The 140,221-nt window shown below is 40.2% G+C and overlaps 11 protein-coding genes across 20 annotated transcripts; 6 read left to right on the top strand and 5 right to left on the bottom strand.

Moving 5' to 3' along the window:
* The first annotated feature begins 7,986 nt into the window (after positions 1 to 7,986).
* Positions 7,987 to 13,730, top strand: tas1r1 (taste receptor, type 1, member 1). The gene is made up of 6 exons (XM_079673631.1): positions 7,987 to 8,968; positions 9,520 to 9,867; positions 10,357 to 11,115; positions 11,213 to 11,431; positions 11,713 to 11,833; positions 12,434 to 13,730. Exons 1-6 carry the CDS (start codon positions 8,789 to 8,791, stop codon positions 13,354 to 13,356), a joined length of 2,550 nt encoding a protein of 849 aa, XP_079529757.1. The 5' UTR covers positions 7,987 to 8,788; the 3' UTR covers positions 13,357 to 13,730.
* A 2,345-nt stretch (positions 13,731 to 16,075) lies between these two features.
* LOC307038310 (transcription factor HES-5-like) lies at positions 16,076 to 17,131 on the top strand. Its single transcript, XM_079679698.1, has 2 exons — positions 16,076 to 16,176; positions 16,294 to 17,131. The coding sequence occupies exons 1-2, from the start codon at positions 16,108 to 16,110 to the stop codon at positions 16,660 to 16,662; spliced, it is 438 nt and encodes a 145-aa protein (XP_079535824.1). The 5' UTR covers positions 16,076 to 16,107; the 3' UTR covers positions 16,663 to 17,131.
* A 1,766-nt stretch (positions 17,132 to 18,897) lies between these two features.
* LOC307034749 (uncharacterized protein) lies at positions 18,898 to 25,500 on the bottom strand. Its single transcript, XM_079673630.1, has 5 exons — positions 24,860 to 25,500; positions 24,331 to 24,740; positions 24,215 to 24,224; positions 19,771 to 19,905; positions 18,898 to 19,659 (listed from the first exon to the last, which is right to left on the bottom strand). Exons 1-5 carry the CDS (start codon positions 24,920 to 24,922, stop codon positions 19,285 to 19,287), a joined length of 993 nt encoding a protein of 330 aa, XP_079529756.1. The 5' UTR covers positions 24,923 to 25,500; the 3' UTR covers positions 18,898 to 19,284.
* Positions 25,501 to 29,820: 4,320 nt separating this feature from the next.
* ubr4 (ubiquitin protein ligase E3 component n-recognin 4) lies at positions 29,821 to 82,592 on the bottom strand. Of its 8 annotated transcripts, none has more exons than XM_079676932.1 (106): positions 82,432 to 82,592; positions 80,671 to 80,768; positions 80,448 to 80,551; positions 80,206 to 80,335; positions 79,928 to 80,073; positions 79,640 to 79,739; positions 77,750 to 77,891; positions 77,476 to 77,600; positions 77,094 to 77,218; positions 76,723 to 76,782; positions 75,535 to 75,725; positions 75,185 to 75,284; positions 74,693 to 74,833; positions 73,509 to 73,626; positions 72,605 to 72,646; positions 70,130 to 70,317; positions 69,875 to 70,031; positions 69,674 to 69,759; positions 69,387 to 69,556; positions 68,779 to 69,058; positions 68,212 to 68,344; positions 67,846 to 67,925; positions 67,635 to 67,763; positions 67,026 to 67,235; positions 66,625 to 66,747; positions 66,292 to 66,521; positions 65,613 to 65,731; positions 65,420 to 65,517; positions 64,376 to 64,533; positions 64,062 to 64,268; positions 63,777 to 63,878; positions 63,591 to 63,691; positions 62,804 to 63,191; positions 62,522 to 62,585; positions 62,152 to 62,343; positions 61,682 to 61,752; positions 61,159 to 61,351; positions 60,338 to 60,571; positions 60,001 to 60,171; positions 59,694 to 59,876; positions 55,657 to 55,815; positions 55,255 to 55,407; positions 54,839 to 55,066; positions 54,473 to 54,630; positions 54,169 to 54,343; positions 53,705 to 53,906; positions 53,356 to 53,519; positions 53,012 to 53,228; positions 52,490 to 52,706; positions 51,871 to 51,903; positions 51,553 to 51,616; positions 51,336 to 51,470; positions 50,879 to 51,053; positions 50,571 to 50,702; positions 50,247 to 50,368; positions 49,880 to 49,991; positions 49,642 to 49,772; positions 49,350 to 49,527; positions 48,848 to 48,952; positions 48,312 to 48,449; positions 47,805 to 47,973; positions 47,359 to 47,563; positions 47,172 to 47,285; positions 46,627 to 46,836; positions 46,393 to 46,542; positions 46,060 to 46,287; positions 45,816 to 45,894; positions 45,485 to 45,730; positions 45,208 to 45,376; positions 44,821 to 44,965; positions 44,460 to 44,545; positions 44,269 to 44,356; positions 43,924 to 44,117; positions 43,501 to 43,740; positions 43,254 to 43,392; positions 42,959 to 43,084; positions 42,504 to 42,632; positions 42,059 to 42,408; positions 41,722 to 41,812; positions 41,548 to 41,632; positions 41,303 to 41,430; positions 40,606 to 40,735; positions 40,324 to 40,484; positions 39,991 to 40,100; positions 39,565 to 39,706; positions 39,250 to 39,331; positions 38,937 to 39,110; positions 38,583 to 38,704; positions 38,250 to 38,447; positions 38,043 to 38,123; positions 37,849 to 37,936; positions 36,519 to 36,646; positions 36,283 to 36,390; positions 35,737 to 35,853; positions 35,432 to 35,622; positions 33,934 to 34,107; positions 33,726 to 33,825; positions 33,408 to 33,626; positions 33,164 to 33,277; positions 32,904 to 33,046; positions 32,655 to 32,780; positions 32,371 to 32,565; positions 32,026 to 32,250; positions 31,741 to 31,831; positions 31,251 to 31,413; positions 29,821 to 30,800 (listed from the first exon to the last, which is right to left on the bottom strand). In XM_079676932.1, the coding sequence occupies exons 1-106, from the start codon at positions 82,554 to 82,556 to the stop codon at positions 30,736 to 30,738; spliced, it is 15,630 nt and encodes a 5,209-aa protein (XP_079533058.1). In that variant the 5' UTR covers positions 82,557 to 82,592; the 3' UTR covers positions 29,821 to 30,735. The 8 variants fall into 8 exon arrangements, with proteins under 8 accessions (XP_079533058.1, XP_079533059.1, XP_079533062.1 ...); XM_079676933.1 differs by having other exon boundaries at positions 49,645 to 49,772; XM_079676936.1 differs by having other exon boundaries at positions 61,204 to 61,351.
* Positions 82,593 to 83,501: 909 nt separating this feature from the next.
* Positions 83,502 to 94,536, top strand: emc1 (ER membrane protein complex subunit 1). Its single transcript, XM_079676796.1, has 22 exons — positions 83,502 to 83,659; positions 84,134 to 84,261; positions 84,365 to 84,430; positions 84,519 to 84,612; positions 84,699 to 84,827; positions 85,014 to 85,140; positions 85,326 to 85,475; positions 85,657 to 85,824; positions 86,297 to 86,368; positions 86,645 to 86,743; positions 86,904 to 87,000; positions 87,614 to 87,730; positions 88,499 to 88,698; positions 88,889 to 89,038; positions 89,301 to 89,462; positions 89,556 to 89,675; positions 90,034 to 90,171; positions 91,457 to 91,630; positions 92,038 to 92,248; positions 92,351 to 92,435; positions 92,524 to 92,653; positions 93,611 to 94,536. Exons 1-22 carry the CDS (start codon positions 83,568 to 83,570, stop codon positions 93,788 to 93,790), a joined length of 2,889 nt encoding a protein of 962 aa, XP_079532922.1. The 5' UTR covers positions 83,502 to 83,567; the 3' UTR covers positions 93,791 to 94,536.
* A 420-nt stretch (positions 94,537 to 94,956) lies between these two features.
* On the bottom strand, positions 94,957 to 103,443 carry errfi1b (ERBB receptor feedback inhibitor 1b). The gene is made up of 4 exons (XM_079673445.1): positions 103,247 to 103,443; positions 99,025 to 99,160; positions 98,287 to 98,366; positions 94,957 to 97,155 (listed from the first exon to the last, which is right to left on the bottom strand). Exons 2-4 carry the CDS (start codon positions 99,069 to 99,071, stop codon positions 96,185 to 96,187), a joined length of 1,098 nt encoding a protein of 365 aa, XP_079529571.1. The 5' UTR covers positions 99,072 to 99,160; positions 103,247 to 103,443; the 3' UTR covers positions 94,957 to 96,184.
* Positions 103,444 to 110,355: 6,912 nt separating this feature from the next.
* LOC307035504 (outer dynein arm-docking complex subunit 1-like) lies at positions 110,356 to 116,313 on the top strand. Of its 2 annotated transcripts, XM_079674899.1 has the most exons (15): positions 110,359 to 110,549; positions 110,878 to 110,946; positions 111,241 to 111,340; positions 111,721 to 111,910; positions 111,996 to 112,118; positions 112,231 to 112,344; positions 112,515 to 112,582; positions 112,957 to 113,117; positions 113,800 to 113,922; positions 114,011 to 114,093; positions 114,178 to 114,346; positions 114,927 to 115,108; positions 115,197 to 115,291; positions 115,742 to 115,829; positions 116,055 to 116,313. In XM_079674899.1, exons 2-15 carry the CDS (start codon positions 110,898 to 110,900, stop codon positions 116,079 to 116,081), a joined length of 1,572 nt encoding a protein of 523 aa, XP_079531025.1. In that variant the 5' UTR covers positions 110,359 to 110,549; positions 110,878 to 110,897; the 3' UTR covers positions 116,082 to 116,313. The 2 variants fall into 2 exon arrangements, with proteins under 2 accessions (XP_079531024.1, XP_079531025.1); XM_079674898.1 differs by having other exon boundaries at positions 110,356 to 110,549; positions 115,742 to 116,313.
* Positions 116,314 to 116,478: 165 nt separating this feature from the next.
* On the bottom strand, positions 116,479 to 123,254 carry LOC307035506 (putative oxidoreductase YteT). Of its 2 annotated transcripts, none has more exons than XM_079674903.1 (14): positions 122,929 to 123,254; positions 122,532 to 122,633; positions 122,082 to 122,166; positions 121,926 to 121,999; positions 121,764 to 121,823; positions 121,362 to 121,469; positions 121,086 to 121,142; positions 120,849 to 120,979; positions 120,321 to 120,375; positions 119,954 to 120,046; positions 119,720 to 119,854; positions 118,523 to 118,624; positions 118,075 to 118,239; positions 116,479 to 117,395 (listed from the first exon to the last, which is right to left on the bottom strand). In XM_079674903.1, the coding sequence occupies exons 2-14, from the start codon at positions 122,622 to 122,624 to the stop codon at positions 117,252 to 117,254; spliced, it is 1,302 nt and encodes a 433-aa protein (XP_079531029.1). In that variant the 5' UTR covers positions 122,625 to 122,633; positions 122,929 to 123,254; the 3' UTR covers positions 116,479 to 117,251. The 2 variants fall into 2 exon arrangements, with proteins under 2 accessions (XP_079531029.1, XP_079531028.1); XM_079674902.1 differs by having other exon boundaries at positions 122,532 to 122,640; positions 122,929 to 123,252.
* Positions 123,255 to 123,981: 727 nt separating this feature from the next.
* Positions 123,982 to 126,903, top strand: taf10 (TAF10 RNA polymerase II, TATA box binding protein (TBP)-associated factor). The gene is made up of 5 exons (XM_079674904.1): positions 123,982 to 124,406; positions 124,747 to 124,901; positions 125,768 to 125,832; positions 126,334 to 126,448; positions 126,585 to 126,903. Exons 1-5 carry the CDS (start codon positions 124,274 to 124,276, stop codon positions 126,672 to 126,674), a joined length of 558 nt encoding a protein of 185 aa, XP_079531030.1. The 5' UTR covers positions 123,982 to 124,273; the 3' UTR covers positions 126,675 to 126,903.
* A 499-nt stretch (positions 126,904 to 127,402) lies between these two features.
* ppih (peptidylprolyl isomerase H (cyclophilin H)) lies at positions 127,403 to 139,909 on the top strand. Its single transcript, XM_079677638.1, has 9 exons — positions 127,403 to 127,592; positions 134,370 to 134,434; positions 134,869 to 134,892; positions 135,916 to 135,960; positions 136,687 to 136,729; positions 138,273 to 138,365; positions 138,631 to 138,718; positions 138,807 to 138,847; positions 139,422 to 139,909. Exons 1-9 carry the CDS (start codon positions 127,527 to 127,529, stop codon positions 139,488 to 139,490), a joined length of 534 nt encoding a protein of 177 aa, XP_079533764.1. The 5' UTR covers positions 127,403 to 127,526; the 3' UTR covers positions 139,491 to 139,909.
* On the bottom strand, positions 129,262 to 134,342 carry LOC307036959 (putative G-protein coupled receptor 160). Its single transcript, XM_079677637.1, has 2 exons — positions 133,574 to 134,342; positions 129,262 to 130,780 (listed from the first exon to the last, which is right to left on the bottom strand). The coding sequence occupies exon 2, from the start codon at positions 130,691 to 130,693 to the stop codon at positions 129,656 to 129,658; it is 1,038 nt and encodes a 345-aa protein (XP_079533763.1). The 5' UTR covers positions 130,694 to 130,780; positions 133,574 to 134,342; the 3' UTR covers positions 129,262 to 129,655.
* Positions 139,910 to 140,221: the final 312 nt, after the last annotated feature.

Genomic DNA, 140,221 nt, shown 5'->3' with positions numbered 1-140,221 from the left:
TTTTTCTCCTCTCTTAACTGAATAGTCCTGTCTTTAAGTATAATACAATGTAAAGTCCTTTTCCTGCACCATTTGAAGGCTTCAAAACAGGCATTTTTACTGTATGTGTTTGGAGAAATAACACAATCAATGGCCCAGAATTGTACTTTATAAACTATGAATGTTGGTGCTTGAAGAAATACAGACTGGTTAAGCTGGCCAGGTTATATATATATATATATACCTTTTTTAGAGCCTTTTTTTTCAATATTTATTAAAATGTCACTAGTTTTTTTGAACAAACCATGCTGAGGATAATACAAGCAACCATAAAACGCCCTTTATCTAGAGAGCCATTGAAGCCCATGAAGAATTTATCCTTCCACAAATATTTTCATCTGCTCTATTAATAAAGTTGCCACATGTTTTCAAATTCAAGTTAAGGCACTATCTGTGCAGAACATTACAAATATTCTTCATTTGCAGTATTTTATTTTAAAAGTGTTGAGCAAGACTGCATCAATGATATGCTATATATCTATATAATATCAATATTGTTAACTTCAACCAAAGTCCATTTAAATAGTGGGCAAAAATGGGTTGATTGATATAGTTTATGTTGAATTTCAACTATTTTAGGCAGAAAAACATATATATTGACTAAAACTTTTTTTACAATTTACTATAATTTAGAAAGGTTTTTGTGAGAAATCATTTCAAATTAAACTTTTTTTTAAATTTTATATTTAAATTTGAAATCTTGGCACACAACATTATTAATTTATACATTTTTATCATTTAAAAAAAATTATGAATCCATTTATTTTATTATGTTTCCTGCGTGCAAATGTTCTATTACAAGTAAGTATAACATGGAGAAGGAAATAAAATATGTTTCATAGGAGGATGTGGAATTGTTTTCTCTGACCTTGTAATTACACAATCAAACACTCTATAATTTAGCTCTGGCCGTCACTCACAAAAAACATTTTGTTGAATTGGACACATTTTTTGAATCTCTATTGACTGACATGCAATAACTGGGACTGATGGAAGAATCTGTGAGGAATGAACTGGAGTAGAGAAATAGTCCTATTTAAAAGACAGCATTGTCATAAGAGGCCAACAAGAGTCACAAGGGTTTGTCACTTTGCTGAAGGCCAGTCTCCAAAGACTTTCCAAGGTGTAAAAATGCTGCTGCCTGGAAGTATTTCTGATATCATGTCATATCCTCTTAAAATACTCTGTCCAACAATATAAGTCTCATGAAGAAAGGTGTTTTAACGCTGATTCAAAATAGCAGAGAAACATGCATTCTTGTACTCAGGAGGGGACATTGACAGAGGAAGACTCAAAAAGTACATAGTACTTTTGGGAGTAGTTTCACTTGTACTGAGTCCAACAGTGTCAATCTCACGGAGAACTATGGCAAACATCTTTTTTTCCCTCATCAAACTTAGCAGAAGTGGCTTGATTTTGTTCTCAGGAGGGGACATTGAGAGAGAATTTTTTTAACAACACACTAGAAATACTTCATTGTATTTTGTTAGTAGTAGGTCGTAAGACTACTGAGTCTTGCTGGTTTCAGAGTTATCTAACCGACCTCAATGCGTCAGGTTGGGTAGTACTGTCTCTGAGCCAGTCACCTTGGAGAAGGGAGTTTCACTATTTTGGGGCCTTTGCTCTTTTTATTATATGTAAACAATATTTGTGATCAGATGCAATTTTCTACCTATCATATGTATGCTGATTACACTATTATATAGGCTACTCATGTGCTCCTTCTCTGGATATGGCCGTTTCCAATTTAAAATCTGATTTTATCACGCTGCAGCATGCACTTCTTGATTCTAAACTGCTATTGAACAGTAAGAAAATCAAAGCAATGCTTTTTGCTCCCAAGTCAGCATCCTCTTGCCTCTCCATTGACACCCTTGATGGCGTCTCTGTTGAGTTTGTCGATACCTACAAATATCTTGGCTTTTGGTTGGACAGTAATCTGAACTTTAAACATCACATTGAAGTTCCATCAAAGAAATTGAAATTCACTCTTGGCTTCCTTTACAGACTTAAATGTTGTTTTTCAACTTCATCCCGTAAAAGCTTATTCCTGTCCCAGCTGGACTACGGTGATACCATTTATAGATTTGCCTGTCCCACTGTTTTGGCCAAACTTGACCCACTTGACCCACGCTGCACTGCGTTATATACAAGCCCGCCTTACCTGCCATCAGGCCATGGGGCCTATTTAAACAACAAATCAAAGTCATTTATAGCCTCGGCAGGCTCTGTGATCGCACTTCTGCACTCTGCTCTACGCGCGCCTGGTCCTCTCCTCCAGATGAGTGACGTATCGGGCCTCCCTCATGTATTTGTCCGGTTGCCGTTCGCTCCCCTCCACGTAGCAAGTCCTCGTCGTCCTCTCCATCTCCTCCAACAGATAACGTCGTCCCTCCTGTCTGTTTTTCCTCTCCCGCTACTCCATCGCTATCAGAACCAGACATATGCCTGCTTGGCTCCGAGGCCCCGCGGCCGGCACCGCTGCCGCTCGGTACAGAACTAATCTGTCCTTCCTCCTCATCCTGGCCTACAGGTTTAAAAATAACCTGTAAGCTTCGGAATTTTTTGTAATAGCTGCTTGTCTCGAAACTCGTTTTCCCTCAACAATTTCCTTTTCCAAGCGCCACTCTCAAACTTTTTCTTCTCCGACTCACTCAATCAATCGCAATTTGAATAAGTCACATGTGAAACATATTCTCATTCTGATTGGCTGTTAAGTGGTGCCCACTGACTGTTACATCATTGTTGAGAAAAATCTCTGGAATCCATCGATCTGATTGATTAGCGGAGCAAATGATCAAAATAGTATGGAGGGAAGATATTTTCGTTTGGATTACTGATTACTGGTCTGGGGGAATCTCACGAGTGTGTGTGTGTGTGTGTGTGTGTGTGTGTGTGTGTGTGTGTGTGTGTGTGTGTGTGTGTGTGTGTGTGTGTGTGTGTGTGTGTGTGTGTGTGTGTGTGTGTGTGTGTGTGTGTGTGTGTATTTTTTGCGTTTGTGTATTTTTTGCGTTTGTGTGTATTGTGTTTGTTTCCCGGGGAAAACATTCACGAGAAACGCCAGCTGTTGTTATGCCTGCTGTGACGTCAAGTTACTCCGTTCTCCGCTTGTAATTATGCCGTTACAAGCTTCAAAGTTGTATTTATCATCTGAATTTGCCGAAACAAGTTTAATATTCTGAAAGCCAAGACTTTGTTTATTTGAAATCAGATGAAAACAAACTGTAACTGACCCTGCCGTGTTATCTATGATTATTATGAACAAGGGGAATTTAGCGATCAAAACGAAAAAGGCCAAGACACATATTGAGCCCAGAGAATTGATGTTATTAAGGGCTGCAAATATAATAAGCCTATGTCTAAAATGGACAACATTGTTAGGAGATTTAAACTATACAGCGGTTCTGCACTGCGGTCAACTCAGCCGCCTCTCGAGTTTGTTATTGCTGAGTATTTTTAAGAGGATGGTAGACATGATATCAGCAATACTTCCAGTCAGTAGGCCTACTTCAGAAGCAGCATTTTTACCCCTTGGAAAGTCTTTAGAGTCTGGTCTGGATAGCTGGTCCCAACTCCTTCAGCACACTGACACACTCTGTCACTCTTGTTGGCCTCTTATGATGCTGCTGTCTTTTAAAATATGATTATTTCTCTGCTCCTAGTTCATTCCTCACGGATTATTCCACCAGTCCCAGTCATTGCATGTCAGTCAATAGAGCTTCAAAAAATGTGTCCAATTCAACAAAATGTTTTTTTGTGAGTGAAGGCCAGAGCTAAATTATAGATTGTTTGATTGTGTAATTACAAGGTGAGAGAAAATAAATCCACATCCTCCTATGAAACGTATTTTATTTCCTTTTCCATGTTATACTTATACTTACTTGCCTTAGAACATTTGCATGTTGAACTACATGCTGGATATCTTCCCAGCCTCAAGGAAACACAATAAAATAAATGGATTCATCATTTTAAAAAATTGATAAAAATGCATAAATTAATAATGTTGTGGGCAAACATTTCAAATTTAAATATAAAATGAAAAATAAGTTTACTTTTTAAATGATTTCTCACAAAAACCTTTCTAAATTATAGTAAATTATTAAAAAAGGTTTAGTCAATATAAGTTTTTCTGCCTAAAATAGTTGAAATTGAACGTAAACTGTATCAAACACCACATGCATGGTAATTAACCTATTTTTGCCCATTATTTAAATTGACTTTGGTTAGTTAATAAAAATATTGATATATATATATATATATATATATATATATATATATATATATAGCATATAATTGATGCAGTCTTTCTGAACACTTTTTTAAAAAAATACTGCAAATGAAGAATATTTTAAATATTCTGCACAGTTAGAATTTACAGCAGTTGAAAAGATGTGTGGAAGGATAAATTATTGATGGACTTTAATGGCTCTCTAGATAAAGGGCGTTGTATGGTTGCTTGTATTATCCTCAGATAGTGGTTTGTTTAAATAACTAGTGACATTTTAATAAATATTTAAAAAAAGGCTCCAAAAAAGGCATATACAACCTGTCCGGCCAGTGTGTATTTCTTCAAGCACCACAAGATTCATAGTTTATAAAGTACAATTCTGGGCCATTGATTGTGTCATTTCTCCAAACACATACAGTAAAAATGCCTGTTTTGAAGCCTTCAAATGGTGCAGGAAAAGGACTTTACATTGTATTATACTTAAAGACAGGACTATTCAGTTAAGAGAGGAGAAAAAGGAAAGCAAATTGTTATAATGGGTGATTCAACATTAATGACATAATATGAGGTCCTTGGCACTCAGACTCTAGAGGGGTCATGTTGTGATCATGGGGCATCACCCTTACAGCATCAGGACAATATCATATGGAGTCAGACACTGGAAGTGTGCTGGAGGCTGAGGCGTTGACTGGGACTGATGGAAGGATGAGGCTGATGAGACTGAAGAATCTGTGAGGAATGAACTAGCGGCTGAGAAATAGTCATATATTAAAAGACAGCAGCTTCATAAGAGGCCAACCAGAGTGACAGAGTGTGTCACTTTGCTGAAGATAGTTGTGGCCAGCTACCCAGGCCAGACTCTAAAGACTTTCCAAGGTCTAAAATGCTGCTGCCGGAGTACTGACGAAGTATTGCTGATATCATGTCCACCATATCCTCTTAAAATACTCTGTCCAACAATATCAGTCTCATGAAGAAAGGTTTTTTAACGCTTATTCAAAATAGCAGAGAAACATACATTCTTGTTCTCAGGAGGGGACATTAACAGAGGATTGTTGGAAAAGTACACAGTAAGTACTTCATAGTACTTGTGGGGGTAGTTTCACTACTGAGTCCAACCGGATCAATCTCACGAAGAACTAATGGCAACAAAAAAGAATTCCCTCATCAAATTAGCAGAAGTGGCTTGATTTTGTTCTCAGCAGGGGACTTTGACAGAGGATTTCTCAAAAAATACACAGTAAAAGTACTTCAATGTATTGTAAGTAGTAGGCTAATACAAAGTCAAACAGGATCAATTTCATTAAGAATTAATGTTAAAATTATATTTGTATCATTCATCAAAGATAGCAGAAAAACATGCATTATGGAGGGCACTATGACAGAGGATTACTCACAAAGTACACAGTAGAAGTACTTCATTTTATTTCTGGTAGAAGTCAAACTAGAACCGTGTCCAACAGTGTCAGTTTCCTTAAGAACTTGTGGTAAAAAATATTTGTATCACTCGTCAAATATAGCAGGAATAATGAAGAACAGCTGATTTGAAAAAACAAACTCGAGAGGCGGCTGAGTTGACCGCAGTGCAGAACCGCTGTATAGTTTAAATCTCCTAACAATGTTATATTTGACGAGTGACACAAATATTTGTTACCACAATTTCTTAAGGAAACTGACACTGTTGGACTCGGTTCTAGTTTGACTTCTACCAGAAATAAAGTACTTTTACTGTGTACTTTGTGAGTAATCCTCTGTCAAAGTCCCTCCTTAGTAGCCTACATAATGCATGTTTTTCTGCTGTCTTTGATGAATAGTACAAATATAATGTTACCATTACTTCTTAACGAAATTGATACTGCTTGACTTTGTATTAGTTAGCCTACTACTTACAATATATTGAAGTACTTTTACTGTGTATTTTTGGAGAAATACTCTCTCAAAGTCCCCTGCCGAGAACAAAATCAAGCCACTTCTGCTAAGTTCGATGAGGGAATTCTTTTTTGTTGCCATTAGTTCTTCGTGATATTGATCCTGTTGGACTCAAAAGTGAAACTACCCCCACAAGTACTATGAAGTACTTACTGTGTACTGTTCCAGTACTCCTCTGTCAATGTCCCCTCCTGAGAACAAGAATGCATGTTTCTCTGCTATTTTTATATAATATAATATATATTTTTATCATTCATCAAAGATAGCAGAAAAACATGCATTATGTACTATGGAAGGGGACTTTGACCGAGGATTACTCACAAAGTACAGAGTAAAAGTACTTCATTTTATTTTTGGTAGAAGTCAAACTAGAACCGAGTCCAACAGTGACAGTTTCCATAAGAACTTGTGGCAAATATTTGTATCACTCGTCAAATATAGCAGGAAAAATGAAGAGCAGCTGATTTGAAAAACAAAGGCGAGAGGCGGCTGAGTTGACCGCAGTGCAGAATCGCTGTATAGTTTAAATCTCCTAACAATGTTGTCCATTTTAGACAGAGGCTTATTATATTTACAGCCCTTAATAACATTCATTTTCTGGGCTCAATATGTGTCTTGGCCGTCTTCGTTGTGATCTCTAAATTCACCTTGTTTATAATAATCACCGTTCCTTCAGCAGGATACTGTAGTGATTAAAAGTGTGATTCTAGCAAATGAGTGCTTTTGTTTTGAAATCACTTCCGTGAGTTTCCCCCCGACCCTCGCTCCAATGTCCATTTGACCATTTAGTAAGGTAAAAAGCAAAAAGCAAAAACGCCTCTCAAACGCAGATTCCGTTTACGTGTTTAATAAAGAAAAACAATTGGACGGTAGATACACGGATTGATTATACACGGATTAAGAACATCCTTAGAAATCTACTTCTATTTCATTATATTGGAAAAGGTATATTGTTCAGGGCATTAAACTCTATTTAAAAAAAAATAGTAAATCAAAAAGTCATACAATTGTAAACATTCTTAATCAATAGTTTGCAGACGGCAATGTTTGTATTCTTTAGCTATTTTAAAATGGTTTATTTTTATTAACCTCAATTCAAAGTGTTCTGTTACAATTGTGGGAAAGGATATTTCAACACATATTTATTTAATATTATACATCTTATAACTATTAATAGAATCAAAATGATAACTGACTAAATGAAAACAAATCTGTCACTAATATTTTACTAATGTAGGAATCCGTGTATCTACCGTCCAATTGTTTTTCTTTATTAAACACGTAAATGGAAGAACGTCTGAGTGGCGTTTTTGCTTTTTGCTCTTTACCTTACTAAATGGTCAAATGGTCATTGGAGCGAGGGGCGGGGAGAAACTCACGGAAGTGATTTCAAAAAATTAGACCATTTAGTAAGGTAAAGAGCAAAAAGCAAAAAGGCCTCTCAGACGCTCTTCCGTTTACGTGTTTAATAAAGAAAAACAATTGGACGGTAGATACACGGATTTGTGGGCTACTTCTATTACGCTTGTAGCTTATTCAAAAGAAAGATGTGCACAGTAGTTAATATGAAATCTTCTGAATTATTCTATTAAACCAGTTTGCATTTTTTTAAAAGGAGAAATGTTCATAAAAATTATTGCCAAGTATTTATTTTTTTTGAAAATAGGAAAGCATGCAAAACCACTCATTACATGTCAGACGCTTTTATCCGAAACGTTTTACACACTCAGTACTTTGGACAATCCCCACAGGAGCAATTTGGGGTGAAGTGTCTTTCCCAGGGACACAACGACATGCTGACTGCCGTGGGGTTTGAACCTGTGCTCCCCTGATCCGAACACCAATGCACGATTCCACTGCGCCACACGCCTCCCTTTCCCTCAAACCTTTCTGTGCAGACATGCAAAAATATCCTTGTCCATTTGCCTCCCTAATACCACTGTTGACATAATGCACAATATTCTTGTCAACACATTGGGTTTGGGTCCTGCACGCAGGGGAGTATCAGTCAAATCGTATGTTTAGTGCAACAGGTGTGTTTACCAATATGAGCCTCAAATTTCAACCAACATGTACATTTGCTCTGGACCTTTTTTCCTGAAGTAGGCTACATTTGAACTAAACAACAAACACACATGCATGCACGTTCTAACTTTTATGATCAAAGGCTCTGCTTTTTACTCTTGCCGGTGTGCTTCAAACAATTGTAACCACGTGAGACCAATGGAAATTAAAATATATTTTAAAGAAGATATCTAACTGCATAAAATAGTTCCTCACCAGCTTGTTCAGCCTGTCAGTGTCCCTTTTGTTGGTGTTTCCCCCCAGCACACCACTGCAAAGAAGAGCAAAATGGCTAAAAGAAAATTAGCTAAATAAACAACAGATCAATGATTTGAATTATAATTGTATTGGATAGTTTCATTTTAAATGGAGGGAAACTCTACAGTCACACAAACAGATCTGACATGCAAAAAGTCTTTACTCAACCAAAACTCACCGGAAAGATGCAAACTTGATCCTCCCGTCCCTCCCTCTTATTCAAACCCCCAGAGCTTCCCCATCACAGTGTGTGTGAGGTGGAGCTGAAGCATGGACCTGTCTGCTGCTGTGTTTCTCTCCTTGGGTTGGCTGCTGCTACGCTTTGCTGCAGGGGAACTGGATTACCTTTCTTATGGGCACGGGATGCAGCTGCAGGGCAACTTCACCCTCGCTGGATTCTTTCCTCTCCACAACCTGAAAAGACCAATCAATGGTCTGCCTGCTTTTTTAGCATGCAATGAGTGAGTTTACACTACACTATTGATCAAATGTACCTCGCTGGTGGTTTGGTTAATAAATCAATCCAAATATTGTTGTTTGTCTTTACAATCTGGAGTTTTAGTATTTTTGATTTGTTTATACATTTAGTTTTAAAAGCAGTCAGATCATTTACAGTAGGATATTATAGATGTGTCACATTTTAACATGATCACAACAAAATCATGTTCTTAAACTAAGGAAACCAACAAACAACATTCAGCTTCACATTAATTAGACTTCATCATCAAACAGCCATCTCTATTATCAGAGGGAATCTCTTAATTGACACTTTGAACAATTGTTTTACAAATGAACCCATATTTAAATGATACAAATAATCTTTACTAATAACCATCTGAAGTATGAAAAAGGACATGTTTGCTTTTTACTTTTCATACTTGTTTCATCATCATTTGTCACCTTAAAATGTACTTTGATCATGAAACATGAGAGCCCTGGGCTTTTGCCCCTAACAAGTTATGGCTTTTTTACATGCAACCTTCATAAGGGTTGAGGTTTAGGCTTTTAATGTCTTACATGTAACCCTTTCTAGAGGTACAGCCAACAAACATGGCTATTATCTTTTGCAAGCAATGAGATTTGCTGTGGAAGAAATCAACAACAGCTCCGGACCCCAGCCTCTTTTACCAGGAGTGAAGCTGGGCTACCAGATGTATGACATCTGCTCCAGAGAGGCCAGCATCCTGGCCTCTCTGGACCTGCTGAAGCAGCAGTATCAAAGCCCCTCTGAGACTGAGGAAGACACAAACTACAACAACAGTCGCCATGCAGTGGCTTTGATTGGCCCCGACAGCAGCAGCAATTCTTTCGGCCCTGCTTCTTTACTGGGGGCCCATCTTATACCTCAAGTAAGTTCTCACCTGGAAAAATGTAAACACGGCTCGTGAATTATTGAATATCCCCAATTAAATGTAAAGGTCTTTATATGAGGAATGCACTGACCTGACCAAAACCACTCCTCCTCATCCAATTGTATTTTAAACAAAATATATTTCTAAAGATTTAAATTCAAGTATATTTTTGACAAGGTTCGACATCATCACACAACAGACTGTTAAGTTTGTAGCTACTGCAGTACTTTGCTAATCACTGGTTTCATTACCAAGCAATGCATGCAGTGAGGCTGCAAGTAAAACCATAGTCTTTTTGGGAGATTTGGGTACAAAAAGAATCTAATGCAGGTATTGTTTGAATGGAAAAGTTATTTCTCTCAATATCTTGCCAATTCAAACCACTTCCTAGCCATACTGATCCCAGTTTCTTGAGTTGGTGTAATTTCAGATATTGCTACGGGTACAACAACAAACGTTTCTCACATGCTTTTTGCTTCATTTTAGATATCCTTTGAAGCCTCAAATGAAATGCTAAGCAACAAGTTCCGCTATCCATCCTTTCTCCGCACAATTCCCAGCGACAAGAAACAGGTGGCCGCTATGATCCAGCTTATGGTCCGTTTCAACTGGACCTGGGTTGCTATCTTGGGCAGCGACAACAGCTATGGTCTGGAGGGCATGCAGAGCCTCTCAGAAGAAGCACCAAAATACGGCATCTGCATTGCCTACCAGGGAGTTATCCCTGCGTACAGTAAAGACACGGTCCAGACAATGAGGAATGTGGTGCATAACCTACTGAAGACTAAGGTCACCACCACCGTGGTTTTCTCCAGCAAGTCAAAACTGAAAAACTTCTTCCCGTTTGTCATTGAGCGGAACGTGACAGGTAAGGTGTGGATTGGGACGGAGGACTGGTCAACTTCTTCTCTCATATCAGGGATTCGTGGGATCCACACTATTGGGACTGTGCTTGGCGTGTCCATCAAATATGCAGCCATGCCTGGTTTTGAAGAGTTTCAGACAAAGGTAGTTGAGGCTGCAATGCAACAGAGTGACACAAACGAAGTCTCTAACATTACAAATGACTGTCTACAGGGCACAGACCTGTACAGCCTCGCCAGGAATAAGTTTATTCTCGAGAAAAATGACATCACTTCCTCCTTGAATGTGTACAAGGCGGTGTACTCTGTGGCTCATGCTCTGCACCGTGCACTTGGTTGTGATTCTGGAGAGTGCCAAATGAGGGACGTGTATCCATGGGAGGTGAGCAGATGTTACCTTGTCTTTATGCAAAGAAGAAAATCCCTCTCTTTACTTTGCTTGATAGGAACTCATGTTTTCTTATTCCTCTCGTCCTCAGCTGCTCTGGTTGATAAAGGATGTGCATTTCTATCTGGGCAACACCTCTGTGTACTACGACAGTAACGGGAACCCGCCCACAGGATATGACATTGTGCTCTGGGTTTGGAATGGCACTGAGTTGTCGCTCAGAGAGTTGGGCTCTTTCAGCCCAGATCCAATTACGCTCACAATTGATGCTGATCTGATTGACTGGCATGGCACGGGAGATTCGAAATCGGTACGAACTATTACTGTTTCAAGAGTGAAGTGCCTTTGTGTTTTTGGCTTAAACACATTTCAAATCCAAATAGAGAAAATATGGGGCAACTATAAGTAAAAAGTTAGCTAATGAAAATATAAAATGGACATGACAAGATATGAACACATTTCCCTCAACAGGATTTTTTGCCGCCAACTCAATGTATTTTTAAAATATTAATAATATTGAAAATGTAAATTCTATCAATTTAAATGAAAAGTTAAAGTGTTATCTTTGTCAAACCCTGTTTTTCTGTCCAGGTGCCGCTTTCAATCTGCTCTCCACCGTGCCCGTTTGGCCACAAGAGGCTGCAGACAGGGCAACACATATGCTGCTTCGACTGCCAGGCCTGCCCCTCTGCTACGTTTCTCAATACCAGTGGTAACATATAGACACGCAAAAAAGCCAATTCATAAGACAAATATTCATACAAAGATAAAAGGGGGTAGGGGTGGAAATGTGAATTTGGATGAGATCCTTACCCTGTGTAGGATACATTTAAAAAACACCATTGTTTTCTCACCGTGAATTGAGATGTGCTCTCTGGACTGACCCTAAAGCAGTAGTCATTCAGGCAGTGTGTGTTCAAGTGTTTTTGGGGAGTGGCTTGAAAGGAGGCTTGAAAGGATGCACCTTTTTCTGGGTGGACATTTTCAAAATCTAGCTTAGTTTTTTCTAGAGTTGCCAAACCCAGATTTAAGCCGAAGGAGGTTGTTACAAATAGAAAATATATCTAAACACAAAATAGCTGGATGAAGGCATTGCACACCAGTCAGGACAAAGACCACACTAACAGAGCAGGGGAGAGTTCATCTAATTATTGTCTAAATAAAACATAAAAACAAACATTGTTATAGTTGAACCAAATGACCTCTCCAACAACAGTATTTGTAAACTGTTGTGTGTATAGTTGGCCAGCAGATGGCGCTGAGTGCTCATACTGCTCTTTCACAAACACTCTCTGCTGTCTCTTTTCTTCAGAGCCCACTATATGCCAGCCATGTCTCCCAGAGGAGTGGGCACCCCCAAAGAGCGAGCAGTGTCTGAAAAGGACTGTCCTGCTGCTGCCCTGGGACGCCCCCCTCTCCATCGCCCTGCTGTTTTTCCTGGCCACCTGTCTTCTCATGACCTCCAGTTCTGCAATAATCCTCCTGCTCAACCTGAACACGCCTGTTGCCAAGTCTGCTGGAGGGCGCACCTGCCTCCTGATGCTGGCAGCCCTGACTACCAGTGCCATGAGCACTTTGTGCCATTTTGGCCAGCCGTCTCCTCTGGCCTGCATCCTCAAGCAGCCTCTATTCGTCTTCAGCTTCACTGTGTGCCTGGCCTGCATCACCGTGCGCTCTATTCAGGTTGTGTGCATTTTCAAATTTGCATCCAAGCTGCCGCCGGCCTATGACAAATGGGCCAAAAACAACGGGCCAGAGTACACAATTTTTCTGGTGTCCGTCATCATCTTGCTAATTTCTGTTCTCCGTGTGGCCCTTAACCCCCCCAAACCCTCAAAGGATCTGAACTTCTACGAGCACAGCATTGTGTTGGAGTGCAGTAACACCCTCTCCCCTGGTGCGCTCAATGAGCTCGCTTATGTGTCCCTGCTCAGCGCCCTCTGCTTCTCTTTCAGCTATATGGGCAAAGACCTGCCAGCCAACTACAACGAGGCCAAGAGTGTGACCTTCAGCCTCATGGTGTACATGATGTCCTGGATGAGCTTCTTCACCCTCTACCTCATCAGCAGAGGCCCGTTCACCGCTGCCGCCCATGTGTTCGCCATACTCTTCAGCGTCCTGGCCTTCCTCATGGGCTACTTCTTTCCCAAAATCTATATTATTGCCCTGAAGCCCCAAATGAACACAAACGCACATTTCCAGAACTGTATTCAAATGTATACCATGAACAAATAATGAAGCAAGTACATATTTCAGTTGATGAAAAGTAGTTGAGTTGTATGTTGCAGGGATATTGGGTAGTAAAAGTGGGACATGACAGGTTAAGTGTCAGTTTTAAATGTATTTCACAACTAAATGTAAAACATTAATTGTAAGTGCAGAAATGTTTTACTACATTGTTCTGTATTTTGGGGAAAAGAAAATAACTAAATAAGGGATTTATTTAGCTGTCTGTTCACATTTGTAAAACCCTAATTATTATGGTGCTATTCATAAAGGATGACAACTGTTACCAGAATGTTGGGGGGGTTGTTAGATTACAAAGCAAACCACCTTACATTTCTGAAGACTACATTTGAATGTTTTTTTAAATAAACTTGTTAAGGCTATGTGCTATAAATATGCTAACCGTCAACTCTAAAATACATCGATAACCCCTGCCTACCTCCGATGACATGGTCAAAATGGGATAGACTATTTCATTACATGTCACTTGTTAGACGCTTTTATCCCTATCGAATTGAATACATTCAGTAGCCTACTGTGGGCAATCCCCACAGGAGCAATTTGGGGTGATGTGTCTTGCAGGGAAACAACGACATGCTCAAACTTGCTTTCCCCCCTGATCAGAAGATAAGAGATCCCACTGATTCACACCCTCCCCTTTTTCCATATCATATTAATGCTCAGCTGCTCCAAACCCTTTAACCCTTTACAAAATAAAGTGTATAATGACAATTATTTGATTACGAGTGCAACAATTAATGAAATGCAACACGTAACAACTATTTTTGGTGTTAACATTTGTTTGTTTGTAGCCTACTATTAGTAGAGAAAAATCTAAATATTTCATTTAAATATTTTTGCTTCACTCGTCCTAGCTATCTCAGACCAATCAAAAGGATTGTTTTATGTAAAGGAAATTTGTAGCAACACACCATTTATGATTGGCTGCTGGAGCACAAGATTATTTGTTCAAAACGTCACATATGTGAAGTAAGGCATACAGGGAAAATGGACATCAATCACAAATAAATATAGTATTTAATCAATCATTAAAGTTCCCATAATTCGTTGTTTAGCTGAAATATTGTGACTCAAACTGTGTGGTATACCAGACAAGCCAATTTAAACCCAGGATCAAGTATATTCAGTGTGCTGTTGGAGGGGATCTATAGCGCCCCCCAGCGGCTGTACTGTAGGACTAACATAATAACACTTATGGTTGAAATGTCAATTTTATTTTAAAAGGTTAAACATAGTGTGAGTCCATTTGATAATTCTCAAAAAGTTTCCTATATTTAGAACTGAAAATCAAGTTTATGTGTTGGAGAAAATACAATGATCCGTTTTCTTTAGATATTTACATTAGATATAGTGACCTTTGAATCTCTTAAAGTTGTAAATGTTGGCTCTGGTCGTCAAAACAAGTGCAAGTGATATCATTGCATTTCCTGGGATCTGACAACAAGTGGCAGCTGCTCACATAAAAAAAGTTTCAGTTTGGCAGCATGACGTAACAGTGCACATCAATGAAATGCACAACAGGCCTTTCTTGCTTTTTTGTGTGTATGTGCATCACACACACACACACACACACACACACACACACACACACACACACACACACACACACACACACACACACACACAACACACACACACACACACACACACACACACACACACACACACACACACAGTGCTGCTGTTGGCTGTTGTTTGAGAGAAGAGATGAAAAGGCCTTTTGTGGCTGGGAGGTCCGCCCATTGACCGGTAGATGTGTGAGTAGAGTCCGAGCTCAGTTTTCCCACAGTCTCTCTGTCCACTCATGGCTAATACCCTCGGCCAACAATAGAAGTGTGCCATGGGTGAACAAGCAGGAGTTTTACTGTCAACACACAAGGACCAGAGCAATGTGCTGGCGGGAAGATTTTGGGAGTTTTATTTAACAAGCTCTCGGATAAGTGTTCAACATCACAAAATATTTGAGGAATTTATTATCTGGAGATGAGAAGACTGAATCATCTGTCCGGCAATTATTTGTCAGTTAGTCGGACAGAAACAATGTTTTTTGCTCGGAAAACTATGAATATCCAAGATGTCCCACAATAAAAACTAAAGATAACAATGAATAAACCGTGTTAATCTATGTACCTGCTGCTTTGTACCAGAATACTTCCGTGCTCCAATTTCAGGAAATCTAGTCTCAATAAAATATGCAGGTGAGGCAGTGTGGAATTTGTTGTTTATTTTATTAAAATTGCATTTGTCATTAAAGTCCTTATATTATTTTTGAGTTAACGTAAAATTGTCTTTGTTGAATGGAGCATAATTTCTAATACAGGTTGAAGAAATATCTCAGATGCACACTATAATTTAAATCAATAACATACTTACTTTCAATACCCTATTCCCCTGTTGATCCAATGCATTAAATCCTGTTTAATTATTCCCTGGGAGCACATCAGGAGATACTGCCGTGTTCCCGTGTGTAACTGGAGTGTGAGATAAGCAACAGAAACTGACAGCACATCATTCCCAGTCTGATATATGTCCTGGGAATGGTTTTATCTCTACTGGTCAGCCTGTGATTGCTTCACCTCGGAGTTATTGATGTGTGTCCCATTGTTACAAACCCCAGCCCTGCCGGAGTCACGTGGCCTTGTTATGCTAATAGGTCCCTATAAAACGAAGAGTGGCTCCTGAAGAGAGCTCAGATCACACTGCACCCCAGAAGAAGCAGCTACCTTCACCTGCACAGACATGGCTCCCTGCTCCACCAACTACTCCTCTATTCATCGGATCAGGATCTCTGAGAAAGACAACATTAAAGTAAGAACTGGATTGGAATGAATGTATTTTTTTTTTTTTTTATCAGAAGGTACATAAGAACATATGATTGTTTATTATTGGAAACATGAACTTACCTTGCTGTCTTCTTTTCCTCAGTTAAGAAAACCTGTTGTGGAGAAAATGCGCAGAGATCGCATCAACGTTTGCATCGAGCAGCTCAAGGCCATCCTGGAGAAGGAGTTCCAGCAGCATGAGCCCAACTCCAAGCTAGAGAAAGCAGACATCCTGGAGATGACTGTGAGCCTCCTGAGGCAGCAGCTTCAGCCGGGCCTCTGTCAGAGCGACTACAGCCAAGGCTTCTCCGTCGCTCCTCTGCAGGGCTTCCAGCAGCAGCAGCACCACAGAGCCAGCAGCTCCTCCTCAGTCTGCTCCACCCTCAGGCCCACCATGCTGCAGGACAGCAGCAGCAGCAGCAGCAGCAAGGGCCCAGTGTGGAGGCCTTGGTCTGAAACACAGACATTCTGAGACCTGAGGGGCTCTCCCTCACTATATAGGAAATATATTTCCAGCCTGCTCCTTCATGGTGTTTTTAGTGTTTCATCATATTGATGATAAGATAAGTAAGAAGGACTCTATCCTTTAATCCCAAATTCACATTGGAGATCATTCAATGTATGCAACATCTTTCAGAATCAACCTGCATCGCAGTGAGGTTGTCTCTGGTGTTTTGTTACTTGATGAAACTGAAAATATATATATTTTATGTATAAAGTTGAACTTGTTCTAAAGTTTTAGAGGTATGTCACATTGTCTTTGAAAACACAGTATACTGTTACCTATTTGCCTTTAATAAAGGAAGAAGGTATCTGCCTACATGCAGCTCATGTGTGCTGTGTATTCTTTTGTAATGCACTGCACTGTAAGTAAATGCCAAGTGTTGAAAAATTGATTTTATTGTGAAACCTATTGTTTTGTTTGAAAGCGTGGAACTTAATGCACTTCGGATTTCAATAAACATTTTGAGATCTACTTATTCATTGGAATTCACATTGATTTGTGGACAAGAACAATTATGTATTATGTATTCTGTGTGTGTGTGTGTGTGTGTGTGTGTGTGTGCGTGCGTGCGTGCGTGCGTGCGCATGTGTGCGTGCGTGCGCATGTGTGCGCGCGCGTGTGCATGTGTCTGTTATATGTTTTATGAAAAAGTATCTGGTTTAGATTTTAAACATTTGGACTATATTAGATATTTCATTTGATTTTATTCATTAGCCAACCAGCTTGAGTTTAGAACCAGGATACATGTATTTATTATCCTTGCAAGAATTGAAGTAGTCATCACATACAGATCATATGGTACAACTATAGTGTCCTTCACATGCTTATATACAAAGAGGGTGTTACAGTCACAAGATAGAGAAATACCAGTTGAAGGCAGCATACAATGCTTTGTTCAGATTAGCTAAGGCCTACGTAAGAAAATGATCATGCTTGTCATATATCTCCATAGAGGCTAAATCCTCATGCTAATTGTTGTCACATAGCTTATGCCAAAAACAGCGTGTCATGCTTCTCTTCTAGGTAATAATACATCCTGTCATATACACTGTTATACACTTAGGCCTTCGTTATCATGTGCACATCTGTCCTTGAAAGAGTACATTCAATATTTTCCCAACAGAATGTGCAAATCTTTCAATCCCAACTACTATTTATTTTAGTTTTTAGTTGAAAACATGGGCCCAATTAAGTCTACTTGTGTCTAGATGTGAGTGAAACCATTTTTATAATATTTGGTGGAATAAGCTCTAGATAAATACAATTTAAATCAATGTTGTCATGCTTCCTAATATTTCAAATCACAGGAGGGAAATGTCTGCTTTAGTATTTTAAGTTAAACTAACCCAACTGGTTGTGTAGCAAGCCCTGTAGAACAACCATCAAATCACACAGCTTATCCATAATCGGAGTTAGAACGTGGAATGGACTTCACCCAGACCTTTCAAGTATTACTAGTCATCAACAATTCAAAACTAAAGTAAAAACAATTCTATTTGCAGATTACTCCAGCTAACAAATATTGGATATTCCCAGTATTATTTATATATGCATTTACTTTTTTTCTTGCCCTAACTTTTATTTCATTTATTAGTTTTTTTCCAGTTTTCATTAGTTTTCTTTATTTTTTTGTACTCCTTAATTTCTATACGTTTTCGACAAAATAAATGCCATTGATATATTGATGCCAATGATTTGTTTTTGTATGAATTTAGTTGAATAAATAAAAAAATAAAAAGTTGAAGCATGAGTTTTAATTTATGAATGTGTAAAAATCCTCCTGCATCCTATTGCTCTCTGGAAAAACTTCATGTTACCTTTTACTAATTGAAAACAAGGCCTTGAGCCAATGTTCATGATGCAAACTCATCAAATGACAATACAAATATATAACACTTGGAATTCATGGAATAAAAAATATTGAGTCAGTGTTTTTTAAATGATTGTATCTTTTTATTATCAATTGTCACACAAATGTTGAACATACGTTATAAGAGCCTAAATGTGATAGCAAACCAGCAATATCAACAAAAATGTTAATATTCACATCCATTTGCACACACACACACACACACACACACACACACACACACACACACACACACACACACACACACACACACACACACACACACACACACACACACACACACACACACACACACACACACACACACACACACACACACACACACACACACACACACCATTATTATAATTGTCATACATACAATTTGGCCTGGTTAATTCAACTTAAGAGAAATATTCTCAACAGCAGCCGTCAGTTTAACACAGTATGGCAGATACTGTTACATCAAGCAGTCCAAAGATAAACTCCACTGGAGTAAACAGTCAAGATTTGACAGAACCATCATCGACCTCCAGCTTTAAACATAAGGAAAACCAAACTGTAAATGAAAGCAGGGAAACCCTTCAAATAAGTGAGAGCCTTCGCTTTTTCTACTACTTGTCCATCAATGTGATGCGACAATAAGGAAACCCACCATAGATGAGCCGGCTGGAAATATATTTCCTACATAGTGAGGGACAGCCCCTCAGGTGTCGAAATGTGTCTATCTTTCAAAATCTCTACCAAGGCCTCCACACTGGACCCTTGCTGCTGGTGGGCCCGAGGGTGGAGCAGACTGAGGAGGAGCTGCTGGCTCTGTGGAGCTGCTGGAGGCCCTGCAGAGGAGCGACAGGGGCCTCTGCGTTGGAAGTTGCAGACAAGAAGTGCACAGAGTCCCTCCAGCAGTTAGAGAAGCCTTGGCTGTAGTCGCTCTGACAGACGCCCGGCTGAAGCTGCTGCCTCAGGAAACTCACAGTCATCTCCAGGATGTCTGCTTTCTCCAGCTTGGAGTTGGGCTCATGCTGCTGGAACTCCTTCTCCAGAATGGCCTTGAGCTGCTCGATGCAAGTGTTGATGCGATCTCTGCGCATTTTCTCCACAACGGGTTTTCTTAACTAAGGAAAAGAAGACAGCAAGGTAAGTTCATGTTTCCAATAATAAACAATCAAAATGTTGAATGTATACATGAGTTTTAAAAAAGCATTTCAATCCAATCCAGTTCTTACTTTAATGTTGTCTTTCTCAGAGATCCTAATCTGATGAATAGAGGAGTAGTTGGTGGAGCAGGGAGCCATGTCTGTGCAGGTGAAGGTAGCTGCTTCTTCTGGAGTGCAGTGTGAGCTGTGATGTCCCAGGAGGGGCTGCTCCTCATTTTATACTGAGGGATTAGCATAACAAAGCCATGTGGCTGAGGCAGGGCTGGGGTTCCCACACTCTGACCAGTGGGACTCCCAGCACAACAATGGAGGACATGTCAATAACTCAGAGAGCATTTATCTGTGTGGGGCATGTTTCCCAAGATAAGCAACAGGTAATTAACATGTTATCATAGCGTGCATCTGAGAATGAATCATGAATTCAAGGGACACATTTTTTTTTTAGAGGTAAAATAAGGGGAATTGATACACACCAAAGTGAGCATCTTCAAAGGGGGGGGGGGGGTTACTGCAATTAGGAGCAAATGCTTCACTCAATAAAACAATATAAACTGAAGGCTTTCATTTTACTCCCAAATATATTGCAGACAGGAGTGTTTTGACACATCTCAATCTTGTTTTCGGGAGAGCATTTGATTATTTGGTCATAGGTTCCCTGCATTTACTCTAAATACTGTTTAAATGAGGGACATTAACTGAAAGAGGAAGGAAGGAGTAGGTAAAGAGGTAATTAAAGTTAAACTGGCTTGAGGGGAAACATTTCATTACCCACCTGTTGCTTTTACAATCACGCGCTGCAGTTCACAGTTCACAGTTCACATTTTCTCTTGAACGCGGGAGTTTCCCACGGGAATAACGTGTGAAGAAACTGCAATAATGTGAGGAGACGCTGATCAAAGGCTGCCGCTGGCTCGTGCACCAGGTGTGAAGGCAGGCGAGGGGCGCATGTTATGGCCGGCGCGAGTCGAAGATCGCGTGTTGTCGTGTTGCAGTTAGGGGCTCGTGTCGTGTGCACAGCATGACTTTTTAAGTTTTTAAGTATCACTTCACTTCCTTATTAAGAAAACATGGACGGGGTGTATTTTAGCAATGTTGCATCTGACTTCTTTTGAAATGGAGGTTTCCTCCCAAAAAGTAACTATAAATCACACTAAGAAAGAAAGAAAGAAAGATAAATAGAAAGAATTAAAGACATGATAAACCTTATAAATGAAGCCCTTCATGAGGAGACCTATACATTTGCTGAAAACAATACTTGAATATGATTCTACATTAGGCTACTTTACCAAAATATAGGTTAGCCTATACTCCAGGGTGGCCTAAAGCATATGTGACTGTTATTTCAAGTTATTTCGAGTTTATACACTTATATTTTGACAATTACAACAAACATTTCTAAAAGTAGGATTTCAAACGTTGTGTTTGATGAGAGAGGGTTTTTCAGAACCTGTATACTACATGTTCAATTACAAGTGTTGAAACAAATCATAATTATGATATTGTTGTTTTGAGTCACATATTAGTCACTGCCGAACAACTATAGGCAAACTTTCCTCATAAGCTCTTTTCTAATGTCCCCTGAGGGTCTGCAGACCCTGTTATATATGAACTCTGTCAAATTAGTGTCAAGTTAATGGCATTATGAGCAAGCTGGCAGTGTGCCTCTGAGGGCCTCCATCACTGCTGGCCCCAGATGTGAGGCCGCCTTGTGGGTGCAGTATGAGTAGTCCTGTCGGCACAGTTTCCCACCAGTCCCCAACATCAGGGTAAATGAGCTACAAAAGCAGCGCCGCTCCTCAATGCTCCACTGGGAATGTTAATTGATCTTTTGTTGCAGGACAAACAGAAACTCTGTGTCTCGGTCCATCTGGGAAAAATCAAGTCAACTGTCTTCACTGCCTGGCACAGAACAGTCTGTCTGCCTGTAATCTGTGTTGATTCTTTTAATTCAAGCCCATTTGTAATGCTGAAACAAGTACTCAGAGTTGTATTAAGTCAAAGTAGAAATGCCACAACAGAAAGACTACTCTGTTCTGAAAAAGAAGGGTTTTCAGAGTGATTTGAAACACTGTGTTTGAGGGAAAACAAACTAACACAAATTTGAATAACAAAATAATACAATTGCAAATATTTGAATGAGGAACAAGAATCTTGTAATCATACAACAGCACTTTAGTTAATGAACACTGTACATCTTCACTTCATGTGCCCTTCTGAGCAGGTTGGGGACCTGTTGATTTTGTTGGTGTCACATTGGGGCTTGTTCTTCTTCTTCATTTGCATGATCAGGTCAATCAATCAATCAATGTTTATTTATAAAGCCCATTATCAAAACAGGATCGAGGTTGTGTCAGATGTATTTAATTAACATATATATGATATATATATATATATATATATATATATATATTTCTTCCAGCATGTCTGTAGCTATCTTGTCATATTTGCAGCAGAAATTAAAAGCATAAAAATGGCCAATCTCTCATGACACGTCAATGTTTGGTGTTATTTTCCTCTCCTCTCGATTGATTTCTTTGTATACATGTTTGTCTGAATTTGTGCCTCTTCTCAGAGTTAGTGTGCACTACACGGCTGCTGGGGGTCTTTGTCTACAAGTGTGTGTGAAGACGAGTTCCCCTCCCACCAACAGCCTGAGAGCTCTGAATTCCTGCCATAAAGTCTCGACCAATACTCAGACCTGCGGCGGCGCAGAGAGGCTTCCCGTCAGCCATCTCTCTGTGAGTGTGATATCTCCCGTTTCCCACACTCTGTGCCTATTCACTGGCCCCGAGACAGGAACAAAAGAAGTGTGTCTTGTTACACATCACATTAGCTACGGTGTTTGATCTCCTGTTGAAGGGGGAGGGGAGGCAGCTTCAGCCAGACCATCTGGCCTGGCCAACTAGACCCTGAGAAAGTCCCAGGCATGCCACATTCTCCACAACTTCTGCACACACAAAATAGTTGTGAAAGACTTTTGTGGCACTTCAGACATAATTCAAGCACTAGACAGCATGCCACGACCACCACAACAGAAGTGGGGCATGTGAGGGGGGGCTCCCTCCACGCCCCAGTTTTTTCCATTGGTTTAACACCTGTGCATCAGTAAGGTCAGATAAAATGACACTTTAATAATCCCATGGGAAATATGGGGAGTAAGATTAAAAGTAATTTAAAACTTTCCCTATACAGGTGTTAAATACCATCGATCTGACAGGGAGTGCTGATGTTAGAGCCTGTTTGATGAAACGTGGTCAAGTGCTTATGTTAATTCATGCTTAGTGTGCCTTCTGAAATAAATGAACATAAACTTATAGGATGGAAGCAAATCAGGTCATTCAAATATATTCACTAAAAATGAATAATCACTCAATCATGTCAGACCCTATTATCTTATGTAAGACTTTCAATTTCGTTTAAATGTGCATTTTATCAAGATCTGTAAGATTTAACAGTTGATTTTGCATTGGTTCCACAATAAATACTTAAAATGTTCATTTAAGAAGACATACAAAGCAAATTGTTTCAACGATTAATATATGAACACTGACGTACAGTATAGGGCCTGATGGCAACTTAATGCTAAAGTTAAAATAAACTATGATGATTAGCTGACAAAGTTGCACACTATTATTATTATTATTATCTAAGAATACTGCTACAGGAACCAGACCTTGATGTATATGCTGTTGTTCCCTTGAGCAAGGCACATAAGAGATGCTGCTGTTAAACTCTGACTTAAAAAAAACACTAAATGCTTTCAAAGAATTCATTAATGATTCATTCTGACTTTCAAGGCTCAATGTCAGCAGCACACAACAGTTTTATGTAGGACATGTTTGTAAATGTTGTCCTCTTTACAGTTTGATTTTTTAAGAGAAAGCGAAGGCCACAACAATTGTTTATATTTAGCAAAACTTCATGTGAAGTTTTCAATTTATTTTGCAAGTTCACAATAATACTTCAATGAAGCAATTAAACCGATTCTTTTAGTAAAAAGATTGATGTCAACATAACATGCCTTTTATAAAAGGTATTCACATGAAGATGAAAAAACATCTATCAGGAACAGTTCAAACACTCCTTCACACATTGGCCAAATGATGGTTACACATAGTCATAATCAAGTAATCATAAAAAGATTCACAATAAAAGTGGATCTATGGGATCCATTTATGGGATGTCGTTGATTCACCAAAACAAGCTGATGAAAATGATCAGTCAATGATACTCAGTATCACAGATAGACAGCATGTAAACACATTCATCAAACAGTGTCTCAGACAATAAGACTTTCAACCCAATGTGGGTTTTACAACAAGATCATTCAGTGACGTTTGCAAAACAAACAGACAAAAGTACTGTTTCCCCATGGGGACATTTAACACAATCGCAGATTAATAAGCGCTTTAAATAAATAAAGTGCATAATGTGTATACACATGGTGTATATGTTCAGTCTTTCCAAAGGAGTACCGGCACATTGTGCCCACTTCGCCTCAACACTAAACAACATTGAAACTCCTGCCAGAGCAGAAGGGATCAGACTTCAGTGAGTCTTTAACTTTCTGTCCATGACGTTCACAGACGTAGATCTCTGAGGGTGGAAGTGATGCTGCCTCCATCCTACCAGGGCCTCCACAGGGCACTGCTGGCCTGGCTCACACCCTTGGAGCTGACCTGATGGAGCGGGGAGCCAGGAGGGGAGAGGCTGCGGGGGCTGGACCCTTGCAGGCCCTGGAAGTGGCTGAGCAGCCGCTGGTGGGCCTGGGTCTGCACCTCGCAGTGGGACAGGAAGCTGACGGCCTCCTGCATGCAGCGGGAGTACCCGTCGCCGGCCGGCACCATGCCAGAGGACTTGCTGGCTCTTTGCTTCTGCCAGACTCTCAGATAAGCCACGGCCATCTCCAAGATGTCTGCCTTCTCCTGCTTTGAGTCGGGATGCTGCCGGACGAACTCCGGGCCCAGCAGGGACTTCAGCTGCTCGATGCTGGTGTTGATGCGGTCTCTGCGCAGCTTCTCTACCATTGGCTTTCTCAGCTGAAGAAAGAAGAAGAAAAAACATTTAGAATACAGAATACAACTTTTTGTTGATATCATATCATCATATGAAAACTATTCAACAATAAGGTTATGTGAATTTACAGAAATCAATGTACCTTATGAGCAGGAGCAATGTGTTCCTTAGTGTAGCTTGCTTGTCCAAAAACAGTGGGTGCCATAGTTGTAGAGTAAGAGCGTTTCCTGCTCGCTGTGAACAGTCAGTTGAGTCTGAACTGCCTTCTCCTCTGGCTCAGCCCTGTATTTATACTCCCAAATCTACATATGAATGTGTGGGTCTTGGGCTTGTTGGAGTTTCTCACAGTCCCTCGGCCAATGAGAGCGCTGGGAAGGGCTTTGAGCAACGCAGGGCTGCCACATGCTCAATGAAGTGTTTATAGCCGTGGGGACAATGAGTGTGTCTCCGGGGAGCAGGTGGAGGAATAGACTGAGAGAGAAAAGAGCCCGGGGTGGGGCGGGGGGAAGTGGGGGGGTGGCTGGGAGACTGACCCAGTGCTTGTGTTGATATGGGAAAGTGGTGACCCCAGAGGGAAGCACGCCGCTGGCTCATGTCATCTCAACCGCCACGTAATTGAGCACAAAGTGCCTCCGCCACCAGGCACACGTGGGAGCTACCGAGGGCCAAGCATTAGAAAAGGCCAACTTGCAGCCACTTCCACCGGATTGACACGGCAGACTTTCTCGTGGAGCTGTGCAACAGTTGAGATGTCTTAGAGATGGAAAGAAAAAGTGACTCTCTGTAGGTTTTGTGACTCAAATAAAATATACTTGATGAGGAAAAGAACCACATGTGGACTCTTACATTCATATTTCTGTTTGACCCACATACAGTTTCCATTATTTATTGGTTCTTTAATATGATACAGTTTTTTTAAATGTTCTTTTCTTTTGGGTTTTGTGTGGGCAAGGTAGCGTCAGGTGAATTTTAGAGATCCTAATTATTCAAATATAAATACTTATCACAGTTTAATGACCAACCTTCTGGTTGAACTGTAAATTATACAATTGTAAATAACATCTTTTGATGGTTATCTTTCATCATAATTTGTCATTTCTCTTTTATATCTCTGCATCTTGATCTTAATTTTGTCGTGCTTTGGAGGCCTTACTGTTAAGCTTTCTGTTGTTATATTACCTTTTGCCCTGTTTTTTTTTTCATCTGTCAAAGCACTTTGCAAACTCTGCTTTTAAAGTGTCACTGAAACAAATCAATACTTACACTGGATATTTTTGCTTGACTAAAGGACTCAAAAGAGGCTGGCATGCTTTTGAAGTTCAGTCTGTCCACTTCAATTTGACCGTTGGTGAGATGATTTGACTCGCGGGAGAAGAAGAGTGCTTCAACCATAAACATCCTAACAGCCTCCACACTCCCAGCACATGTTCACACATCAGGCAAACCCTCACATACTCTTATCACAGACAGCCCCTCATTCCCTTTCTCTCTCCACACACACACACACACACACACACACACACACACACACACACACACACACACACACACACACACACACACACACACACACACACACACACACACACACACACACACACACACACACACACACACACACACACACACACACACACACACACACACACAGCTGGCTGACCTGCCTGCCGCTGGCCACGTCTCAGTCACACGCTCCCTTCCTGCCTGTGTGGAACGTGGGAGCCGCTGTGGTCCAAGGCTTCCCACACTTCAGTGTTAATGACACTGAGGCCGGCTGCACAAAGGAAGTGTGCCCCATCGAACAAAGATTGAGTGACCAACCCACTCCCACCCACCCTCCCTTCCACACACACACACACACACACACACACACACACACACACACACACACACACACACACACACACACACACACACACACACACACACACACACACACACACACACACACACACACACACACACACACACACACACACACACACACACACACACACACACACACAACACACACACAAACACACACACACACACACACACACACACACAGTTCTGTCGGCAGGGCTTCCAGGCACACCATCTGGACGGATCGTATGCTATTGTCAGCCAATCAAGCATGGGAGACGCTCACCGTGAGAATTGGAGAGGATGAAATAGAGACAGAAAGTTCAAAAGAAGAATAGGGAGTGTGTGTGAAACTTGTGGATAGTTTGAGGAAGTTTATTTTACAGTATGGGCTTACAAATGTAAACTTGTCTGAGCAAAGAAAAGTTATAAAAAGTAGAATAAAGGTGAAAAAACACATATTAAGGATTAAAATATTAGCCTAAGGAAAAAAGATTAGAATAATTTGAAACTGTGATAATTTTTGTATTATTCGGATTTAGGAAAGACATGCATTTTTGAACATTCCATCAAATTTTTGACCAAAAATGGATGTTGTCAGTCTGTCATACAGAACATCTCTCCACCAGGTTGTTGAATGGGCGAACTTCTCCTCCATGTAGGACGACCTCGGGCTGACATTTTCCTCCATGTTCCCACCACATATCACTCCCAGTCGACACAATGACAAGGATATATCCATCGCTGTGGAGCATCAGCTGAGTGACAACAGGACAACGAAGGGCCCCTCCCACCTGTTTGTTTGGATTTGGGCCATTGTACCCCATGAATTCAACTAATTCATTCACATCCTATTGTCATAACAGTGCTTTGTGATTGGCCAAACAGTGTGAGAACCAGCACCACATTAAATCGATGGGAAAGTTGGTATGAGTATAAAAAGGAACGAGGTCGTGGTGGGAATAATCATAACTCTGAACGCTCCCGACTGACTGGACACTATCTGATATTCACCATGAGGGACCAGCACACAACGTAAGCTCAGATCCACAGAACTCATCTGAAGAAGAAGTTCATTTGATGCATTTGTTTCCTTTATCTCACTCAAGGTCACGCTGAGGTCATGGGGATGATTTTCTTAGTTTGGATGTGTTACCGTGCGATGATGCAGGAATTTAATTGACCAAGAACTTTCAATCAATATTGAATGAAAGACTAAGCTATGAGGCAGATGATCAAAGTTATCTATTGAAGGAACAGTTCATCACCAATTTAGCACTGACCCATATTGTAAATGTGTTTTTATTTAAACAGTTTTTAAGATTTTTGTCTGAGAGTTTTGCGTCCATACAAGAGTATGGAGAACAACAGTTTTTTATATTTTCAAACTTGTTAAAGTATTAATACACTCATTTGGAAAAGACTATTGCAGTTGAAAATGATATTGTTTTTAGTCTGGGAGCCCCGCAAAGGAGAAGACAGCTTGTGTTTGTTTCACTATTGGGAAGGGAGATTTTCTTGAATTTCGTAAACAAACACTATGTATCCAGCATTAACTTGATGTTTCTCCTTTTAATCTTCAGCCTGTGTAAGATGATGGTTTTGGAGAGGAACTGCACGGACCGAGCGGTGAGGCTTCGCTCAGCCCTGGAGAACCAGCTCAACTCTGGGGTCTCCAGCGCTGACGTTTGGGACAAGACACTCTCTTTCTTCACGGTGAAGAAGGCCTTGATCTTCCAAAACGGCTACAGCAAATCCTCCAGAGAGGCCCTGCGGCTTTTCCCCTCACCTGCCGAGGACGTGGCCCCCCTCTGCTGCCAGTGAGAATAACTAGACATGAATACGAGATGCAATGAGATGTGGGAGTGTGTGTATGTACGTCTTCAAAGTGCTGAGAAGAAGGGGGTCCAAATGGAAAGTATTTTTCAGACGGAAAGAGGACTTTGAATCCAAATCTTGTTTGGTATTTTCACTCCACAGTTCTGTCACTGTTCTGTCCACGTGTTGTTAGTGGAAAAGATGTGAGATGTATGCCATAAACACAAGTTATTGGTCCACAAAGAGACCATAAATTGTGCATCCTTTGCCTTAACTGCTCCTCAAGACTCACTAATAGACCATGTTGAAGAGGTTGTGTTAAACTAAAGCCATAATCCTTTGTATAAAGGGGAAATGTGTATGCCAATGCATACTTTGTTTTGTAAATGTTTTTACATTGTGTTGAGTGATGTTATATTAAATTGTGTTGCTGCAAGCCATTATTGACATGTGCAATATCTGCTTTCATATGCAAGTTTAAAAATAAATTGATATTGTTTTCTTAACTTTTACTGTTAGAGTTGAAAATACATAAACTCTGATTGTGTTCAGTTTACGTGCATACTATATCAGAGCTTATTTGGTTTACAGGTTGGAAATAGGGAGTTACCGATTCATGTCTTAATGCGTATCGCCCTCTAGTGGCCGTTTTAAAATCAATTCATGACCGATATATTTTTGAAGAAATGTTTTAATCTTTATATATACAGTCTATGGTTTTAATGCTATTATTAAACCCTAAAATAATTAACCGCAGTAGATGTTTAATTAAATATAATTCAAAAAAACTGAATAAACTAGTAATTACCCACTTGCCCAAATCTGCGTGCATCTTGACGGGACATTTGTTATCCTGACTTTGCCAACATCTGTGAAGCGACCAATCCTAACTTCAACCAGCTGCCAAAGTTTCTTAAATCGAGGCTTATAATCTCAACACGAGCGTCTTACATTGGCTTTTTCCAAATCAGAATCTTTTTACAAGGTAAGAAAAGCTCAGTTGTTGCCAAACATTATCGATTCTCTTTTCTATTCAAATGTCCCATCAAGGCAGCATAATTAAACTGACATGTTATCCGTGTTAAAAGTCCTTTGTGTGCAGTTTTACTGTAGAACGTTTGTGTGAACAGAAGAGGCTACCCTGGGTCTTATTTGTAATTATTATGGCTTTATTAAGCATAATCTAAATTCAAAAAGCAGACATTCAGCATCAGTTGAACATTGTAGCAGCGGGAAAATGAACAGTAAAGTGGGGGAAGTCCACACCATGCATTCAGCTCTCAGGTACAGGAGGCCGTCTGCAAGATGAACATCGATCGCAGAGGATCAACCTTTGTTTTCCAGAAATCTGTTTTTGGGATTGACACAGGAGTTTTGGCCCGAGCAATGAAGAAACTGCTGAGGAAGAAGTCCAACAGAACAATTAGTCAAAGAAAAGTGTTTAAGGATATAATGTAGGTCTGTTTTATTATTCATTTAGACAGGTGTCATCGATCGTTGCAACAGATGGAATCTTTCACAAGTCCAAAATTCACTTTGTCACAAAGGCATAGCTTTATGGAAAAAAACAAAAAAAACACTTTCGTCGTTCTTTTCATTTGACTTCTGAGGTTGATAAAGAAACCTTACACACACACACACACACACACACACTAAATCAAACAACTTTTTCTGTCCATCACTCATATTCCAGTTTGAACCTACATGAAGAACAAACAGCAAGAGCCCCGAAGAAAAGGACAGGTTAGCTTAGCAACCATGAGACACTGAAACCGTCTGTCAAATTTAAAAAGCCTGACCAAAAACAAACTTAAACCGAACAAAGAAAAAGTAAAACATGATAAAATCAAATGCAACTCTTAACACGTGGTGGGTCGAATCCCAAACTCTTTTTAGTTACCTTAACCATTCACCCAAACATTAGGGGAGGAGGGGGAGGGGTTTGAAAGACAAAATAATGTCCACCCTAAAACAGAATTCACAAGTGATTTGCAATAACGTTAATGGAAAAGCGTCCCCGATCTCTTGTTTCAACCTTTTCATAATTGTTAGCTTAGCATTCTGAATCAGAGGGGGAACGGGTCAATTCTGTTTAAGTGTTACCCTTTAATAGCATTGTGTTTTTGTGTTGAACGTTAGAGATGTTTCAAAGTGGATGATTCTTAGACTACGCATAGTTTCTGCTTAAAGTGAATTTGAAGATGTCTTATGGGGGAGGGAAAGGTGAGTAGGAGGGAAAAGTGTGTACTCTGTGTGTGTCCTCAGCAAAAGAGAAACTCTTTTTTTTTTCAGTTGGTAGGTGTTCCAACTTTATTTGCAGGGTTGTTTTGGAGGGGTGTGGGTTGAGGTTGGCCTTCAGGGCAAAGAGTTCAACAAATCCTGCAGGAAGAGGTCCGGGTCTGGGATTTCAGAGAGAAGACCTGGAGGAGAGAAGGACCTTTCGTAATCACATTCACAAAATAATAATAAATAAATAATGAAATGTAACTTAAAATACTTTACCATACATTATGTGAAGGAACACATTTGTTTGATCAAATATAGGATATGCAACTTTTTTTTAAACATTCCTCCAAGAGAATAAAAAACGATGGTGAATAAAGTAATCCAGAATAAAAGGTCAAATAAATATGTATCAACATAGTGATAGTCTTTCCTTTCCAACAGGATCATTCATATATAAAAAATACAATCGGCTCCATTATTCACTTTTGAAGATAATTGTTAGGGATTTTGATCCAGAACCACAAAACATTCTTATGCTGTCCAATCAGAGACCATCCCAGGAGAGTAATGTACAGAATCATCTCTGAAGCTTTAAATGTTGATGAATGCAGTTGTTTAGTTATCAGGTGTGTTTGTATACTGACCTACAACATCACAGAACTCTGACAAGGACTCAGCGGGCATGAGTTCGTCCTGGAAGGCCCTCAGCACGCGCTCCGAGGCCTCGTAGATGGGCATGTCGTTGTGACGGACATACTCTGCCAGCGAGAAGGACCAGCCCCCCTCTGTGTTACTGGTGGGAACTTTCTGTAAGCCAAAGAGGACAAAGAGAAATGAAGTGAAGGCCAGGGAGAGGAATCACTGCAGGTCAAGTCTACAGTGGAAATAAAGCAGTTATCATATATAATCCCAGTAGGACTGATTGAAGAAAAAAGGTCTTGACTAACTTCAAAGGTTTCGTGTCAACATTAAAGTTAGCTGTTACTATTTGCAACTTTACGGAGATATCAAAGACGTGACCAACATCAGAGCACCAATCGATCAAAGCATCGCGACCAAAACCATAACATATACATGGCAGATTGTTATTTGGATAATGCTTGTAGTTTTGAAAGTGTAACGCATTTATATTACCCTGAACATGTCGTAGACAAGATCCACCAGGGCCCAGAAGAGAAGAGGCGAGCGATATACTGCATATTCCTTTGGTGATTTATCTGTGAGTCTGACATTCAGAAAGAAAAGGATTCAAACAAATGTAAACATTTTAATTGAAATTAAAATCATAACTACAGTACACAGCAATACAGTTGTATTGACAAAAAGACAGTTCTCATTATTGCAGTTGGTAATCCTGCGCACTATGAAACGATTATGGACAGGCAAATAAAGAAACGTGAATAAAACGAAGAGTCGTACTTGTTGGTGCAGACTGCCGAGACCTTGCGGACATGTGCGTTGACCAGGAGCCTCCGTAGGAAGTATAAACGTGAATTCCTCCAGCGTTCAGGCGGCATGATGTGCATGGCCAGGATGGTGAAATAGTGCGGACCCTCAACATCGTAGGAGCTCTCCACCCACTTCTCGCACGGCTGCTCCTGGAAACTCTGCAGGTTCTTGTCCTCCCGGGATGTAGCCCTTGTACTGCAGGGACAGAGTGAGATGACAAAGGAGATAAGTGAAACATATAAACTACAAATATAGGCTGACTTTAGTTTGTGTGTCCAGCAGTTGGGCGTTGGGACAGAGGAGTCAGAAACATACGTGTTGAGGACGTAGAGCACCGTGTGGATGATGTAGGGGATGAGGTGGATGTTGCTCTCTCGTCCTCCTCCTCCCGTGTCCACGCTGAACGACTGTTCGGTAGCAAAGCGGTGGAACAGCAATTTGGTGTCGTGGATGTTCAGTTGGTAGGTTGGCTCCCGCTGGCCCGTGCACTCCTGCAGATATGTGTTGTGTCTGTGCAACAGAGAGAAACAAGTCAGAATGGGTTTCTCTGTGCAACACATGCAACGTTTTACTGTGTGTGCGCTGATGCATGACCTTACCTGGCTAAGCATGTAGCGAAGGCTGACTCTGGCACATGTGGCCCCCACACAGGAAGCAGCCCATTGCACTTGGTGTTGGCGTTCTGGAGGGCAGCACTCTCCCACTCCTCTCGCCCACGAGCCAGCCTGCCCCAGAGGAAAAGAACAATAAAAACATCAAATTAGAATGAAAGAAAAGGGAGGTTGCCCCAGAACATTTAAAAAGGGCATTTAACCCTTTGGCAGGTTCATAACGGTGTCTGTTGTTACCTAACAGCTGCCAGATGGCAGTCATAGTGGACTATGTTAAAGTGCGACACAGTGCTGTAGCCCTGCTGCTTCCGAGGCTTGTTTTCAAAGTCCTCCAAGGCCACACGCTTTGTGAAAGTGTAAATGCCCAGGACTTTGGTTGGCTGGGAAAAAAGAGACAAAGAGAGAAACATTAATATAAAACACTACAAGGTGAGTCAGTGTACAGGAAGTCCTACGTAGTGCAGACACAAATCAGTCTCCTGATGCTAGACGTATACCTGGAACTTGTAACCCTCTCTGCAGATGCAGCAGGTCAGGCCCGGCTCCTCGATCAGCTCCTCCATCTGCTTCAGCAGCGAGGTCTTAGTCACCACCTGACCCTTCTCATTGGTCTGAAAGGCAAATCAACCACACCATTTAGTGACAAAGGTAGAGATAACAAAAAACTGCTTTTAAATAAAGTGGAGAATAAATGTATTAGAAAAAAATAGGGGGAAATGAGTGAAAAAAGGAAACAAGTACCGTCATTCCCAGGGTTCCCAGGGCCTTCTGTCTCATGGCCATAGCCATGCGCTTCTTTTCAGATCGGGTCTCCCTGCGGGCTGCATCAATCTTCAGGTTGACATCGCTGTGCTCCCTCAGGGCCTCCAGAAGGTTCTCTGCCAGCGTGCCAATGCCTTCGTCACTGGAAACCTGCTCCAGCTTGTGCAAGTTGGTTATTGAATCTGTGCCTATCAGCGCCTGAACAGAAGATAAGAAATGTGTTGTATAGAGCCGGGTCAAATGGGTTTATTTTGTAGTAACTCCACCATACACAGGAACATCAACAGTAGTTAGTACCTGTGTGGGGGGGTGCTGGGTAGCCAAACCCCGGAGCAATCTGAGAATGAAGGGTAGAGCTGGTCTGGAGAGGAACTTCTTCCAGACATCTGCATCCAGACTGAAGAGAGTGCAGGGCAAGACAAACAAGAACAGATCTATCATTTCATCAAAGGCATTGATGGACTCTAAGTTAAGCTAAAGGTGAGGTGAAGGTGAGGAGACCTACTTTTTGGCATTGGGGATATGTTTCTTCATGTAGTCCAGTGCACTCTGTGTGATTCCCTTCTGGAGGATAAGATCTTTCAGCTGATGGCCGTTGCTGTTATTCTTGATCCCAGCAGCGATTTTGCAGAAGCAGTCCAAAAACACCTTGTCATCTGCACTATGCTCCTCGTCGTACCTTAGGATATAAAAGCCAGGGGTCAGTACTACTTCATCACAAGAGGCGCTTTCACACTTTTCCAGTACTTTTCCCTTTTAGTTCTGATAGTTACTGGGATTAAGCGTTCACACCAAAAAGAGAACTTAGTTCAAGCACTCTTTTTGAAAAAGTTCCCATTTCTGATTGGCTGGGCGGATTGCAAAACCACGCCCCGTAAAACTCTGAAAAGTTTTTTGAAGCCGCCATTGTATTTGCTAGCATTAGCATTATTAGCATTAGCCCAGCGCACAAACGCAGAGAGACTAACTTATGGCAACACAAAATAAAACATGGGAGCGGTGGAGATGAAGAGGTGTCGGCGTTCTGGCGATTTACTCGGAAGGCTTCAGTAGAAGCCAGTCCGCAACTCCGGGGACTTCCGGTGGCAGTATACACCGTGAAGTTGTTTGCGGCCTGCCAGTAAACCCAAAGCAGAAGAAGAAGAAGTGCCGTCAGCGGCTCATTTGCGTAATCCTCTCTCAGGGACTTATTCCGGTGTGAACGCGATCGGCTCTTAAGGCGCATTTCCACTGCAGCTGTTAGCCCCGTTTACGCATCCTTAATCGTCTTCAAGTGGCCACGCCAGTTTTTGGTGGCCTTTCCATAAAGCGTAGCACCGGCTAGCAGGTACTTTTTCCCTCTTTTTCCGGCCCCATAAAATCGTGGTTCTATCAGGCCAAGGCCAGGGCTGAACTATTGACGTCAACACTCTCGACTGCCGATTGGTCAGAGAGAATCGTCACAAGATCGCGCGCGAGATCATCCCTAGCGTCGCATATATATCTAGAAGCAAGCTTGCAGCATTTTTATACACAGCATTTTTGTAAACGGAGGAGCTACAAAAATGGCAACGTCAAAGAAAAGCACACCGTGGTCGACCGAGGTGGTGACGACGTTCCTACATCTCATTGGGGATAATAAAATCCAGCGGGAGCTGATCGCCCCGCCTACACTGCGTTGCTGCCCCAGGTCCTAAACTGTAATTGAAATGTGCCACGGCCTCGGACGGCCAGCGAGGCAGCCCGAGGCCTGAGCGAGGACGCTTGGGGACGCTTAAATGGGGCTACCCCGCTGCGGTGGAAATGTGCCATTAGTTCCATGGGGGAACTAAGTGCTGGGAACTAAGTACTAAGTGTGTAATACCCAAACACTCAGTAGAAAAGGTTCTCAGAGTAGCACAACATCTGTCTGAAATCAGCCGGGTTTGATATGTAACACATTTTTGTAACAAGTGTTTTTTCTATCCATTAAGACCTAAACATTATCCATTATTAAAATTGAGATAAAGTGAAGTGGTGCCCACTTGTCAAAGCTGCAACACGGTTTGAAGCGCTCCACCAGGATCCTCATCTTCTCCAGCTCCCCGAAGGACAGGTATGGGATGATGCGCAGCAGACCCTGCAGCACGCTGGGGTTTGAGCGCACGAACAGGGTGTTGATCTGATCCAACAACATGACCAGCTGATCCTTGTCTCCTGTCAGTAGGAGGTTACCCTGCAGAAGAGCAAATACTTCCCGTTAGAAGGACAAGCATACATTTGTACAGGCTTTGATATATTGATGGCCTCAAATGTTGACTCCAAAGATGAATCTGCTGTAGAGTCTTACCTTGTCCTCTGAAATCTCAGCATTGGCTTCGTCCAGAATGATTTCCATGATGCTCAGAACTTGCTCTGCTATGGAGGCTCCACCACTGTCCTTACTCTCCTGTTCTGCCACTAAAGCCTGATAGGATAAAGGACATTCAAGGTTCAAGGTTCTTTATTGTCAAACTAACATAGCTACAGAGTAATTATGTCGTTGAAAATCTTAGGTCACAGGCTTCTCCAACAATGCAACACAATATTACAGATAAGCAGACAATATTAAAGCATATTATATTAAAAGTAATACAAAAGAAAAATAGTTCTAAAAAAAGAGAGAGAAAAAGTGGAATAGTGCAATACGAGTCTATATACAAGTTATTGGAATGATATATTAGATAATAGATAAATAATTACTAAGTAGCAGATGAATGTTGTGAAATGTCAAACTTAAAGTTTCTTAAACCCTTAAACTGATAAACTGCATTATAAAAGCCTGGTTAACATTGCACAATGTGTATGTGATGGATGAAACAAGCCACACAATGTTACACAGTCAGTGAACACTCACCAGGTTCAGAGTTCCCAGCATGACGTTGAGTGTGTTCATCTCTGGTTTGACCAGCTGCTGCCTGTTGATCTTCACCTTCCCACAGTAACTGAACAACTTCAGCAAAACCTGTGGAGGAAACACATGTTGTCACAAAGCTGCTGCACTGTTGGTATTTATGAAAAGTGCACGAGGGATGAGGCATCTCATCAAACTCTAATTATTTTTCATGTACATTTCCCAAAGAGTATGCTTACGGTGAGCAGATGTCGTCCTTGTTTGAAATCTTTGATTCCAGACAGCCGGTTGAGCATACACTCCAGTCCTCCACACTGTGCCATCACTCCTGCCATCTTGTACACCTCTTCATCATCCTCCTCTTCATCTGTAATAAGGCCAGGTAAACCATTTTTGTACTCAACTAGGTTAAGAGATTTCACATACATCTGTTACATCACTAGGAAGTAGGTATGGAGTAGTGTTGTCACGATACCAACATTTTGGTTTCGATACCAAGTCAAGAATTGCGATTCCGATTCTTTTTCGATACTTTTCTTTAAAAAAGGGAAACAGTCTTAAATGTAATTATTGTGCTTTATTTCACACCAGAACCATAACACAAACTTTTAAACAATGAGAACAATAAACAAAATAAGTGACAAGAATTTTTCTTAAATAAAATTAAGCATCATCTCAAACAACTTTTTTGTTTTATAAAATATCATTTTTAAAATATTTTATTAACATGTACATGTCATGTAACAGTAATATAAATAATTATTGACAAAATGTATATTGCAGATGTTATTGCCATTAATTGCCTCGTCAAAACTACGAAAACGTTCGTTTGTCACAAAATAAATTACACTTGTTTGACTTAGATCTGAGGGCATGGGCTTGAGAATGATGTAATGATGTTATCTATCACATTCGCTAACCTGCCTTTAAATTCTTTAAACAGCTCTGGATGCCGGTCGGCGGGTGCTTAGCCAAGTTTGATGTGTTGGCTCCCTTGGTTTGCAGGGATCTAAAACATGTCTCACAGACAGGCCTCGTGGTGTCCGTAGGCTTGCCCTCACTGTCAGAGATATAGCTCAAATACTTCAAAATTTCGCTTCTGGCGTCTTTTTTGTCAACAAGCCGAGGCGCAGCGGCAGTTGCACTCCCACTTGCAGCCATGCTTCTCGTTTAGTTTTCTCACATGCTCTGGCAGCTAGCGCGTGGCCGCGTGCACGAGAGAGGGGAGGGACTTAGAACGTGCTTGAGAGGGGCGGGACTGCAGGCACGGCTGCAGTGCAGGGAGTGGGAGCAGAGCGCTGAACACACACGGCTCTTATTAAAGCGGCGCTTTCTCACCGGAGTACTTTTCTCCGTCATTCTTAAAGTACCGATACTAATGAAACGGAGGAATCGTAACGTTTTTAACGGCAGGGTATCGCGGTACCTTTCAAGTATCGGTACACCGTGCAACACTAGTATTGAGTACTTGTGATGGCAAAGAGCATGTTCCTGTGGCTAATGGCTTACTCATAGGCTAACAGCATTAATACATGTGATATTTAGACTATTATACAGTGTAAATCTAACCTGTGGTCGAGTCCAGTGACTCTATGAACTCCTCAGTGGCATCTCCCAGCAGACCTCTCATTCGATAGATGATCCTCATTGGCTCACCCTGGGGGGGGGGGGGGGAGAGTAGGAATTGCATTATTACATTACAGAGTACTGCAAGCCTTTAATGACAATGTGCAAAATAATCCTAAAAAGGACCAATTATTTACCTCATTTGTAGGGCACCAGACCTTCTTGTAGACTTCTGCAACTGACAGATCCAAGCTAATGATTTTGTTGTTTACCAGAAGCTGTGGGGAGAGGAAACAACAGGTCAGCTTTTAGAATTCAGTAACAAATAGTTAAGAGTTTGATAAAACGCTCATATTAAAACAAGGAAGACTGTTTTTTAGAGCAGCCTAAAATAAACATTTGACCTCCATGCCACTGTCGTCTTCAAGAAGCGCCACCAGGTCGCAGTCCTGGCAGATTTTGTTCTTGATGTCCCTCATCAGGGGGCCGATGCCAGGCTCGTTGCTGCTGTAGGGGTTTCCTGGCATGCGGCCCTGCAGGAAGTCCTCCTGCTGAGGATCTTTTTCCAGGGTCACAAAGAACTCGGTCACCTCATTCTCCTCCTAAACACAAAGGAACAAACAAAAGCTTGAGACAAAGATACAGCAACACTGAACAATAAAACATTTTCTTACATTCTTTCTTTCTGTATGAAATGTGCATTAAAAATGCAACATAGTAGACTAGAGTTAACTTACAGGATAGATGATGCTGCACAGTCGCTCAAAAATGAAGACAGGCGTCCTGTAGTCATCCAGGTTGTACCGCTTTGCAGTCTCTATGCACACTGCCATGAATGCCTTTGTTTCAGACTCAGTACCTAGGAACACACAACAAGATGCATTATGTTTTTAAAAACGTACATGATACGAAACTAATCAATCGTTAAAAAACTGATTTATAATTCATGCTTTACCTTAGCAGCAATTAAATACTTGGATTGGATTTATTTAATCTTTTATGTTAGAATCAAAACAAATAATCACTAAAAGCAGCAAGAACCCAAACGATGGTTAAAGAAATAGGTGTGTTGAACTGGAGTCAGTGCAGACCTGTTGTCATGTCCTCCAGCATCTCCAGAAGCATGTCCTGAGTCTCGTCGATGAGCTTCGTGCGCTGTACCACCAGTTTCCTCAGACACAGGTAGCCGTTCAACACCGTGCCGACCAGCCGGCTTTTGAAATGCCGCTTGATGGACTCCACTTCCACGAAAGAAGAGAGCAACCCTGCAGCGGCACCAAACACATCATTTAACTATTCAAAAAAGGTCATCAAAACATTCAAGAAACTCCGGCTCAAATAAAAAATAATATCTAAATGGTCATCTAAACCACAAAATGCATAGTCATGCCAAATTGAACATACCAGTCAAGCTCTTGAGGGCGTAGCCTTGCTGCAGGTCTGTGCTCAGTGTGGCCTCCTCCAGAGCCAGCAGGTTGGCGATTTCCTGCAAACAGAATAAATACAGTTATAAGGTCCAGTGTTCTTTGCTAGATTTTCTGAATATAGGGGTAACTCTAGCAACAGAATGAATGTTATGTTCTTAAAATGAAAGATCTTATTTTTAATACATTTCCTTGCAACAAAACAATGAAACTGATGGAAGCCAGTGGAACTTATGCAAAACGCTGAGTTTATCATCGCTTAAAATGATTTTGTCTTGAACTTTCAGGCCATTACCTTGGTGATCAGGTTACCGATGTAGGGCAGGACCCCGCGGGCTGCCAGGTAAACCTTCCAGTGTGTCGGCTTGATCAGCTTCTGGTACAGACCCAGGTACTCCACTGCACACTCTCCAGCTACACTCAGCTCATCCAGGTAACTGACACAAACACACAAAGAGTCACTTTACAGTCAGGGCAAAAGTTGAGTCAAAACGTTGACGCTCTAAACCATTTTCATGCTGAAAGCTTTTCATAAGGCTCAGAAGCAAGTTCAATAGCAAAGCAATTTCTGTCAAATGTTTCCATCACAATCATAATGAATAGAAAGACTTTCAATGATAAGGAAATCTTAAGAGTAATCGAATAACAGTTAATGCATTTTCTGGATTTTGCATATTGAGATGTTTGTTTTACTAGCTGTTGTTTTGTTGGAGGCTCCTACCTGGTGAGAAGGTCCAGCACCTGCTGCTTGCGGCTGGGGATCGTGGTTAAGGCCTCCACAATGGTGCAGGCTGCCTGTCTGGCTGCCTGAGTGGCAGGTGTGAAAAGGACCTGCAACAAAAAAAACTTGAGTAAAACTATTGTATTTGAACAAGATGTTTTAACATGTTTGTAAAATATGAAGATATATATATTTGTTCAATTTTAAAAAACAGATTTCTGGCTCATTTGATTCCTGAAGAAAATATATACACGTGCACTTTTGACACTAATAAGAACAAGCAGAACTCTAGTATTTCTTGAAACAGGACTGTAAAACTTTGGTTTGTATTACCTGTCGCAGCCAGTTGTTATGGCTCAGTTTGAGCAGGCGAGGGAAGAGGCCTTCACCTTTTTTGGACCTCATGAACTGCTTCCACTTCCAAACATACTTCTCCAACAGGTACTGCCTGCGCAGCTCAGTCTTCCCCTGAGGCTTCGACACATTTTCCTGGCCTGTGTTATCAAGTCAAATCAACAGTAATCAGTTTATCATCGTGACGTTTGATTTATTACGGAAAAACTATAAGAGAACCATCCTTTTACACTGCTATATTTGTTCAGACATGGCACTTACATCTTGCTGGGAGACACTTCTTCCAGGCTTCATAAGATGCTTTGGGGTCCTTCTTGAGCCAGAGCTGGGCCTGGGCGTGGATTTCATTACTGTAGGGCCTGACCGTGGTTAGAGACTCAATAGCAGCATCCTATAACCAAAAGCAAACATAGTGTTGTGTAAGGCAGTGGTTCCCAACCTTTTTTCCCAAGAACCCCCCCAAATGACTGCTGTTGGAAGTTGCGCCCCCCCCACACACACAAGGGGGGGGTGGGGGGAGTTTAAGATTCTCAAAATGCTACAACTGTCACAAACTGGATGAATGTGAAGTATTTTGTTAAAGGAGGATGAAAGCGTAACTAAGGAGCACTATTGGAGTGACTGATGGTTATTGGACTCAGGATTCATTCATTTGGATTCCCGCTGTATGAAGAAATTAAAGGACAGTGCAAGTGGAAACAATTCCCCCAGGTTGGGAACCACTGGTGTAAGGAAACACTCACTTACACCACATACAAACGTTTAAAATTTTTTAGACTGCTGTAGTTAAAAAATAAAGAAATATATATATATATATATATATATATATATATATATATATATATATATTTATAATAATAGACTGGTATTTCCATGTTTTAAATCACTAACTGGTCCAAAGTCCTTCAAGCTAGCACTGCAGAGGTATGAGTGAGCAGTAGCTGAATGGCACATGTACCTTGTTCTTCTTGCTAGTGGCAGCCGGGGGCTTGATCAGCTTCTGCAGGATTCTCAGGCACATGAGAGTGATGTTCTCCACCACTACAGGCGTCTTTATATTCACCGACATCAAGAACAGACTGAGGGCTACAAGGAGAACAAAACCACAATGTTGTTAGACAAAGACCGCAAAGGCAACCAGACAAAATAACCCTGATAACAGAATTCAGATTTATGATAGCTAAGTGAAAAGAAAAGGCTTACCACAACGTAACCGTAGCTCCCAGCATCCTCCCTCTTTAGAAATAGAGTCTGTGAGCAGCAGCATTTCATACTGCAGATTACTAACCTGTTGGAAACAAAAAATGATATCATTAGTAAAACGTTACCAAAAGAAAGTATTTTAATTAATGAAATGTAACTCCAAGGGAGACATACCAGGTCAGGATTGGCCCAGTGGCCTTTGAGAGCAGCGGACACCTTGGCGATAATGAGGTCATTCATCTGTTGGGTGGCCTCTGGATGATCTCTAAAGCAGGACAATATAGAAGAGTGATGTTGAATCATCACTGCAATACACTGTTCACATACAAACGCAGTGCAGACAAAGCTACTTTCAAACCAAGAGTGAATCTGCGGTGTTCTTCCACACGCTGATGGGTACCATAACCATCACCCAATCTTGACTACCACGTTCAGCAACTAGGTAAAAGTTATGCAAATGTATCAACTTGTATTCAACCTTAATAAACCAATAGGTGAGGAAGGGACATACCTGGTGAGGAGACAGACCAACTGCCGCACCTCCTCCCTCATGGCAGCTGTACCTCGCCGCAGGTTATACTCAAACAGTTCACGGATGAGACCCTGGAGGACCAGGATCTGCCGGAGGGCCGGGTTGGTGGCCAGAGCACGAAGCAGTGTGATACAGTGACCCGTGACAGCTGAGGCACAGCCATAGCACTTGTTTGAAGAGGTGTGGCCGCAGCCCAGCACGGAGTTGGCCCGGTACTGACTGGCGGTGATGGTGGGCTGGTGGCTGCTGCTGCTGCGGGACGACTTGGTGGCAGCTTCTCTCTGCTGCAGATCATACTCCAGGAGCTCTTTACGAGAGGCAAGCACTTTCTGTAAACAGAGACAGAGGCAAGAGCTATAGGTGAGCAGGGAAAAAACGGTTCCTTGGTAAATAAATAGGAAACCGTTTTTCCTCTCTATCTTACCTGTATAATCTTGGAGAGTTCATCAAATGATGTCTTGCAGTCTCCGCTGTACTCTTGAGCCAGCTGCTGAATGTATCTGTTCACATTAGCAGAGGACGTACCAAGTCCTGCACCGGCTCCACTGTCGTCCTGGGGGCAATACAGGGGAAGAAATACATCATCAGATAAAGCTTTGGAAAGTCTACAAAAACACTTTCTACTATAGTGACCTAAAGTGATATCTTTGGCAGTTCTCTGAAACAGATTTAGAGAAAGGCAATGAAATACTGATGTTCTAATGGAACCGAAGGCTTTCAAAGATTCATATCTCCTGAATTGTATTTGGGAAAGTCTAATCTCAACAATAACCAAAGACAAAGGGGTTTTCTTTTTATTATTCAAAGATCTAATTATCATCAAACATCGGACTGGTATTGGACTAAATTAGTTCTGTTCAGGCCCCTCTTGTGACTTACCTGTGGTTTTTCCGGTGCCGCCTCGTTGACTTTAGAAAGGAGGCTCTCCAACTGGGGCCGGTGGCCCATCAGCTGGTGGTAGACCCGGTCAGCTTTGTCCAGCAGGGTGTTGATGTTGGTCACAGCCTGTAGGAAAAGGACACATTAAAGATGACATGAGGCAGAGTGAAGAAGTGATGCAGATCTGCTTTCCTCAGCAAACTAAGAGGAGAGTGTACATTTGACCATACAAGATGATTTGATAGAATGGCAACCCTTTTGTTGAGTCCTTTCCATTTCACACGAGTATGCTTACCTTTTTCCTGTCTTCCTCATTCTCAATGGGATCCACAGCACAGCATGGTCTAGCATATAGCATGAAGTCAAATCTGGCATATTTGCAAAAGCCACAGGCATTGCACAGGAAGGGGTCTTTTTCATCGTAGTTGATAGACCTTAAAGACAAAAAACACCAATTTAAAATACAAATCATCTTCAATATTTCCAATAATTCCACACTTTCCCAAATCCTTTCAGACACGCGGAGGACCCCTGCTGCTCACCTGCACTTGTGGCACTGATACACGTTCTCACCGCAGTTGCCACAGACCCCAGGGTTGGCCGGCACAGAGGCGCTGCAGCGTGGACACTGCAGGGTCTCGGTGGAGGCCTGGTAGTTCTCGTAAAAATCAGAGAACTCGATCATCAGGTTGGATGCGACGATGGGTAAAGGAAGGTCGATCTTCACCTCGGTTTGTCCTGGGGTCAGCTGGACTTTCTTGGCTTTGTGCCAACGAGCAGGTCTACAAACAGACAGTGAAGTTAAGAGACCTTACTTCATACAGGCAAATGAATCAAAGTGAAACTGTGACCAATATGTATTCTTTGTATTTTAGAACTTCACTTTTAAATAAATGTTATGAACACATGAGTGAAAAATAAATGAGGGGAAGAAGAAAGGCCGGCAGATCTTTTTTGAAACGTACTTGTTTTTCAGCTCCACGATAGCCTGGACCGTTCTGTTGTTGTAGTAGAGGTTGATGGTGCGGACCATCTTGGTGCGTTTCAGGTCACCAATCTTCACGGTGACTTTGCTGATGGTGTGGCTGCCAATGAGCTTGACAACCTGCTGTGTGGTGGTGTAGCGGGTGTCCACTTTGATCGATGACAGCTTTATATTCTGGAGGAAACACAGAATAAATAAGGGAATGTTTAAAACAATAATAGACTGTTTAGGTTTAAATTAACTTTAGAGCGCGCTAATAATAATATTTGCTCAACTAGTTTATGCTAGAGATTGTGTCCATTGAGTGAAGTTGTGTTGCACATACTGAGAATGGAACTTCTGGATTGTTGCACACCAAGCAGGGGTCGCTCTCCAGAAAGAATCCATCAAACTCCACTAAACCGGACAGAGTGCTGCAGGAGGAAAGCATCAAGTCAATACGTTTGTTTGTGTGCGATGTCCACTACTTGAACTTTATTTTCCTTGCAACAAGATAGCATGTTCATGAAGACATACGTGTAGATGTTGGAGTTAGGGTGATTCGTCAGGATATGGTTCTGTGCCCTCAGGATTTCCACAGCTTTTTGGGAATACTCTTTCAGCTGGGGAAGAACATATATATATATATATATTTTATAAACTTTGAAACTTTATTATTGCCAAAGACTTTTTATTGCCAAATGTCAAAAAGGTTTACACAGATAGGATAAGAAGTGTTAAGCAATATATCATGGATACAGTCTGCAAACTATTTATTGCGCAAGTAGAAAACAATTATTGTGAACAATGGGTAAAGACCAGACCGCGATACAAGGCTCACGAATAACTCATTTTATACTATCTGTACAAAAAACGAGTGGGAGGCCTTCTGACAAACCTTCTTCTCCGTCTGTGGGGTTTTCAGAGAGAAGTATCCAAGCAGGTCAACAAACTGAGCAGCTTTGCGGCCATATGCAGGCAGCTCAGGCCAGATGGCCCAGGTCAGTTCGAGCAGCAGGTCCTGCTGAGATTTACTGGAGTTCCTATAGAGAGGTTCACATATCAAGGATGTTATGTCACCATTTACAAATGATTTAAGCTTACATCTTTCGATAGTATGTTCATGGGAACTAATGCTTAATTACAATAGTCTAGAAACAGGTCGAGACAGTCTAAATGTAAAAGAAAGCAAATAAAGAGGCTGTCTTGTGTAAACTAGGTTTGCTTAAGCTTGGGACTAAACCTAGCTGTTAGTCTACGCCTCAATCATTTAGATGTAAAGTACCTGTAGATATGAAGAGCCAGGCAGTGAGCTTGCCAGCGCACAGCAGAGGAGTTTGACTCCAGCAGGAAGCAGCGCAAGAACTGGATCAGTGTCTCCTTGTCTGCAAACTTGTTGAGCTGACTGACCAGAGCCATGCACAGCTGATCCTCCTGGCTGCCAACCCCCTCACCTGTGGACAGTCCAAAAGAGAACAGTCAAGAAAAAGACAGAACCGTTGGGGGGGTTGAGCATAATGCACCTGGAAGGAAATATGAAGAAGTCTCTGAACGTCTCTTACCCTCTTTGTCTTTCTCCTTGTCCTCTTTTTTGCTCTTTTTACTGGAGGACTTGCTTTGAGAGGACTGAGACGTTCCTGCCTGTCCAGCACTACTGGAGCCTCCTCCTGAGAATGATGAAGATGAGGAGGAGGAGGAGCTGGCCAGCACCTTACTGCCACACAGGGCACAGGAGAGCAGTTGCAAAAGAACAGGGGACACGCCCTCATCCACTAGGAAGCTGACTTGAAGCAGGAAGTACAACACAGCTGGACAGAAAAGAAAAACAACCCATTAAAACCACTGCCCTTAAAAGTTGTTAATAGTCACAAAAGCTGATCTGAAAACACCTACAGTCGTCCTTCATGCAGAACTTCTGCCAGTTGATCGTCCTCTGAGTGGCAATTTCAGCACAAGCTTTCAGATGTTCCATCTGCACCAAGAAGAGAGAGTTCAACTTAAACACAGAAAGCTACACACATTTCTAACCCTAAAGGAGCTGACCGCAGCATCACAGACTCAAGCAGAACAAATGTAATGTGAATTATACAAAGAGGCTCTTTTTGAGGTATCTTAATAAAATGTGTGATTCACTCACCAGATTGATGAGTGTGTCGTACTGCAGAGCTGAGCCAGAAGTGGCTGTGACCACACCAGCACGGAGGAAGATGCCCTGCTCCTCCAGGAGCTTCTTGATGCTGCGCACATGGGAGTCAAGAGTGTGCAGATCCCTCAGCTGGCGGTATTTTTCCTTTGAGCCGCAGATAAACAACAGCAGCTTTCTGACTTGCCTCCTGACGAATGGTGTCTGTTGAATCATCAGATACTGAAAGGGAAAAGGGAGACGGGGTTAGAGGCTGTATCTGTGTCTTAAGTGAAGACAGAGGTTGAAAAGGAAAAGCACACAAGTCATTTTCACTCAATGTCTTACTTCCGACAGATAGTAAAACCAGGAATTGTCGAAGACAGGAGGTGGGATGCGTGGGTTGGTGTCAGCAATCTTCTTGATCTGATATGGCAGCCGGAGCACCATTTCAGTCAATAGCTGGGAGTAAGCTTCAAACACATCAGCCGCATGTCCCTAATGGGAGGAGCAACATAACAAGTTGAAATGAACATTCCTTGTACAAAACTCACCACTTGTTCAAATGTAACAATCTGTTACCTTGACGTATTGGCGCAGGAAGAAAGGGCTCATGTCGGGGGGAGAGGAGGCTGTGTGTGGGCGGAGGAGCTGGCTGGTTGTCGCAGGCTCTTCTTCGCCCTGTTGGCTCTTCCAGTAGTCCAGGAGCGATTTGAGCACATGGAGACAGTAGTCAATGGACCCAAGGCTGAGCAAGGCCGTCGCTGTGGCGTTCGAAATAAGCGAGGATGACTGGAAGAGAGAAAGAGGAGGCATCCATTATGAAGTACAATGTACAAACAACATGGTTTGAGTTTTGCAGAGACAGGGGTAAAAAAGGCTCCAAAGAAAAGAAGACATTTAGTAACATAGAAAAGGATGCTCGAGTCATGCAAATACCTTCTATGGATACTTCCATTTACTTTGAACAAACCATGATGTCTTACTTGCATTTTTTAACAAAATAAAATGGTGCCTCCAACATTCTTTAAATGTACATGTTGTTAATATTATTATATTCTAAGAGAAATGTAACGGGTGGCTTTGAGGGAAATCCAAACTGTATTAAGAAAGTAAAGAGGATGTACCTCAGAAGAGGATTTGGAGACAGACTTGGTGCGAGACATGAAGACGCTGAGCAGCCTCATGATGACCAGGTGAACTTCATTGATGGAACTGCGCTCATTCTTCTTGGAAACGTCCTGCAGAGGAATAATATGGATTAAGTAAAACAACGACGACATGGAAAACAGGATTCATCACAAGGAGACTTACCTTCTTGTGCATGGAGAGCTCAGCAATGAGCTGTGCTAGCAGCTCATCCAAGGCGCCCTTATCCTTTTCATCCTCACCATCCAGGTCAGAGGTCAACATGAGGATGACCTGCATGTAAGGGATGGCTTGGACTCCGCCTACGTTGTGGAGCTGAGAAAGATGCTGAAGCAAGCGCTCCAGTAGCATAAGACGAACCATGTGGAGCCTGACAAGAAACACAAAATAAAACAGTAAAACATTTGTTTCCTTTACAACTGAGGAGACTATTTTAAACTTAATGTGTTATTTTTTTAATGACAATCTATTCCACCCTAAAAGCCAATATATTCCTAAAATCTATTTTCTTCTGCGGTCATGTTATTGGCTTTGGATAGTAGAGAGATACGGTGTCAATTTGAGACGTCCTTTTTAATGATGAATTGTGCTAAGCTATCAGGATGTCTGACCTGTTGCTTGTGTGGATGTCTCCTTCCGTCTCTCCTTCTCCCTCTGAGCCTTCGCCCTCCTGCTGGGCTGTGGTGGTGCTGATGGCTCCGGTGCTGGAGCTCACACTGCCTGGACCGGCAGGGTGGCCCTCTACTGTTGTGTCCCCATATGCACTACTGCGTCCTGACACTGTGTACACAGACACACACTTTAGTTTCAAGTTATCAAAACATCAAATTGAGGTGTGAGGGAAGGAAATGTTGGACACTGTACCATGTATGATCATCTAAAATAGTGTATTCAGAATGTTGATAGAGGTTGGAGTTTAACCAGATGAATGTCATTATAATTTACCTCTTTAAACTAAAGTAAAACATGTCAAATCTTGTCAAATGTAAAAATCGTATACAGACTGATATCCTTTTGGTTTATAGTTACTTTATGTTCTGATTTCAGACATGCATGTATACCATTTTGAATATCAGGCTGGCATTGAAAATATGCGTGTCTTTTGTGCCATCACCCACCGCTGTGCTCCCCCGCCACCGAGTCAATTGCAGAGCCTCCGCTCTCTGAGCCCACGCTGCCGCCATGCTCTGCCGGAGACGTCCTCAGTGTGGAGCCATCAGTGGCCGCAGTGCTCCCCTCATCATCAGATGCCGGGGCTGAAATCAAAGCAATGGCTGCAACAGTAAACACACCGCAGTAATCTGGCCAGGATACATGATATCAGTTTATAGATGTGCAACAATGTAATAAAGCACGCAGTACATTGAAAGTGCCATTCATGCTTCTTTTTCCAGTTGAACATCATTTGGGCATTATTATATTAATAGTGACTATTTAAATACTCAATCAAGACATCACAATGTGCCAAATATTTGGTAATGTGCTTGATTTTGGAATATCATATGTGGTCATTTTGGCAACTTGAATTCAAATGCTAGCTAAGAGAAATTGGTTTAATGTCTGATGTTAAGGATTTATTAGCCACTGTTACCTGGCAGATATAAATAGAAAGCTTGGTGTTGATCACATATGATCATATAGCTGTTTTTTTTACCTGATGCGGTGGTGTCTGAAAGGGTGCCAGCATCCAGTGAAGAGGAGCTTGGGGCCTGGCCAGACAAGCCAAGGCTCTGAAGGCCAAGGGCACTACTGCTACTGCCTAAAAACGTGAAGAAATATGTTAGAAGCACTCACCAAAAAGTGATGCTTCCGCTAATAAATAGTTGGTCTACCATTTGAGCTCGACAATGGCTCAAACTAGGTTAATTAGGCTATAACTGGTTGAAGTCTAAGGGTGAGATATTACACTTTGCCAAGCAGAAATCAGCTATAGGAAAATCAAAATGATAACTTTTTACCTAAAAATGTGTTCATTGTGTTGGTAGTTTTATCTCCAACAACTGCTATCCACAGCTCAGTGTTTCCCTGTTTTCATAAGGCCTTAATGATTTCTAGCTTCTGGACAGTTGAGTTCTGTCTGTCTCTTATATGGGATTTAAATGGGACTCCCAGGCGGGTTCAGTAAATAATTGATGTTTGATTGTGTGGCAGCTTACCTTGTTGTTCCTGCTGAAGGCTGAGAGCGATGGCCAGCTCTACCATAGTTTCATCGTCTGCATCAGGAGGAATGTCCAGCATGGGCGGGAAACCCTCGGCTCCAGCCAGCAGAGCTTCCAGAGGAGATGGATTTCCATTGTTGAGATTATCTGCTGTTTCCAGGACCATGGACTCCGACTGAAGATGTAGAAAAATAATAAGTATGTTAGGGGGCTTGCTTGACATGTGGCTCCAATTAACAATCATGAGTCAAATATAACCCACAGACTCATGTTGCCCCTATTTACTCACTACCATCTCAAAGTCGCCATGATCCACTTCATTCTGCTCCTGACTCTCCCGTCTGCCCTCATCTCCTCCAGTCAGCACGGATGACTGCATTTTGTCGTCCGCATCGTCGTCGTCATCATCATCCTTGTCTCCTGAAATAAGGATATCAACTTTCCTGGATCCACTTGCAAGCATTGGACAACAACAGATAGGGTATATGCATAAAAGCATTACATAAAAAAAGGCTGTGAAAACGTACCCATAGGTGTGTTGGAGCGTGGGGGCGATGGAAGGGTTACATGTCGCCGCTTGTTTCTCGGTCGAAGCACTCTGATCAGAGCCTGCTTACATGCAAAGCTCACAGATGTGTCCTGAAATTTGATCAAATCCCAAAAAGTAAATAAAATTGCGATAAAAAACTGGTGATAAGTAATTTCCTATTTCCTCAAGATCCTGTGTATGATATCATTGTATAGCCTTGCATTAACAAATGCAATAATAACAGTAAATGATCCTAAAATGTTTTTTGTTTGTGCTGGTAGAGGATATATCATGATTCATACTCAATGGCCCTTGAATGAAACATTTCTTATAATTCCTGCTATGAAATTAAGAGCTATACTTACTGGGCACAGAAGCATTTGCATGTAGATTTTTGATGCAACGTTTATGTAATCCAGTTCACATGTGCAGTATGCATGGATGATGTCCACCAAGGCATTTACTGTTGCTTCCACGTGAGTCAGGCCTTAGAAAGAGAGAGAAGAAAAGGTTAACATACTGAGAAACTTATTTTCTAATATCTAATTGATACTTATATAAAAATCAAACATTATGTGCCATGTGTCGAGGTAACATTTAAACGTGAGCTGACTATTCATCTTCACAATCACATCCCTTATTAAGATGATCTTGATATCTTTGTCGGGGTCCCAAAGCTCTGAACTCACCAGGCAGGCAGGCAGGAGCAAGAAAGGCGTTTTTTGGCTTTTGGGAATGGAGCTTCCAGAAGTTATTTATCAGCTGTGTGATGAAATTACTGTTCTCCCCATCCATTGGTTTTTGCCCATCTTCTGTCATTTCTAGGTTTAGAAGAACAGAAAATGAAACTTTTAGGTAATTTAGCTCCAAAGCCACTTAAAGTGTCTAACCAGCAGAGCATTCTCTATCATCTTGAGTGTAATGGTGCAACAAATAGAAACATTTAACACATACATTGCGCTTCAGTGGCCTTGTCACAAACAGATGAACCTCTTACCAGCTTCATGGTGTAAGAGCTTTGTTTCTGTGAAATGCACCAGGTTGTTGGGTCTCATGATTGCAATGGAGCGGGCGGTGATCACCAGCCTCTGGAAGACGTCAGGGTCGAGCTCCCTGCCCTCACGGCTGCAGCCATTCAGACACTGCACTGCGTTACTCAGCAAGGATTGATCCTGATGAGAGGGAGCAGATACGTGTTGCATTTGTGACGATGAGCAAATAGATTCGTAAATAACATAACCATTGGATTAACTATTGACAAATGATGACCTAGCACTGTCTATTATGTATTTTACTGATAGTAGTTTGAACAAAATAATGATTTGCTCTTTCTTTGGGTCGATCAGATTACTGACACAGATATCAATTAGTTTGCAGGACAGATATTTCATCACACAAATGGGAAATGATAATGCTATGATTTTTGAATTGGTGTACGGGAGTGTGTTTATTACCTTGTGGTTGTGGTAGGCAGTTCTGCTGGTGTGCAGGCTGGCAAGAAGTCCCTTAGTTTGCTGCTGCACACCAGCAGGGGTCGGCATGGACAGGAGTAGAGTGGCCAACTCGAGAGCTGCTACCTTATTCTTCTCCTACACAGAGTTACATTCATATGGTCAACAACACTCCCAGGATGTAAAGCTTTTTATTTGAAAGGAAACAAAGACCATTTACCTTTTCACTGGAGGAGCCTACAGCAAAGCAGCTTTCCAAAGCCTCGAGGGAGTTGACCACCAACCTGAAATGAAAAAAAAAGGATCAACACATCTCCTACTGCGATATGGCCTTAAATAAACAATATATCAGCCTGTTGCATTCTGCGCTAAATGCTAAAACACTGAATGCAAGAATTTTGACACGAAAAATAAATATTTGTGTAGTTGTACAAGTGAGAAGATGGTGCATGGCATTTTCACAGTCTCAGGCATGCACACACACATTGGCACACATGCACAAACCATACAAACAAGCAGAGAAAGGGCAGTTACTAACCGGTCCAAGGTCGATAAGGACTCAGTTTCACAACTTTTTATTGTATTTTTGGGAGCAAAAGAAAAAGAACAAAAAACAAAGTGTGAGGATCACGGAAAGAACAAGTGGAATTAAATGATTCATTGAACAAACGAGAAGCATGCAAGAAAATATGACATCACTATAGCCATGCACTAAATGCTCCTAAGAGAACCCAACCCTGTGTTAAGACTACGGAGCTGGACTCATGAAGGATAACCATATGCTAGTGGAAGAAACAGGTACAATCTACTATATCCTTTTTTTATCATAACATTTATTCATCTTAGGATACATTTGGAGTTTTCTAGAAAACAGATTGAGAAGCAGTTTGGAATTTTTTTGCTAATCCAACAAAAATAAATGAATAATGAACTTAATCACATACAAGCTTATATCAGATAACCATCTAATATGATCATAAAGCAGTAATACCCGGAGGGAGTGAAACAGATAGACGTATTCAAAGTAATATCTAATCTTAAAGATAAAAGGTAGTTTTGATAAAAGTGACTAAAACTAGGGCATTTCAAAGTGGATTGAGAAATGTAAACAGCAACATTTTGTGTCGACTGTGAAAACCTTGAAGTGAAGCTCATACCTCTCCAGCACAGTGCCGCTGGTGGTGGTCGGCGTGGCGATGTCCCCATCAGTGGTGCCGTTGCCCTGGTTCAGGTTGGGACTGCAGACGTTGTTAGCCGAGGCGGAGGAGAAGTCCTCTGGTGCATCCTCCGGCCAGCCGAACTGCTCTTTGGTTTTTCCGTAGATCTTGATTGAATCGAGCATTGTGACTCCGGCTGGGTCAACCGATGCTCCAACTTTCAAAAGAACAGGAAGATTAAGGTTCATTAGCAGATGGGTTATAAGAGTCTGCAGCAGTTCACGTGTCAAACAAGATAGAGGTACAGCTCCGAGATGAATATATATATTTATTTGTATACTCATTATATTGCTTAGAGGTAAGCGATTGCATAAAATGCTTTAGGATCATTATTTTTAATGTTCTGCAAGTTCAGAGAGAAAGGATGGTCTTTTAGGGTAAAAACCCTTTATCAATGAATATGTATTTCATATAAAATGGATATAAACTGATGTGCTGTACCAAGAACAAGTGTGCACTTACTGAATATGGACAGCTTCTTGTCAGCCTGCAGGGCCTCCTCTCTGGTGAAGGGGACATCAAACCAGCGGGCTCTGGTCAGGTTTATCTGCATGGTGCGGCCAAAGACCTCCACATAGGATGGAGCCCTCTCAATGGCCTGAGTGCCCACCTGCACCCGCATGCCCGTCATCACCATCGAACTGTTGTTGTTGACCGCTTCCACAGTGAATCCCCCAGGCTAGACGGAAACATGGCAACATTGTTGGTTAAAGTAATTTGTCTAACAGTTAAAACTACCAAAAGTAATCTAAACTAGCATAAAATAGATGCATGCATGGCAGCATTATTTTATTAAATGTGCATACCTTTGTGTTGGCCACATACATGCCAGTGGAGTTGAGCCTGTGTTTGATCTGCTGTCCGTTGTAGACCTGCAGCAAGTCATTGCCACCAAACTCCACCTCTGTCAGCTGCTGGTTGTGTTCAAAGAAGTCCACAGGGAAGGTCATCTGACTGGAGGTCCGGGTAGCTGAAAGCAAATCTGTACATTACAATTGTGTAGGAAAAATCCTTGATCTGAGCTTAAAGTTAACGATTTAAATGACAACTGTGGTTAAGCAGGTATTTTAGCATAAAACCAGCCATTGTTCAAGGGTAGTGATCACACTTGTATGCTCAGAGTGTGTGTATCATATATTTGCCCTTTCTACTCACTAGTAGCAGCAGCTTTGCGCTTGCGGACCGGCTTCATGATACTGATGCCACAGCTGGGCTGCAGCGAGGGCTGGAGCCAGTAGGAGGTGTTGTCCACATTGGCCATGTAGATTCGCAGGCTTCCGTCCTCACAGAGAAGAATCATGGTCGTACGCTGCTGCTCATTACTGGCAGTGTGTCGGATAGCGACCATATCTTGAATCTGGGGAAGAGAGAACATTTATTTATGTAAACCTGAGAAATGCAACCACTTACAAATGGTACTGTTAACTTTAATGAATGTATTGTTATGACATAGTATGTATTGCATTTAAAAAGTATTTTTCATAAGAAAAAAAGCTTTTTAAAAATAGGTATTTCAAACTTCAACAGGGACATGAAGCTTTTCTAGCATTTTTCTATAAAAATGGGTGTTCCTTTTCCCACTATACAGGTGGCTGAATAGTACAGTAAGTGGCCCTTACCTTAGCTTTGGCTGGCAGAGTTTTAATCTCTTGGATGAGGAAGGTGTCTGGCTTGATCATGATGACAAGCGGTATGCCTGTAGTCTGCTGCACGCAGCACACCAGTCCTGGGTGGTTCATGACTTCAGACCACTGGCACAGAGCAGGAGAGATCTTACTGCTGCCGCCATTAGAGCTGAAGAAGGCAGGAGGGCAAGATAGAGAGGAGATAAAGTTAGCTTACCAAGGTACTGATAACATATCCCAGACCTAGTGCAGTAACAGGGAGGTTGAGAATGCGTGTTAAGTGTGGAAGAAGGGTTACCCTTTGACGTTGATGGGGAAGAGCCTCTGCACTTCGGAGGTGCTGCGGCTCACTGTGGCAGCAAAGGACTTTCCCTGGCTGTAGCTGAAGAAAAGCATCTGAAGCACGTGCGAGTAATAAGTCGACACGCCACCGCCGGCTACCTGCCCGTTGCTATCCTGGAGTCAGACAGAAAAAAAGTATCTCGTTATTACCTTCATGTTATTTCGAAGAACTTCAAAAACTGATTTGAAAGATTTATGTAAACACGTAGTCAATGGAACATTCCCAAAAGTAATGCAGTGCACTGATGCATGAACCCTTTCAACAAACAATCAAACATTGTGTACAATATATTTCAATTGCTCAAGTCAACATCCTGCTAACCTTCAGGTCTTCGTGGTTTATCTCCAACACATTGGTGACGTAGAAAGGGCCATGTTGGGCGCTGCTGGATTCGTCCATGAGCTGGGTGTACATGTAACCCGCTGAAGACATGATGACGATGATGTTCTTCCCCTCTTCATTGAACAGGAAGGTAGCATCGCGGATCTTGGAGCTCGGGAGCAGGAAGTAGTACATGGGACTCAGGGCATCCGCTGATAAGTCGTAAATCTGTTTGGCAAGGCAGAGAAATTGAAAGAGACAAATAATATTAAGTGTTTTTAAGAGCAGAATAATCATAGTCACCTGTAAATGTCATTGTGATTCAATTGAGTATTATCAGACTACCAATTATAGTTGAATAATTTAACTAAAAAAAAAAAAGGTACAAAAAACACTCTATTTCCTTTAAACCGTACCTTGACAAAGTCTGCGGTGATGATGGCAAGTTCTGTCTGAGAGCCTGGTAACCAAATAGCTTTGATGATGAAGTTGCCAGTCGCCAGTTGTGGGTGCAACACCAGATGGTCGGACACAGAGCCTGTGCTGCTGAATGTGAGTACATGGCAGTCCTTTGGAAAAATGTGAGACAAAGGCAGAACAGTCAAATATAGCAGTATTTCATATTAAAAAGACTTGCTTGTTGGCTAAGATTTGCATTGATAATAACAGCTCCTCAGAAATGTACTATATTGATACAGATAGATTACTATTATGATCTAGGATAACTTGGTAATGGTCTTCTCTCATACACTTTTTGGTTTTTGCAGGAAAGGAACACAATAGAACAGTGTTAAATTATAAAGAAGCTTGTTTCTGACCTTGAGGCCGCACACAGCGAGGTAATCCTCATTACAAGGGTTTCCTGTGAGACTGAGGACGGTGAATGGGACTGGAGCAGAGGCCAGACGGGTCAGAGTCAGCTTCCTCTTGCTGGAGTCGGCCTGTTTCAGGAGGGTGGACAGCTGCAGGACCGTTATCTGTAAAGAGAGAACATACTTTTAATGGGTAACAAATACAACAGACTGGTGATAAAAACCGAATTGCACTTGGAAGTGGATAGTGATAAACGTTCTATTATAAATGTATGTTGCTTTATTTATTAAGATACATTGGGGCAAAACAGTTTTTAGTCAGCCACCAATTGCGCAAGTTCTCCCACTTAAAAAGATGAGAGGCCTGTAATTTTCATCCTAGGTATACCTCAACTATGAGAGACAAAATGAGAAAAAAAAATCCAGAAAATCCTTGTCTGATTTTTAAAGAATTTATTTGCAAATGATGGTGGAAAATAAGTATTTGGTCACCTACAAACAAGATTTCTGGCTCTCACAGACCTGTAACTTCTTCTTTAAGAGCCTCCTCTGTCCTCCACTTGTTAACTGTATTAATGGCACCTGTTTGAACTCGTTATCAGTATAAAAGACACCTGTCCACAACCTCAAACAGTCACACTCCAAACTCCACTATGGCCAAGACCAAAGAGCTGTCAAAGGACACCAGAAACTAAATTGTAGACCTGCACCAGGCTGGGAAGACTGAATCTGCTATAGGTAAGCAGCTTGGTGTGAAGAAATCAACTGTGGGAGCAATTATTAGAAAATGGAAGACATACAAGACCACTGATAATCTCCCTCGATCTGGGGCTCCATGCAAGATCTCACCCCGTGGGGTCAAAATGATCACAAGAACGGTGAGCAAAAATCCCAGAACCACACGGGGGGACCTAGTCAATGACCTGCAGAGAGCTGGGACCAAAGTAACAAAGGCTACCATCAGTAACACACTACGCCGCCAGGGACTCAAATCCTGCAGTGCCAGACGTGTCCCCCTGCTTAAGCCAGTACATGTCCAGGCCCGTCTGAAGTTTGCTAGAGAGCATTTAGATGATCCAGAAGAGGATTGGGAGAATGTCATATGGTCAGATGAAACCAAAATAGAACTTTTTGGTAAAAACTCAACTAGACGTGTTTGGAGGAGAAAGAATGCTGAGTTGCATCCAAAGAACACCATACCTACTGTGAAACATGGGGGTGGGAACATCATGCTTTGGGGCTGTTTTTCTGCAAAGGGACCAGGACGACTGATCCGTGTAAAGGAAAGAATGAATGGGGCCATGTATCGTGACATTTTGGGTGACAACCTCCTTCCATCAGCAAGGGCATTGAAGATGAAACGTGGCTGGGTCTTTCAGCATGACAATGATCCCAAACACACCGCCCGGGCAACGAAGGAGTGGCCTAGCCAGTCTCCAGATCTCAACCCCATAAGAAATCTTCGGAGGGAGTTGAAAGTCCGTGTTGCCCAGCGACAGCCCCAAAACATCAATTCTCTGGAGCAGGGGTTCCCAAAGTGGGGGTCGCGAGATGATTACAAAATAAAAATGGAAAATTTAAAAAAAAAAAATTATAAAAAAAGATTGATTACGGTAATTTTTTTAATAATTTTTCTTTTTTTAAATTTTTATTAATTATAACTTTTGCATTGACATTTTCAGGGGCGGACTAGCCATCTGTATAATTTCCCCGCAACGAGGCTCCCCCTTTGACAATCCACTCGCGCAGTGTTTCTCAAACTTTTTCATACCAAGGACCACTTAACCAATAAAAAACACTCATGGACCACCTAACTCCACAAATATCCAAAAACAATAGGCCTGCTTACCCATTCCAACAGTATATAACAAATTACAGCCTAATAATGACAGCTTAACCTTCTCTATATCGCCTCGTTCACACATTAAATCAACAATACAAATACAGATTGTATAAGCATTTAGTTCAAATGCGATTTAAAATCCTCTCAGGTTTTACACCTCTTATTATGAAATGTAGACTACATTTATTATGTAGTATTATTTTAAACACGAGTTTATGTCCGAGCCAACAGACTCACAGATTGTTTGCTACTGAGAGATATGCAAAATACACCGCATGTAGTACGACACAAACCTCCGCTGTGGATTTTCAAAACAATAAAACTATGGTCGCAGGCCCAAGTTTAACTCTCTGAGGCCTGCATGGTCTGTCTACAAAACAAAAATAAAAAAAACGTTTATGCAGCCCCAACAACAGCCTCTGATCATCAACAGACTTCATGCAATGCTTCATCAGATGCATATATTAGATAATAATCTCTATCTCACTCCTAACACATCTAAATCTACTTTCAGCATGGATAAATGTTCATAAAATACATCTTTTGTTTGTTCTATACGCTTCTTGAAATCCTAAAAAACACATCGTTTTTCTAGACCAGATTACAAATCGCCTGAAAATGGTACAAACAACCCGGCGGCAGACATACGTCTCTGGGCAGGCATTTGATGTACCAGGGCGGGCCCACCCCGAAACTTACATTTCCCGGGAAATCTGAATTGTCAACGGGGGGGAGGGGCTGTTAGACGCTCGAGATTTGTCAACGGGGGGGGTGGGGGGGTGAGGGAGGCGCTCGTGAATTGTTTTTACGGAAACAGAGGGGTTTTAGGTTGCCATAAGGCTGTTGACGGTCTTATTATAGGCTGCATCCATTGGTTGGTTTTGTGGCACATTTGTAACGCTGTGCCAACTTGGGCAAGCATGCAGGCAAACTTGAGGAGCGCAAACAGGGTGGAGTGAGGTTGAGCGATGGAGAGAAAGGGAGAGAGAGAGATTGAGCGAGGCAGATAGCGTGTGCAGCGGTCTGCTTGCGCACAGAGCCGGAGTTTGTGAGAGAGCCGGCTTGAGTCAATTTCTCTTCAAAATATAATTGATTGCCAGCCTCCCTTGTCCCTGGCAAATCAGTTACGTTGGTAACGTAACTGATTTCTTCTAATGTGCCTGCCTGCATCTGGCGCTGAGTCGCCATATTCCTTTCATGAACCACTTCCTGATATCCATTGTTGCAGATAAATATAAATGATAATAGCCAAACTAACCTAGCAAGAGTAAACTGACAGGCTGCTGTGCCGCATCTCACTCAAAAACCCACACGACTCAACCCAGCGAAAAACCAGTCTCGCGCGCAGCCTTTCATTCAGAATTTCATAGCAAAATTAAAAAATTATATTAAACTAATCTTTCAACATAGTTTAAAATAAATATTAGGACAGAGCCCTACAAATAACAACCATAAACATAATAATAAAACAATTAAAATGTTGTATTCAGCCCTGATTAAAACTCTCTCCTCCCCCCCTCCCCCACCCGTCGACAGGGGGTCGCCAGTCTCTGGCACTGTTATTTTGGGGGTCGCGGGCTGAAAAGTTTGGGAACCCCTGCTCGAGAGGAGATCTGCATGGAGGAATGGGCCAAAATACCAGCAACAGTGTGTGAAAAACCTGTGAAGACTTACAGAACACGTTTGACCTCTGTCATTGCCAACAAAGGGTATATAACAAAGTATTGAGATTAACTTTTGTTATTGACCAAATACTTATTTTCCACCATAATTTGCAAATAAAGTCTTTAAAAATCAGACAATGTGATTTTCTGGATTTTCTTTTCTCATTTTGTCTCTCATAGTTGAGGTATACCTAGGATGAAAATGACAGGCCTCTCTCATCTTTTTAAGTGGGAGAACTTGCACAATTGGTGGCTGACTAAATACTTTTTTGCCCCACTGTATATATATATATATATTGACACTAATATGTTGACAGAAACAGACGTTTTTTATTTATTATATGCTAAATAATAGATCAATGTCTACAGTACATTCACTTGATTAAAAGTATTTTTGAATAATCTTGATCTGCTGTACAAAAACATAAAAACAAAGAATCTGTGGTTTTCAAATCAAGATCTCAATTAAATTGTCCAGTTTTTCTTCATTATTAGTATTATTGTAAAATAAAATATGTTTGGTTTGTGAAGCTTACCTTTCCCTTCTCATGGCTGACTGCCAGGTGCTGGCGGCGTCCGTGGGGTGAAGACAGGACACACATAGCAACACGACGCAGGACGTGTGCACTGATGAGTTGGCGTATTGTTTGTCCCTGGTCACCACTGTAGTTCATCCTCACATTCTCAAAAGCCCCTTCCTGAGAGCCGAGGGTGGGCACCTGAAGAAAGGTGCAGCAATTAAAACAAAAATTCAATAAATGATGTTTCCGATTTACAGGAATAATCGAAAATTAAGGAATTAAGTATTTTTCTTAAACCCCTCCAAACTGTACAGCTTCTTACCATTAACTGGTCAGTCATCTCCACAGCTTTGTCCTGAGTGTGCAGTTCGTTGAGTGCCTGCTGAGCCCGGCTGCTGCTTCCCACTGCTGACGCCTGCTGGAAGTTGGTCTGGATGGCTTCCATGAGAAACATGAGCATCTCTAGTATGACTGCTGCAGTGGATGATCCCATCTGTTGTGGAGAAAGAGCCAACTTCTTGAGCCACAAAATATGCAGTAAATAAAAAAATGTGTTTAAATATCACTGCTTTTAGGAATGCAATAATGTGCAGTCCTCTTATTTGTATAACAGATAGAGACACTGATACATTTAGAGAGATAAACACATTCTCTCTCACCACTTGTGTCACTAGCTCTTCCTGGCAGCCCTCGATGCTTTTGCACACGCTGCTCTTCTTAGGTCTGTCTTCATCACCAGGTTTGCCGTCACAGATTGTGACCTTGCCTTTGTCGGAGGGTGAGGCGTTCTGTTGGCGGATCGCACTGTCAGGCATCCGCAGGTCACTCTGGAACGCAGAAGACTCTTTGAGGGTGGAGCTCATGCCGCTGCTGGGGCTGCGCTTGACCAGCGCCTGTGGATGATATAACACAAAGTAGAGCAGTGAGAACAGCAACATTGGTAACATGTGCATGCTTATACAACTTAATATGACAGCTAACATCATCTTTGTTTAGCTTCCTTACAATTACAATAACCTGCTTTTGTTTTTTACTTTGCTAGCTCCTCCACATTGTGGAGTATATAGTTAGTCAAAAGGATGGCAGAGATATTCTTTTGGTTCAAGACACACTATATCTAAACTGGTAACCAGAAATCATAGATTGACAAGAAAACTGATAATTTATTCAATCGTATTGAACAAAACTATGAGCCATTGTACTGTAAACACCAGACTGACTCAGAATAAATGAACTAAGACAAAGAAAGAATACTTCAAACTAACAGTAAACTGAAGGTAAAATGATGTTGATGGTTTGTTTTATCATCACATGCATTACATAAGAATAACTAGCTGGCCTTTTCAGTTAACAAAAGGTAGACAAACATTTGCAACATGATTCTTCCTGTTCTGGCCACATGTGTGGGCTAGCTATAACCCTGACAAAATGAAATGACGGGATGGAAGTCAATGGGGGAATGACTTGCAAGCCAAGTTACCGCTGTTGTTCTCTTCCCATGATGACCTGAGGTATTCGGTCTCACCTGGCAGCTGCCATCCTCTTTGGCACCGCAGTCACAGAAGAAAGAGCCATATTTGGCATAGGAGATCTCATGGTCTTTGTGACAGACCTTGGCGCACACTGTGCACACACCTACCCCATCCACCATCTTACAGGTGTGACAGTGGTACCTGCAGGATAAAAAAGGCACCACAAGGCTGTTTATAGTGCATACAAAATTTAGATGCTTTAGTGCTGCCGGCATATTTCTACATAAAGGAGTTTCACCAATACAAACGACTACTCGGATTGATGTAAATCTATGTTAAGTATGCTTTAAAGCCCTATTCAATCCAAGTTATTGAGGGTTCAAGGCACATCTATTTTAAGGTGCAACAGCCTTACAGTTTGTACCAATACATCTATAACCTGCTAAAAAAAAACCTTACCATGATTAAAGAAAGTCTGGTCTCATCAAGGAATAAGACAAACATCACAGGTAGCAATAAACATTTCTTTACCAGTGCTGGTTCATGAACTCCTTCTGAGTTATGGTGAAGGTGCAGAGTTTGTTGCAAAGGGAGTCTTCATCCTGTCAAACAAAGACACACATATTAACATGTGTTGTTTCAATTTAGGTCAAGCTGGATTCCTTGCATCTGGTTAAAGAAAATGTGAAAACCAATTCTAGTTCATTTGTTGTTTAGTTTACATTCTGCTGGACAGTGCCATTAGATCAACTGGGACACATACTATGCACCTCAACCAGATGGACTTTCAAGTTCAACCGCAGCAGGAACATGACAGCATTCTGGGGCAAATGGTTTGCACCAGGTTTAACATTTTGCAGTGTGTGTATATTCCCTAGATCAGTTAGCAGACTTTATGTATAATAATAATAATATGGCTTTTCTATTTTGTTGCCCGTTACAACATGGCCCTATTTCAACAGGATAGACATGAAGGGAGACATAAAGGGATAAGATCATACAGAGTCCTCTGCCTGGGAATCATCCTCTTCTACTGCAAGTTCCTCCACCCAGTCCGAGTCCACCTCCATGGCCTTCTCTTCTCCCTCCATCAGCATTGCTGAGGTGCCTTGGCCACTGCTTTGCCGCAAGGCGTTCATCACATCAGCCAGGTAAGAGATGATGTGGCACGAGCATTCCAGCATGCTGGCGTGCTGGAATCAAGGAACAAGTACACATCAGTTTCTGGACAGTAAATGGTTAAAGGCTAATAACCCTCTTTGGAAACATGTTAGGCCTGATTTTAAATTAAGTCTTTTTTTTTTTAAATGAGTAAAAAAAAAAGTGACTTGTATAGACTTGTGAATTATACTGAGAAACATTCAAACTTACCTTTCCTTGGGATAAGTTCGTGCTCACTTTTTCCACAACGTTCTTCTGTGTTAAATACTTTTTGCTGAAAAAGAAGAAAATGTTGATTCATTTTAAAATCACTAAAGTTAAGATTTGATCACTGCTTGATAATGGCTAAGTTATTAGGGCAGTCAATGCTAAGTACTTTTTCATATCATGGTTATAAATATGAGAAACCTCGCACTGATGTTGAAACAATTGGGCAGTTCCCTGATGTTAAAGAAATGAGGAAACAGCATGTTCGTGAGACTTGATCCTTACCATCTGGTCAGCCAGTCGATAGCGGCCCTGTGCAGCTGCAGATGACCGGCCCCCTGTCCCGCGCTGGCGAGGGTTGCCATGATGACCATGAGCTCAGGGAAGCCTGTTCCATCACCATTAGCGAGCATGTCTGTTGCCATGGGAATGAGTGTGCTGAGGAGGACAGTGCACACTCCTTCGCCCACCTGGCTGTTGTCACGCACAATATGAGTGGTGAGCACCTGCAGGAGCTGTCTGTTTTCTTGCACTATTTCCATCTGCTCCGAGTCCTTTGGGGGGGTCGCAGTCATGCGCGTCAGCCAGGAATGCAGCCGAGGGGGCTCCACGCAGGCCAGCTGGGCCAGAGAGCCACACAGAGTCAACAGGCTGGGGTTTGGGCTCTTCTCCGCTGGGAACGAACAGAAACATGATATTTAGGATGATTGAAAAATCGGCTGTATCTGCAACTTGTAAGAATTATGATTTGATTTTTGGCGAGGCGTCAGTATGCTTCAAAACCACATTGTTTGTTGGATAATCAAAAGGTATCTGAAACCCTCTCCCTGACAACTTAACCGTTTGTTACTTTTTACAACGAACAATTATGGCCAAGCTAAAAACTTTACACAACTATTTGCATGGTGAAAAGAGGGGACGACACATTTTCGATATAATCCTCTCAATGAAGGCAGGCTTTTCACTCTGCCTTCAAATGGCATGTTTCAGTGAAACCACGCCATTTGAAGCACACATTGACCTTATGATAGTTTTTCTTGATTTAAATAAATGTTGCTAAAAGTAGACTTACTGAGCTGGAAAAGCTTGGTGAAGAATTTGAGCACCCTGTTGCAGAACTTTGCTGACAGACTCTCGTTGGCGGTCGCCATCATAATCTGGACCAGCTCTCCACTGGCAAAGAAAAGGAGCAAAAGGTAAGAGAGGTAACAGGGTAAATGTGTAATAATTCAGCCCGTGTCATCAGTTGAGCAAATACCTGAATGAAAAGAACTCTTCCATGGCCTTGCGGACTTGAATGCTCTCAAGCTGCTTTTCAAGGTACTGAAGGCATTCCTCAAGGACAGACTCGTCCAAACCACTAAAGAAGATTAAAGAGTTTAAAAGAAGCAGTGAGACTCATATCAAACAATAAATGTGCTGGCAAGTAAACTAAGCCATTATGAATAAAAAGTCTTAAAGAGCTATGAGTTTAAGCACCTCAAAAAAAGTAAATATACATGTCATGTAGGTTTACTTAATTACCAGATCACACATGGCATACCTGGTGGGGTCTGAGTGATGCGCGATGATGTTGTAACACCCAGTCACCAAGCGCTCGTAGATTCGGGCGAGGAAGGCGTCGGACTCGGCCGGGCCGAGAATGCGCTCCAGGGAGGTGCTGCTGATCTCAGCCACGCTCTCCGTGCTGCTCTCCAGCAGGAGGGGCAGCAGGGTGCGCACCACCTGGGAGGGATTCAACTCCTCTGTGCTGAGGACACAAACATGCAGCAGTATTAACACAGGATTTAGTGTTCTTTTATGAATATATTTCACTCACCACATACTTTTTGTCATATGTTAAGTGACTCGACTTACACAATGAGGTCGCCAGTGAGGCGGACCAAAGAGAGCAGAATGTGTTTGAGAGAAGAGGCCAGAGGCAAGGACTGACAGCTCAGTGTGCCCAGGTGAGCTGCCTGAATGGCACTAATGTAGCTTTCTGATGGGATGGTATCATTGGCAAATGCATTTCGCTGTGGGAAAAAAAAACACACAAGACTATTATTTTCATAATTGTCAGAACAATATATATTTTTTCAATGAGATACAGAGTAGTGCTGGGTATGTAGATAAAGATACCGTGATATTTTAATACTTTTCTAATTATATAAGATTTATTTTTCTTAATCATTAAATGCTTAAGGCAGGGGTGTCAAACTCAATTTCATCACGGGCCACATCAGCATTATGGTTTCACTCAAACGGCCGGTTGTAACTTTAAGACTATATAAAAATACATATATACATATTTAATATATATAAAATAATGTATTATATTACATTTTTGCCTCTGCATTGGATTATTATGGGATAGGGTAATAACTACATAATTAACTACGTCTGAAAGCAGAAGTCTGGGGCAAATAATTGCATGTCTCTTCAGTGAGCATGTCACAAAATTATTTAAAAAGAAAAACTAATTTCTGGAGAAAAAGAAAAGTCAAATTCTAAGAAAAAAAAGTCTAATTTGAGATGCATTGTGGGACATGTAGTTTATGGGCAACGTGCTTCTGTAAATCGGCATGTAACCGTATAATAAACATATTATATTCTTTGCAAGCTCTTGTGGGGCCACAGAAAATGAAGTCACGGGCTGGATTTGGGCCCCGGGCCTTGAGTTTGACACCCCTGCTTTAAGGTAAATATTTTAGATAATATTTTTAATTGGCTGCCTATAATAATTGAACACATTGTTCTTCAAGGCAGACTTAACAGTCAATCCTTTACTATACCAGCAAACTGGTATAATAAAGGCAAAACCACCCTAAACAGTGATTAGATTGCCTAATACATTTATCAAGTGTTTACAAAGACGGACAAAGTCAAACTGAACCATAGGCAACAACTGAAAGGACGTACCCATGAGCCAATGTTTGGGAATTCATTGGTGTTGATGCCGTTCCAAGTCTCACATATTGTCTGAACAGCCGATGGCAAGTTCTGCATAATACTTTGACCTGTAAAGTTTCATTAAAAAAGTTCCGGTTAAAACAATGAATAACAGAAAAGTTGTGATTGTGAATGCTGTATTCTTTTCTATTCTTTCACATACCTAACAGGTTGGCCTTGCAGCGGGTGGAGCCGATAGACAAAACTGCAGCATAACCTCTGAGCTTGGCCTCAGTAAGCTTGTTCTCCCCTTCCTCTGGGATGTTCATCAGCAGGTAGGACCTGGTCACAACAAGGTTTATTTATTTATCGTATCAGATAAACAGATCAAAGATTTACAGTTTAAGCCTTATTTTTGTGTGAAGCAGGATTAAGGAAAAAAACTCTAACAAGTGAATAAAAAACATCTCAACAAACCCTTATATACTTTTTGAATTCAACGCTTTAAAAATGACTGTTTGGCAGGGTGCCGGTATGAGACCACAGCTATCTTTGCAAGCAAATTATGTGATCATAACAAGTAAACAAACATGTCCTTTGTAGTTTCTTTAAAACATGTGTGTAGTTACTTTAAAGCCCAAAAAGTCATGCATAAAATATAATTTATATAACATACAAAAACAAAAAACTGGAAAATAGTTGTAATTCTAATTGTAATAATCTACATTATCCAAAATCTTCATTATCCAAAAGATAAAGCATACACAAATCTGTCCTGCGGTTATTTCAATCATCTCCTCGTATTATTTCAGATTGCTAGATCGAATTCGTTACGTAGACAAACGTGTGTGTGATGCTTAGTGTTAACAAAAGAGCAGAAGTTAGACTGATTCCTTTCTCACCGTGTGAAGGCCGTGTAGACGTCAGTGAGCTGCAGTGTTGCAGGCAGTAGGTTCTTTGTGATCTCAGATGACTTGTGGGCGTCTGCTTCAATGGCCACCTTGGACATATGCTCGTCTAAGGAAACCTGCACTTTAGAGATGACTGCATCCAGCGTGTAGATGGCTTGTAGAGAGGGAAGCTGATCAAGCGGAAGGATTGCGTTCGGGTCTACACTTGAGAAGGTGGAAATCTGCAACAGAATCAAGTCGTCAAAAGAGTGACACTTGTGATCAGAACTTAGTTTGGATAATAATCGATACAGAGGTCAACAAAGACTATGTTGTAATCAATACCTGTCTGGCAATGTACTCCTCTGCTAGCTCCACATCGTATTTAACGGTGCTGCACTTAGCAGCCGTCGCGTCAACCAGAGTGGCTGCTTGGTCTTCTTTCATCCCCTGCTTCACCAGGTGTTCCTGTCAGTGATCACATACGCAGAGTTAAACACGTGAAACATTAAGGTCGATTTTTCATTACAATAAAAAGGATGCAGTAACGTATTTTCAATCAAAAATGTATACATTCATAAATGCTATCTGAAGCATCCAATTTAGACACATTTGTCGAGTGATGCTGAGTGGAATTATCAAAAATACCATAACATGAATTAAAACTCAAATGTAATATATTTGATCAATTCATTTTTTGGCATCTATCGTGCTAATTAGCATTCTGTAAGACATTGTAGACAGACCTTGATCCAGTTCACGTATGTTGGCACCCGGAGACGTGAGGACCATCGCAGGGTGTGCAGGATGTCGCTCTCACTGGGATCACTGCAGCCCGTCTTCAGCTGCTCCACGTAGGCCTTGGACGGTGGTAAAACTCCCAGGATCCTCCACAGGATGAGGAAGTAGTACTGAAGGGAGCATGCCTCCTGTGCAGGGCGATAGATAAACATGCCCTGTTTTCCAAACCCCACTCAGTTAATGTCAGGGCTGAAACGTGGCTATTGAGTTACTATTGATTGAAATGTAACACATCATAGTGGGCTTAATTAATTCAAATGTTTATTTAATAACGTTTTCTGTTTCAATCTATATGCGTTGGATTTAACATTTCCAAAAACAACATTTGTGCTACGTTCAGAAAACTGTTTACGGTAATCTAGACAGATGTTAAACAGTCGTTTAAAAAACTGGCCAGTTTGTAAGCATTTTAAGATTTAGTCATAAAAAGGTAACCAACTGCACTTTCCTAATTTCAAATATTGAAAGTGACTAATAGATATAATGGCAATTAAAATGCCACCTGCATCTTCAACTTCTTTACACAGTTAATAGTTTATGGGATGAGTTCTCACCATAGGAGTGATTGGCTTGCTCTCCTGTCTTCTTGCTGTGTCAAACTGAGAGCCTGCGACCAGGAGGGAGATGAGCCCCGCATACAGTTCATCATATTTAACTGCTCCATTGAACAGCTTTGGAAAGACCTAGCAGGGGGAAAAAGATGATTTTTAATACAATTAAATATCTATATTTATATTCTTCATCCTTTAGTGATGACAGTCTCACCTTGCTGTCCAGTCTGCTGATGTCATCTTCAGACGCCTCAGGGGACAGGACGCAGTAGAACTTTGGCTGAACATTTGGATCTAAGAAAGGTTAGAAAATACATCATATTATTATTTTGTATCTTTCTACATGAATCTCTTGCAGGATCAGTTAGTTAGATCAACATAATATCCCAGGAACCAGCACATGGGTGCAATGCATTTCTGGTGAAATATAAGAATGACGTTACCCTTAACAACAAGGTGATTACTTAAAACAACCAGTGACATTTGCAATTAGAGAACACATGCACAGGTCATCTTTTGTTTACAGAAAAGAACCCTCTACCCAGTTGTTAAAAAAGTGAATTTTCTTCCTTAGTCTTACCTCCTGAACAGTGCTTGGCCCAGTTCTCCTCCACCTCTTTGAATCCATAGTAAAGGGGCAGGCCGCCACGTTTGCCACCATCCTGAATAGAGCCCGGCCCGGTGGAGGGGGGGGTCAGGAGGTTATACTGCACCTATAAATAATATTCATGACACAGAGACATTTAACATCACATGTATTACGTGTGGCTGTCATGTTACTCCTACAGATGGGGTAATCAAATCCAAATAGCTCTAAACAACACTTGGCAGTATCCGAAACTATTTAAATATGTGTGGATCTGTGGAGCCTACAAGATGTGAAACCAATAGCTTCTCCAGAGGAAATAAGTGGTTAAGCAGCTGAAGACATCTTTATACTAAATCAGCCTTATGCAATACTCAGTATGGGATCTTAAAGGTTGTTCTAGATTTGTGCATTATATATTTATATATTTATTAATTAATGACTGCATTTGCTGGACAGTATTTTACCTCAAAAGTATTACAAAATAAAGGTAACAGAATATGTGTCTAGACATGGCATTTAACCCTCAGGACAATAATAAAAAAGAAATAAGCAATTGACCTGTTCATAAAGGTACACGGGCGCCTTTGAGTAGTGGCGCAGCAGGTAGTCGAAAACCAGACACAGCCGGGCCAGGTTGAGGGGCACCGCCTTCAGCTGGGAGTCTTTGCTCTGGGCCACCTCAGTGATGGCCTGGGTGACGAGTGTCAGGACGGACCGCCGGCCGCGCTCCGACAGATTGTGGAAAAGGAGCAGCAGGAGCTGGAGGTGCTCCACGTTCAGGTCGTCTTCTACTTGCACAGAGCTCTGGATAGTATGCTGCTTCAAAGTTCCCAAAAATCTATAAGAAAAGGAAAGAACGGTAGAAATGGGTAATACATTTAATTAAATATTTGAATATATGACCTAGTATGCATTTCTACAATGACATTTTCTAGAGTTTATTCATAGTTTTGAAAAACACAGCACTTCATAAAGGGGTGTCAACTCTGTTCTCGAATATTGATGAATTATAAAATGGCTTTTACTTGGTAACGTAACAAGCATTGCCAAAGTAAAGCGATGCATTGTCTGTGAGCCCTCCACATATTAAAGTGATAGCACCTAGGGAACATCTTAAACAGTCCTTTAACATACGAGCCGGATGAGAATTGAAATGGTTGTCATACCTTTCCCAGACTTTCATGCACTCCGGAACATCTGGCTCTCCTTGCACACTTGCTTTGTGCTGCCATATGAGGAGAAGTCTAGAGAGCACCGATAGGGATTGAGGGTGAATGTAGAGCGGCCAGGGACCTTCTGAAAAGGGTGCAACACCTAACTGCTGAAGAAGGGTGCTCTGTGAATTACAAGACAAACAACAATCAGTTTGTTACGAGGAACACATCATTCGTGTAACTTACTCCCAGAGAGTTTAAATGCTGGTGGAGAGACACTGGAATAACAAAGAACTTACCTGCAGCGCCGGGGATGGAAGATCGGATGTTACCAGGGTGTGGTTGAAGTGATACAGCGCTAAAGAAAACGCTTCATCTGAAGAGCCTGAGGGGAACAAAATGCATCGTTGCCATCTATCTATTGTGGGCTAAATCCTTCATTAGCTACCAAGACAACATTGACATAACATTCATGATAAGCAGTCATTTTCCCACTGTACCTTTGACATCTTTGTCCACGTCCTTGATGATGCTGGCAAGTGTAGCCATGTGCTGCTCTGTAAGAGACACGCTCAGGTAGTTGCGGATAAAGTTGTTTCTGGACTTGAGCATTGAGGTGGTGATGAAGTTCAGAATGCTGGAAGCTAAACTGAGGAACTATAGGAAGAAGAAGTAGGAAGTTGTCGAGTTAAAAACGTCCATAAGCTGTTTGTTAGTAGAGATGAATCAGCAGGTACACAGAATTTACTCCTCACCAGTTCTGGGTCTTTCCGGCCAGCTAAAATGTTGCCATTCTCGCTTGGATTCTGCTTACTGGGGCTCTTCAGTCTGGGAGAGGTCTCCAGAGGTGGGGGTGGTGGAGGGGGAGGGGGAGCAACTTTGTCTTTAGTTGGGGAAATTGTCTCTTCAAACCAAAGCCCCAAAATCGGTTCACTGTCATCATCTGCAGAGAAAGACAACCATTTACTTACATTTCTAAGAGTGAAGAAGAGAACAGCCCCATGACTTTCAAGATATGTGTGGAGTGGTAGTGGTGTGAGCATAAGACAAATGTAAAAAAGGGTGAAACTTGTGACACCTACAACACTGTGCAGGAGATGGACTGCAATAAATAGTGAACATTTAGTGACAACATGTTGGTGATTATCCACATAAGGAAGAAACCTACATAATATTTATTCGGAGATGTTTTAAATAATGTTCCATGCGGTCAGTGCTCCTATCCTTCCTAGATTAACCTGGAATTTAAACTAAATGCTTTTTACACGTGTGTAGGGCCAACATAATTTTATAATTTTGAACAATGGACATACAAGTGAATTAAAGTTGGGTTCTTTTCATGAATTACATATATAAGCATTAAAATAGCATGCAATGATCACAGATATCTTTGTGTGTTAATATTAATACATGCTACTTGCAGCAGTGACAGACAGGCAATGCTAGTCAGGCTGACACTTGAAGCAAAGCACGTTTAAGAACCCTGCTGCATTATTCCATAGTAGAAATCATTTACAATGTTACAATCAACAGGAATTAAGAATTAAGTTTAAAGCACTAGCAACATGCATTAGCCACAAATAAATATGCATTTAATATCAAGTTAAAATATGATCCTTCAAACTGCCAGTCCCTCGATGTAACCTCCTTAAGGCTTATTTGACGTTTCCCACAAGTGCATTCAAGTGGCCCTCCTATAAATCATACGTTTAACTATAAATCACCAGTGCTCTGTCCAGTACCCTACCCAGGAAATCCTAGACCGGCCAAATACAAGACGCTTCTTGTGGCGTGGGCTCAGAAGCGATGAGCCTTCCTCCACAGGCAGCTGCATAGAACTGACCCATTCAAAAACCAGCACTCAGCTGCTTGGCTTTGAGTCGCCCCTCACCCACTCAACACTTCTCATCCTACATAGCTCAAGGACAGGAACAAGTATCTCCCTTTATGTTTCCAGTGCAGGTTATGTGTGTAATAGTGGAACCCATTCAATCTATTTTTTCACTGGATTTAAAATATATTGTAGATCTTAACTCCAGGGGTTGGTCCACTAAAGTCTCTGCTTTAACTTGTCAACCGACTGGCAACACATTGCACTCGCACACCTATCCTTACGAGTCATGGCCCCACAAGGACTTGTTTCTGGTAGCTACTAATCAATCAAATATATTTAAGCTACATTAGACATGAAAACCACCTCATGGCAACAAGAGTATTTCAAAATTATTTTCAATAAACATGTATAAAAGTGTTTCACTTTAAGTTGATATTCAAATCTGCATGCAACATAGAAAGATCATAATGTTAATGTTTCAGGTGACAGCAAGTGGTGGCAAAATGTGTTTGAGTCAAACATTTACAAGCACAACTTGAATTTATCGTGTTTGGGAATAATACCACTGTTTTGACATGGGATGTACGATATTATTGGATTCAAAAACGTGTGACTGACGAGAAATGCAATGACAAGCAAGCTGACTATGATGATCAAAGAAAAAAATTAAGATTGGATGTCATTTTTAAAAACAACATTTAAATAATTTCAATTATTTACCTCAGTGATGATACATCACAATATATAGCTATCACAAACATCAGATCTGTCTGACAACTACAAGTGTGCATCGAACTTTGGCCGGATAACGCAGGGCACAGACTGGGTGACAGACAAACAGATCTATCAATCATCCAATGGACCATGACTCTCTGTGACTTGGGAGCACATCGCTTCTTTGCTCAGTGTTTGTCGTTTGTGTAAACGGATAAAGTAAGTTCTATTTTTTAATTTTCTCTGTCAAATAAAACCATTGTACAAGTTGTATTTCTAGGACACAGCTCTTGAAAGCACCTGGGAAAAGGTTGACTCAACAGAATTGCAAAACGTAGTTAGTTACTGTACATGTTCCACTTTGCCAGACAAGGTTGTGATGGGTGTGAAAACAATCATTTGCAGCCACATGTCAACACTGCTGGCATTATCCTTCAAACCACACTGAGCCACAGATGAATCTCTTTGAAAAAACATCAATTTATACTTTTCATTCCATAGAAGGGCACGTTTCAAATTGAGAGCTGTTTTGCCAAAGGCTCTTCATCTGTGGCTCTGCCATTTTCTAAGCTAGTAGGGCCACAGCTCAGAGCCTACAATTGTGAGACACACAAAAACACAATGAATCTAGGACAGTGAAGTGGACACCAAGTCTTGGACCTGAGGACAGAAAACTGCTGACCTGAGACACAAGCTGCACTTGTCTTCTCCTGTCTTCTCTCTGCTGAAATAGTAGAAACTGTCAACTACACTGTTCACATTGTGTGATGAAGGGACAAAAAAAGTAATGACATTACTGTGTGTGTGAATGCATTTCCCCTCACTGCTGCCATAACCTGACTGATCCACTGGCAGCACGCCTGTTTCACTGCCTTACTGATACAGCTCAGCACTGACACTAGCTCCGAGATCAGAACACAAACATGACTCGGCTAACGGCACCTGCTTCCTGACTGACATGGAGAGAAATCTGAAGCATACCTTGAAAGCAAAACTTAAAGCTTCTAGGATATTAGCTTGTTTGTTTACTCATTTAGTGATGAGAGCATAAGTGTGCCTCCATCACACCTACAGCTACATGATGCCCTGATCATACCTTCATTTAAAAACATTAAAATAAAAAAAAGGTAAGAATGTATTATATCTCTTTACAGTTAATTTTAATTCAAAAGTATTAGAGATGATTCAATAAGGAATTTCCGGTAAGCAATCATTATCTGTTTTTGCAGAGAGGATAAAGTCCCCATTCAGGAGGGACCTTTTGAGGCTGTTCCTACTGCGCAGCCATGCTTCACATCATTGGCTGTTATTATCAGGAGAAATTACATCCAAACATAACAACTGAATTTTCTCACTCCATTATGTGGCGCATCCTTTAAATGTTGATTATTAGAACATATTTGAATCAATACAGTTTGTAATCCTTGCATTATCAAATACTTCTAAATTTCAAATGTATAGTGAAGTGCAGAACAATATGTGCCAGGATAGAAACAACAAAGAAGTCCTGACAATAGGTATTATATGGGGAGAATGTTCAGTTTTAAGAAAGTGAAGATGCAATACTTAAATCCAAAATGAAGTACCTTGACTGCTATCTTCCTCTGTACTGCTGAAATCATCCTCGTAGTAGGTGTTTGAATCTGTAGAAGCGCTGGCATCGCTGCTGACTGAGCCTTTCCTCTGACGTTGGAGAACACAAGCCTGATGGATCCAAAACAAGAAACACTCTTAATAATGACAACCGTTTCTGATCCTTCAATTAAAGGTTTCAAATCAGATTGTATTCACACAACTGTAAGACGAGGACAGAAACAGCTGGCAAACATATATCATGTGTAGTGCTGTGTACCTGGACTCACATTCAGGTTCAGGTCCGGACTCAAGTCCAGAGGTTCAGGTTCAGGTCCGGACTTATAAGTCCGGACTTGTGTCAAGTTGTGTGAGTAACTAAAGTGAACTTATTGTGAGCTAATTATCAATTGAAAATAAACTCATAATCAACTCAAATTCAAACTCGTCAGGTTTATTGTGCCCCCCTTCCAACTTGTGTCTACACCATGTCTTTTCTAGAACTCTACATGTGTTACTAACTACACAACACAACTACATACATAGTGATGTACATACAAGACTCAATATGCAAGAGTACAAGTCTATGTGTTCTTGTTCAAGAACAACAGCATATTGACATTGTCTGGGTGAAGTGTTGCTCTTTCGGCAGACACTATATCACCATACATACAAAGGAGTTAGCTTAGCTACACTACCATATATGGCAACCAGTATCCCACGCTGTCAGTGTCCACTATGTCTAAGTCAGCTTCCCTTGACGTCACACAGATCTCGCGAGCAGTTGCGATATTTTGCGAGACTTCGTGAGTTCAGTAATGGCCGCCATATCAGAAGCCAAAACAATGTTTTTCGTCTTTTCTCAGCGCAAATTTCTCGATCTATGGAAGGTTTTAGATGGTTTAGAACACAAAGGAGAATATACGTAAGTACCGGTTCCTGACGTTCCGGTTTTAACCGGACTTGAACCGAAACTTTTTACAAGTCCAGTACCGGTTCGGCGTACTGGTACGCAGCACTAATCATGTGATGGTTCAATTCCAATATTTTGCATAACGATATCTGTTCGGTGTCTGTGTATTTTCTGTTGCACACGTCTGTCTAAATTACACAATGTTCCAAAGGGTTTATCCTGTATTACATTGCACTGAAAGATGAAGTCAATAAACACTTGTGCAAATTACAAGTACGTAAATACCTTTTTGTAGGAAGTTGAGAGAAGTGTGAAGAGTAGATTGGTGAGGGGCACAGAGTCGATGAGCCTCTGGACCCTCTGGATGGAAGTGCTCTGTGCCATGATGTTGAGTTCGGCGGGGGGTCCGTCACTCGCCCAGCCCTGCTGCAAACAAGGGTTTCAAGACATAGGACGTTACTTTTGTATCCTGTTTTTTATATTGTTTATTTCATGCTTAGATCCTTCTTTTTAATTATTATTTTAAACATAAGTTTTAAAAAATCTAACTAGACAACCTTACTAACTTATTTTTAGCATAATAATATTTGTTCTTTCCTTTCTTTTGAAGAGTTCCTTTTTAATACATTTAAGGAGTAATAAATAATGAAGTTTGACAGAATTGCAAACCTGTTTTATTTTTTACTTTTGTTAACATCAAAACATGGGGCATTATGTGGCTCAAAAAACTCATAAATCATAACAGACAAACATTTTTATTTTGTTTATCCAACTTACCCGGTGCAGAGCCTCAACTTGGAGATCCTGGAAAAGTGAAGTCAAAAGTTTGATGGCATGGTTTGCAAGGACAACAGACAAAACACCAAAGCCTTGGTGTCTATTGGAAACAAATCAAAAAGAAAAAGGAACAAATCATTGATCCACACATCTCACTTTAAGAGCAGCATTTATTTATTTTTTTGATATAGTAATTAAACAAAAAATACATTTTCCAGAAATGTCTGCAGTAACCACTACACCTTCAGTTATTTAAAAGATGTGATGCTTAACTGATGACGATCAAAAGATGAAGCCACCGCGACACCACAAACATTATAATGACTTTTTTAATTTTCTTTGTAAATTACCCTTTGCCAGGCCCAAGTTTAGGCGATCCCGCGCCCTCCTTGGTGCGAGCGGCAATATCACGGACGCGCAGGGCGGCCAGGGGGTCCTTCTCTTTCCCTTTATCTGCCAGGGCCGTGGGGCTCAGGTTAAGAATCAGGTAGAGGCTGTTTAGAAGGCACCAGGCTCCAAGCAGCTGGAAGTTCTGATAATGCTGCAGTAAGGAAATAGGTCCATCAAATGAATGTCTTTTTTGACCACTTTAATTTAGGGCTGCTCGATTATGGCAAAAATCATAATCTCGATTATTTGGGTCAATAATTGTAATTGCGATTATTAAATGCGATTATTCATTGACAACATCCATTTATTGTACTTTAAAACAAATACAAATAATAATTTGAACTTTTCTAACTGCTGAATTATACGTTCAGGGTAATTAACTGAAAAACCAATACAAAATTCAATTAAATAAATTATACATTCATATCCACATTTAAATAAATAATATCAAAAATAATAAATACAAATAAACAAGATCAACAAACATGTTGCAGTGCACTGTCACAACCTGAAAACTCTTTGACATATAGCCAACATTTTGGTAAAACATATTCAACACATTCCACTCAGTTAAACATTAAAGGCTGGCCCACCGTCATGGTCCAGAAGTAACTGGAAATAAATGTTGAACTACAATTTAAGACCAAATAAAAATGTTTTGCCACCATGGCAAATGCTGGTAGGGCTGCTCATGTCATCTCTTAAAGATTTTTTGCTAGAAACTAAGGCTGCTCGATTATGGCAAAAATCATAATCTGGATTATTTGGGTCAATAATTGATATCACGATTATTAAAAACGATTATCCATTTACTTTGAAAACATCAATTTATTGGATAAAAACAATTTGAACAGTATGTTTTTAACAGTTTATTACCCTAAACTTTAAGTATAACTCAACTGAAAAACCAATAAAAACCAATAATAATAAGTAAATAAGTAAAAAAAGAATAATGATTAATAATAAAAAAAGAATCGTTATATTTCGATTAGGTTGTTTTCGTAATCGTTGCAAGCCACAATCCCAATTGCGATTAAAATACGATTAATTGAGCAGCCCTACTTTAACTTCACAAACAGTAAAGTTAATCAAAAGGAACTGAACTTGTTTTTCTTTCACAATACTATCATTCTAGTCCTAGCACTCACCTCTCCTCCAGCTCTGCGGGAGTTACTGATGGCTTGTCCAATCATTTCGTAGATCTCCAGCTGTTGCCAACACAAATGTTGTACTTGTTAGCATTTTAAATATTCTTACGGTGTGTTTAAGGTGCCAAGGCACCAATAACATATTACTAAAAATGAGAAATTTAATGGCAATATATGAGACAATAACTTCAACATAAAACCATTCAGAATGCAACTCCCTGCCCCAACAATTTGTTCATCATTTGAAATAAACCTGTAACTCACTGAGTCTTGCGAGTCGAAAACAGAAGTTACTGAATAAAGTTTCAACGAAGCACCAGATTATTTCCTATTTGAGCATACTTTGAGAATGTTTTATTCATAATACTCACACATTTCTGGACAATTGTGGCTGCGTCATTTTCATAGTCTTCCTCTTTAGTCCCAGTGGAGGCTGAGCGCAGCTGCAAGCCGCTGCCTACCTGCAGAATGGCCATGCAGGTGGCAACACTCGTACCTAAAAGGGTTAAAAAATAAACATTTATTTTGACTTGTACAAATTTAATTCAATAATTTAACAAAATGTATAAATAAGGGAGGTACATTCAAGCAACCCAGCATAGTACTACACTGCTTTATGGTTTCATTTTTTGTAAAGGAAACGGCTATTTCTGTCCCATCTATAATTCTTCCATTTTTGCTGAAGTTTAAAACTTTTTCAATTACTGGACACAACAGTATACTTCATTTTGTCCAACAGAGTTTTTCACCTACCAGCATAGAGACAGCTCAAAGCCAGCACGGTCATATCCAGTAATCTCCCCGGTGTCAAGGGCTCCAGTACAGGCAGGGACAGTGTGTCCAAAGCCATGGTTACGTCTATCACCAGTGAATGGAAACTGGGTTTGGGGTTAAAGCATTAAAAGTTTATTGAACAGTAGAGAACATTAGTTACCAAATACACATGCAGAAACGTACACAGCTGATATTGACCCTTATAAACAAATCATAATATAAGAATGAAAATTGTATATAATAAATCAATTACCCATTGCGGACAGCAGTGGCATCGGCCACTGTGGCCGGCATGATAAAGAAAGAGTTGGCTGATACAGCATCCTGGAAACGGTTGATGTAGCGCAGAAAGTAGGGCAGGTTGAGGCACACACGTAGCAACTTCTCAGACCCACCTGGGAATATATTAAAAAAAACAGTTAACTCTGGTAAGAAAAAAGGGGTGGACAGTCATTTTGCATGTGAAAAGGTTGAGGGGAAAATGCCCCAAGATTCTACTTAATAATACTAAAATACTTAAAGGTGGGGTTGGTAAGTTTGAGAAACCGGCTCGAGATACACTTTGTTATATTCCAGGGAATGCTCTTAGCATCCCAATAGCAATGAATATCAGTGTTTCCCCTACCATTGTCTTGGCGGGGCGCTGCGCCCTGCCAACGGAGCCCCGCGCCCTGCCTGAAATTCAAGGTGTTTTTATTTTGTTTTTTATTAAAAAAAAAATATATATATAGCACCAAATTTCAACTGAAGTAATCTATCTACGGTCACTTTTCACATTGAACATGTGCTCTTTTATTAAATAAACTAAACGCCATGTTATTTATCCAATGTGTTCATGTTTCAGTGTCCACTGCTTTGCGTATTCACATTCTCCCTCCACTCTGTTTCTGAAGGGCGGGGCTCACACACACACAATCAGAGACAAGAGTGGAGGAAAGGAGGAGAACGACAAAGTGTAAAAAAGTCAAACAAATCTGCTTTATTGCCCCGAGCTCTGCTGTCTGCCCGTTTGTGTCCCCCCCAAGTTTCAAATTTGTTTATTATTATTTTTTAACCGCAAGCCGTTACCGTCACGGGAGAAGGACACACACAGCCTGCCCAGGTGGACGCGCGACAACGAACGTAGCGTGCGCATTCGAAAAATAGCTCACAGATGGAGCAGGTACCGCGGTTTTGAACTACAGTATTGAGATGTGAGTTGGTTTATTCAGTAAATTAGCTCAGGATAATTGGATGTTCTGTCTACACCTGTTGATGTGAGGCTCATGCAGGACTTGCTAGCTTGATGCTACCGGCATTTAGCGGCAGTGACTCAACAAATTGCCTCTAAAAATGTATCGTCAGCAATGTATGACAAGCAGACTGCTTGTTTAATGTTAGACTCACACCAATAGCTCAATATGATCATAACACGATTGCTTTCATATCAGAGATCAGATGAGGTGGAGGTGCCTGGTCCAGCAATAGAGGATGAGGCAGAGAGAAGCAGCAGCAGCACAGGGTTGCAGCAGGTATGTTATATGCTGTAGTCAGGTGATTTAAATGTATCAATGAAAGGAAGAAGTGTAGGCTACATGATAAGAAGGGAATACAGTTTGAATAAAAATGAATACAGCCAGTGTAACACTACTGTATTACTTTTTAATGTACAAATACTTTGTTACTGTACAATATCAATAACAATAATCCACAGCTCCTCTCTGCTCCAGAGAATAACAAAAATGTGGGCGCCCAGCCATTTTTTTTCGAGCAACACCCTGCCAGGGCAGTAAACCTAGGGGAAACACTGAATATCTTAAGTGCTTTGACAAAAAATCCATTAAAAATGTCATCTGTGGAAGCCGTAGTACTGTAAAAAGCATGACCAATCATTTTAGCCGGCCCGGCTAAAATAACTGGATGGCCTACCTGCCTGTCAGCCTTCCACCTGTGCACAAACTTATCTCGTGCCCTCATTGGTCATGTGCGCGTTCGTATGTGTTGGAGGAGGGGCTCTGTAAGGAAGTGGCAGATTTATTCCGGCTGTGTATTTTCAAATTCTAGCGCACTCGAGCTGGTTTCACCGAAATTACTTACCCCACCTTTAAGGATATCAAATGTGCTTCAGCACTTAAAGACTAGATACAAATAAAAAAATAGTTACCGAGTTCCTGTAAGCTAGACACATTCTGAGAGACAAAGGCATTTTTCATTTTGGCCTGAATAGCTTGTTCTGTGGTTTGGTCATCGCAATCACTCTCAGCCTATAATTAGAGAGAGAGGAAAACAAAACACTGATGATTAATCAGGAGGCAAATTATATTACATACATACAACATATATCGTAAAAAAAAACGTTTATTTTCAGTAAGAAGGTTGGTTAACTCAATCAAGTTGTCATTAGTAGCTGAGAGTGGAGCAGGCGATAGGACGGCTGCTCTGCAACACTTGCCTGCATGTGTGATGCTGACGGGGAGGCCAAGATGGTGGTAAGGTCCGGGTTAAAAACTGAAGTCAGTTGATTAAAGAAGTTCATTTGCACTTCTTTTTGACGAAGCTCTGGGTTCACAGCACTGGGCAACTCCTTCTGATCTTCCACTATTAAATGAACAAAAAGGACAGTTCTTGTCAATCAAAAGCATGAATAAATCATTTTACTAACAGTAGTAATGTATCATTATTAGCTTAGTATTGCTTCATTTTGATCCTTCCCTAAAAAGGGACACTTACCATCTGAAAGGGTCTTTACGGTTTGAGGCAACTTGGCAGATTTCATCATAGCAGTAAAAGTAATGATTTCTGTGCGATCCAGTCTGCTGCAGCCAGTGCAAAGTCCTTTTATCAGAAGAATCAGGTGTTTCTGAAGAACAAAAAGCAACGTATTCTTAAATTTAACATGTGGGTTTATATAGTTAATAAAAGTGAAAACTGACACACATCGACCATAAGTAGAATGCAGTTTTTTCCCTTACCTGTGATACCGCACATGCCTCATCTGGGTTCTCCAAGCGCAGCAAAGAGAATTCAATCAATACTTTGCATGCTGCAGCAACCGACAGCAGCTGATTTCTCGGTACTAGGGAGATAGAAAATAAATGATTTGCTGGTTGTACAAAATACAACTGGTAGCATTTGAATATAGTGCCTGACATAAGTAGCAATATCTATCACAATAGAGAAATAAAATATACTTACTTTGACCACATACTGTGGTGATATAGTGTGCAGAGAGTGCCACGAATGATGAGTAGAACGGCTCATACTGTTTGTCGTGGTGAAGGATGTCTGATTCACTGCAAATGACAAGTAAAATATCTCATTAAACTCTCATATTTTGTTTCTGCATTCTAAATCACATATTTCCAGAAAAATGGGGAGCAGTCTTTGTTGGTGGACCTGGACAGCTAGGGACCCACCTGTGTTAGCATCAATCGTTCACAGGGACATGTTCTTTCCTTATCTATATATTAATCTTTTTCAAACAGCCTTCTACAGCGTCCAGAACATCAAAGTATTCAAGTGACAGCACAAATGTTCCATTAAATGCATGTTCTTAGTATCCACAATCACATATACAGACATTGATCTACATGCTAACATCTAGTTAGTAAAACCCTCATAGAACTAAATCTAAAACACATTTCTTAAAAACTCTCAGAAAGTGGAATAACATGGAGGGTGTGCTGGAGATGCCACACCACTGATGCTGACAACTAAACTTCCAGTTTAAAACACCAACAATTATGTTACACATTTTAAAAACAACTATTAGGCATAATCTGAATTCCATGCTCACAATGTAGAAAATACTTGCAATGGTGACACATAGCTGTAATTGTGTTTTAAACGTTATATACTATAGTGTACTGTAAGCATTTCAATAGATAATTGACCGTTTTCCAAACCCAAACCAGAGTTTCATTCGAAAACGAAACTTAAATCCTTGTTAGCAGTATTTGCAGGGTTGTTGTTGCTTTGGAAAATGAAACCAATAAAAATACCAGGAAGCTCTTAATTTGAATGCAGTGTCATCAGCTGATGGCACCACTAAAAAAGCCATACTATTCACTGTGTTGGTACTACTGATATGTTATTCACTCCATGGTGAAGAAGAAAGTGGGGTAGTTTGCCAGTCGAAATGTGCACATACAAGAGCGTACGTCTAGTTTTACTTCAAATATACGTTCCCCTGCTTGACAGACCCTGCACCAGCTTCATTGTAGTTTCAGCTACACGGTTTATTACCAAGCAGCAATGTCGCCAAGTTATAGTTTTATTGAAAAATACATTAACGGCGACCCATCACCACCTTATCAAACATAAGTGGAGTACATGGTCCACGCCTACTTCCAGCCCAGCCACACAGCAGATAGCGTTTAACACTGGCAACCTTTATTAGTTAATGTATAAATTGCATGTTGACATGCACAAAGCATACTTGGTATTGCAAGCTGAGCATACAACACAAACCAAATAAAGCCAACGTAACTTAGCTGACGCAGTCAAATATTACTGTGGCTATTTCAACGTTCGTTTGGAAGGCCCCTTAGGTAGCTTGCTGGCTAATGTTTGTGTTGGCTAGCTAATGATGAAGCAGATTTTCAAAACCTTACACTGCGAAGCCAAATGACGACTGCGCTTCTTTAATGTCCCATTAAAGACTGACATACACCAGCCATTGGCCCAGCTTTGTTTCAAACTGTTTATGCATTACCAGCCAGTAGGAGCTTAATAGCAATTTGAGTACGTGAGCTAACGTTAGCATATTCGATGCCAGTACAAGTTAAGCTCAAGTAGCGTGTTAGCTGCTAAAGCTAGCTAAACTGGTAACGTTTCCCATCGAACTGTACCAAACAAGCTAAGTTAGCATGTTAGCCAGCCAGATCTCTCATGGGTGGACATGGGTAGAATTTGAACAAATAGAGACCCGCAGCTAATTGACATGTAACCAGTTACCTGTTGATGATAGACCCGATAAGCTGAGGTAGCTCCTTCGTTTCAAAAGCGGTGTACGAGGCTGATAAAAGCGGCCGTACTGCCGCTGTCCATTCGTGTTCCCCTTCTCCTCCGCTCGACGCCATCTTGAAATCCCATGTAAAAACTAGATGCTGGTAGAAGACACCGTGAAAGTAAATCAGAGGGGGCGCTGTCAACTGTCAGCCCAACATCCCATCCAAACATTTACACAGTGTATACGAAACAGTTTTTAATCCCACTATTAATAAAGGTGTATAATACTATTAATAGAAGCTTCCAAATATACACAGTATAATTAAATATTGCCTTTATCCATATACAAATCACGCACATGTAATTCATTTGTTCCCATTGAACTACTCTACAGTGTTCTTTTTATTATGTTATTGTTTGATTTAAGTAATGGATATTTGAACATCATTACACATGTCTATTAAATGTGTTTTTTTTTATCATATGCAATAATCAATTTGAAGACAGCACCTTTTTAAAAAAATTGCACATTTGTTTCTGCAATTTATTCTGTTATATATAAGTTGCATTGATCACAGAAGTAAAAAATCAATGCCAGTTTGTGTCTGCAAACTACCTTTTATTTTGAACCATAAGGGAGTTGAGTGTTAACAGATTAATACATTGAACTATGCAATTCAACTATATGCTCCACTTCCATGTATGATCAAAGTGACAAGGCAGTTCCTTGAACTTGGCATTTTAAATAAATTGCAATTAATTAATAAAACCATTTTTTAAACGTATTTATTTAGTACCATTGCAAAGACAATCTCTATTTATTCAACATATATAATGAATGTGAGTATTAGGTCAACGTAATGTAATTTGGTGTCTGCAAAAGTAAGTGACAGTACTTCCACCATTTTTGTAGAATGAGAATATCAGATGAAATGTAAACATGTTCATTGGGTTCATGGTCACTGGCTGCCATGGATATATAATATGAGGTCACTGCATTACATGTATTGAAGCGAAGATGTGTATCATCCGCCCTGCAGGGGGCAGCACGTCTCAGGCACCAGACTTGAAGGAAGCCAGTCCACTTCCGATTTCCTCGTTTTGCTCCCCCTCTTGAAGAGCAAGCTAATGCTATTGCTGCAATGGCAAAGCTAATTTGGTTTTGCCTGAATTTTGTCATATTATGCAGCACTGTCGGGGCTGTGTTTGAGGATCAAGTAGGGAAATTTGACTGGTAAGAGGAGTCTACAAAATAATCAAATATGTGTGCAATTTGAGCCATGTTTTAATGAAAAAATGCTAATGCTATCACCTGTCACAGCCACAAGCTGCGACCCGGCTTGTTTAGGGTGGACTTTGTGTGAGAGAAAGGCCCTTTTTTTTAAAATCATACGATACATGTTATTTACCAGCTGCAGATGCTGTGGGCTCTTTCACAATTTATGACTAGTAATTCTGAGCTCCATTAAGCTAAATTACTTATAGTGAATGTGTTAGATATTGATCTCTATGCATTTGAAAAGCTTTGAATCAATCTGATAATAACCATTATAAAGTCCAACAAAAAGTCCTTTCTTCTTTTCTTTCCTTTCCTTTGTAAATCCAATGGGATTTGATCAATTTTGGAACTCAACCTTTGCTTTTACATATCATTTGTATCTATAGTGTTGACCTTCTGACTGGTTGTTTTCTGTCTTTTGATTTCCAGGAGGCAGCAGTATGTCGGCAAGGTTCTTTTTTCTAATTTTGACGCACAGTCGCAGTCATCCAAAAAGGTTATCGTGGCAACAGAGAACAATGTTTTTGCTTCCCTTAACATCAGGACTGGAGAACTCTGTGAGTATTTTGTATTTGCAACTGAAAGTGCATAAAGACCACCCGCCTCTCAGTTGAAATGCCTTGTGTTCTTATATTAATACCAGTTAATTGTCTGTTACAGTCTGGCGACATGTAGATGCGATTGGGCCGGAGGGAAAAATTGATGCTCTTCTGCACCATGGACAAGGTGATTTTGTCTTAGCGCTTAAGCCTACAGAGCATTTAGTTCTGCAATTGAAAGCAAATAACAAATGTAACTGTTTCCTGTCTCCTAGATGCGTTGCTGGTTGTTGGTGATGGCCGTCTGCTGCGCTCCTGGGAGATAAATATTGGTGGTTTGAACTGGGAGATTGTGCTGGATTCTGGCAGGTGATTACCTCCTTGATTTTCACTTGTTAGGTCTACAAATGGTCTTTGATCGATCAGATGATAACTGCTTTTGTTCTGCATTTTAGTTTCCAGTCGGCTTGTTTAATTGGACAGCAAGACATCGTGAAGCACGTGGCTGTTTTAAAGAAAACTGCCATCTCTCTCCATTACCTCTCTAACGGTCATCAAAAATGGATAGAAAATCTACCAGAAAGGCAAGTGGACCTGTTTCTTTCTAATGTGGTTGGTTCAAGCATATGAATACAAGCATTAACAATAACATGATGCAGAACATCGAAAAATGTAGTATTTCAGCAGTAGAAGTATCTTGTATAAACAAGCAAAATATATTTGCATTATAAAAATGTTTAAACTGTCGGTCTTTCTTTCTATCCAAACAGTGAAACCGTGGATTACCAGTCTGTGTATTCTGGTGGAAATGGTGAGGTGTATGTCCTGGGAATCGTTCCCCATTCCCACATTGCAATTGTTGTTTACAGTTTGGATGACGGAGAGATAATCAGACAGGTAATCTTGATTTATACAGTAGTTACAGTATATAAATGTTTCGTAGAAATGATAGAATTATTTTTATAATACTTAGAGGAAATAAATAAAACACACTTTTTTGGAATGCTACAAGGGAAGCTGTACTGTTGCAAAATGCTTAATAAAGTCCCCTTTTCTGACATCTTTGCTTGTGTTGTCTCCAGTTCTCAGTGGAAGCTCCGTGGCTGTCTAACATACAGGCCAGCTGTGCAGTGATCGGCGAGGGCATGTTGACGTGCGCGGACTCTGCCACTGTATCCCTGTACATGCTGGACTTGGAATCACAGACAGAGATGAGCCAGATCCCCTTGCAGGTAACTACAAGAAAATAAACGTTCTATACTAGAGTTACCATGATTTTCCTTTTCTCTGGTTAGGATAGGACTCCATTCATCTCTAACTTCTCTGTATATCTCCACCGACACAATGGAACTATCTCTGTTTACATATACTTGTTTTTCTCTGTGTAAATGTTTTACAATTTTCTTCTTCTAGTCACTGGGACTTGAAGTCACTCCTGGTTTCCAGCCAGTACTGAGGTCCACTCAGCCCAACGCAGCTCGTCCTCCGCTGTCTGAGTTCTTCCTTCAAGTTGGGCCAGAACAACACCTGCTCCTCCAGCTCAACGACGGTCAGATAGTTACTCTGAGGGATTTCAATCCTGTAAGTAACTGTTTCTCTACCTTGCACTTCTCTCGTGCTTGATTTAGGTTTCTGAAAATTATAATCCTGACCACTTAGATATATATTTTATTTTCCAGGGCTGATATTAGTTTTCTATAGCCAGTTAGATGGCAAGAGATAAACGTATGGCAACAAACAGATATACACAGTACACAAAAACTTCATGTATATTTCTTCTTAGTTTTTGACAACATTTGCCAAACGAAATGTTTTTTTCCCATTTTCTTTTGACCAAATGTTGTATAATGTTAGAAAACTGCCAGGCTGTCTGTGAAGCCGAAGTCCCAGTTTTGTATGTCTTACTGTCCTTCTTGTTGAGCATTGATGCCATTGTTTTTGGTTTATTATATAAAAAATGGGCAGATCTGAATGGGACTTTCTGATGTAATACAATTTGTTAATCTAAGAAACAGTGGTAAAGTGTTGTTGACTATTTTGTCATGATTCCCAGGCCTTGTTGGTTTCATTTGCCACCACTGGAGAGAAGACTATTGCTGCTGTCATGTCACCCAAGAATACAACTGTGAGTAATTGTGAAATCATACATTCAGACTTCTTAAGCATTGGGTTTACCATCTATCTACTATTAGCAAACTATGGTTTGAATATCAGCGGGTTTACTAAAGTCTTATATATCTCTTTGTGTGCTTGATGCAAGTGTTATAACTTTCAAATTCAGAATCCCTTTATTCCTCCCACAGCAGGGAAATAAAATGTTCTGTTAATTTTGACAAACCAATGTGTGTTGGCCTAAGAAGTATTTTATTATTCATGCGAGTATCTTCTTTCTTCCACACAGGCTTGCAGTGTTAACCTGTTCAGTGCAGAAACAGGGCGCAGACTTCTGGACACAACACTGATTTTTCCTTTGGATCCCAATGGTGGCAAACCTGAGGAGGTGAGTCAGCAATTGAATCTTGGTGAATCTCCAGTGTCTTTTACATCCGAGTGATCAATTAATTGAAGATCCATGTTTCCTTCACCGGAATTTCAATCTGATTAAACATGCAGTGTTTTTCTTTTTATAATTCAAAACATTTTTGTTCTTTTTGTTTCAGCTGTATGTACAAGCATTCCTTAAGAAAGACGACTCTGTTGGCTACAGGGTCATGGTGCAGACAGAAGACCACACACTCACTTTCATTCAGCAGCCAGGTATGGATATTAAAACCATGAAGCTTTGTTAGTGTTAATACAAAAACTGCCAACAAATGTTACCTGAGGTGTTTACATGCACAGGTGTCGGCCAAGGTGTGTTTTTAGATTCTACCACTAAGAGGCACCAAAGTCTGAACAATTTCGAATTCCTGCTCGTAGTTAAAAAATAATCTGACCTTTTTTCACGTTGTTGTTTGGCCAGACCCCACAAAAACTCATATCTTGACATTTAGCTTTTTAATATGTATAAGAAAGAAGGAATTGCTCTTTGATACAGCTGTTGTCAGGAGCTGGGTTATATAGTTTGTAACGAGTCTGCCCTTCATTGTGTTTACTGTTGAGATCAATTATTTAATTTTTCCAATAATAAAAAGAGACTGGTAAATCCATACTTTAACTCCTGATAGCATTAGGGACAATTATACTTCTTAATCATCATAAATACCGGCAACATCCAGCCGTCAGTCAGTTTTCATAATGTACGCACAAACAGGAGGTGAAAGAAAATGTGTCGTAATTGACGGAAAGCGTCAACGCAAACGGCATACAGCGGCAGGGTGTGTAAAGTAGAATGAATGATTGCAGAACAATAAGGAGTGTTGTTTTCCAGGGCGTGTGATGTGGACCAGAGAGGAGGCCCTGTCAGATGTGGTGACAATGGAAATGGTGGATCTGCCTCTCACTGGAACGCAGGCAGAGCTGGAGGGCGAGTTTGGCAAAAAGGCTGGTAAATGTCAACCCAGAACCCCTTCATATTTACTCCTCCTGATGTACCGCTTTAAGTACTAATCTCTGCCAGTATTTTATTTTTTTAAGTTTTCACTGCAGTAATTCTTCAAATGTTTTCCATGTCCCAGAAGCTTATGGCAGCTTTGCAATTCCTAATCTGAGGGATTTCATGCCTAGTTGGTTTATCATTTTGAGATTTTCCACTCCTTTTAGAACTAAATAATTGAATCTACTGAATTGTTGCTTTTACTTTTTCCTCCCTTAAACTGCTCTGCACCTGCCATTAATAATCCATGTTGTAGTTTTGTCGCTACAGGCTTGCTGGCCTGGTAAACACAGATCTCTCTGGTGTGTTCACTTGGTTGCTATTTGCTTCATTTTCTTTTGTCTTTGTCCTGTTTCTATCGCTTCGCTTGGATTCAGCTATTCAAGGTAACACACCCAACTGCTTTTCTAAAATAAAATGTATTAATGGCTTTTGTTTGACTATTGTTGACTGAAAACACCTCTCCATATCTTCTGAGCATTTATTTTAATCATATACTATTTCTACAAAACCAGATTGTTTTATTAATGATGTGAGAAATAAGCTGCTTAACTTTTATTTTACAGTATTTTAGTGTTATATTGAGCTACAAACTACTGTTATTGTAATGAAATTCACCTGTGCTTTGCTTGCAATAACAATACAACAACAAGTCAAGCTGTAATTTTCCATCCACTGACAGTCATTCATCAGCGTCCTTTCTCTCTCTAATTCGTCTAGACGGCCTGTTTTCCATGGTGCTCAAGCGGCTCTCCTCTCAGCTCATCCTGCTGCAGGCGTGGATCAGCCACCTCTGGAAGCTCTTCTACGATGCGCGCAAGCCTCGCAGTCAAGTCAAAAACGAAGTGACCATTGAGAACCTCTCCAGAGACGAGTTCAACCTGCAGAAGATGATGGTCATGGTTACTGCATCAGGGAAGGTACAGGACTAAAGCTTTGACGCAGTTACTATGATTCAGAAGAGATGATGTGTGCTGCACATCGGTTGTCAAGCCAAGATTATTGCGTCTATGGTCAGGCATGCCTAAAGTGAAATCAAACAATAATAAAAGGACTCGATCAGGCTTTTCTTAAACAATAATGTTTTCCCTTTTGCTGTTTTCTGTGAAGCTTTTCGGGATTGACAGCAAGACCGGCACTATTGTATGGAGGCACTACTTGGACAACATCCCAGCTAATGCAGCTTTCAAACTGATGGTGCAACGGACCACTGCACACTTCCCTCATCCGCCTCAGTGCACTCTGCTCATCAAAGACAAGGTATCTAATAACAAAAGCTCTGTGGGTAGATCATATTATCTTGTCGGAGAAAAATAAACAAATAAAGCAAATTACCTCACTGTGAAGTTGGCAGATCCTTGCTTACTTTTGTACCTTGGTGAGATGTCAACAGATATCACTTTACATTTCTACTGAGCATGCATTATACCAGGAAAAATCTAAGTGGGTTTTTAGGCAGGCAAAAGCTGAATACTGTTTTGTGTATTTATTTATGGCATTTTCTTCTATTTTCTTCCATCAGGACACAGGCCTGGCCACACTCCATGTATTTAATCCCATCTTTGGGAAGAAGAGTCACGTCACCCCCCCTGCTATGCCTCAGCCGATCCTCCAGTCCCTCATGCTGCCTGTCATGGACCAGGATTACGCTAAGGTCCTGCTCCTCGTTGATGACCAGTACAAGGTGAGTGGCAGACTCTGAACCTCCTTACTCGCCAGATCAACATCAAAGATACAGACATTGTTCAACACGTGACTTTGTTCATTTCTTCCCCAGGTCTCTGCTTTCCCCTCTACCAAGAACGTCCTGCAGCAGCTCCAGGAGATAGCCTCAACCATTTTCTTTTACCTTGTTGACTCCAGCCAGGGAAGACTTTCTGGCTACAGGCTGCGAACGGCAAGTCAAGCCTTTGTTTTTATTGCTAAATGATTTCATTGTTTTTTCACATGAAGATTCAGGGGTTTTGGACATGTTTCTTAAAAAGCATCCAGCCACCACTAGCCTTCAGCTTTTGGCTTCCATATTTTCATTGGTAATAATTGCATTGATAACTTTACTCTTTATTTTGGTAATGAAACATGTTCAAAACGCTTAATTCATTAATTGTAATAAATCATATATTTAGAGTTTGAAGATATATAGCAATAAAATATATTCTGAATATTTCGAATATTTATGAACCATGAGATTTCTACCTAAATCACAGATGAATGGCAAAAGTAATACATCTTTTGTATTTATGTTTCGCTCTCAGGACTTGTCGACCGAGCTGATCTGGGAGGTGGTGGTCCCAACAGAGGTGCAGAAGATTGTGTCGGTCAAAGGGAAGAGGCCCAACGAGCACGTGCACTCCCAGGGCCGAGTAATGGGAGACCGTAGTGTCCTCTATAAGGTACGATGACTTCCCCTGAAAACTCACTTGTGGTTTGGAAGAAGTGTTGAGAGGGTTTGAAAATGAGTCACTCCTTGTCGTTTGACATAGACTGAAAACTCATCTTTCCTAGAAATACTGCACCTCGTGTCACTTTTTCCCTGGTGAATCATATCCTCTCCCCACCACTGACTGAGTAACAATAACACATCTTGTGTTTTGGTGCTTAACCTCCCTTCTTTAGTTCCTGCCTGATCTATGAAATGAACAATACAAAACTCTAAAGCTCTGTCACAGGTTAATGCAACTGCAAGGTTCATTACAACCCGCAATACTCAACATGTCTGTGACACACATCATTCTCATGTCTTTCCCACTCTTAGAGCTTCATTAGGCGCGTTCACACCAAGTACTTTTCCCACAAAGGTTCCTGAGAAATCTTTAATTCTCATGAACTAAGTACAGATCGCGTTCACACCGGAAATTAGTTCCTGGGGGTGGATTAGGCAAATGAAGCCGCTGATGTCACTTCTTCTTCTGCTTTGGGTTTACTGGCAGGCCGCAAACAACTTCACGGCGTATACTGACGCCCAAAATCCCCAGCCGGAAGTCCCCGGAGTTAATAAAATGGCGGCTTCACAAACGTTTTTGGGAGTTTTACGGGGCGTGGTTTGCATTCCGCCCAGCCAATCAGACACAGGAACCTTTTTCTCCCACGAAAGTCCCTGCTCTCTAGCAGGGACTGAAAAGGGGGTAAAAAAAGGTTCTCTAGAACTAATTTAGTTCCTGGGACTTTTTGGTGTGAACGCAACTAAATCGTAGTTCTCAGGAACCTTTGTGGGAAAAGTACTTGGTGTGAACGCGCCTATTGGTGGTTCTCACGGTCAGGGACAAGATGAGCCAGAGACACCCATAAAATGTGTATTTCTCCACCGTGATTAGAATGGGAGGGATGAAACCCTCTTTAACGGTCACACATGCCGAGCACACAGCACACAGTGAAATGTGTTCTCTGCTTTTAACCCATCCTAGTACCAGGAGTCTAGTACTTCGAGCAGTTGGCAGCTATTGTACAGCGCCCGGGGAGCAATGTGAGTGGGGGGGAAGGGGGATGTCCGGTGCCTTGCTCAAGGGCACCACGGCAGGGCAGGAGGTGAACTGGGACCTCTCCAAGTAGAAGTCCACACTCCATATTTAGGTCTGGTCGGGGACTTGAACCGGCGACCCTACGGCTCAAAGTCCAAGCCCCTACTGACTGAGCCACTGCCGGATTAAGATGAACTGTGTTTCATGTCATTTCTTACAGTACCTCAACCCCAATCTCCTGGCGGTGGTAACTGAGAGCACCGACACGCATCCGGAGCGCAGCTTCATGGGGATCCTCCTGATCGATGGAGTAACCGGACGCATCATCCACGAGGCGGTTCAGAGGAAGGCCAAAGGACCCGTGCATATTGTGCACTCTGAAAACTGGGTGGTGGTGAGTAGGGCTGCTGCATTTTAGTATAATCCCAATTATTTTACTCTATATTGACAATTATTCAATACGATAACTAGTTGACTTTAAAACTTCATACATTTATTTAACTTAAATAAATATATAATTAACTGTATTTCCTTGAACTTTGAATATAAAAAACTAACAAATAAAAACAATTAATGTAAAAATGAACAAAAATGTTATCAAAATGATACAAAGAATGTATATCTTAAGTTTTGTGATTATTTTTATTTTTTGCGGTTCTTGTACGATATTAGCTCACTGCAGCTGTATTAGCAGCCACACTGTAGTCATACACTGAGCACATTAATAAAAACATGTTGAAGGTGAAAAAGGCTGCTGTTTTGTGGGTCATGTCTTCTGATTGTGTCTGTTTGACTCCGCAGTACGAATACTGGAGCACCAAGTCCCGCAGGAACGAGTTCTCTGTGATCGAGCTGTATGAAGGCATGGAGCTGTACAACAGCACCGTGTTCAGCTCACTGGATCGACCCCACGCTCCTCAGGTGCTTCAGCAGTCCTACATCTTCCCCTCCTCCATTTCTACCATGGAGGCCACACTGACTGAGAAGGGCATCACCAGCCGCCACCTGCTCAGTAAGTCACAGCGAGGCTTATGGGCTGTAGAGTGTCACTGTTTCAGAGTAACAAACCTTTCGAACTATTTTCAGCCTCTTTAAATATGTTTCTTTGTTATAGTTGGTTTGCCATCAGGAGGGATTTTGTCATTACCCAAGATGTTCCTGGACCCTCGGAGGCCAGAAATAGTAACGGAGCAAAGCCGGTACGTCCCTCAGTCAGGCATGGTTTCAAACATTTCAATTACTTGTATTTATTTATTTCGGTCTAACTTGTTGAGTTGATCTTTCCAGAGAAGAGAACCTGATTCCGTACGCACCAGAGCTGCTGATCCGCTCAGAGTGGTTCATCAACTACAACCAGACGGTGACAAGAGTGCGAGGAATTTACACAGCCCCCTCTGGACTGGAGTCCACCTGCCTGGTGAGTCTGCCATTACGATGCTAACAAACAGATCAGTGTTTCCCACAGATCTGAAATATACTTGGGGGGGTGGTGGTAGCGGAGGGGGGGGGGGGGGGGGGGGGGGGGACGGTTGAGGTGACGTGCAACAACATTAACCTTTCTGTTGGTCGCTTGTTAGCAGACCCTTCACGCGATGGCAGAGCGAACAGGTACAGGCAGGCCCCATAATGATAGCCCTATATTTACATAAATGGTGACCACACCGTTTGAGACCCACTGAGAACTTAGACTAAATGAACTATCTAAACACTCAGAGTCCTTTACCTCACCTGAGCTGAGGTTATCCCAAGCTTCAATAACAGACAGAGACCAATCAAGGGCTTTGATTTATGATCTGCATGACAGTGGCCATGTCGGCAGGCCACATCATTTAGACAGCCAGTCACCCTGTGTGAGGCAGGCCACTTAACAGGCCAGAAGGAGGCGAGATCAGAGCAAGGGAGCGAGGGATCATTGTCCACAAGTTAATCGGTCGCAGATCACGGACGAATAAGAAAAAAAAAAATTTATTAAAAAAAAAACCTAAATGGGTCGCGAAATATACTTGGGCGGCCGTTAATATACCTGGGCGGCCCGCCCAAGTATAGTCTATGTGTGGGAAACCCTGCAGATTATATGATGATAACCACGGTTGGAAGGCATTTCTTGATTTTTGGAACTGTTTAGCCTATTAAAAAATATTGAATGATTGTAATGGAAAATATTGTTTTTCCAAAAGTGCCACTGTGTGCCTGAATTTAAATGTGCTTATCTTAGTCTCTGTTGACAGTGCTTCATAATAGGTGCTTTATTACTGGTTTTGAAAGCCACGGGCAGAATATCATTTTAACACCACACTGAGACAAAATTAGTTATCTTCCCTTTGGGTAATTTAAACCTAAATATGCCATGTTCTTTTTTCTTTTTTTCTTGTAGGTCGTTGCATATGGACTGGACATTTATCAGACTCGTGTGTATCCATCAAAGCAGTTTGACGTACTAAAAGACGATTACGACTACATGCTGATCAGCAGCGTTCTCTTAGCTCTTTTCTTCGCCACCATGATCAGCAAACGCCTGGCAGAAGTCAAACTGCTCAACCGGGCCTGGCGGTAAAGTGAATGTCGCAATCCCATCTCTTACAGCCGAGGCTGCTCGAAGGACCTCAGCCGGAGGAGATGAGGCGCTGAGGCCGTGCCTGAAGAAAAACACAGGCCAGAGATCAACAATGCCCATAAGAACTGCAGGGAAGGGGCGGGGGGGTGGGACGAGGGATTAATATAGGTTTTATGTGTTTATTTTTTAACTTATTTTGCAAGCACATGGAATTTCATAGTAAGAATAACTGTTTTTGTGCCATGTCGTTTTGATTAAATGTTTAACAAATAACTAATTATTTTGAATGAATCAGATTTGAATTTATTAAATTGTGGAGTTTGGAAATTCTCACACATGTGAAATTTAGATGCTTAAGCAATGTTAGTTTTTTTTTTTTTTTAAGATTACGTTTATGATGTTTCTGCCTCATGATAACACTCTAAAGGAAAGGAATACAGAAACGGGAGGTCAAAGAAGACGTGAGCATGATTTTTTTTAGCCTGCGGAATGATCGTGATACCCAAAATTACTTGTTGATAACAAGTGAACTGTATGAAATGTTAGCAGATAATGCAGAAAGGACCAGAAATAGTTCATTGTGCTTTTCTGAAGATTGGCAATGTCCTTCTGGTGTCAACATCACATGCTTCACAAAAGAAAATGACCAGCTTTTATTTTACGTACATCAATCCTCCTGATTGGTGTGAGAAATGTTGACCCGATCTAAGCTATTTTTCATGCTCCATTAAAATTTGTCTCAGAAATATGGTTTGTGTTTTGGTTTTTCCCAAGTCTTCAGAAAGTGCAACAATTGTTGGTTTCTTCCAAAATGTTTGATTTAGGTCAGAAAATCATTCTAACAATTTGTTCTAAATCATGGTGTATATATTGCTTATTTAACTATTGCCCCTCTATTAGTTATCTGGATTCTTTTTTATCTCTCAAAAGCAGGACAAATTTGCACTTAATCAAATTTAGTAAATGATCTTTTCATCAACAGTCTTTGTTCCTTCCCAGTTATGGCATTCTTCAAAGATGTTATAGGGCAATAACACTGGTATAATTAAGAGGTGATATGTTACCCTTTGCTTTTGGAAGGCAGGCTAAGTGTATGAGCTTTGAATGGTTAAATCACTATCAAGTGTACATAGTTCTGGTTTAGAAAAAATACATTGCGCGTATCATAGAATGAATAAGTTATTTTATTTCTATAAATAGATTAAAAACACAATTTTACAATGATTTACTTTCAACACAAACAACACATTAACATACATACAGCCTTAGCTTGGGCTAAATCTGACACAGAACCTTCATGAGAACTTCCAAACTGTTGACGTAACAGAGGCTGTAAACCCCAACAGTGTAAACGTAACATGGTTTTCATGCCCTCACACACAGACCAGACCGTATATACATTGTTTGTGCCAAATGCATATACACAATAAAACCATGAACATAATTGTAAATTAAGACTTTTTTACTGAATTATGAAAAACCTGAAAAAACAGCTTCAGAAAACAAAAAACTCAAACATGTTCTTCATATGTATTAAAGGGCCTGTCAATCGATTTGAGTGTGGTTGCAGGTTTCAGTCGTGAACTCTGGTGGTGGAACTGCTGTTTTTATATTTTGCAGATTCTTCACAGAATTGTACCTTTAAATAAATTCTACTTTGTGCACATTAGCATAGAATATCATTCAAGAGTGGATGCTTAAATCAGCTTGTTGAGTATTCTTCAGGTAGGATTTAGTAGGGTGTAAATTGATTGCGAAAGCGGCGTAGGAAAAATTAAGTGCACTTGCACAAATAACGTGCAAGAGGCATGTGCACTAAATTAAAAGCAGCAGTTAAGAGTTGTATCAGGGGAACTATTTCACTGTTGTTCATTGTATTACATTTACCATACATCTTAATGTGAGAATGATTGAGCAAAACATTAAATCCATCCATACATCATACCTAAGACTTCAAGCAGCATTGTCATACAAATGGTTGAACATGGGGTGAGGGTTTAGTACAAGCCCAGCTTGTACATACAGTAACTATTTTCTCTCTTATAGTTTTAGTTATCTGAGCAAATAGTTGTCAGAATAAAAAATGAGATCTAAGAAAAAACTGCAGCATCTCAGAAACCCACAATTGAAAATGGTAATATAAATATTTCTCCACTATTAGTGAAAATACTGGAATGTTATGATGTTTTTCACTTTGCTATAATACTGATGGGTAAAATGTTCAGTTTAAAACAGACAAAAACCTCAAAGTGTTGTAGTCATTGAAAATAACACCAATACGACATTAGACGTGTGAATGTAGCATGTAGATGTTCACACAACATCACATCACATGGTTATTAATGAGCCAGTTTTTTCCCATTAAGTTTCAGTCGGTGACAAAAGCGAGGCTTTCTATCGGTTCTGCCAGAGGCTGCTGTTTCCTGTCCGGACCGGTTCGCTCAAGAGTCTCTCTCGCCTGTCCGAGTACGGGGGGCGGCCGGGCGGCAGGAGGATGTAGTGCGTAGCGCTGGCCTGCCTGCCATCCTTCAAAATGGGCACAATGCAGGGAGAAAACTGGGCTGCAGGTGGCACACTTTCACTTTGCTGTCTCTGTAATGCTTTACTCACATATTTTGGGTTAGCAGCAAAACTCTGTGTGGCAGGCATCACACCATTAATATAAATCGGAAGGCTCTTGGGACTCGGGGTGCGCGGTGGGCAGGGTGGGACTAAGGGGACCCTTGGAGGTATTTTGGGAGGTTTGTCTTCCTCGTTGGCACTCGCAGTCTTTGAGAGAGCAGAAGGTTTTGGCCGGATGGGGATACGAGGAGGGATTTGTGGCCGGTCAGTGGTGCTGGAAGAAGGGCCAGAACAGGAGACCAGAAGTCTCGATGATTGATATTGGTCATGCTGTTTGTTACACAGAGTGTCTGCGCCTGCATACACTACCTGCTGATGGTCTTCTCTCTGGAGAGCTAGGGACCAAAATCCACTGCCTCTACCTGTTGGTCTGTCCTCTCTGCTGGGCCAGGAGAAAGCCATGGAGCCTAACCCAGCCCTGGAGCTCTCCTGGTAGGCGTGATTCACCTGCCCAAAGTCTTTGTTCATCATCGTGCTAATAGCCTTGGGGCAACTTTTGGGCAAAAGACGCCGTCGGTCACTGGTAAAAAACTCCACCTCACTGTCGGCCGCCTCATCAGACATGAGCTCTTCGGGGTCGGGCAGCGGTGGCAGGGGTTTGGCTTCTCTCTGGTGGCCCCCAAACACTGTCCGTCTCTGGGAAGAAGGGACCACCTGGTCTCCGTCATGGGGACGCAGTATGTTATCAGACGCAAGGCGGTGCGTATCGGAGTAGAAAGGCGAGTGGGAGAGGGAGATGTTGCCTGGGAAAGGGAAAAATATTCATGTATTAAACACCTGGCTTCTTAAATCCAAAAAAAAATGTCAAATGTCAACCAAGAACCTGCTGCAATGTAATACATGGTTTCGCTATCACTGTTGGTTCCTTTAGTGCAGAAACAACTCTCAGAGGCAGAAACATGAAAAACAACTTCCAATGAGAGAAACTTTAACCAGTGTGTAGTGATGGTGTAGGAGGGACAGAATACCAGGGGGAGTGGGCTACCCACTCAACTGAGAAGAAAAAAAACCCCATGTTTTGCTGAAGATATCTTACAGGAAACGAGAGTTAAAAACATGTCGAAAAACAACCGCTTAACCTATCGCCCTCTTCGTCAAACATCAGCCACAACACCCTGATTAACACAGCCATCGCCATTATCTTCGGGGCAGGCCATAATCTGAACGTAGCTTCCCATAACCTTCTCTGTGGAAACATCCGACGTGCCCCAGACTGCAGGAACAGCTGGTGACCAGGGAGCAATATCCCCCCTCTCCTCCTTCACTGCGCTCTCTTCTCTGGTACACAGCTCATCTAACCCCTGTCTACACGCCTTTTATTGGTCAAGCAGGACTTAAACTTAAGTTAGTAAATCCAAGACAGACAAGACGGACTTCCGAAACAAGATTTATAACGGCAGAACTTAATTTATTAATGTAGGTAAAGTAGCAAAACTGTACAGCACTTGTCAAACACTGTTAGTGTTTCCCAACAATTTGAAAAGATACAAAATATGGTCAGAAATACTGATATTTGTCACTGTACTTTGTTAACAGTATTTGGTTGCCCTATTTTTCAAATCTTGGTTAATTTCACAATTAAACAAGATTTGATGTCACTAATGATTGACGTTTCTTTTTATATCAAGGTTTAACAGTGACATCTAATGTAGCTCACCTCAATTAGTCCAAAACAGATCATAGTAGCAAATGTTTTTCAAAATCTATTCCAGCAGTTATCAGATCAATACTTACATTCTGTGAAGTTCGCCCAAGTTTATTACAACTGCACTAGTTGTTAACAGTTTTTGATATATTTGTTTCTTACTAGTAAAATCAAGAAATGTTAGCTTATATTAAGGAAAAGAATAAATAAGAACACAATAAAGACTCACCATTTAACTCCTTGGCCATTTGCTGTTGTTGAAGCTGCGTCAGGTTTTGTTCCATTTCAGCACTGAGGCCAAAGCACTCTCTAAAAAAACAAGAGTGGGTTGAGAAATCCATACAGAGCTTTGCATGTGTGTAAATCATTCCTACACATAACCTGTCATGAGTAAGTCATTATACATGGCAAATAACAAGCATGACATATGCTCAAAAAAGAACATATGTTCTGTTCTCATTCATTTATTCACATTATGTAACACCATTGAAGCTAGCTCGAAGTCTTTCATGAGCCGTGTTCTTCATGAATGTTTCTTCTTTAGTTACCTTTAGCTACCTATATTAAACTTTGTTCTAATACTGTCTACACTGTAGATTATATATTACATGTTTTTCCATCCTGGATGAGGGATCTGGATCCCTTTAAAGATTACAGATTGTAAATGTTTTTGCTACCTAAACAAAATCATTCAAGAATATGATGGATTCCGGACCAGACATAAAGAAACAATTAGAGGATAAACTCAGGGAAGAATTTAAAATCTATGATAGTGAATGTTTAGTTTTATATGTTTAACATTTTGTGAGTTGTTTTATGTATTTAATAAGTATTTAAAGTGCCAGAATTATTCTCCTGACATTGTATGATGAAAGATAAAGTAGTGTTTGTATCATCAAACGTAGAAATAAAAACGATTGCTTGTTTGCAGTTTGATTCTATCAGTAATAAAGAGCTGTTTACGTACCTATTCAGGTCATGTTGTCCCCAGTAGTTATTCTGACTCCCGGCCATGTCGTGGCATGTATTGTGTTTTTAAAAAGCATGCAGGTCTGTTTAGTATCCATCCAACCCATCACGGCTTCGTTCTAGCCAGCAGAAAGCTGTTGGAGAAAGAAGAGAAAAACTATGAAATACGAAGCTTTTACTCCTTGTGAAACAGAAACACTTGTAAATTCAGATCTTGCTGTCGCAGGTGTGTCAGAAAAGGCTTTACAGAAGGAAAAAAAAGGTGGAAAAATCCTCTACATTTGGCTTTTGCATTACATCACTCCTTTCATTTTTTCTGGTCACACCTTCGTCAGTGTGAAATGTCCATAAACAGCCCAGGCATATAAACAGCGCACATCTGGAGCGAGACCAGCTGCACACACTCACCCTACCAGGCAGGTCAAAGGTCGGGACAGAACAAATACTTAGAGGCTCGAAACACAAACACATGTCACCTATTGATAAATCATTTATATTATGAATACAGCATGACTATCATAACACACCTATATTACTCTCTCTGACATCACTCCAATTCAAAAAGAGAGCCGGCAGATGACAAAAAGCATTTTGTGAGCGTAATAGGCAAGACATTTTTTCTCGAATTCTTTGAGTGTAATTAATAGGTAGATTCTTGAAACTCTTCATCATTTTGGGTAAGCAAGACACTGAAGTGGGGTGAATGACTTCAGTCTGGCCGGGCAGCTGCCATTAGCATGTCTTTGTGGTTGCAGCTTAAAGCCATTTGTCTGGTGGCTTATTGCACAACCCCTGGGTCAGATGTGGGAGGGCAGCAGCGCTCCTCGCCCTCCTTCCTCTCGGTGACCATGAAACCCTGCAGTATCCGCCCGTACAACAGGGGCTAATTGTGCAGCATTCCTTTGATGCTGCCTGACAGACTCCACCACCAACACGTGCAATAATAATGACAATACAAGTCTGTATTTAAGTTTTCTAGCAGAGAGTAGCAGATGGAGACTGTAAAAAGAAAAAGGACCTTAGTTATTGTGTAAAATATGTCGCTACAGTATTTACAGAAAAGTCCCCGTACTGAACCAGGATATAACTGTGACCCTCCGTCCGCCGCCTTTCACCATATCAGATGTAATCATCAGCTGGAATTCCAAGATTTTTTTGATTTGATTATAGATAGAAGAGGGAGAGAGAAGGAAGGATGTGCAAAAAAGCACTGAAATACCATTATGAGCAGTCATTGAGTTACTTATCAGCCAGTAATATATTGGCACCAGATATTTATCTTTTACTGTTTATACAAACTTGTTGTTTATGTTTACTATCTCTTTCTTAATGCGCAATGCATTTCTACATGCTGCTGTAACAAAATAACTTGGGACCAATACAAGTATATCTTTATCTTATCTAATTTTATATATAGTGCATCCCTAGTCTTCTACGTGAAAGGTGACACAGTAGCTTTGCTTGTATTGCTTGAATCACAAAGTGGAAGGTCAAAATGTTAAACAATCCATATGACAACTCTGGGAGTTTTAAAGTGAATTCTGTCCTTCCAGAAGGGTTGCTTCTCAGTACCCTGTGGGCCCTGACTCTATTATAACTAGCTTTGGATAATTGTAATATTTGTGTAAAATGACAGATGCTTCATGATCTTATAATAAAATGGTTCCCATGCCCATAAACACTTACATTAGACAGCTCAATTTCAAAATAAAATGGTACCACTGAATGAAAAATCCATTATAAATCTACGTTCCTGTCTGATTTATATATCCATTCACCTGCAAACTATTAATTAGTAACCCCCTCCCTCCTACTCACCCGGAGGGCAATGCTAGGTCTTGACTTTCCAATCAAACTACAATCTTATTCTTCAACGTCCTGCATTGTTTCATGTCACTGCCAGGCCTACAGTCCATGTGGGTGGCAAACAATGCAGAGCATGCATAATGCAACACAAAACCACCACAAACAAAACAATGACCCATGCGTCTATTTGAATATTTATGTCATCCTTAAAACAACCGACTGTGGCGTCATATCCGCCAGTGATCCTCGGAGATGGAAGACGCTGAACAATTATGAATTCTACCGGCAAGTACTCAGCGTCCATGAATGGAGCCACTCTCAGGCATGAATGGGGCTTTGTGTCACTTTGGTGCGCAGTAAAGCAAGCCTGAAAATACAAGTGAACTCTCCCATGAGGTTAGGACTGAAGATACGCCATGGAGACAAGCAGACATGGCCAAACTATGGGCTGTGCAGCAAATCCCCTGCAGGAGGACTGTGCACACTGGGCACTGTTAAAAGAGTAGCCAGAGGCTGGAAAACAATTTGTCATCTCATGCAGGAGCCTTGATGTGTTGTCCTTGGCTGTGACCACTTTGCTTGTTTCAGGAAAATAGGCCATTCACATACTGGACCTTTACAGATTATTTAATTAAGGAGCTGGCATAAAGTATGAGCTTCACATCACCTGATTACAACTTGCTGCTGGCTGAGAAACACTCACAGCTTAGCAGAGAGGACAGAAATCTTATCAAATGCCTTTATTGACAATAATAAATAATGCAGCAGTATGTGGGTTTCATATCTCAACAACACATGTATTTGCAGCCTAGATAAAAGTCTATTTTACCAAATTATCTAAAATTAGACAACTGCATTCAATAAAGGAAATGCATCTACTGGAGAAATTGCACATCCCACCTGGCTAATATGCCACATGCCAACTAGCATACAATTTAGCAACTATTTGGCATAAATTCATAATTACAATGTTTGAATTAATTTTTTCTAATTTACCCTTTTACTCTTATTCTACCTATTATTATTTTAGAAACGTTAGGTATTGTATGAGCAACTGAAAAAGAAAACATTTTAATCTAAACTCAAATTAGATATGGGAAAGAATGCTTATGAATCATTATATTTCTGGGATTGACCAATTTCACGTATAAACTATACTGTAGTTTACACAATAATGATCATGCAGTCTGTTATAATATGACTACTTTCAACACATTTCAGATAGTTGAGAGCCATATTTAGGTCTGAAGTGGATTCAATAGGTGTTATTGGTATAAATGACCAAGATTACAGCTGAGCTGAGTCTGGTTTGTTCACCTGCAGGTGTGGAACATCAAGTTAAGTTAGGCCACAGGATAGAGGTAAGGGTTAGTGACAGCTGTAAACTGACATTCTGATTGAGTTATGCTTTACATTCAATAAATCAAATGTTTATATTAACCCTAATAAGGTAATATAACAATGCCTACAGTCCAACATTTCTGAAAGTTAGAAAACAGCAAGAGTGGGGAACAACAAGCTTTATAGGCTAATTATCCAACCCATACAACATTTCCTCATTCATTCATATCCAGTTTTGATTTGTGATACCTGATATAACCTGATATAAAAAAATGAAAGATATAAAAGGAACTTAAGTAGGTTAAGAGAGCCATTCATGGATATAAAACGAAGGCAAACTATCTGGTGAAGCAACAATAACAAACTGAAGTTCAATACTGTTCAACAATTAGTAACATAAGTAAGTCCAAATAAATTGAATACAATTCTTGCTCAACTCACTTCGCTAAAGGCATTGTTAGGTGGGTTTACAATTATAAGATTAAAGTATACTAAAAATGTAGGGTAGTTTAGATACTAGATAGGCTAGTTTAGAAAGATAGATAGATAGCTAGATAGATAGATATTACACTTTTTCAAAGCTATTCTTTTTTGCATTAAATTGGACCACACTCCACACAGCCACCCCACTATATGTCCCTGTTTGCGGCGCCCCCTAGCGGCTGGCCGGGGCGGGCCGGCAGACTCACTCATCCCGCCTCGATGGGGCTTCACTCGGCGGACGGGCGGACATCCATAAACTGAGCAGCGGGTAAAGTATGTACAAATAACCGAGATAAAAGAATTCAACACACTATTCAACCATAGGGGTTTCTAGGAAGAAGAAACAAACGTCACTATCTCTGGACAAACCACCGCGTCCCGGTTCGTTGTACCTTTAACGTAGGCTAAATTAAGTTCCGCCGGAGGAATACCACACCGAGAGCTTTATTGTTATCAGAAATATTTTTCAATAAACAGGCTCCTCCGCTCACACGGAACCCTGCCCCTGGTCGCTGAGTCAAAGTGGATTTAAAGCCCCGTTTTGATCAAATAACTTGTAATGTTAATAGCTAAAGGAAAGGAAGTCTTACCATGAAAACGCTGACCACTTGTCCATCACGTAAGTGTCCTTGACCTTGTTCCTGTCCGAAGTGAGACAAATAGATCTGTAGTTTCTGTGGCAGTCAGAAAGTAACCATGTGCAACATCCCTCCTCTCATAACAACACTGGGAGCTGAAACTCGTTTTTGTCAGCGTGACGCGCATTTCCACATCTCCTTATAAATGCACCCAACACTTCAGCCTACTGTAACTCCACCCAACTCCCTCTTAAAGGAAAAAACCCCTGAAGCCTGAAAACCATTAGGAAAAACTAAACACCATTAGGACAAGTATTTATTGGCGTAAAAACCTGCTGGGGTGGAAAATAACCACATGTTCTGTGTTTTTTGTACTTTACATGAATTTGACTTCACTTTTATTTATAGGGAAATATTGTTTTTAAATCATTTGTATTTAATTCACTATATTTAAAGACAACTTGTTTCTTTGCATATTGAAAATAAAAACAAGACAACATGTATTGTGTAGGACTATGTATTTTTCTTGTTAACTGCAGAATCTACATGGTTCAAATCAACTATTTTTTTCAAAAAGGATATGTATTGTTTCCTTCCAGAACTCCAAAGAATCAGTCCAATGCGTCTTACAGATGAATGTATATTTATATATATATAGAAAACAAATAAAACAGCAAGTTTGAAAAAAGCAGCAAGTTTAAAAAGCAGCCGGTACAAATACAATTTAAAATCATATCCTAAAAATGAAAATACACAAATAGAAACAATAATAATATGATTAAATGTAGAATATTTTTTCATAAAGCGGATACACATATAAAAACAACTCAGAAAGTAAAACATTTTTTAATCTGGCGCATCAATAAAATGCTGCTTACATTAGGGCATTAGCAGCAACAATCCAATAACAGGTCAACCAGCAAAATGTTGCTTTGAAACGCTTGCTTTGTTGTTCTTTTACTTTACTACCTTACTTGGACTTATATCCATATTTTTGTACCAGTGATGAAATCAAGAGATCTGATTCTGAATACATCCTCCATCAGTGTAAACGAAGAGGTGGATTTTCAGTAAAAAAATTGTTAAATAAACCCATACTCACACAGAAACTCCCTGAAGCTGCCGCTATTAACATGTGTGTCCTCATTCAGTGTCCTAGAAAAACTGGATATCAAGGATCAGCAAAAATCATTTTTTGAGAACTTAAAGGTCCCATGACATGCTTTTCCAGTTATTACCCGTCCCCTTGTGTGTTATGTAGCTTCTTATGCATGTAAACGGTCTGCAAAGTCACAAACCCTCAAAGTACACCCTGTAGCGAGTAAAACTAACACAGACTGCCCCAGAACGCCTCGTTGAAGATTTTTCTTTTTCAATTTTTTTCTTCCTGGTCATAGTGACGTAACGGTCATAGTGACGTAACGGCTCAGGCTGAGTTCCGCAGTGTCTCGCTGTCTCGCAGACCCCATGCAGCAACCAGGAAACGACACCAGTAATCCAGCTCACACTGTCCGCTCCTCGAGCCTCAAAGGGCGGAGTAGCGAGCCCCGCAACATCCCGCCAACACGGCACCCAGACCCCACGCAGCATTCTCATCTATTTGTCATTACTGGTGTCCTTTTCTGGTTGCTAGCAAACGCCATTGTAACACATAATCAGTGATGTTCCGCTGTAACGGTGGTGGACTCATCAGAACAGAGTGGGCGAGCTGACCAATCAGAGCAAAGTGGGCTCATAGGGAGTTGGGGGGCGGGGGGGGACAGGAGCTCCAACGAGCCATTTAGGACAGAGACTGAATACACATACTATAAAGAGATGCTGTATGAGAAACCAATGTGATTTTGGAACATTGAACAATGTAAATCTATTTTAGTAGACCTCAACAATGGAATTATGATCAGTAGAAATGGCCATGTCATGGGACCTTTAATTGATTCATAGATAATGTACGTTAATGTTCATAAATCAGAATTCCAATTTACCAAACAATGTTCTAGCTACACAAAGTAACCTCAGGTCAAAGAACCACAATGCCTAGAGACGTCCACAATTAGAATAGTAATCATTGTATCTTCCTTGTGTGATGACTGTATGGGAAATTGCCCTTCATCAGGCAGTAAACAATTTTGGTGTGACCTGTGTGGGAGTCGGACAGTGTGTGGGTGGCTCTTGGCATGAGTACAATATCTGACTGATAGAGAAGAACAAGCACAAAATTGGCAGCCCGGTTATGGAGGATCGTGACTTGTTTTGAAGCCTGGATGTCACAGAGGAGTTCACTGTCTGTGTTTGTCTTCACCCACGCACAGAGGCAGAAGGACAATACAGGAGGCCATTTACTAGAAAAATAACAGGGAAGTGATTGCAAGTCATTGCCACATTATCTTTTTACCGTGGTAACAATCTAAATAAATCATCAGGCAAATATCAAATTACATATTGTAAAACGCTGAATAAAATAACCAGCTCGTAAAAGTATAAGAGCGATGCCCAATGACCCTATGACCTCTCTTCCTTCTGTCCTAAAAAATTCCACCGTTTAAATGTTCTAATAAAATCCTGATAGGGTCATATATTGAGGAGTGCCTTATAGACTTTCTGTAAATCACGTACCCACAAAATAAATACACCAGTGATGTGCCTCTATTGCTGCAATCATCGCCTGTTCCTCTTCCACCAGCGTAACTTGTTTGCTTAAAGGAAGACTCATACTTTTTAGCAAATAAGCTGCTTGGTCAACTTCCTGTTGTGCAACGTGCAAAGTGACTGGTATCACGTGGAACTTCAGTGTGGCATAAAGAGGTGAAACTGCTGCACTCAACAAATGTTAGACATGTCCTTGGAGAATAATAGTGCAATTCACCCTTTCATATGTTCTGTTTTCTTGTGTAGGTGTGAAATCGCTTTCCAAATTTCAACGTTTTGCCACCTGGACCAGCAGCCTTTCTGCTCTGCTGTGGCTCCACAGCCCTCTGTGGGCGCTGGTGGACGACCCAGGATGCTCAAAGCTGTGGGGGTTGTTGTCGGGGTGAGCCAGTCTCCCACAGGGGAGGTCAAGTCATTTCCTGCTCTGAGAGGCCTCCGTCCCTCACAGCTGTCAGGGCAGTCAGAAGCCCACCTCCCACATCTGTAGCCCCCACCCACCTCCTTTTTCAAAGATTTGATGGATTGCTCTGAAGGAACTCCCTCATGCTGCTACAAAATGAAAGATTGATGATCAAAGTCGGACCAGAATCAAGGCCTGCTGTTTTATTTATTTATGAGCTGAGAGACAAGAAACATCAAGATTAAATCAGGAATCAAAAGTGAGAAAAAGTTGATAACAAACAGCGATAATAACTTCTGAAATATCAAGCAAGATTCATCTCTTTCAACATGCTGTGAAAAGCAGATAACCCCTGAAACGAGAAATATCACGCAAGATAAATGTCTGCCCACCACCCATCTAACAATGTCTCTAGCTGGAAAAAGGAAATAAGCAAAGTAGGTGTTAACATACGTGTCCTATGGTAAATACATTTGTGTAGGTTGATGTGCTGACATGGTGACACAGGGAATTCTCTTATGGAGGAACCAGCTGTGTACAAACATGTAATAGTAATTAGAGCCCCGTTAGACTGCAGACAGATAATCCTGCTGCTGTTTTCAAAGTCATGGTCGACCTGTCTCATGTTTGAGTTTCACATTCCTCTTAATCGTCCTTCCTGAGATTCAATGTTAGAGGTTGTAACAAGAAAAATATGTGTATCACGGCTATGGTCATTAGATAAACATTTTTAAATGGATGATTAGTTCACACTCAGTTATAGCCTTGTGCAAGACGTTGGAAATTCTGTCTAATAAATAGAGTTTTATAGTATATGTGTAAAATCTGTAATAGGCTAATAAATAATAGGATGTCATCCGTTTCAGTTCTTGAAACAAAGAGAAATTCTTATGAAAACGATTTAATTGCACCTCTTTGTTACCACCCACCACTTCCTGCAGCCTCACATGGAACGGTCATGTTTGATGTTTTTATTTCAAAGGAGTCTGCAAAACAGAGGATATGGTCTGAGCGTATTTCTTTATGAATCATTTTTTGAAATAAGGGATAAATAGGTTTAGAAAAGGTATGATTAAGTTCTGAATCACTGCCATTTATTGCTACTGTATGCAGAGTTGTGTGTGATTTGAAAAACACACCCTTTATTTAATCTATTTAAATTCAATGGGTCTGTGGTTTGGTCTGACATGTTGGAGGCGTCAGGGAGAAATTAGGCTCCTCAAATGTCTGAGTGGGCTTCGTACCACGACCTTTGACCTCATCCCGTGAGGAGACAGCTCAGTTATCAAAGAACCACCCGGAGGAAGAGGAGGACGGGCTGAAGAGAGATGTCTGTGCTGCCTTTGATTGTTGGATAGATCAGGAACTGCACTGAAGGCCAAAAGAAAATACTTCCTGTGAAATCTTTTTTTCTTATGCTAAATTGATTGATATGAATGACACACATAACAGTATATACCACTGATGTTTCCTGCAAATGTAGCTACAGCTAATTAGGGGATGAGAGTTGAAAAACACACACATAAATACACAAGCAGTTTTATGTGTAGTGGAGCTGTACCTATAAACGACAAGAAAGCAAAATACTTTTTTTTCCCAGGGTACCAACTGAGAAAAACAAAAGAGAGTCAGTGAGAGGAAGTGGCAAGGATTAAAGTGATTTAAACCCGTGACATCTGATTTCACGGTGACAGCTACAATAAACGGCAGAGAGCTGAGCATGAAAAGAGCAATTCTTTACCCAGGATGCAGCACTGCAGGCGCAGGCAGCTTCCCTTCCCCTGATTTCAGTGTGGAGAGAGGGTCTGCAGGCCCAGCAGGAGGCCTTCCGCCACCCTGTGAAGTTAAGCTCCGATTCATTCAAAGTTTCAATTGAAATAAGTGACTGAAAACATGAGAAAAAAAGGCTTTTTACTTCAAAAACTGGAAAAATGATCAGGGTTAGGGATTTTTCGCTTCTGAGAAGCAACTCTCGAAGTGAAAAATATCATTTGTTTGCACTTTGCACAGATGTCACAGGATGACACTGTCCATTTTTGCTTGTCTTCACAGTGTTCACATTTTGTTCAGAGGTCAAAGTCTTTTTGAATCACCACAGAACATACAGGGTCACCTTTCAGCAGAACAATGGAAACTAGTTTGTTATAGTATGTTTGGTAATCTTGCTGTTCAACGGCTGATTATTCAGTGTGTGTTTCTGTGGGTCATGACTCAATTGTGGAGAGTCATGGTTTACAGATTTCCTTAGAAAACTATGGAATGATGCCTGCTGCCTTTCCTTAGAAATCCCAGTCCTTGCATTACAAAGTTCATCTGCTTTTTTTCCTTTCAATCTCTCCTCTCACGCCCACCATCCTTCTCTCACCTTACTTACTCCTGCTCCATCATTTCCTGTTGAGTCACAGGCAGAGCCAGACTGCAACATGTTTTACGTTTTACTGCTCCCCTCTTTGCTTTCCTCTTCCACTTCCTTGTTCACAGATGCCTGTCTTGTACGGGATAATAATGCAGTGTGACATATAATAGCCCTCCAGCATATTTTAAAGAAAGTAGAGTACGAGAAATGTCAAAGCAGACGTAGGAGTCTCTTCCTGGCAACATGACTGATACATGCAGTAAATTACTCTAAGGATCATAGGATTATCAACTCTGCAGAAAACTAACCATAAAACTTGCCACAACATGTCATCAGTCTATAGCTTAATCAGAAAAATAAAAAGCCTCAAGCATAAAAGATACAGTGAGAAAAACGTAATCAATGTATTAAATCATACAAAATCAATCTTTACAGATCCTTTCCGTTAATATTGACCACTGAGAGACTCCTTGGGAAATGTTCCTGCATTGCTATTGGTTTTTAGCATCTGTATGCTAATAACATTCGAGGAAGTGATGCTGTGGTGAGGTAAGTGGTGTGGCAGTGCGTGCCTGTGTGTGAGGGAGGGTTGAGGGCAGGGCTCTGAGAAACGAAAGGGCTCTGGGGTGGACTGGTTGAGTCATTCAGAAATGTTGCTGCTGACTCAGTTTGCAAACTTGTCTTCAAGAGCACGTCGCCAATCTGGAATATTGTGTGTGTGTTTGATCTGTACTTGTGAGGACAAAACCTCTTAGAGACAGGATACTCCTCCTAGTTGATCGTTAGAACTCTGAAAAAGATTTAAAAATATATAGACAGAAGCTAACACTATTAATTTAGATTTCATCCTATCATAAACTACATTCTTGTGGTTTGTTTAAGAATTGCTCAAATAATTACCAGGGAAATGACATCAAATGGAACAAGAAGCTTTGAAGGAGTGCCTATGCACACCAATGTTGTAATCCCATCCTGGCAGCAGGTCAAAGTTTTTCTGTGATTCAATCATTTCGTCATTTCTTCAGTTTTCTTTACACACCCTTCTTGCCACAGCAGTCTTATACTAAACTGTGTCGGTCAAACCATCGACACAACGTGATCCATTGGGGAGTATGGACTCTGGGACATACTCCAAAATTAGTCATCATCCTGAATGTGTTGCAAGGTCCAATAATGGCTTGCTGTTATGTTCAGAGGGTAATTTAGAAGGACACCTCCCTCCATTATGGAATGTGATATTTGATAAAAGTGTACAGCTCTTTTACCTGAGTGTTATGCATTCTTGTATTTAAAACAGTTTTTAAACTGTATTGAACTTCATTTTTAATACAAACTAAAAAGTATTGAAAAAATAATGAGCTGCAGTTGTTTCTGAAAAAGATACCTGCAGCCATCCTCTGCTTCAGTCCAGTTCAGACCAGGTTCAGACCTACAATACAATATCAAATGGGTGCCAAGTCTGCCAACAGTTAATTTACAGCAAGGACGTCGCGTTTTCCAATACTGTATGATATCAATTCAGAGCATCTTTGAAGTGAAACTGAAATGTATTCAGTAAACAGATAAAAAACTAAATTGCCTATCTGGAAACAACTTTAGCAGTAGGCTAAGTCATAAGCGCCATAAACCAATCAATGACTTGATGATTCACTGCTCATTTTAAATACTAACTCAGCCTGTGCTTGTTTGTGTTAAACTGGCGAATTGGTGTTACGTTTAATTAACAATTAATTACATGTATTTTATTTTGTGTCTGATGTTATTTAGCAAAGTCACCGCTAACGTCTAAGCACCAAGCACATATCAAAGCAGTGTGGCATTAGCTAGCTTAGAATGAAAAAATAACAGTTAACAGTTGTACATTTGAGCTGCACATAACGAAACGTTGCTCATTTACTTACCCAACATAGACGGTAAATAACGACTCGTTATATTTTCTCCCCATCACATAGTTTGAACTTGTTTTAACATTGCCTATCTTTAGTTATTTAACTATCTAACTGCCGAATCAAGGGTAAAGGCAATGCACCAAATTCTGCTAACGCTAATTCAGTTAATGCTAGTTAGTTAGCTAATGCTAGTATTGTAATATTTACTATTTTAACACTAGTAATTGTGTTTATTTAGTTAAGTGTTTGTAAGGCTCACTTACTAATAAACTACCCAGGTGAACTAGATGAGTGTTATGCTAACTCGTTTAAGAAGTTAGCAGTGTGGTAAAGCTTAATTTTATTTTTCCAGATTTATAACCGTAGTTCAACATGAGTCGGCGATCATCTGCCGGCAGGAGTCCATCCCTGGTGGATTATTGTAAGTGATGATCTTCGTTATATACACATCTTGTAACTGTGTAACTATTTACTGTCAATTTCCGGTCGTAATCAATAAAACACTTAGAAGCTTTATGATAGCCTACATGACGTTATGCTACTTGCTTGCTATGTTACACACATAGGTTACACATAATGAATAACAGCTTGCTAGATTAGCCAGGTATATTTCACACCAATCACTGTAAAATTAAAAACGACCTCCGTTCGAAAACCCTAAATTATTGTATATTATGAAAAATACATAGCTAAATAAATCATATTTATATTTCAGCTGAAACAGACCTGAACAAACTGCAGCAGCAGTATCGCAAAGCAGAAGGAACAAAGAAAGCATATACTGAGAAAACCCAGTTCCTTATCTGCAGAGACAAGTAAGTGGTGTCCTTTTTATTTACCAATGTGTGCCAATATATTTAACAAAGATATGATGCCACATGCTTACTAGCATCATATTTAAATTTGGTGTTCTTTTAGTCTACAAAATAGTCATAATCATACTGTGTCTCCAGATAAATTAAAGGGGAAGGCATGTGCAAAGGAAGAAACGTTGTTAAGTCAACCTTGCCAGGAAAGCCTGCCCTGTAGATCCTAAATAGTAAGAGTGAGAAGTGAAAACAGCAGTTAATAATAAAAAAAAAGATACTTATGTAGATGTTTAAGGCATCAGTTCTTTGTTTAAGTTAACCGGAGGTGTAACTTGTTTCACATGTTTTTCCAACCACTGTGTATAAATATTTGCTTGTTTGATCAGCCGAGAGATCCAGAGGCTACTGGAGGAACGTGAAGAGCATTTACGAAGTCTAAGGTTTTCTCAGAGTAGGTTTACCCGTTGGACTGATACTAGTGTTGTTCATGACCTCACTGACATGTTGGTCTATGGGGACAAAATAGAGCAGGAGTGGCAAGCAGAAAAAGGCAAAGTGGCATCTTTGAAAGAACAGGTGAAGTGTGTTTTTCATGCCAACCAGTGAAATTCTCTTGATATTCTTATCACAATTCACCTGACTTATTTTGAAATGTTTAAAGATCATACAATGGGAGAGGAAGTTGGTGGAACAGAAGACTGGTGGGGGAACTACACAGTTCAGTATAAAACCTGGGAAATACTTACTGAAAAACACTTTTTTCATGGAAAACAAATTGCACAGGGTTAGTGTTAATGTTTCACCAATATGTCCTATTTTTTATTTTTTTTGTTATTCCACCTTGACACCTGTTACTGACAAACACAAACTTCAATTAAGGTATATTTCTATTCTAGGCTGGAAAAAGCTTCAATACAACGATGAACAGGAATGGAGAGTTGAGGGATGAGCTGAAGAAAATGCAGATGGAGAAGAAACAGTTCCTAAATGTTCAATCTCGCCTGGGAAAGGTACATTCACTTAACATTAGTCAGTTCCTAAATGAGCTTTTTTCAGTTTTATATAGCTGCAGAGGACTTGTCTGTTAATTGTTGAGATGGTTTAATGTGGGAGGGCCAGTGATGGGGTCTTAATATTATGTTGAGAATGTAGACAACCATCTCTGTTTTATGTCATCCAGGAGCTGCATGCACTTCGCAAGGATATTGGTAGCCTGATGGCTAAATGCACTGAAGCCTTTAATGCCAGGTAAACAATTTAGCAGCACTCTAAATGTAGTTTATATATTTTAAATATATTTGCCTTTATTATGACACACTGTGTTAGGTTAGAGTGCATATTCATATTTTTTCTCATCGGGTAGAGGAAAGAAAAGGCATTTGTTTTGACAGTGACTATTGTACTTACAAAGCAGTTCCACTTTATTCAGCTGAGCCTTAAAGGTTCTTATATGTCTTGATATCTAATAGATGACAAATAAATGCATTATAAAGTGATACAGTTGAGTGTCTGCTTACATTTTACTATAATATTTTGTTGGTAGCTAACCTCTTAGATTCAAGATAAAGTACATCCACAATGTATAACTCTCCAATGTGTTGTATATTTATGGCTACACCTAGTGTGAAGTTTCAGGAAAGACAGAGGATGCTGATGGAGCAGAATGCTAAGGATGTGGAACAGTTCATCAAACAGAACAGCAACCTGGAAAAAGAAATGTCTCGAAACTGCAACTTTGAGATTTTCCTTGACATAAAGGATTTTGCACGCAGCTGGGACAAGGGTAATTTATATCTTATTCTTTGAACAAAAATATGCTTTGCCACCTTTCTAACCTGAGACCAAACTGTGTCATGCATTTGAAGGGATCAATATAATGTTCCTTTGTCTTTTTGAACTTGAAGTTTAATGATGATTGTAACCTGTGTCGTATATATAATATTCACATTTTTGCAAACAAAAATGCCTCGTCAATATTGCTCTGATATTGCACACTAATCTGATATTTTTCAGTGCTAAAACGCATTCTAAATACTACTAATTAACTACTAATAAAATGAATTAATGACACCTTGTGTTCAAAATATGCTACTGCATGACCCGCAAATGCCTGAACAAAAAGAACATTTTTCTATAGTAACTTTGTATTAACATCCAATTAGTGTTTTGTATTTAATGACACATATTTCCATTTCTGTCATTCAAGGCCTCTGCTGAGCTTCTTTGGCTCATGTTCATGGATTTTCTTTTATTATCAAACTATTTTGAATCAATGTTTTACATTTTAAATATAACATGCCTTTAGTAAGTGAATATATGTATCTGTAACCCAATACACAGAACATATAATTACTTAATTCCGTTTATAACAACACCTTAGTAAAATATTTCCCCATCAGGTATTATAGTTAATGCAAGGACATTTTAATATATGGTTCTCCTAAGTTTCATATCCGTCCCTACAGTGAAGCGCAAGCAATTGGATTCTAAGGAATTGGGTCCAGAAGATTTTGAGGATGCTATCAAAAAGATCCTCGAAGTCACAGAAGAAAGTGACCTGGACAAACTTGTCAGGAACTTCCTACAAAGTAAGTCCTTATTAGAACAATTAGAGGGGCAATGGAAATTGTGCCTCTTTAACAGCAATTGAAATATGTTGTGATTTATTTCCAATAGTGGAGGAGAAGACCTACACTTTAATGAAATTTGTCAACTATCAGCAAAAGGAAGCAGAGACCCTTCAAAGGCAGATCTCTCAGGTAGGTTCTTCTCTGTGTATGACTGTGTTAAGAAGGAGAAAAGAAGAAAATAAATATAATTGCGGTTATGTCTTTGACTGAAAGCGTTGCAATGAGAGAGAGATGTTTGTAGCTGAGAAACAGCGGCAGCAGGAGCAACATCAGGCGCTTCAGATTAAAGTCTCCATCGAGCAAGAGGTGATGGAGCACCAGCTGGCAAGTTTCCAAACGCGCGTTGAGTTCATGGAAAAGCTCCTAGATCAGCTCAAAGAAGGTACTGCGTAGGGCAACCCTGCATGACATTATCTAACAGAAATGTATATAGTGCTTTCCTAGTGTCAGCATTCACCAACACAGAAACAGAAAGTACTCACCAGGAGAGTTAAACATTCACAAACAAGTGTTGTCAATGCCATGGAGATGAATTGGGGTTCAGTTAAGTGCCCAAAGACATTTTGTCGCAGCCAATGCCGCCCCCTGCTGATAGAGTTTAGCAATTTGTGTCTTGTATTTTCTCAGTAGAAAACACATGTATTGTCTAAATAAATAACATTGGGTGGGATTACACAAACTGGGTTGGAGTTCATGTACTGTTAAATCATTTGTTTATTCATGTAAATGTGCTCTGTGTTAAATGTAGATGTAATCTTGACAACAGAACCAGTGGACAAAAGTAGAGTACATTTCATGCCAGTCATCAGCTATAGTACACATGAATAAGTATAGACAAATGTGGTAAATAGCTCATAAAATGTATAAAAAGGAAACTTTCATCTACCAGTGGAAGATAGAATTAACATTACAACAGTCTTGTAGATATATTGTACTTTAAATCTCATAACTACTTTTACTAGGTTGCGAGTCATTGCTTCAGATAAGCGGTGACAGCTCTGAGATCTGCAACAAGTTGGGCTCCTCTGATGGAGTGCAGGAGGAAAACATTGCAGAATACCTGACAGAGGTGGAGAACAGAGTCAATGAGCTTCTCTCTCTGCAGTCCTTTCTCCATTTCCAGGAAAACGTTAAAAACCAGTGGGTAAGTGAATATGAAGAAATGTAAATGGTGCATGGAAGTCTGGCAACCGGAAAGACTTCTGCATATTAATATTCTTTCCCGTCTCCAGGACATTGACAATCTGAGCACCATCGCTGGGCAGCTCCTGGGAAAGACCCCCAGAGCTGTGAGACCCCCCTCTGCTGCTGAGACCCCTGCACCTGTGTAGGTGTTGTTTTAATCTCAAGGTTCAAGGCTTTTACCAGTCATACGTACATAGCTACAGTGTAGTTATGACGATGAAAATCTTAGGTCCCAGGCTCCTCCAACAGTGCAACACAATAGTAAATACAAAAAGAAAAATAGTGCAATAAGAATCTATATACAAGTGATTGGAATATAATATATTAGATACATCATTTCTAAGTTGCAGCCAGATGAATGTTATGGATGTTGTTTCAAAGGTTCAGGTGTTTAATAGTCTTATGGCCTGTGGCATGAAACTGTCCCTGAGTCTGGTGAAGAATCTAGATAAGTGTGCACGTATCAGACATGAAGCTAAAACGTTTATGATATATACTTCTTAATCAAAGGCCAATAGCGACCCCATAAACACAGAAAACCTCTTGTTCTCTTTAATTATTATCGTTTTAATGTATGCATTTACAATCTCAGTGCGGATCCAGACCTTTTGGAGTCGGTGCTGTTGGAGGCAAAGGAGCCAGTGAGGAGAGATGTTCTACTGACACTGGTCAAAAAGAGGGTGAGTGTAACTCAAATACTTCTCAATTCCTTAAAAATGTAACAATTAAAAATGATGTTGTTTTGAATATCCAGTTACCCACATTAAGAATTATATCTGTCACAAAATGTAACCCGTCTATGTAGGTTGATCATTCCATATTAAAGCTCTCATCCAATAGCTGATTTAAGTAGGTTTATTGAATGTAAATGACAAAAAAGAGGTTTATTATTTTTTTTCCCTCAGGCTCAGAGGAAAAAGAAGACTGACTGATGTTGTCAGTCGATGCTGCTCCTGAGCCAGCGGAAACAAGTCTGTGCTGGGATTTGTATTTTTTAAAAGCTTTATTATATTGTATGCTTCTTTAGTGAATGTTTAGATGGACATAACATGTTGTAAATCAGTTATTGACTTACAAGAAGATGGGGAGGTAGTGGCGTTTACGTAAATCAATGTGAGTTTCTTAACAGTCAGTGGTACTTATGAATTAAAGTAATGTATCTTTGCTCTTTCTTAATCCTTCTTTTTTGACATTAAAGCCCAAAGCATTTTAAGGTGCCATTTAAAGTGACAGATAGACGGGCGACAAAATATCTGTTAAAACACCCTGACAAAGGCGTACGACAGAGAGGCAACAACAACAACAACAACAACAACAACTCAAAGGCAATTTAAATTACACAGACTTTACATTTTTTACTAGAAAGTATAAGACTACTCACATTAACATAATTTCTTCATAATAACAATATGACATGCTTAAAGCTGGGGTAGGTAAGTTTGAGAAACCGGCTCGAGATACACTTTTTGTTATATTCCATGGAATGCTCTTAACATCCCGATAGCAATGAATATCTGAAGTGCTTTGACAAAAGATCCATAACAAAATGTCATCTGTGGAAGCCGTAGTACTGTAAAAAGCACGACCAATCATTTTAGCCGGCCCGGCTAAAACAACTGGATGGCCTACCTGCCTGTCAGCCTTCCATCTGTGCACAAACTTATCTCGTGCCCTCATTGGTCATGTGCGCGTTTGTGTTTGTTGGAGGAGGGGCTCTGTAAGGAAGTGGCAGATTTTCTCCGGTTGTGTATTTTCCAATTCTAGCGCACTCAAGCTGGTTTCTCCGAAATTACTTACCCCACCTTTAACAACAAATTATAAAATATTTGGCATAATACTGCATAATTAAAAGATTAACAGGTTCACACATTCATTCACTTACACAAACGTTCATACACACATCACACAGTATTAAAATCCCTGAGCAACATACAGTAAACAATCAGGCCCATTACAGTCCACGATTTGGCCCTCGGCTCAGATGATTGGTCTAACTTTAAAGAGTGAACAGCTGCAGTAAGCTGATTGGGTAAAAGCAGGAAAGAATAAAATGGTGTCGCTAAGCTTCATTATAGTGTTTGATTTTTAAGGTTTCATCAGTTTCATTTTTCCAGTGGTCTATCTGTGGCCAGGTCCCCACAGTACACCACCCGGCCCTCCAGCCGCGAGCGCTCAGCTTCAAACACCAGCAGGTGGCTCAGCAGCGTCTCCTCAGGACCAGAGCGGATCAGGGAAGGATTATTGTTCTGCCCTCACAAAAACACAGAAACACACATCAACCAACCATCCCGCCAATCTACTACTTCATGGGATTTCGGAAAAATTATGTATTGAAGTCAATGGGGAGAGAAAGATTATCTTTAGATCCTGTTTGAATTGTGCCACGAATTACATATAATGTTTGTCAATTTAAAAGATAATTTCCATGTCAAAAAAGTCACAATTTGTCATAAAACTGTTGAAATATAAGACTATGAAAAATACGCAACTAGAAAGACTACAAATCCCAGAATCCCGGACCCGCATGCTGGCTCTTACGGAACCGTCTAACTCCCCTTTTGTGTATGTACAGCTCTCAACATGCCCAGACTTGTAGTGATTTTCACCTCTTTTAATACTTTTCGCTTCATTCTGAAAGGAAGAAGTGAAATGTGCCAACGTGACAGCCGTCTTGGTGTGTGGTGCGAGACGGGAGACATTGAGCGGTTTCACACACAAAAAAGTGTAATCTTTCTCTCGCCATTGACTTCAATACATACTTTTTCCGAAATAAGGTCCCATGGAGCTCCCTCGGAAAGGGAGGAACAGGATTTTTATGTAAATACAGTAAACACTTAGTCTGCAAAAACACCTGAAGGTACAGGTTGGATTCAAATCAATAGCAAGCCAATACTAAACACAATAAATAGTATAAGATGCACTCACAGCCACAGCAGAAACAAAGGCATCCATAAGGTAGTAGTCTGCTCCACCATGACCACTCATGGACATGAAGCGCCTGGGGGCTCCACTGAGCGGCGAGTGCTTTGTGGATCTTTGGGTCAGGAAGTCAAACACACGTACCTCATGGCCGTCACATGACAGCTCCCCCTGTGAAGACACAGTTCATTATACAATGTGATGTAACTGATGCATCCATCTTAGCAGCAGAGTATGAGCTCACAGTATGATTTGGGTGTCTACAAACTTCACACCATTAGCTTGTGGTCAACAGTGCTGTGATTTGTTTTCATTATAACCCCCTTTTTTTTGGTTAAGTAGAATGACTGTGAGGCAGCAGATGATTTATCATTTCCTTGCTGACTTCTATTATTTTTGTAGCAACAATTCAGTTTTAGCATTTTTTCACTTTTCTAATTTCTGCTAGTCCCACCTTGCTGCCATAGATAGTAGTTTTTCGCTTGCATATCTCCTCAGTGAACGCCACCATGGAAAAGGCTGCCGTCAGACCCCCTTCAAACTCCATGTTAACAACCTAGGCAGACAGAAAAGGAGAAAAGACGCTGCATTAGAAACATTTTAGCTGGTTTAATCTGATATTCAATTCAAGAAATGTCAAGTTACATTAACCCAGAAAGGTCCTGACTCCTTCATCACATCTTAATAATTGTTACTTCAAATACACTTAAGGTTTTCTTTGTACCCATAGCAATCAATAAATAGTGTCACTTAATGTATTCAACCAGTGTTTTGTAGTAATTTGGATGTATGTTTTTATTCTTTAATGCTCAGCTAATTCCAGTGTGAGACGCCAGGTGACAACAATCAAATATGATGATGTGCTTGTTTCATTTAAGATATTCAAAGATGTTTGCTTTATATCAGGGGTGTCCAAACATTTTTCACAGAAGGCCACATAAAGAAAAATATACGAAGGGCTGGGCCACTTATAGAGGTGAGGTATATTGCCTCGTAAGTCCAGTTATAAGTTAGCAAAATGTAGGTAAATCAGGCCTGATACATGAATATGCTTTAAGAAAGAAACAGCCTCACAGCTCTCTATAAGTTTCATTTATCTTGTTGGCAACTCCTTAAAACAGAAGCTTCAGATTGCTTATAATAAGAACAAATATGAAGGCTCTATCTCAAGATTGTTATGTAAATAAGTTATTGGGCTTTTTTTTTTTTATCAACTAAGATTTGTTAGAAAATGTTTTCATGAATTGACTGGATTTATTTAAAAAGTGGGCTTATTAACACATGAATACTACTGTGTAATAAATGTGTACATATATATTTAAGAAGTACAATCTAGGAAAAGCACAAGTTTAATTTGTGGGCCATATTTCATTATAATTTTTTTATTTGCTGAGGGCCGATTCAAAATGGCCTGTGGGCAGCATTTGGCCCCCGGGCCGTATTTTGGACACCCCTGCTTTATAAGAATGACTGTATAGGTGAAAAAGAAGGTTTTCAGATTCAAGCATTTTTCACACTTTGAAGAATAAGTACTAACCCTGTTGATACCACCAAGTTTAATTTAATCAGCAACAAAGCGTGTTGTTAATATGGGTATAGTTGAGCATGGATTCCTATGGAGATTAGGAGTGGGTGTTGAGTGTTTTCTAACCTGGTTACTGCAGACATCATTGTCACACTCGTAAACACAGCGGCCATATGGTCCAGTCTCCAGGGCCTCAGTCACTGACTCAATGTCAGGGAACGAGTTCGGACAAATAACTGATACAGGCCATCCAGTGTTACCCTAAAACACACACAAAGAACATAGGAAAATATGCTTAGAGTATTATGTTCACGTGTGGTAAAGAAATGTAATGAGTTGGTGATATAACTGGCTTGAAACCTGTTTCACTCTATCCATGTAGATTTTGCGTGCCGAGTATGGACAGTCTGCTTCTATTGAACAATCCAGGCAGCAATTCCCAGCACCTGCTGGCTGAGAAAGAACACCCATCACATTTTATATTCATGCATAGTGAAGACCTTTTCTTTTGAAATAATGCAGAGAACTGTCATAGATGTAATACATCTTAGTGACACAAAAACAACTCAGCAATTTAAAAAAGGATTTGAAAGTTGCAATGTATTTACTTTTTCACATAATGTTTATAGATCTTTAATAACAAGTGTTCAAATATTCAGGGGCTACTGGTTTCTATTGTGATAGTGATTATTTCTTTGTATCCACATTCTGTGAAGAGAACACAGACCTTGTCTTTTTTTCCGAAGTGGCTGACAGATCCAAATGATGTAACTTTCAAACACCTGCCAAGTACAAAAAGCAAGGTTAATCATTCATGAATGACAGGAAAAATAGGAAATGACCTCACAGAAAACAACCACGTTACTAGGGCTGCTCAATTAAATCGTGTTTTAATCGCAATTACGATTTTGACTTGCAACGATTATTAAAACAACATAATCGAAAATTAAACGATTATTTATTTTATTTTTGTATTGGTGTTTCAGTTGAATTATACTTAAAGTTCAGGGTAATCAACTGTTCAAATACTGTTCAACATTTCTTTTTCAATAAATGGATGTTTTCAAAGTAAATTGGTAATTGCTTTTAATAATCGTGATATCAATTATTGACCCAAATAATCGAGATTATGATTTTTGCCATAATCGAGCAGCCCTACACGTTACCTGTTAAAAAATACTGTGGTCGGATAAAAGTGTTACTACATCTTACTTGCTTAATTAGATGAGCAGGGAGTAGGGAGGTGATGGTTTACCTGCGTGCCCCTGCCCAGTGATGTATTAGGTCGATGTCATGGCAGGATTTAGCCAAAAGAGCGAAAGAGCTCTCCTCTTCATTCCTCCAGTTTCCCCGGACAAATGAGTGAGCAAAGTGCCAAAACCCGACCTGGAACAAGAGGTTGACAAGACTCATCTGTAAGAGTTATGCCTTGATGGTAATCACATTTATTATAACATCAGGAATATGGTTAATGTTTAAAGAATGGGTTTACCGGCTCAAGGTGCTGAATGTGCATCACATCACCTATAGCTCCAGCATCTATCAGCTCCTGCAAAGAAAAAACAATCAAGTTAAAACTCCAATTTGAATTTTCTTCACCACTAAAGTGTGTTATCTCATTGAAACACCATATTTAAAAACGTATTAAAACTCTATATGAGGTTTTTTTTTTAAGGTTCCCAAATTGAACCCAAACTTTTAGCCATGCCTGGTGGGAAACAACTGGCAAATGTTTTCAGGAACAGAAATTGTGAAGGGAAATGTTCACCTTTATATTGTGAATGACAGGATCATACCGGAGAACGTGTCCCACCGATAGCATCACGCCACTCTGAGTGCAAGCCTCCACGATCGCTGTGCAGTCTTCAGCAGTCGTCTTAAGTCACATGAACATAAACACAATCACAGAAAAAAAAAAAAAAGATTTCTTATTTAAAAAGCTTACAAAAAAACATTATATTCCAATGTTTTTGACATGCTCAAAAGAAATGTCATGACATGTCATTCAAAATACAGTATAAATGTATGGTAGCATGTTTTTTTTAAAAGGTCCCTTTTTATTCAAATGGAAAATTACAGACAAACAGGAAACAATGTAATGCTGTCCTTCTGTAGGATTATTACACCTTAGGTTAGAGTTATGTTTCAAGTCTATTTACAAGACACTCACTGCCATTGGTTTCTCCAGCAGAACATGATAGCCCTTCTTGGCAAAAGCCACTGCAGGTTCCTGGGAAGCACAAACAGGTTTGTTAATAGCAAAAAATACCATAACAACAATTCCAGATAACTCAGACAGATAATACAAAGTAGAATATACATTAAAATGTACTTTATGAAGGCGGTCTGGAGTACAAATCGCCACTGCATCTGCAAACTTTTCTCTTTCAACCATAGTGTGCCAATCTGAAACAAAGGTCATTCACTGATTTATTATAAGATAGATCATTATAAACAATTAAATGCAATTTTATCTTTTGGTGCTCACCTTCAAATATGTTTTCATCTACAATGTTGTGCTGCTGTTGAAGTTTAGTGCGAGCAAATTTCCTTGGATCAGCTACTCCAACAACCTGAAAGAGTTTAAGTTTATGAACTGAACATAAAACAAGTGCTCTGTTAAACATAGAAAATAAATACTCAGATATTTAGTCAAGTAATACAGTAGGAAAAAGTAAAAAAGTATAGCTTCTGGATCAAATTGTACTTTAAGTAGCCTAAAAGACAACATATAGGAAGTTTTACTTGTATGAATGTGTGACATATTGCTTCTATAGCACTTACAATGTTTGTTACATTAATATGTTGTCCATGGTCTCATCTTCGCTTATTTGTGTCACAAAGATATTATGAGGCAACGTTGTGCTTTTTAATCAATAAAGAAACAAAAATGACTGCTTATTAAACAAGACAAGGCAGCAGTGGGTCCTCTCCTGACCTTAAGTCGTTCGGGGTGGATGGATCCAAAACTGGAGTAGATCTCTCCTCGACAGCCAGCTCCCACCACGATGAGACGGACTGGGGAAGTCATTCTGGCAGCCTGTGAACTTTACCACAAATCAAAGCTTGTAATGGTTGTAAGGTGACAAACACTCACCAGTCCCAGCTTGATCCAGTCTACACCTGTCTGCAACATCATTCCTCATATCTGGTATTCACTACACAGCTCGTTAGACATCGACCAGTATAGCATGCATTTCAAGGTTAAGTTTGTAAACCAGACTTCAAAATACGCTGGTCAAACAATAGCTTTAAAAGGTAGAGAGCTAGCTCATTAAAACCGTTTTTCTGGTTAAATCTGTATTTATCGGTTTAATTTGGTTCAATAGGCCTACCGGTTTTGTCCCATACAGCTGTCAAAACCCCCTCTGTTTCCGCGTTGGTCCTATGTTGTCCAGAGACACGACTACAAACCGCTACAAACACATCTGAGTCTGGTCAATATGTGACTACAACAACACTGGTTCACTTCTTCGGACAAAAAATCCGACAGCATATCAGCCACAAAGTTGCGTAACGCCCCCTGCAGTGTGCACGAGGATCTTATGTTGCGTTCAAGGCTGCTCGTAAACATAGACTCTATATCGTAAACAATTATTTCCTTTTAGGAAACGTACAGTCGTTGCAAGGTTAAAGAAACATTCCAAATGTTGAACGCACACGAGTGGATATTATTCAGACATTAATATAATACGATATCTGTAAGATCCAGGCAGCTGGAGTTGCTGTTTTATTTTGTGGGAAGACCAGTCGGTTTCAATTGAGGGTCATTGAGGTCACAGCAGTCATGCGAGGGTTGTCAATAAACGCGTGGTCATGTCACGTTCTCCACGTCTCTTAAACTGCTTTGTTTAGAATACGATAAATGCTCTCCGTTAAAATGTCCTCTTCTTGTTCTAGTTAATTTATTTGAACGATTTACAGGTTTTATTATTATTGTTATTATTATTAACTCAAAGCTTGCTGATCTCTCCGTCTTGACCCCAGCAAAAAACTTTAAAATCCATATGACCTGCACTGTTTTACCTTTGACTCTGTTGCACTTGCACAAAGACTCAAATTCTGATAACGATATAATGGGGATAGTATTTTCCACCAAATATATAAAAAGGCTTCATTGTTTTTTTAATGAAAAAAATCATATTGATTGTAAAAGACAACATATTTGTAACCTCTTTTTTAGGTTTACTTATCACAGTTATCATAGTTTTTCTTCAAGAGGTTTTACTAACGTTACTAAACTCTCTCTTTAAGCTTTAGCTATACAGTTGCCTACCTAGTTAAAAGTGCTGACCCAACTAAATCACATACAATGCAACAAACGAGGAGAGATGTTGAGCATGCATCCTCCCAAAAACTAAAATGTAACTTTAGATGGTCCTCGGGAATCTTCGACTACCTTCGTCAGATCCGGGTCACGTGACGCTATTAGCTCTGCAGCCAGCGTGAGCTCAGCTTTCTGCAGCTCTGTAGCTACAAACATTTCAGATGCTAGCTAGCACCTAATCCTGTGATTTGTATATCCTCTGAGTCATCCTCATACATTAACTTCACAACAAGTATTTTCTAAAAGTCTAATCTTAGAGCTATATAGCACGGGGTTGCGCTGTTGGCTATATTAGGACGTTTTCTCTGTGCTAGCTAGCCAAGGTTAGCGCGGTAGCTAACGGTAACATCAATATGAATATTGACAACGTTAATCAATCTGTCACAACTGGAGTGTCCTCCACGACTTCTTCAACTTCAAATAACTGTATCGCAAACGACAATGCAACAACCAACGTCAGCAGCATCCCCTCGCTCACGAGTAATGGTAATTATGTTACTTTTACTAGCTCAATGTTATTGTCCGTGTTATTGCGCTCACCACTTATTTTAGTAGGATAGCTAATTTATTTCTACTGAAGATGTTTGCCTGTCACTAAATATGCACTGTCATGTTTGGAGTTATGCGTCATGTTTCGAGTCTTTGAAGCACTAATTTTTCAACAAGGTTTGGACTTAGCCCAAACCTTTCTTTAGGTGATGGTGATAAACACCCTTTTCTGGACGTAAAGACCGTATTATCTAATTATTTAAAAAATGCACACGTTATGTATATCATTTTGTTGCTTTCATTTCTAATGAATCCATCCCAAACCCCTGTATTACAGCTTCAGCCTCTGCGGCCATGGTGACCCCATCAGCAGAGTCTGTCTCTAACGGTGTGTATGTTCCTGGCGGCATTACCAATGGAGATCTGAAGCCTGCTCTGCCCACCATGCCGCTGGCAGACTTCCTCATGCAGCTGGAGGAGTACACTCCCACGGTAAGTCAAGTTGTTTCAGTCAGCTTACTGTAAGGGGAGAGGTGTGGGATGAGGCCAGTAATGAAAAAGATTGCATATTTTCATGTTTTTTTTTTTACAAGCCACGGTTACTGATTATCATCATTATGTTAAATAGATATTCAGGGGAAAACGTGTTTCTGTATAGAACATCCCAATGGGTGTCTGATTCCGGCTTATCCAATAAGTTAAGCCTTGTGCTGTCTTCCTATCAACTGTGGTGCAACTTTTATCCTACATAGTATACAGTTTAAATAACCACCCAAATATGTGTTACAACTTTATTCTGACTTATCAGCACAAGATTTAGTGAAGTAGTTGTGGATCACAACACTGCCCCTGTCCGTAGGTCAAAATAAATTTAAGAGTCAGGTGTCAACAATGGTATAAAACGGTCAATAGAAAAGTTATTTCAAATTTTTGTTATTTTTCTGCAACCCTTGAGACTTCCTTAAACATACAATCGTAAATAAGCAGAAACAATATAAGGCGCTGTGTTAAGTAGGATGCAATATGAGCTGAGGACGGATGCTCTTACACAAACATAAGCACACACAAAACCAAACCCATTATCTCTATCCAAATATTAAAATAGTTGTCAATATTCAATTGACAATCGTGACAATATGCTCCTAGCTTTGGTAAACATGTTATTTAACTGGCACTCCCCTCCTTAGACAGTAGCTAAGTTAGTTTGTTCAGTGGCCAGAGACTATACCAGTGTTCTAGATAAAGTTAATTTGCTGAACATCACGGTATGACCAACATACAGTAATAATGTTCTTTGCAGTTAAAGTGGGTTGTATGAAGTTTGACCACAAACTGAAGTCTGCTCTTTTTTCCCTCAGATTCCTGATGCAGTTACAGGTTACTACCTCAACCGGGCTGGCTTTGAGGCTTCCGATCCAAGAATGTAAGTGGCATGATTATGACTGTGCAGAAATGCTACCTCAAATCTTGAGTTGACTGCTAGTAGTGCTGTTTTTCGAGTTGAAGGGCAGGCACAAAATAAAGTGGAGTCACTATATATAAGCAATCAGTCTATTAAGCTTTTTTTCGTATTACTTTTTTTTATTTTAAGAAAGCTGAGATGATAATTATATTGTAAACCTATCTTACAAACTAAGACAAACTGACTGACTGTCTGACTTTCATCAAATGGACTTCAACTCTATATCAGTTTACCTGTAAACTGATATAGAGTCAGTACCACAACCCATATTCCATTCATATGAGCATAAAGTACAGACTCTTCAGCCTAATCAACCATGTATTGTCACCTTTATGATGGTTGCTGCAATGATTTTTTTGGACACAAGAAGGGAAGATGCATCTGACTTACTAGTTTCTAATTTGAGTTGCTGGGTATAGACAATTAGAAGCACAATAATGATTTTCTTTTTCATTTCTTTAGAATCCGTTTGATCTCCCTTGCTTCTCAGAAGTTTATCTCAGATATTGCCAACGATGCGCTGCAATACTGTAAAATGAAGGGAACTGCCTCAGGAAGCTCGAGGAGTAAGACAAAGGTTAGTGCTACTTTTATTTTTTACATGTGCTTTAAATGTAATACACACATACATTATTTAGTTTGGGCAATGTGCGAAATAATATGTTCTTCCTGATAAGTAATAACGTTTTGTGTTTCTTCTTCTCTACTTATAGGATAAGAAGTACACTCTGACTATGGAGGACCTGACTCCTGCCCTCACAGAATATGGCGTGAATGTCAAGAAACCATATTACTTTACATAGAACTGTCTTTCTTTAAGGCATTTTGCTTTTGCTAGGTTTATCCCCCTGCTGACCAACTAGAGTCTGTCAACACCTTTTTGCTTAATGTTTTTTTTTTATCATGGTGCTTTAGTACAGCTTTGACTAATCTTTGTAGTCCCTTTGCCATTTGTTATCTTTGTGGAGCCACCTTTGCATTATGTTTAATTGTATGATTGTTTTATTGTGAAAATAAAACCTCTAACAGAAACCTTTGTGTGTGAGATGTTGAATGTGTTCAAATACAGCCCCTTTTTAGGATTATTTGAACCAAAGAGATGTAGACATACAATCGGCAACATAGCAGTGAATACAAGTTCTTAAGATAAAAGCATATACGTATAAGGACTGGTAAGTCATGTGTAAAACTAATAAGGCACATTCAAAAACATGTTGAGTCAGTATGATTTCCAGCTTCTTTGTATCCTGTAAACCTGGAGGACAGGGGTACTCATTTCTGCATTCTGTTGTTAAACTTTACTAATAATTACATTGATCCAAGAGGAGCTGATAAAGCTATAGGAAGCAAAAAACAGCTTTATAAATTAGGAGTTATTGCACAATTAATCACAAAATTACCGTATTATGAAAATTGTGTTATTCCTTTGGCTTTTATACATCTACATAATTAAAGTTAGCTTACTATGATACAACACCGAAGCAGATTTACCATACCCTTTTCCGATGGCAGTATTTTGTCCCAAACTGCGGGCCGTAGTACGTCTCCTGAGCCACCGTAGAATCAAAACGGCGCATATGCTCAGCATTCAAATGATTCTCGTGTTGTCCTGCTAAAAAACATCTTTAGTCTTAAGGAGCAAGGAAAGTGTCACAATGTCTGTCCAAACAACAAATGCCAGCAACCCGATTGTCTTCTTTGATATAACCATCGGAGGACAGGTGAGTAGAAGAAAGAAATTAGCTAACATCGATTTGACTTCCAAGCTACCAACGTTGAAGCCACGTTAGCTCGCCTTAGTGTCGTGTTTTGGTTAATAGTTTTGAGCCAGTTAGCTACGTTGGATGTTTTTAACCGCCTTTCTTCACACATATCTGATACACACAACAATGTGCAGATACTTAATTTCTCTCTCGCTGTTTTTATTGTTTTGACTTTTAGCATAATTTACTTTGCAAAGAAAATGTACTGTGAAAAGAACCTGTCTGAGATATGATGCTATTGCTAAGGTATTATTGATATCAAGATGTCGTTCAGTGCGTGGAAATTAACTCTAATTCTTAATCCTACATCATACATATTCAAATATTCGTCTTAGACAGGCAGTACGGTTGCTATATGTACGCAGGTGGTGCGGGTGAGGGGTTGAAACAATTGTGGTGGATGAAGTTTAAACTACGTAATAGTTTTCTGGAGACACGAAAACAACTTTTATTACCAAATACTATACACGAACCTCTGTGAACAATATAATCTGTATTTAATTATTCGAAAATGTCGTTCGTTCATTTAGTTTCAAATTGTTTATTAACTTTTTAAATGGTTATATTTGGGAAGATATCATTATTGAGTTGCATATTCTTTTCATTTACACTTCTACTTTTAATGCTATGTTATCAGCTATGATATTAACTAATGTAATTGTCTCACTTCACAATGAAAGTCGTTTTTAACAGGCGTTGCTGAAAGGTTTTGTTAAAGTCATTCAACAAAGGAATATAAGAGTAAGAATAATATAAACTGTTTAACTAGCTTTAGGCAGCTGACTCCATAATGTAAACCCACAGACATTCTATTTTCTTCCATTTATGCAGTTTTATACAGGTCTATAAAGGCAATGTTTTTCACCTTTTACTTCGTCCGTAGCTTTCTCTCTATATTAACTTTTTTGGTGATCGTCCTCCTCGGGTTTGTTGTAGCACTTGTAGTCGAAAGGGAAGGTGAGATGTAATAACAAGACCTCTGTTAAATAAATGTTTTACTTGATATTCCTTTAGTGTTTCTGAACAAATATCCCCCCCCCCCCCTTTTTTTTATATACAGCACGATCAATATCTTGCATAAATTAGGATAAATGTAATGCTTCCTAAAATAAGCTACATGCAGTTCAATTTCTAATGTCAGTTATAGAAATGTCCACTTTTTCCAACTTAGCCCCACTCCCCGGAAACCAGTGAGAAGAATCATGTAACTTTGACAGAAAGCTGAGTGTTGATGTAGGACCTTATTGCTCATAGTAAGATGATGACAAATACATTTCCAGGCCCTTTTAATACATGTATATACTATAAGTTATTTGTAGTATGAAATACATTTATTTCAATAATGACAAATTAGGAAGTCTCCTTACAAGGTTGATGTAGCTTTTAATTAATCACTTGTTTTTCACCAGCAATAGCTTATGTAACCTTGACGTTTTACTTTCGGTGCATTTTTAAGGTTTTTCGTCCATGCTGGATTAGGAGAGGAGGTTTGAAGTTCCTCACCTTGGAGACTGCAGTCGAAAACAAAGTCTAGAAGCTTTCGATCACATGCCCTCCGTAAGGTCAAGAATACATTTCGGACCTACATTTTGTTATTTACAAAGGTAGAAAGAAAATCAATGCTCAGTTAAAGAGTTTTAGGATATTTATTGAGAAGCATTTATACCCATTATGGACCAAAGGGAAAAATGTGTGAATATACCGGTAAATAAGTCAACATAGCATTTCCATCAAATATAATCTTTGAAATCCCAGTATATTTACAAAAGTTTATCATAATTATCATCACAGTTTTCATAAAAAATGGTATCCCAACTCTTCAGAAAACATATATATTTGTAAGTCCTACATATTTATAAGTCCAGTCACATGTCCATTTCAAGCTTTTGCAGTTACAGTTTGGCCTGAGAGGGCCTTTATTAGACATTAATCGAGTCGACTTAGCCTGAATGTTCGGCTTGCTTAGAATTCGGACCAGCTTTCTAGGCAGCAGTTTATGCATATGTGCCAACTTTAACCACTTAGCTCTCTGGTGGCCCAGTTCTCTTTAATTGTATTGGGTTACACACAGCTACTTGGAGTTCCTGCTGTTGTGTTCCTTTGCTTAGCTGCCAATAAACTTGACACAAGCAAATATTTTCTGGGAGATTGCTGTATGGTCCTTGCGTCTTGCTATGTATCCAGAACACCAGACCCACCAGTAAACTGTTCATACACTCCAACCACAAAAGGTTTACAGTGATGTAAGCAGGTACTCCAAAGTCCAAGATCAGACACGCCACGGAACCGATGAGATAAGGCATCCAACATAAAGCAAAGCCCAGTGTGAAGGTGAGCCACAGAGACGGGCCCGGTTGGATAGGTTCCTCCAGATAATATTCCCCGCTGCTTTTTCTCTCCGCGTAGGTGGTTGAGGTGAACAACAAGTCGCTGCTCTGGTTGTCTGGTTCGTCCCTCGCTAAAGATAACCTATGTGCCTGTTTCACCCACTGGGGAATTTTTGACCAAAAGGGCAGCAATGTAAGAGTGACAGCTGAGAAAAGCACTAAAATAGAGTATGTTATCAGCGCAGACTCCTGTACTTCACACACTAGAGCCTCATTCTCTATCTCAAAACTCTTTCCCTTTAGATCAGAATCAACAGAACCAAAGGAGAGGTAAATAGCAATCATCCACATCAGCAATAACCAAACCGAGTTCCTTATGAATTTGCACGTGGCGCTCTGACTTCTGAGGTAGGTACCTTCTAAAACGTAGTCCAATAAACCCAGGCACATCATGGGCAGCGGCAGCGCTCCATATGTGACAGACGCATTGGCGAAGATTAAACAGAGTGACTTGTGACACGTTTCAGGCCCAAGAAACAACATGCTTGCTACTAAGAACACCATGACAAAGTCAGCCAAGAAGATGGACAGGCTGCACATGCTTAAAAAAGAGGTATACAGCTTCCTGGTGCATAAATAAATTACTGCTGCGTCTAGTCCGAACTTTATAAGCACAAGCACAAGATACATTCCAGTGTTGTCCATACCCGGTTGCGCGAGTATGGCCAGCATTTAGCAGGTTTTGTGAGTTTCCAGAGACTTTGCCTACTTAGGCAGCCTCTATGTTATTGCACCGGTCCGCTGTTCAGTTTCACGAGGCTGTAGAAGATAAGATAATATCGGTTAGGAACTTTGCTTATCCATACAATAGTCTGCAATTAATAATTAGAAAACATATTTTTATTAATGGCTGAGTAAATGCCAGGAGATCATGAATATCATGTCGTATAAATCTACTAAGTAGGTGACGATCTCAATATCCGTCATACTAATTATAGTGACTTTTGCTGTATGATAAAAGTCCCTGTGCTCTTTTGCCATGAGGGGTTCTCATAAGATGTGAGCAGGTGTTTTTTGTCTCATGCGAGGTGTCTCCCCTCTGCTAGAAAGCTCTGTCAGTATCAGGCAACACTCCATACAAAGATAGATGTACAAAATGTTATTAGGTTTTTAGAGGTGTTTTTACTCCTTAATCGCTGCTCATATTTGATCACTTATAATGAAGTACTTCATGAAATTGAACGGAAACAGATTGCATTGGATTTGTAAAGGCGTGCTCCTGTCACCAGCTATATAGTTAACTATTACCTGTTTGTCCCAATCATTATTGCACCCTTCACTTCAGATATACTTATAATTGTCCCAACATATTTGTTTTATCCGTTTCTTCCAAAGCAAATAAACAAGAAAGCAGTCAAACACGACTGCTCAGTCAGTACAGTTTACTGACAATTGTACTTTTGCAACATCTTTTACTTGCAACATCTCCCTTCAAAATGTATTCTTTTGACTTTTATCCGCAGTTTAAATGCACTATTCGGCTCTCAAATATGTTGTATTCTGGCTGAAACATATGGGCTCAGAACAGTCTCATAATACACACATGCACACAGAAGGATTCACATCTGTATTTCATGATCCGCAAAAGGATCCACACTTGTGTTTTTCAATGCACACACAAATGTGTTCCGTTTCATATACATGTAAATAAAATCCAATTACAGAAAAAAGTTTTACATATGTATTTTTTTGATCCTCACATATTTGTTTGCCGTTTAAATCCCCTGAACCTGCAAACACAAACCGCTTTCTGTGCATGAATCGCTGTGCATTCGTGTGTGGGTTTTTTGAGACTCCCCTGACGCTCACCCGATTCGTACTTGTAATTTTTTCTATCTATAGCCAATCAGTCTCCTCAATTCTAAGCCAATCACATGAGCGCGCCCCCACGAGGGTATGATTTATTGCGTTCATGACGTATCGCTTCATGTACGCATTTTGCGCAGTCCGGAGCTGACAGGTCCATGGAGCCTGCCTGCAGGCGCTAATCTCAGGACACCTCCGCTCTCAGTACATTGCCACTTTCCCAACAGGAAATGCACGCAAATACAAGCCTTTATATGGTACAGCGCCACTTTCCGTGGGTGCTAGACAGTGAACTGTCAACGGGGGGGAGCCTCGCTGCGGGGAAACGGTGGATTCAGATGGCCAGTCCGCCCCTGCCGGTACCGATGGCCAGTCCGCAACTGCTTCGGTATACAGTATAAGTGTTGCACGGCCAGATACGGCTCGAAAAGCTGACTCAGATGAATGAGGCGAGTAAACACAGCTGACAGCCGGCAAGAAACACTTGCGATTATTCGCATCGCGTCCGGTGTGAACGCATCATTATTACAAGTATTATATAATTACAAAATAAAATCGCCACTCTCAGTACAGCACCACTTTCCGAACAGGTAATGCACGCAAATAAAATATGTTTTATTATTATTAATAATAATAATTATATATATATAAAAACATCTTGTATTTTAGTTACACCCGCTATTGATTAATTTTGTCAACATTGGACCTTGACACCACATAGCTATAGTGAAATAATATAATCAAAAACATTAAACCTTTATTTAACAATTGCAGCTGAAACCTCTCTGCCATCTCATATAACACACACTTCCTTATTTATCGTTGAATAATAATACCGTAACAATAAAGACGACTATACTACGGTCCTTCGGTCCTGAGATTAGCGCCTGCAGGCAGGCTCCATGGACCTGTCAGCATATGAAAATACATATGTAAAACTTTTTTCTGTATTTGGATTTTATTTACATGTATGAAACGGAACACATTTGTGTGTGCATTAAAAAACACACGTGTGAATCCTTTTGTGGATCATGAAATACAAGTTTGAATCCTTATGTGTGTCTTATGAGACTGGTCTGAGCCCATAGGAACATGTCATGTCACTTATAAAATCAACATCTTACAGCCATGGTATTCATTCCAGCTGCACCAACCATTATGAAATACCACCGATTCATACAAAAAAAATCAGTGACAGGAGAAGCAATTTCTGCCATTTGATAATTTAATAATCAAGGTGTGACCCCCAGATGTTGGTACCTCTCATCAGACGTCTGACTGTTGTCAGGTCGAGCAGCTCCTTTTTCAGGCAGCGCTTTATGGCTACACCTTACCTTCGCAAACTGATGACACACCCTATCTGCCTGGAATGAGACAGGTCTTTCCCTCCCGACCTGTATGGTGGGTCTGACTGTTTTTATGTGAAGTGGCATGTGCTGTTCCAGATTGGCAGGTTGGATGTGGCATGTATTTCAGCTTGTAATAGAGTCTTGGCTTCCTTTGTTTGCTAAACGTTCAGGTACAAAGTTGCCACAGAGGTGTGGTAGATGTGGCTGTCTTAGTGTTCCTGGAGTTTGTACTCCTGACCAGGACTTCAGGTGAAACCCCTGTAAATCAGTTCAGTCCTTTCCTCATCTTCTTTACATTTCTTTTTATGTTTCAAGTGATCCAAAGTAGGTGAACAAGATACACTAATCAAAATATAGGCAAAATATTTTCTTCTTAATATATATTCTTAGCTCTTACCTGTTGTTAGACGCACCGGCGAACACCGCAGCTGGTCTCTGTTTGTTCTGCACCAACACTTTGCTTTTGTATTTCATGCCATTGACTAGAAACTAAAAACATACTGTATTGTCTGAAAGTGAAAGGCAGGAGATCCATTGGCTGCTTGTTTGGCTGTGGGTGGTTTGCATTGACTAGAGGGACAGTTGTGCAGTGATGTCATGGGGACAACCGCTCGATTTAAAACAGCACAGTGTTTGTTCTCATGCAGATGCAGACACTGGCTGACAGTCGGCCTCTTGCAGGTCCCTCCGGGCTGTGGGAGGCCTGGCTGGACAGACACCCTCACTGCCAAACTCATGCACACTAAGCTTATAGAGGATTTCATGTGATGCATTCAGATTGTCTTCTCATTTACATCTTCCTATTACGTATGCTTTGACCATTGGGAATTCAAATAACTGAGACAGAATAGCTTGTTTTGTTGAGATTAAGCCAAATCTACTCGATGGTTTCAGGAAGGAAATGTTGTTTAAGGCAAGGAGTAGAAGGGAGAAGGACGAGAAAAAAACCCAAACCAGTTATTCAGTAGAAGTGATACGAGGTGCTGTTGTTGAGTCTTGTTGGTGTAACTGGTAAGTCCAGATGAGACCACCTTTTTCATAGAGAGGAGCATCAGGTCAGAAACAACCTGTTCCTATACAATGCAGGTCAACCTGAGGGGGGAACTGGTGGTTTCTGTTTTCCTTGTTAAGCTCTTGGTTTTGTGTGTTTACCTGCTCATGTCAAGTTTTTTCTCCATTTTTTTTTTTCTCAGGATGTTGGACGGATGAAGATTGAGTTGTTTGCCGATGTGGTTCCAAAGACAGCAGAGAACTTCCGGTAAGGAGAAAGTCTACCTCACATAGTCTGGTTTCTCACATTTTAGAAAAGAGAGGCCACAGGTAGGGCTGTCAAAGTATCAGATTTTCACTACTTAATTGAAATTGTGGCCAAATTAGTTTTGGGTACTATATTATTGAAAATATATAGAAAGATTGGGGGGAAATTATAATGGTTGTACAAAAGCATAAGAAAACAACACTAATGGATAGGGTAAAGGCAATCAGAAGGTGTAACATATCCAAAACAAAATGATCTTGTATTTCTAACATGACATCCTTATTTAAAATGTTCGGTCAATACCAGTGTCTAATTTCTGCCCTATTTGTACTGCATATGTTAACACCAATGAGACCATTTCTATTATATATGGCAATATACTATTATGAGACTATTATATAACATGTTCCTTACACTTTCATTTTCTCTTACAGGCAGTTCTGCACTGGAGAGTTCAAGTAAGTCCGTGAAGAGCTGTATTCTTTGATGGTACCAAACTTCACCATCCTGCACACTTTGTCTTAACGTGCACTTAAAAGCAATCTAATTCTTACGAGCACCTTTCAGGAACCTTATCATTGATCAGTAGACCCGGAAGACTTTTCCTTTTGATCAGATTGAGGGATACTTCATTATTTGTTCACGTATATGCTCAAACAGGTTTCTAAAGGGTATTTACACGTGTGCCTGTGCATGACAAAAAGCCCAGATGTAAAATCAGAGCTCTGGCAGGAATGCGGCAGATGAAAGGATACATTTTACCTCCTGAAGCTCTGCTTCATTTTATACAAAAGAATAAAATCATGTTGAGAATAGTTGTTTTATTCTGAAAAACGCCTGTAAAATTCCATCTCATGTACAGTATGAAAACCTGTGTGCTCTGCTTGGACTTCTTAAAAAATTTCCTCTGCAAAATCCTTCAGCTGATATATCGTATGTAGCTTAGAACTAATGTGCAGATTTCAGACGAAACAGCACATTGGGCCATAACCTGCAGTAAAAAGAAAAAGGCCTGTACAAAGTGTACCAAAAAAGTGAATGGTACAGTCTTTCAAAAGCCTGGATTGGCTTATTTAAACAAAGCCAAAGGAAAACGTTTTCTTCTCAATATTTTCTTTATTTACTGTCATTGTAAACAGAGATAAATTAAAGGGTAAAATTGCTAAATGATTAGGATTTATTTTAAAAGAACAACTCTGTTTTCAAAAGAAGCTTTTAACCTGCAATATTTGGTGCGGGAGGAATATATTAGACTAATTAACAGGACCAGGTGCTATTTATGTAACCAACATTGTTTTCATGGTGTTCCGATGTACAAAGAAGATAGGCTCTCCATACACACTAATAATTCAACGTCAATGTTTAGTGATTGTCACAAACATGGACAGAACTGCCCTGTGCGAGTTGATATTTTGTAGCAGAAAACAGCATGATTGTCTTTACTGACAACCTCATTTTGTTTTCAAACTTCTGTCCCACAGGAAGGATGGAATCCCTATTGGTTTCAAAGGTTGCCTCTTCCACAGGTACACATTGATTTTAAAGCACACATTATTCTTCCACTTTAAATGATTTTAGAGTTATTATTTAACCTGGTTTTCTCCTGGGTCAGCATGATTGGTATCCACTGTAGTTTGTCCCTGTTTGTCTTTATACTCATATTTATAGAACTAATTAAACATGCACATCAATGGTTCTGGATAACTAATTAAATAATAGCTCTTAGATGAGCCATTTTAAGTTTGAAAATTATTCTAGTTAAATTAATTCTAGACATAAATCCAGGATTGGAAAGTAACATTTGCTTTTACATACTACGACAGCAGTGATAGCATCAAAGTGCCCACAATCATATTAACCTAAAATCCTCAACGGTATTATTTTCCATTTATTTAGTGCATTGTTTACGTGATTATTTGGGCATTTTTCCTGGCAACAGAATGTTACTATGGGACCCAAAAACAAGCCCAAGCTGCCCATCCTCATTGTTGTCCAGAATACATACATTAAAATGAAATATATGAACAACACTCAGTGTGTTTAACGTGCAGTGTTTTATGGAAACTGCTGTGTCAATAAAACCTGTTCACCCATTTTTTATTTTATAGGAAGTATAGTCTTTTTTGACACATTAACAGAATAATAATGTCAGCTCTTCTTACAGGAACTGTATACCGGTATACATTTTTTGTAAACAGCCCTTACCCCAGCAAATGTGACTGTACTGATCTGTTTGCATTGCTCATTGGCAGGGTGATCAAAGACTTCATGATTCAAGGAGGGGACTTTGTAAATGTAAGTATATGCAGTTCCCTTCTGCCCTGCTCTTGTTGCACTTTTAGGATGACAGCTAGTAATTATTCATGCTTTATCCTAATGCATTTATGGCTTGATTGAGGCTAAAGTGAACCTTTGCACATTTGTCTTGCACCATACAAATACATTTTCTTATGATGAAAATAGTGTTCTCAGAATCTTGACTATAACCTTTTCATTGAACTTTTTATCAGCAGAAATACATCTACTTCCTGCGAGTGCTAAACTTTACCTAAATGGATCAAAAAAAGCATACATTTAAATGGAGTAGTAAGGAGATTGACAGTAATCTTTGATAGGGTTATTGCGTGAAACAATGTCAAATGGACCTGTAAGCATAAAGACAACATATTTTAACTGCTGGTGAACTAGCAGGATTCCTTAAATTGAAACCAACTGCTATAGAGGCGAAGTCCCGCCCATCTACTTCCGAACCATGGGACCTTTTTTCGGAAAGATTATGTATTGAAGTCAATGGAGAGAGAAAACGTATCTTTCGATCCCGTTTGAATTGTGCCACGAATTACACATATGATGTTTGTCAATCTTAAAAAATAATTTCCATGTAAAAAAAGTCACAGTTTGTCATAAAAATGTTGAAATATAAGACTATGAAAAATACGCAACTAGAAAGACTACAAATCCCAGAAAGTAAGTGATGTCATAACTGATGTCATAATTGTTTTCCTCCACTAAATATAAGAGATAGATAAGATAACTTTAACAAGATGCCTGTGTGCTTAGTACCAGGTTGTAATCATACCAGCAATGGGTCTTGCTCGTTCTTCCGCTTCCTGTCTGATGAAAGGACCAGGAGTGTTTCTCAATGTCGAGGAAGGCTGCTCCAGAGCCAGTATTTCAAGCATACTACGTCATCGAGTGCCACCGAAGGACTGTTCCAATGTCCAGCATACTTGGAATTCTACCGAGGCCGGCGTACTTCGTAGCCAGAAATTTTGAAGCTGCACATGTGTAGACCAAGCCCCCCAGGAAGTGCACCGGACTCTGAGGAAAATATTCGTTGTGGCCAAACGGCGGTAGTACACTTCCGTATCAGTCGCTGGGCCCGGAAATACTTTTTCCCATTGACTAACATTGGGAAAGAGTGGTCTGTAAATCGTTTTAAACTAAATAAACTATCCAGTATGAACTTTTGTATAGCCCTTATTAAAAACATTCGGTCCTCAAGTTGTAAAATATGCTAATAACGTTATTCTGAGTTATTTTCCTCTGCATTATGAACATGGATCTAACCCATGGGACCCCGCCGCCCGGCACGTTCATGTTACGTGTTCAGTACTACATGAGTTTTACCTTTACCCATGGATGCACAATAAGAACCGATTATATGATTATATTAATACTTTCGTAACGTTTTGCACTCTCAAAAGTTGGGCCATTTTGTCTTCACGCGCCAATGAGCAACTCTCATAGGAATTACAGCACCTCTAAACTTAGATGGCTTCCTCTTTCTATTCTGTGTGCTATATCTTATGTACCATGTTTGGTCTTTTTTGTGAAGGGTGATGGAACTGGCATCTGCAGCATCTACAGAGGTCCATTTGCAGATGAAAACTTCCGAATGAAGCACAGTGCACCTGGTCTTCTCTCCATGGTATGTATGCTGATCAGTGCTTAGAAGTTAATGACTGTTGAATCAGGAAGGGTCTCTTTACTTTAACTTCATCCAATCAAGACGATGTGTTTCCTGCAAACATTTTGTGTATCCTCTATTTGTGTAGTAACAAGTTGTTTAAGATTTGATTAATCCACTCTGTAGACAATAGGATTTGAATGATTCATTTTACTAGAATGACCGCTGACCAACATAAACAAATAAATAACAATGTCATTCTATCTAAATAATGTGTCTTACTCAGGCAAACAGTGGGCCAGGGACGAATGGTTGTCAGTTTTTCCTCACCTGCACTAAATGCGACTGGCTAGATGGGAAGCATGTTGTTTTTGGTGAGTAAGTCCATGAAGTTCATTTTATATTTATTTTAGAGCACAACCTTGATGTGCCAGAGTAAAACTGTTTTGTTTTCTGTTTTAGGCAAAGTGGTCGATGGTTTGCTGATCATGAGAAAAATTGAGGTAAAAATACATAATTTCATTTCAATCTTTATTTCGAACGGATTAAAAAAAATAACAAATGTGAAAAACAGAATACTGTATTGTTAAAATAAAGTATTTATCCACATCCATGATAATATTTATATATTATTCAACATCATCAATCAATAATAATACATCAATAATTTAATTTTAATATATCAGTGTTAATGGCTAGAATCGTAAGTGGACGAAGACGAGTCATGATGGTGTCACTCACTGGCTGCTTTACAATAACTTGTGAAACATGAGAAAGGCCTACACTACTTAGTTGTTTTTTGTCCAATCAAAACAATTTCACTTCAGACATAACTATTTCAAAGCATGCACCCAACCTGTAAGTGATACCCAATCATAGACACCTACCATACATAATATGTTATAGAACATTAAACTAAAAAGTAACAGCTATGTTAAAAAAGGAATGATAGTTTTAAAGTGCAATTATTTACTAATAAAATATTTTTTATATACTCAAAAAAAAATACCCAAGTGCGATGTCTCAGTAGACTTTTAGCTGACTGTAGTGTTTATTTGTGCTTCTTCCCGCCAACAGAATGTTACTACAGGACCAAACAACAAGCCCAAGCTGCCCATCCTCATTGGACAGTGTGGAGAGATGTGATCCAGCGGGAACTACACAGTCTCTGTACACATGATGGAGCGTCTCATAGTCACTGGATTGTCCTCAGCTAACATCAAACCGTACAGGCTTTCTTTGCCTCAGCCTTCTCCTATAATGCATGTTGAAGAACAGGATTTCAGCAGTACATTATAATGGCATTTATTTTTTAATACACATGATTCCAGGTTAAGACTTGCTTAACATAAGGGTTTGACATTTATTTTGCAAAACTTTATGCTCATCACTGTTTTTCCCAGTCCAAACAGAGACAATCTTTGCATCTTGTTATAAAAAGACAGATAAGAAAATGTGACTGAAGCCTAAAGGAATACTTGCCCCACATGTGAAACGTTCAAATTCTTATCTCAGTCTCACGGTGTATCATTTATGATCAATAAATTGTTTTACATTTTTATAAACCATCTTGTTTGTTTGAAAATATGCTGTTTACATCTATAAAAGGCATGATAATCAAGAGTTTTTTTGTAGTTCTCTTAACCCCAAGTCAAACTATGCATGTGTGCAATATAATAGGAAAGGAGACCAATTAACAAAAAGCTTAGCATTATTATTAGTTTATCAGGCCCTTTGATTTTAGATGAGAAATCCCTCATATTATTAAATGTGTATTGCAAAACCTAGTCCTTGTCCATGTTTTGAAATTCAAAATGTCATTTAATTATGTTATCATGCTATACCCAGTGTGATATGCATGGTTTTTGGTAGGTTTA

This window comes from Notothenia rossii (genome assembly GCF_949606895.1).
Source record: "Notothenia rossii genome assembly, chromosome: 4".
Taxonomy (NCBI): Eukaryota; Metazoa; Chordata; class Actinopteri; order Perciformes; family Nototheniidae; genus Notothenia; species Notothenia rossii.
The sequence above is the reverse complement of the archived record's forward strand: the minus strand, read 5'-3'. Positions and strand labels throughout refer to the sequence as shown.

Excerpts from the sequence above, each read along its gene's own strand:
- ppih (XM_079677638.1), top strand. The coding sequence starts at position 127,527 with ATGTCTGTCCAAACAACAAATGCCAGCAACCCGATTGTCTTCTTTGAT. Across the intron at positions 134,893-135,915 it reads TTCTGCACTGGAGAGTTCAA|GAAGGATGGAATCCCTATTG; the intron begins GTAAGTCCGTGA and ends TCTGTCCCACAG. Across the intron at positions 138,848-139,421 it reads TGATCATGAGAAAAATTGAG|AATGTTACTACAGGACCAAA; the intron begins GTAAAAATACAT and ends TCCCGCCAACAG.
- LOC307036959 (XM_079677637.1), bottom strand. The coding sequence starts at position 130,693 with ATGCTGGCCATACTCGCGCAACCGGGTATGGACAACACTGGAATGTAT.
- emc1 (XM_079676796.1), top strand. The coding sequence starts at position 83,568 with ATGGCAAAGCTAATTTGGTTTTGCCTGAATTTTGTCATATTATGCAGC. Across the intron at positions 90,172-91,456 it reads ACCGTAGTGTCCTCTATAAG|TACCTCAACCCCAATCTCCT; the intron begins GTACGATGACTT and ends CATTTCTTACAG. Across the intron at positions 92,249-92,350 it reads CACCAGCCGCCACCTGCTCA|TTGGTTTGCCATCAGGAGGG; the intron begins GTAAGTCACAGC and ends TCTTTGTTATAG.
- tas1r1 (XM_079673631.1), top strand. The coding sequence starts at position 8,789 with ATGGACCTGTCTGCTGCTGTGTTTCTCTCCTTGGGTTGGCTGCTGCTA. Across the intron at positions 9,868-10,356 it reads GGGCCCATCTTATACCTCAA|ATATCCTTTGAAGCCTCAAA; the intron begins GTAAGTTCTCAC and ends GCTTCATTTTAG. Across the intron at positions 11,834-12,433 it reads TACGTTTCTCAATACCAGTG|AGCCCACTATATGCCAGCCA; the intron begins GTAACATATAGA and ends TCTTTTCTTCAG.
- errfi1b (XM_079673445.1), bottom strand. The coding sequence starts at position 99,071 with ATGGCCGGGAGTCAGAATAACTACTGGGGACAACATGACCTGAATAG. Across the intron at positions 98,367-99,024 it reads GGACAACATGACCTGAATAG|AGAGTGCTTTGGCCTCAGTG; the intron begins GTACGTAAACAG and ends TTGTTTTTTTAG. Across the intron at positions 97,156-98,286 it reads AATGGCCAAGGAGTTAAATG|GCAACATCTCCCTCTCCCAC; the intron begins GTGAGTCTTTAT and ends TCCCTTTCCCAG.
- LOC307035504 (XM_079674898.1), top strand. The coding sequence starts at position 110,898 with ATGAGTCGGCGATCATCTGCCGGCAGGAGTCCATCCCTGGTGGATTAT. Across the intron at positions 111,341-111,720 it reads TTCCTTATCTGCAGAGACAA|CCGAGAGATCCAGAGGCTAC; the intron begins GTAAGTGGTGTC and ends TTGTTTGATCAG. Across the intron at positions 112,345-112,514 it reads TTCAATCTCGCCTGGGAAAG|GAGCTGCATGCACTTCGCAA; the intron begins GTACATTCACTT and ends TATGTCATCCAG.
- LOC307035506 (XM_079674902.1), bottom strand. Across the intron at positions 122,000-122,081 it reads AGATGAAAACATATTTGAAG|ATTGGCACACTATGGTTGAA; the intron begins GTGAGCACCAAA and ends CCTTTGTTTCAG. Across the intron at positions 118,625-119,719 it reads ATGATGTCTGCAGTAACCAG|GTTGTTAACATGGAGTTTGA; the intron begins GTTAGAAAACAC and ends CTGTCTGCCTAG.
- LOC307034749 (XM_079673630.1), bottom strand. The coding sequence starts at position 24,922 with ATGGCACCCACTGTTTTTGGACAAGCAAGCTACACTAAGGAACACATT. Across the intron at positions 24,741-24,859 it reads ACATTGCTCCTGCTCATAAG|CTGAGAAAGCCAATGGTAGA; the intron begins GTACATTGATTT and ends TTCTTTCTTCAG. Across the intron at positions 19,660-19,770 it reads CTGAGAAAGACAACATTAAA|TTAAGAAAACCCGTTGTGGA; the intron begins GTAAGAACTGGA and ends TCTTTTCCTTAG.
- LOC307038310 (XM_079679698.1), top strand. The coding sequence starts at position 16,108 with ATGGCTCCCTGCTCCACCAACTACTCCTCTATTCATCGGATCAGGATC. Across the intron at positions 16,177-16,293 it reads CTGAGAAAGACAACATTAAA|TTAAGAAAACCTGTTGTGGA; the intron begins GTAAGAACTGGA and ends TCTTTTCCTCAG.
- ubr4 (XM_079676932.1), bottom strand. The coding sequence starts at position 82,556 with ATGGCGTCGAGCGGAGGAGAAGGGGAACACGAATGGACAGCGGCAGTA. Across the intron at positions 63,692-63,776 it reads GAAGAGTTCTTTTCATTCAG|TGGAGAGCTGGTCCAGATTA; the intron begins GTATTTGCTCAA and ends TTTCTTTGCCAG. Across the intron at positions 35,854-36,282 it reads TGCTGGGAACTCTGAACCTG|GCTTTAGTGGCAGAACAGGA; the intron begins GTGAGTGTTCAC and ends TTATCCTATCAG.
- taf10 (XM_079674904.1), top strand. The coding sequence starts at position 124,274 with ATGAATATTGACAACGTTAATCAATCTGTCACAACTGGAGTGTCCTCC. Across the intron at positions 125,833-126,333 it reads GAGGCTTCCGATCCAAGAAT|AATCCGTTTGATCTCCCTTG; the intron begins GTAAGTGGCATG and ends TCATTTCTTTAG. Across the intron at positions 126,449-126,584 it reads GCTCGAGGAGTAAGACAAAG|GATAAGAAGTACACTCTGAC; the intron begins GTTAGTGCTACT and ends CTCTACTTATAG.